Here is a 144,179-nt window from a genome sequence, read left to right as displayed (position 1 = left end):
AATATCTCTCTATTTCCATCTCATTTGATTTTTTTATCAGATGGTTGTAGTTTTTCATGTATATATAATGAACATACTTTGTTAAATTAGTATTTAAATATTTCATATTTTGGTACTATTATAAATGGTATTGTGTTTTAAATTTCAAATTCCAACTGTTTATTATTAGTATATAGCAAGGCAATTGATGTTTGTAAGTTAACCTTGCATCTTGAAACTTTACTCATATATTAGTTACAGGAGTTTTATAATCTTTTTTAATCATTCTGTGGGAATTTCTAGATAGACAATCATGCTATCTTTGAATAGAAACAGTTTTACTTCTTCTTTTCCCATTCACATGGCTTTTGTTTTCCTTTTTTCATCTTATTGCCCAAGCTCAGTCTTATAATACATTTGTTGAATGGAATTGATTGGAAGGACATCTTTATCTTGTTCCCAGTCTTAGAGGGGAAGTGTCTAGTTTCTCAAGATTTAATTATGATGTTAGCTATACAATTTTTGAAGGTATTTGTCATTTTGGGAAAGTCCCTGTATTTCTAATGTGCTAAGAGTTTTTCAATAATGGGTTTTGGAGTTTGTCAAGTTTTGTTTTACGTAGTTAATATGATCAAGCGATTTATCTTCTTTACCCTGTTGATGTCGTGGTTTATATTGATTGATTTTCAAATGTGGTATCAGTCTTCAGCACCTGGTCACAGTATATAATTTTTTTATACATTGTTGGATTTGACTTACTACTATTTATCAAGAACTTTTGCACCTATATTCATGACAGTTATTAGTCTATTGTTTTCCTTTGTTCTAATAATTGTACCTGGTTTTGGTATTTAGATAGTGTTGGTCACACAGAATGAATTTAAAAATATTCTCCCTAGTTCTATTTTTTGGAAAAGACTGTGGAGAGTTGGTATCATTTTTTTTCCTTAAATGTTTTTTAGAATTCATCAGTGAAAATCTCTGGGCCCGGTACTTCCTTATTTGAAAGGTTATTCATTACTAATTCAATTTATTTAATAGATGTGGGCCTATTCTGATTATGTTTTTCTCCTCGTGCAAATTTTGTGCATTTCAGAAAATTGGACCATTTCACATCAGTTGTCAAATTTGTGGGCTAGAATTGTTTGTAGTATACCTTTATTATAGTTTTTTTTTTTGAGGAAGATTAGCTCTGAGCTAACATCCACTGCCAATCCTCCTCTTTTTGCTGAGGAAGATTGGCCCTGAGCTAACATCTGTGCCTATCTTCCTCTATTTTATATGTGGGGCGCCTGTCACAGTGTGGCTTGATAAGCAGTGTGTAGGTCTATGCCTGAACCCTGGGCTCCTGAAGCAAAGCACGCAAACTTAACTGCTACTCCACTGGGCAGGCCCAATCTTTACTATACTTTTAATGGTTATGACACGATAGTGAGATCCCGCTTTCATTTCTGGTATTGGTAATTTGTATCTTCTCTCTTTTTTCAAGTCAGCCTGGCTAGAGCTTATCAGTTTATTGATCTTTGCAAAGAACCACCTTTTGGTTTTCTTGATTTTCTCAGTATTTTTGTGTTTTCAGTTACAGTGATTTTTAGATTTAAATTTTTTCCCTATGCTTGTTTTAGGCTTAAATTGCTCTTCTATCTCTATTTTCCTAAAATTGAAACTTGGATTATTGATTTTAGATCATTCTTTATTTCTAAAATAAGCATTTTATGCTATAAATTTCCTTCTAAGTATGCTTTTACCAACCCCACAATCCTGATAAGTTTTATTTTCATTTTCACTTAGTTCAACTTGAGAAACTTCTTTGACTCATGTACTATTTAGAAGTGTATTGCTTATTCTCCAAGTATTTGGGGATTTCCCAGCTATCTTTCTGTTACTGACTTCTAGTTTAACGCTATTGTGGTCTTAGAACATACTTTGTATGACTTGTAATCTAAGCAAGTTTGTTGTGGTGTGTTTTATGGCTCAGAATGTGTTCTATCTTGGTGACTGTTCCATGTGAATGTGAGAAGAATAGACATTCTGCTGTTGTTGGATGGAGTATTTTTAAAATATCAATTAGATCAAGTTGAATGAGAGTGCTGGTTTGGTCAACTATATTCAACTATATTAAGTTATTGCCAATAAGTGAGAAATGCTAAGATCGAGCAAAAGATTATATCCTGGAGTCGAACAATTGGAAAGGGGTTAAAATATATTTAATGACTATGCAGCATGCTTGAATCTCTTTCCCCCTTGGACAAAAATGAAGTTTACTTTTTCTTTAAATTTTAGGACTAAGAAGTTTTAATTTCCTCAAATATATATTAATGTAATTATATAAAGTAACATTTGTGCATAATTTAATGAAATATTAGTGTATTCTCAGGAAAATTTATATTTTCATTTGAAATGCAATTTATCTACTCTATTCAGGAAAAATAATAAAATCTCACATAAAATCTTACTCAAACTTAGAAGCATTTTTTTCTTTCCAACTACAAAAGTATGTATATTTTTACTTATTGCAAGCATTTTTGTTTCTCACAACTTCTACTTGTCCCCATTTCCCATTACAATTTGGAATGTGCATTCATAAGGAGTGTTTGTGTCTGTGTGTGTATGAGTATGTATGTGCGATTGCTATTAGAAATCAATACAGCTATGTATAGATGACAAGACCATTACTGGCAAATACTTTTTAAGAATGAATAGTGAAAAAACTAGCATGGTCATATCTTGCATCCGCAAGGGAATTTACATTAATTTCCTGTGGTTGCTGTAACAAATTATCACTGAATTGTTGGCTTTAAACAGCATACATTTATCGTCTCATAGTTCTCAGAGGCCAGAAGTCTGAAATGAAGGTGTTGCCATTGCTGCACTTCGTCCAACAGCTCTAAGGAAGAATCCATTCCCTGCCTCATCCAGCTTCTGCTGGTTGTTGGCATTCCTTGGCATTTCTTGCTATTCCTTGTTTTTAGTGGCATCACTGATTGTTTTCATTTGTCTTCCTCTGTGGCTTCCTCTTCTGTGGTTGTGTATCTTCTCCCCTGTGTTTCAACCAAATCTTACACTGCTTTACTCTTATAAAGATTTGTCATTGGATTCATGGCCCACCTGGATAATGCAGAATAAGTTACCTCTTCTCAAAATCCTTAGCTTAATCACATATGTATTTTTAATATAAGGTAATATTCCTTTTTTTTTTTTTTTTTTTTACCATGTAAAGTGTGAGTCAGTTTCCAGGGATTAGGATATGGACATATCTTTTTGATGCCACCATTAAGGCCACCACTGTCTGCCCTTTAGCCCCCAAGCATTCCTATCTGTCTTACATGCAAAAGTTACTCACCCCATCCCAAAATGCCTACAAGTCTCATCCTATTACAGCATCAACTCTAAGTAAAAAATCTCATCTAAATCTTATCAGCTCAAAAGCCACAGATCTCATCAACTAAGTCGTCTGAATCAAATATGGATGAGACTCTGGGTATTGACAGAGATTCTATCCTACACCAAACTCTGCCCAGGCTCCTCTGAGATCCCTATTCAACTAGGCCTCAACCTTGGCCTATGAAGACTTGAAGAAACAGTGGCATAGCGTCTAAAAGCCCCAAGCCACATCCCTAAGACGATCTTAGCCTTCTTAAAGTGTCTGACGGAGAAAAATCAAGGCTGCCAAAAATATTTACTGTTTGTGCCAACCAACACCTGAGAATAAGACCTCTATGTCACAGTCACTATGGGAAGGTAGAATTCTAACTTTGATAATTGCCAGCTAGCAGACACAAATGGCCTAATCACGTTTACGCTGACTAACCCTTGTTGATTTTTCAATTCCCTGATTCTATTGAGCCCTCAATTGCCTCACTCGCCTCACTCTCTACTTTCTCAATCTCCCATTAACCTCTGCACTAATTAAAGTTGAGTTTAGTTCATGCTGGACTCTTTTTCCTATTGCAATAGTTTTAACTGATTAAAATTTGTCCTTAACACTTTAACTACTGTCTGGTTTTGTTTATCTTTGACAGTATGATTCACCCTGGGACAAAATTCATCTTTATCTGTGGACCTTTAAAACTGGAAAACAGGTTATCTGCTTCCAAAATACGATGGTAGGGCAGACAGACATAGGATAACAGTTATAGACATTTCCGTTCCAGAAAAAAAATGGGAGGAATGAAGGGGTCATGGGTCCCAAGCAAGTTTGAAATCAAGTAGCACAAATTCTAATACATTTGAAGGACTGAGAATAATCTGTTGCGGCTCAGTGCTCCACCCTATAGGTCTGTGGTGTTGCCTTCTGGTCAGCTGGTTACACCAGCATCTGTCTCTGCACCTGTGACCCCACTCTCTGGGCTGAAGGTTCTACCTCTAAGTTAGTTTTTCCTTTTTCTTGAAAAGTAGCACGTTTGCAGCTCAGTAACTCTATCAGCTGTTTTCTACCCGTAGAAATTTGGAATTCTGGCATTCTTTTCTCAGTTCGTGCTTCTGTTCCTTTCCTTTGAGCTGGCAGTGTTTGTGGTGATGTAAAATCTCAAAAGCCTTGTAGGTCTCCTGTTTATGTCATAGGGGTCCAGACCATTAGACAAGAGGCTGGCTCCTTTACAGATCTTCCCTGGATAATCCCATGTCTATTCTTAGTTTTGCTGAGATGATTGAGTGGATCCATGTGTCACATGTTTAATTTCTGTGGCAAATGATTTTCCAGTCACATCCTTGGACTGCTCTCCAGGGCACACATTCATAACAGTGAATCTCCTAATATTAGCATGTTATCTGGACATGTTGAGACTTTCTAAATCATGAAGCCTGAACGCATTGTTTTTATAGAACTTCCTCAAATTCCTTGGTATTTAGAGCTAAAAAAAATCCACTTATCTGAAAAATAACAAAAATTGAGAAATTATTTTTATTTGAGTAGTTCAAATGATTTTGAATTTTGATTTTTGAATTTTGCATTTATCATTCAAATTTTATATTCAAAATCCAGATTTTAAGTGTAGGGTCAAATTATTCCTCTAAGCAGATTTCCTTGTCTAATCCTTCCCAGGTGACAAGATCATTACATTATTCAATGGCATCACATGAATATTTGTAAAGAAGTATTTACTATTTTTCAAATAAAAGAGGGGAAAGCAAAAAGATATATACTTTTTTTAAATGGCATATATATTTTGAATTAATTGTTTTTATGGGAATGCAAATACAAATCTGGGAGAAATGCTAGGCACTGTGAAGAAAGGAGAATTGAGTTGGTACTCAAATCTTAGAACTGTTATTAGGAGTGTGTTTATTAAAAAATCAAAATCAGACTATATTTTAAGGTCCCCAAAGAAGTTACTACAGTCCTTTTGCAGATGTAAATCCCTTTTGATACATAAAGATTTCATTGTTGAAACTGGATGTTTTCTCTTAAGAATATAAAGACCTTCCTGGAGAAAGATTCCTTCATACTGTACAGAGGATTCACCATATTGAGTATCTCTCCAGGAGAGATCGAAACATCCCAGCTAATCCTCCAAAGCAACTGTAAAGTCTTTTCTTCTGAGAATTACACTAAAGGCTCATGATGGGACTAGGAAAGATGCATTCTTGTCACCAAAACTGAAGACCAGGCTACTTAAAAGCAGATTTTTGACTTCACTTATAAAGGATAACTAATTTTTACTGTGTTTAACTCTGCTTTACATGTGTCAACTCATTGAGTCCCGGGGAATTTTACCTTAATCCACTTTTAGAAATATGAAATTATGTCACAAGAGCAATAAAGCAGAGGCTCCAACTAAGGTCTGCAATGCAGCACAATTCACAGTCTTTCAGATGTTTCCCAACGTCTCTCTTATTGAATGTCTCTTAGCTGGCCAGTACATAAAAGCTGCTGTTCAGAAAGCGTGTTCTTGAAGAAGCTGTCCTCCTGTGTGCTTCTCATCCAACAACCACCTTCACTGAAGTGTTTGCTTTCTAATATGTAATATGTTCACACTCTAAACCCAAGCCCTCCAACTTGTATGGAGGAAATCTACCTTGTATCTAGTCCAAATCTGTCTCTTAAACAAAGTAACCGCATAGTTTTTCATTAACAAGACTTATGCTTTTATTATACTAGTACAGAAGCAGTCAAGGCTAAAATACCTACAAAAGGAACTAATTTATGAAGTAAAATTGTTATGGCTAAAGAAAAATCACCATCTACTGATTTTTGATGAACAATAACATTATGCTTATGTTCAATCAATTTAAAACTAATTTCCCATTTTATACAGAATCCTAAAGCTCAAATTCATTGCAATTTCTGAATGTATTACCATACATTAACTGTTTTTTTCTGGCCCAATATGAAATTTATACATTCTTGTGAAACATACATTGCATTGTATCAGTGAACTTAATGAAGTTCAGGATATCTTAAGAAAACCAATGAACAGTAAAGAATTGTCTTCAAACCCAAATCACACTCCCCATAATTTCTGATTTCTTCAGCCTCAGAAAGCAAACATTTCTGCATCTGCGTATTCAGAATCCCCTTTAATAAAGTGAATTTGCCCAAGCTGTGAGTATGGCAAGTGTACTATGCCATGAAGTATATTGGCATGAGAGTTCTTTTAGCATATAACCAAGCAATTCCAATCTCATGTCTACTTAAAATGCTAAACCTCCCTTGTATACGTTGACTGATGATTGAGAGTAATTACTATCAGATAGATTATATTTTCTAAGGCTTCTCATTCTATTTAAAGTGATTGTTTTAATTACACACACACACACATATACTCATATATGAACTCACTCTCCAATTTCTATGTAGATTTTGATGTTATTTTGGGTTCATGGACTCCTCTGAGAACTGGAGTTTCTCTCACTCCTGAAAGATAAACACACTTATTTATATTTTGTGTGGTTTTTTTTTTTTTACCCTAAATTCAGATGATCTCCAAATATCTGGAAATTGTTCACGTACATCAGTTGTAGAAACCACAATCTATTGCGCGGCTATAAGATATTATAATACATGTTACTGATTAAAGAAATTTCAAACAGATGTGTCCTTGCAAAATATAAAACTTTATCTCTTAAAAGTAAATGCTCTATTTTTAAGTACTATAACCTTGTTTTTAAGCATAGCACCTATGCCAAAGTAAGAGCTTTCACTCAGAGCTGTGACAATTTTATACACTCATATGCAAAGCTCAGATGTTCAGATACTAATTCCCTTCAGTAGAAAAAAATTACCATTAATAAAAGCCACTAATACAGGACTGCAGATTATGGGAGATCAAAGAAGAAAAATAGATTAAGGAAATCAAATGGAATTTGACTGTGAACAATTAGAAATCCCAAGTGTTTCGACTGAAATACACATATTTGATCTGTAATAATAACAGCTGGTGAATTATTCATTCAAATTTTAATTCTGCAGAGGTTGTTCTACTTTTTAGTCTTTCGTTTAGTGGCGTGTGTCTGTCCTAATCTATATAATATTTCTTATCGAGTAAGTTCCCTGAATGTAATTTTTGGTAAAATAACCAAAAAGAAATTTGTTTAAATAAAATACAATTAGTGCTAAAAATAATGGGAATGTGATCATCATAAATACAGTGACCCAATTTTAATACAAGATATTTTTCATATAATTTAGAAGTCATTTTTAAAACCCGTGAAGGAAAAGTTTAAACGTTATAGAAATAAAATTCTCCCCAGTGTCTAGCCTAGTAGTATGCCATTGGAAAACGACATGGAAATGGAACCAATTCATTCAAAACATGTTTATTGTCTTTTTGCCTTATGGTTATCACTTTGCCTTTTAAAAATGTATTCACCTTTAAAGTCATTTCACTTATTGGGCTAATAAAGTCTATTTAACTTCTACCTGTGGTTTCAAGTAGAACTTTTGAAAAATATATATTATGTTATCCTTTAAGCATAGTTTCTTTTAATTTTTTGAACATATTTACAATATACCTTTGTAAGTCTTGTCTGATAAAGCCAACATCTAGGCCCACTCAGAGTCCGTTTCCATCACTGAGTTTGGGTCTCACATACTATTTTATGCTGGACTTCTGGACTGTTTCTCCTTCTGTACATGCCCATTGATGTTTCTACCTGATGTTTAGATTCTTCTTTGTATTATTAGCCTGATTTCCAAGAGGTCAGTCCTTATCTGTGTAGTTCAATGTTTAGTCAACAATTTAGGCAAAGTTAGTACTCCAAAACCTCAAGCCTGCAATGCTTCCACCCACCGCCGATTGTACCAGAGTGGTTAGGCTGGGAAGTACACTCGAAGGTCAGCCACTTGTCAAGTCCTTCACGGCCTTTACATTCCACCAAGCCCTCTTGAGTGTCTCCTGGTCGTGTGTGCAGTTTCCTAAGAACTAGGTATATGTGAAGACATATATAATCATTCTATGGCTCTTTCCTTTCAGGATCTCCTGGTTAAATTGCTGGCTTGTTGGCACCTACCCCAACCAGGACCACAAACTTGGGCTATAAAAGGTTTGAGGGGGCTGGCCCAGTGGCGTGGTGGCTGGGTTGGTGCACTTCACTTCAGTGGTCCGGGGTTCGTGGGTTTGGATCCTGGGCACAGACCTACGCACCACTTATCAAGTGATGCTGTGGCAGGTGTCCTACATATAAAGTAGAGGAAGATGGGCATGGACGTTAGCTCTTGGCCAGTCTTCCTCAGCAAAAAGAGGAAGATTGGTGGTGGATGTTGGCTCAGGGCTAATCTTCCTCACACACAAAAACGGTTTGAGTTTTACCCATTTGTTTCCTACCAGGTTCACTACTATTAAAGGACAAAGCTGTGGGATTTTGCCCTGGTCCCAGATCCATTTTTCCCCCTCTGAGGTTCTTTCTCTGGAACTCCTCTTTGCCTCCAGATAAAAATACTCAGTCTCCTGCCTAGGGGAATATGTTCCCAGCTGCTACTGGCTTTAAAGCTGAACCACATGAAGAAAGGGCAAATAGGTATTTACTTAATGACATTGATTTTGCATTTCCTTCCTTACATAAAGGCTACCTCTGTTCCATGATTTCAGAGTTTAGTTTTAGTAATTTCTTTGCAACCTAAAGGTGGAGTCACTTACGAGGGAAAAGAGGAAGAGATTGTCACCAATATGCATGTAGCTGTGTAACTGATCCTCCCATTTTTGTTTGTCCTTTATCCCTCTTCTCAGTTGTGCCTTGTGTAACTGAGAATGGCAACTGTCTACTTCAACCTGTTCCATGTTACACAGTGGTTAATAAAGTAATGTCCTATTTGTAGAGTCTAAGTGGAGACCTGCACTTTAACAATCTCTTTATAGAGGTGCTCAAGCAATCCCACGGTTTTTGACCAAATACCTCACCTTCTCTTTGTTTTCATTACACCCTCCTTTTCTGGCTCCTGCAGCATAACATCCAGCTTCTGTAGCTCTTCTATCCACATTTCATCTTTAAAAATATATATTTATGGCTATTATCTCTTACTGTTTCTTCTCTTATTCTCTTTGCACTTATGAGTGTTTGTGCTTTCATTTCTTTAATATCATTTTTGCATTATTTCCAGAGCGAATAGAACTAAATGTATCTACTTTCATAATTAACTAAAGTCCTTGAAAGTTAATCTATTTGACATTTTGTATATATGCTGCTTTTTCTTTTAATTATTTTACTCATTCATTCACTTATCAAATAATGCCAAAATGTCATTTAGGAGCTTGGATTTACATAGTTTCTGTATACAGATCATAAATAATATTAATATGATATACCCTTATTTGATGGAAAGAACAGAGTTTAAATCTTGAACCATACACTAAGAGGAAAGCATCATACTTTTTGTGCATTATTGTAGAGGTAGGAGTGGAGCCTTGGCTTTGAACAGTGACACAGTTAGCCCTTTTGGAGGAAAGTCATAAATACAATGTTCAAGAGGATAATATCAGTTCAAAACATGAGGGAAAAAAAAGAATGAGAATGCAAGTAAGGGAGGAAAAATGAAGAAAGACAGTAAGATAGAAAGATAGGAAGAAACAACGGGAAGGAAGCAAAGAGGAAGAAGAGAGGAACAAAGGAAAGACAGAGAGAGTGAGGAAGGAAGGAAGGAAAGAGCGAGGAAGGAAGGAACAAATGAACAAAGGGAGGAAAGAAAAAGTAAAGACGTCCGATGGTTCTATACTTCTTCAAACGCTCTGTTGATTAGTTGGTTTTGGGTTTTGCATAAGAATAATATTGTTTCTTGAGTTTAAATAAGAATTAGTTCAAGCTTTATAAATGAATGCTGTGCATGTATGCGAGGGGGAAATCCAGACCTTGAGGTCCGAATATGATTTGCCTAGAGAGGGATTCTACACAGAAAATACATTGCTGCTTATAAAGAAGTTCAGAAAAATCATTTCAAATGGAAAGTGGCATCATCAATTTCCCATAACAAACCAATTTTGAGGAAACTACACAACAATAATTCTAACAGCCTATTAACCATTACCTTTACAATTTTTGCTTCTCATTTAATATTAGCATATATAGAGAGAGATAATTTTGTTACTTTGATAACTCACTTGGCTTTAAAATTTTAATATTTCGGAAGTCACCAGAATACGTTTTTTCTCCAATTTTGTTCTCTCTTATCTTACTGAGATGGCCAGTTTTAACATTATGGTTATAGTCTACAGAAATTATGGTTATGGAAAACTGCAACTAGTATTTTTGCAAGACTAAGGTCTGTCCAAGTAATCAAGGTTTGAATTTTGTGATTTGCACATCCTCATTCGATACCTTGTGTGCTGCCGTTTTTCCAGTAAGGCTTTTTCTATTTCTTCAGCAAGGTAGTACAAATAAATTCACTATGTAACTTTGCATTATTGTCACATATAAATGAGTAATTACTTTAAATATAATATTACTTTGATAATATTTAGTTTACAGTTTTATAATGCATTACTGGCCAAAGACCCAAGTTCTAATTTTTGGTCTGGTTAGCTAAATCAGCTGGATGAAGACAATCTGTAAGGAAAGAGCAAGGATTTTGGCTGATGTGATCATCTGCGGGAATCAATTATATACTCTGCAAAACAAAACAAAACAAAACAAAAACTCTCCTAAAACAAATTATTCAGAAAGACTAGGGGAAAAAAAGAAATGGGAATATTTATGTCAAGAATATGGAAAGAAGATTAATAAAAAATGTAATCCTTATATTATATCAAATATAGTAATACATAAGCCAAAAAAATATTATATGTGGCTAAGATGGACTGATTTTAAATGCAAAAAGCCAAAATTCATACTATAAGTAAAGTTTTAGTAAAAAGTATTCACTCAACATTATTCATTCTCCATGAAACTGCAAGTTGGGCACGTTCAACCTCTAATTCCAGCAAAGTCAGGTTGTGCCATAAGGATTCCCATAAACTGTCTCTCAAAGGCTCAAAAGAAGAGCCATTACCAATAATGCAGTCTATAGTATGTAATGTGTACTGGAGGCTAGCCCATATAAATGAAAATTGTCCTTAGCTGAATTCATAAATAAAAGTGGAAAAATGTAATAACTAATCCAATAAAATATACTAATCACCTTTGTCCATAACTTTATTGTACATTATTTGCCATGCTGAGTATGGTTTCAGCTATTAAAGAAATCACTTCCTTTAATCTTCAATTGTCCACTTCCAGCCTCCATGCACATCTGCCTTACCTATAAGCCAGGTGGGGGAATTAGAAAATAAGTTAGTGAGAAAGCTCCTATCCTCACCATTACCTTGATCATAGCAGTGACCTCTTGCCTCCTCCCCAGATTTCTGCATTGCTTGGTGTTTATTACAGAGGAGAGATTAAGAAGCTCCACAAGTTCACATCTAGCATACTCAATTAAAACTGGGTACATTTAGCTCAACAACAACTAGAGAATGACGGTGGCAGAGACCGCCATCTGCATATAATAGCCACCTCAATTATGCATTCTGGTTAGGCAACATTGCCACAGACTATTTTCTCCAGTGACATGTTCCAATTGGTGATTTAAGTAAGACAATAACATTTCCCCCACAACATCACTGTATCCTCCAAGCTAGTTGTGGAATATCTTCTCTACTCCTCATGGAAATCAATGCACATTGCAACCTATATCTCATCACACCCTATGCCCTCTGGTCCATATCTTTGAAAAGGGCCTTAGATGCCACACACACAAGCTAGAGGATGGCTGAGTCCCCCCTAGTCCTTCAGTCACTTGTTTTCATATCATTTTAACTGAGGTGACAATTCAGCCCTCTTTCTCAAATATCTTTCACTCTAAACTTGGAACCTTATAATTGGATTTGAATATATCCAAATTTCACCTGACTCTTTAAAGATGTGGCTGTCACAGCAGCTTGTCTCACCTTTTAGTTGGAAACTGTACAATCCATTATGCTATCATTTTTTCCTTCTCCATACTGTACTTTGAAAGCTATGTAACCATCTCCTACTATAATTTCAGTTAATTTTGGTGTGCTTAGAATTCTCTATCTGTAAACTTTTCCAATTCCCTAGTTCAAGATCAATTTCCTCTAAATTCCATGGCAAAATGTGACTGTTATAATTTTCCTAAAGTCCTTTGTAACTTCACTCCATTGGAGTTATCTCAACAAATCCTTCTCTCTCTTTTGTTTTAATGTCTCTTCCATTTCGTTACAATTATATATAAACATATTTATGTATTGTGATGTGTGGGTCTAAAAGACAATCTGATAGCTGAAATCAATCTATAATATTACAAAAGACTGAATTATTTTCAAAGATTCACTTGAAGCGTATTTCCTCTGGTTGCTGCATATATCCTTTGATGTTTTGGGGGAGCAAATTTTGTTGTTAGAAGGGGCTTAATTATTTGTAACACGGTCAAGGAAAATGATTTAAAAAACAGATGTTTCCATATTAACTTAAGTTGAGAAGCTATATCCTAGTAAAAATGAAATTTATACAAAAAACTGAGAAAACATCAAAATGAATATTTCACATTCAATGCGTGCCAAAAAGTTAGTGTTTATTTCTAACTATAGCAATGAGTTATAAATAAATTAAAGAATATTTAAAATATACAGTTACTATATTAGTTTGCTAGAGTAGACATAAAATACTATCCACTGGGTGGCAGAAACAACAGAAATTTACTTTCTCACAGTTCTGGAGGCTAGTCGTCTAAGATCAAGGCGCCAGTAGATTTGATTTCTTCTGAGGCCTCTCTCCTAGGCTTGAAAGTGGCTCCCCTCCTGTTATTTCTTCTCGTGGTCTTTCCTCTGTGAGCATGCATCCCTGGTATCTCTCTAAAACCTAAATCTCCCCTTCTTACAAAGACACAAGTCAGATTGGAGCAAAGCCCACCCTAAAGACCTCATTTTAACTAGATTACCTCTTGAAAGGCCCTATCTCCAAATAGTCACATTCTGAGGTACTGGGAGTTAGAGATTTGGCTTATGAATTTTGAGGGGAACATACCTCAACCCTTAGCTGTTACTTTGCCCTATCCAAATGTACTGAACCATTGTCTATAGATGATGGTAGCAGATGTATTCCCATGTTTATATACAATCTAATACTATGAAATCAATGTTAGTCTTGGAGAAATTTAGTTAACTGATAATGAACTTTATGTGAATCATGAAGAAACTTTTAATTCAGCTTTCTAGAACTAAAATGATCAAGATGTTATTTCTCCTTCATGCCTAGAAAATTAATTTTGTTTTGAAATTCTTTGTGCTATTCAAATGCTATTTCAATAATTCTAATTTCAGTCATGTGAAGTACTGACTTTTGTGTTTCACACTGGACTACATTGTAGAAGAAAATGGCTTTGATTAAAAGGATGATATTTGATCCTAAACAGCACTATATCAGAATCACACAAAATTAGCATTCATGCTTTTTGTTCTTTATTTCTGAATATTACTCTATTATAGAACATATGACATGTGTTTCATGTAGACCTTTTGTTTATGTCAATGTAGTTTTCTCACTAAAGTGAGAAGAGACAGCTTGGATAATGAATTTTAGAATAGACCTTTATTTGACAGCCTCAAGCGTGATATGGTTGAAAGAAATACAGTTTAACAGAATAGGCAAATAATAGAAGTTCTTATATATGTAAAGAATGTCATTTATTTGTTTATAGAAAACTACTAAATCAGAGTATACCATAACATTTTTTTCAGAGGCAAGCTTGCACAGTCCTTCAGTCACAAACATACACAATGGCCAAACACACCAACTGATGAAAGTCAAAATACAATCAAGTTCTTCAAGAAGCTGGCCCATAGTTAAATTCCTGGAGATTCTTCTAATTGCTCTGGAGACTCCAGCTAGAAGGTTCCTGCTGGCTCATAAGTTAAAATAAATGGGTAACACCCTCAACACGTTTTAAGTGTTTGCAGTGAGCTGGGTGAATCAAAGGCAAATTTCTCAGCTATAGGTTCCCCTGGTAGGCCCAGAATTCAAGCCTAATTAGAGGAATTGTTGAAGTCCACTCTCTTCTCTCACTATTAAGTTAGTTATTCTCATCTTTTTAGTCTTTTAAGAATATTGCCTTCATATATGGTAGAAAATCAAACAAAAGCTCATCACGATAAACACAATTACTACAAAAATTCCTAGTAATGAGGTGTTCGATTTGAACACCTCAAAGTATTTCATATTTCATATATAAATGAGTTACTTCCCCCTGCTTTGATCAGTTTTTCAAAAGAAAATGCCAACTCAACCTTTTCCAGTTAAAACTAATAATTTTTATGGGTATTAAAATTGTCATGATATAAACAATAGTAATCTCCTTTTCAAGCTGAACTCTTTATAAACACTATTTTTGGATATTTATAAAAAGCATTCTTGCTCTCTGTCTACAAAGAGATGACTCAGGCTGTCTCTTCCCATCATGGAATGTGCTACTTTTCAAATAACACTGACTCTGTTCAAGAGTACTCAGGTGCTCTTTCCTTGTATAAAATACACGCTCACGCTCACACACCCTAACACTCACCTCACATAATCCCATGATACGGTAACAAGCACATTCACAAAGACTGTAGCAAAATCTAATTTTTGGACTGCTCTTGGTAGCAATGGTATAATCAAGACAAGAATTCATCCCTCTCCATACAACTAGAAAGCAAGATAAATATCTGAAATTCACGTATTTTTTTCTGCACACTGATCACATCTGAGCAAAGTATTTTTGAGGTATAACCGTGTTGATAAAAGGTTGATACAGTTAATTCACTTTAACTGACATATAGTAGTGGATGGTATAATCAATGCCTGACACATATAAATAAAACAAAACTAAACATTTATTATTGCTGATTTTATATTGCTGGGGATTCTTGAATAACAAACTGACATATTCATTGTCCTTTATATTCTCACATCAACTTGCTCATTATACTTTAAAATAATATGAGGCGCCAAGTGTTATGCCAATCCTTTTCACATTTAAATGTGCATATTCTGTAAATGATGAAACTGCAAAACACTCTGACAACCCTACCTTGTAATTATGGCAGTTACTCAGGAAACTGAATAGAGATTAGTGTGCCCATCAATATTTTTTCTACACATACTTTTTGTTTGCTTACTTGCTTGCTTGTTGTTTGTTCGTTTGTTTTCTCCAGAAGAATTGTGCAGAAGTATGCTTCTAATATAGCAAGCAGTTTTTAATGTCCTAGTTGAATTATTTTTCTCAGGCAGATCTATTTTTTAAAAATATTTTTAACAGAAAAATCTATGTAAAAGAAATTTTTTTTTAATGCAGCTTATTTTCTCTCATATCAGGTAGAGTCTTAGGAAAGCTTTTCTTGTAAAAATCATGGCATGATTTTATGAGAAACTTTTGAAATCATAATAAGTACCACGAATTTGTAAATACTATCAGGTTTTAATCATCTGATCTGAAACTATGGTCTATGTTTTTTAAGTTATATGTCAGAATTGATCTTGTTTATATATTCTTACATGTCCCAATTTATGAACCTAATGTGTCTCAGCATCTCCTCTGAGCAAAGTGGGTATCCGGTCCCTGAACACCTGGCACCTAACTTATGGTGCCATAGAAATGACTCATGTGTTCAATCTACTTGAACAATTTTTTGTTTTTCATTCTCAGAAAGTCTAAGTTTTGGGGCCCAGACCAGTGGCAGAGTGATTAAGTTCACACTCTCCACTTCGGTGGCCCAGGGTTTCCCTGGTTTGGATCCTGGGCGCAGATATGGCACCGCTTGTCAGGCTATGCTGAGGAGGCGTCCAACATGCCACAACTAGAAGGACCTACAAGTAGAATATACTATGTACTAGGGCCTTTGGGGAGATGAAGAAGAAAAGAAGATTGGCAACAGATGTTAGCTGAGGTGCAAATCTTTAAAAAGGAAAAAAAAGTCTAAGTTTTTGGAGTAAGTATATGTTAAGTAAAGACTACTTCTCTGAAACTCCAATGGGAGTTTATATTAAAACTGTCATTAAAAAACATTGCTCATGGGGATTTCAAGTTTCTCATGAGCTCTTTTCTCGATCTCCATGAAATACTTGTTCCTTGATAAATCATGCATAGATCTCAATTAATTTTCATTATTTTAATTGTTATTAAGGGTCCATACAATACTAGAAAGAATGATTTGAATAAATGAGGACAGGAAAACTCGCTTTACCTGAAGGAGTACTACTGTTATAAAATGCAAGTCCTATTCCCCTACTATTTTTATTATAATAATTTCCATATATTCAAGTTGTCATTATTTTTAAAAAATATGATGTAAGTTGTAAATTGGAAAAGATTCATAAAAAGAAAATCTTAAAACTTCCAAGGTTTAACTTTAACCAGAATATTGGAGCCTATTTCAATAGAAAGTGGGCAAAATGGAAGATGTGTAAATAGTATGATTGCTATTTCCAGACGAGAACAGACTACATCCCATGGGTATAAGCCAAGGATTTCCCCTGAATAAAAAGGTCTTCTCAGGCTTCTTCATGGTTCCTAAAATTTATTAGTTGATATAAAGCTGAAAAGATTTCCCCCACTATCTTGGAAAATGTATTGTTGAAGGAAGTGGGTATGAATTTCAAGGAATTGAGACAAGTAACTAATTTGAGAGAGCTAAGAATATCACAGTAGGCATGGAGACGAGCACTGATTCCTGTGAAATACATACAGAAAGAGACGTTGAAAAAAATAATTTGAGGTCTCTATAGCTAAGACAATAGGTCAGAGTTGGAGGTAAAGTTGTGAAGTCCTGAGACTTTAGTAAATATTAAAGACACAGATTGGGAGTAGGCAGAATGAGAAGGTGACCCAAAATGAAATCTTGAGTAACAGAAACATTTATGGGGTAGAGAAAGGACAAAGAATAAAAAGAACCCAGCGCGGGAATAATTATAGAGAGGTATAAGGATAATAAGAGAAAAAATGATGTCACTCAAGTAAATAGACACGGGAAAAAGTAATGTAAACAAGATGTGATGAAAAGCCAAAGTAACAAAGAGACTATAAAGTGTTTTTTTTGTTTGTTTTTTAAAGATTTTATTTTTTCCTTTTTCTCCCCAAAGCCCCCTGGTACATAGTTGTATATTCTTCGTTGTGGGTCCTTCTAGTTGTGGCATATGGGACGCTGCCTCAGCATGGTCTGATGAGCAGTGCCATTTTCGCACCCAGGAGTTGAACCAATGAAACACTGGGCCTCCTGCAGCAGAGCGTGTGAACTTCACCACCTGGTGAAGCCCCCTATAAAGTGTTTTTTGTGTATAGAACTTATTAGGTCTCTGGTGACCTAAACAAGAATAGACTATGTAAAAAAACGAGTGACAATTTCAATAGACCTAGGCAAAAGAAGAATTTCAGTGCTTGAAGAGAGCAGGATATTTTAAAGAATGTTTTCATTTTGAGAGACATGAGACACATAAAAACAGTCACCAAATTGATATTATTTTTATTATTTACTAAGGATGAGATTTATCAATGTTTAAAGGATAAGGGCTCTGAGTAAAGGGAGAAATAAATGTTACAGGAGTGGAAGAGATTACCGATCATTTATAGATTAGCGGTCTGTTCTCTGAGACGCTGAGGAGGCATGATGTTTGAGAATTTTGGCTGAAGAGTTAGATGCCCAGGCTCAAATCCCTGTCTGTCCCTCACCAGCTGTGTGATTGGGGTAGTTTACTAAACATAGGCCTCGATTTACTACTTTTTATACTGGAAATAAAAGTAGCACCTACCTTCTGCAATTGCTGTGAATATTAAAATGATTATTAATACAACTGCTGGAACCAAGGCCTTATAAACAAGAAATATTCACTAAATGTAGACTTCAGTGGATGTGAAAAGTTGGAATGTCTGGCATGAAAAACTATACAATAAGTTGACCTCAAATAAGTTGAAGGACAGTAGTTTGCCAAAAGAACTTCACTGGCCTTTCAAAGAATTGAATATGTTGTTGTATTATTAATAAACATAATATTAACAGCAAATACTTATAGAGGACCTCCTGTGTGCTAATCACTGATCAAAGGGTTTTACATATACGAAATCATTTAAAATCTGCAACAAGACTTTAAAGTTAGTCATAGTAATTTTATTAGGAAGAAGAAGAAATTTATGTGCAGAGTAGGTCACCCAGAGAGTGGGTGGCCTAGCCAGGATTCAGTCACAGGCTGCAGGAATCCAGAGTTTGTGCCCTTAAACACCATATTATTATGCCTTATCCTGAGATTTTGAGACATATCTCTCATTACTCATATGCATTAAATCCACTTTTGGAAGCGCTGACAAAGGTTGATAAGACATAAGGAGCAAAACCCCAATCCTGGAGAACTCTGATGTAAGGTACAAATCAATGAGGAGGAACATACAGGACACCAGGCTGGAAGGCATCATGATAGTTAAGAAAAGTATGGGCAGGGCAGGCCTTGTAGAGACAAAGTGGTCACAAAAACAAATAAGGAATATGATATAACAGAAATCATTTTAGTGAAATTCCAGATTCAATTTTATTCAATTCATAGTCAGTCACTTGAAGTTTCATATTTCTATACTTTTCTTCACCATATGTAAAGTGTTATTTCAGTTTGAAAAGTCAATCCCCTTTTTAAGTACCTAATTATCATGAACTAACTTAGTCCCTCAAAATAATATGACTTCTGAGGAGATAAGACATTTCCTCATGAGGCAGAAACCCAAATTTTCAGTACATTCCTTTGATCAAAACAATTGTGTGCTAGCCATTTGCTTTAAGACATGCAGAGTAGAGAAAGCTTTAATTTGGATTAAATGACTGTCTCTTTCTCCACGTGAAATGTTGTAAAACTCATTTCTTCAGAGAAAGCAGTCATTTTAATAAGCATATGATAAACACTGACTAAAGAGTACAGTGCCAGACTTTATATTTATCAAAAGGTATCTCCTCAGACTAGAGGATATTTTCCAAATGGCAATATTATTTTCCACAATCTGACTACTGTGAAACTTTATAACACTGGTTTTTATCCATGGGATAAGACCATGTATGGGGTCGGCCCAGCGGCACAGTGGTTAAGTGCGCACATTCTGCTTTGGCGGCCCAGGGTCTGCTGATTCGGATCCCAGGTGCGGACATGGCACAGCTCATCAAGCCATGCTGTGGCAGGCATCCCACATATAAAGTAGAGGAAGATGGGCACGGATGTTAGATCAGGGCCAGTCTTCCTCAGAAAAAAAGAGGAAGATTGGCAGCAGATGTTAGGGCTGATCTTCCTCAAAAAGAAAAAGAATATGTAGAAAAGTTTTTTTTTTCCCTGAAATGAATATTTCAAGTTCTTTCTTCAAATCATCCAGGGATGTTTATAATATCAAAATTTTTCAGGTAAACTATGCACTATCTTGTCTCCATTAAAAGCCACTGTCACATATCATGTGACATACAAAATTAAATGGAATTATTTGTAACCCAGATATCTTGCCTAAATCAATAATACTTTTGTAATATCCCTTACATCATAGAACCTCTAACTTAATCTTCTATTTTTTAGAAATCTAGCTTTGATAACAGTACTTCAAATTTGTATAATGCTTTGGAATTTCTAGATGCCATATAGATGGTACCCCATTTAATCTAATCAACAATTCTGTGCCATGAGAAATCCTGGGAAATTATCTCTACTTGATAATTAAGGAAATAAATGCTGTAAAGATTTATTGATTTTCCCAAGGCTAAACAATCAAATGTCAAGGCTGGGTATAACATTTAAGCCTAAAGATCTTACTATTATACTATTATATATATACATAATTCTTCCTGTGCATGGCATAATCATAGAAGTCTTCTACTTCCATAGATTCTACTAATATCCTTCTACTGTTATGAGAATACATCAATTTACATGTCTTGTCAAAAGCTCTCTGTGATGCTACAGACTTGATGGAAATTTTTACTTTGCTATGGTAAGGACACCAAGTAAAAGACTTCTAGTTGCCTCCCCCTCCCCCTGCCCCCATATCTGTTCACCTACTTCTCCATGTGAATAATTTCAGCTGAGCACAGCCAGACAGGCTGAAGATTTCATTTCCCAAATTCCCTTGCTGTGTTGCCTTACCCTTCTGGTGTGTCACCCACTTTAGATTCTAACTCCAAACTTTCTCTTGACTGTTTCCTTTGTCCGTCATCTCCACACTTTTCCAACCTTCAGATCATCTTTATCTCCTGAGAAATTTAACTTAACTGTTATAATTCTCTTTGATGTTTTTCATCTTCCTCTATTTTATCTGGACACACAACTTAAAACAAAAATTTTATCCCTCCATTTAATGGTTTGCTCTTACTTGTAGGATTAACTCCAGTTCTAAATCTGCCTGACAAGACCCACCATCATTTGAGCCTTTTCCGTGTTATTTGCAACAAATCCTGCCGCACACCTTCAGAGACTCTATAATCTATAAGTACAGAATTACTTTCAAATCATCCAAAGCATTACCCCTCTCATTGGCTATTTTATACAAAGTTCTCCTCTCCTTTGATCCATCTGCATTTCTGTTATCACTATAGTTTTCGAACTCTTACACATTCTTCAGATTATTTATTCAGTTCTTGATAGAAATGTGATTCCCTTATTACGGGCCCAGCTAGTTTAGCTGACTCCCTTATGTAATACCCTTTGCTCCCCTGTCAGAGCCTTATTACAGTGAGTTGCATTATGGTTAATGTCACAATCCCTCGTTTTGAAAGACAAAAGTCTCTTTTCGTATGCCGACCATGTTTTATTGTCTCACTGTAAATCTTCTATGTCCAGCTCAGTGTATAGCAGAAATTCAACATTCAGTGGATATTTATTGAGTTAATAGATGAATGAAGGAATGAAATTGTCTTAGTCTGCTTGAACTGCTCTAACAAAATAGCACAAATTGGGTGGCTTAAACAACAGACATTTATTTCCCAGAGTTCTGGAGACTGGGAATTTCAAGATCAAGGTGATAGCAGATCTGGAGCCTGGCGAGGGCCTGCTTCTGGTTTGCAGGCGGTTATCTTTTCCTTTTATCCTTATGCGGCAAAGAGGAGAGAACAAGGGCAAACTCTCTCTCCTGTCTCATTAAGGCACTAATCCCAATCATGAGGGCTCTACCCTCATGATTTAATTACCTCTCAAAGGCCCCAACTACTAATACCGTCACATTAAGGGTTAGAATTTCAAGATAGCATTTTGAGAGAACAAAGGCATTTAGTCCGTATCGGAAATTGTTCTTAATTTTGAGAAAACTTTTTCAACAGCTGAAGACAGTACTCCCCATTCTTATCTCCAACCCTTTAAAGAAAGTGGTTTCATTTCCTTTAGCCAAATTTTAAAAACAAATGGACAGTATCCCCTTAAATAAGTTAGATTTTGTGAACTTTGTAACTTGTGGTACTTAGAGCTTATCTTGCTATATACAACCTAATCTGAGTAGGGTTGACAGCTAGGAATGGTTCTCTATTTTAATATGGACGCTGAAGAAGTATTAATTCTCTCTAAGTCAAAATTGCCTTTCTGACAGCCCTGTCATGCCATTGACTTATATTCCGCTTGTAGTCAACTTAAACTTCAGGTGTTTTTCACTTAAACTGTCGGAAATTCACAACTCACCTGTCCTGTACCTCTGTATTTGTTTCTGAATTTCAGTACAGCAATAAATTAGGAAATGAATTATTCAATATTGCCAGTGGCTAATATCGCTGTTCTTGTTTTCTATTCTAAACGCATCCAGTTGGCATACATTTTGGTGAATTTTGAATACAGTTTTCTTCACACTTTTTTCTATTACTGCAATCACGAAAGATATGTAGGAAGTATGCTGAGCTACCAAATACTTTGCTTCTTCCTTTGCTTTACCAGGGACTAGAAATATGGACCCTGACCATGCTAAACTGTTCAGTTACCTGGTAACTCTTCTGTTTCCTTTAAGAAATCTATGTGTCAGAGATGGAAATTTGCAATAGATTTCATATCTCTGACAGCCTTTCATCTGAGGAAAACTCACATTGTGAATTCTGAAACTGCTATTCTTACAACGTATACATGAGATTTTACTTTCCATTTCTATTAAAGAACTTTCTTTCATTCCTAAAGTTGTGCTTATTAGGACTTGGGTTATCAAAATAAATATTTATCTTTTTATGAAAGTGTTTCAATGCTAGATATACTAACATAATACAATAGCCTATATTTACTGAAAAGATAAAACATATAAATATATGTATGTGTATATATATCTCATAGGTATTGTAAACTTTAAAGGTTGATCTTTCAGAATTTCTGTTGACTAATATGTGAGAGTAATATTAGATTCCTGTTGTAATTTAGTAGTTAAAGCCCTTTGAATGAAATTAAAAAAAAAAAAAGAGGTCAGTGGCTAAAAGTCAAGATTCTTGCTCTAGCTCACTAATGATATGGGGGAAAAAAATTTGAAAGTTTTATTCCTTCTAAGGAATTCTTTGTTGTAATGTGGAGTGGATAACATATTTGGTCATTTTCCTTATGGAGATTGCATTTCAATGTAATGTCTTTACTACTCTCTGTCTCTCTCTCTCTCCACTTTTATGTCTGTACCTATGTCTGTGTTTGTATCTCTGAAAAGTAGAAGAAATTTCCAGCTGATTATGAGAGAGTGTATGTATCACAGTTGCTAAATGAGCATTTGATTTTAATGTAATTGCAAAAAGGGAAGAAAAATCTGCAATTTCAATGATTTAGTGAGAAGTACAAATGGGCTACATAATCATGAGTCTCATCAATCAACCATGGTGAAATGCTGACTTATAAATCTTCTGGAAATAAGGCTTCTTTATAATAAAATCATGTCTCTTATTTGTTTGTTTTATTTTGAATTATGTCTCTACTAATTGTCTAGACTTCCTGATGACTTAGAGGGAAAAAGGAGTAAAGATCATAAGAAATACATACACTACTGAAATAGTTTTTTGTCATTTTCTTAGTCAAAGGCAAACTTTCAGGTATCTATATCTACTTATATCTGTATGTTAATTGAAATGAAAATATGAAAATGAAATTAAAGGAAAAATTGCACTCAACAAATTTAAATAAGCAAGTGATACTGAACCTGTTAATCTCAAGTTTGTGCGACGCACAGTAAGCCAACCACTGAGACATCAGGACTTGGAGATGGAGAAAGGTTTACTCGAATTGACCAAAACAAGAAGGCAGGAGGATAGGTTCTCTCAAATCAACCTGAACAAGAGAAGAAAGCAAGGGTTTACAGAGCTAAGGGGCTGGCAGGAGGAGTTTGGGAAACAAAGGCATAATCTGTATTTCTTTCACTCCAGATAAACCCTTGGGCAATCTGACTGCTGGGCATCAAGGGCGCTGGGGACTGGTTATCTGGTGACCAAAACCTCCCTCAAGGCATTATCTTTTCTTCTGTAAAACAAGCTCATGAGTCCTTCTGACCCTTGAGTCACCTGTTGGGTTAAACAAGAAAATAGCAAATTGACAAGATCAACTTCTTTTCATGTATGTCTGTGCTGGGAACAGGGCTGAAAGATCTTACTGAATATTTACATTAACCCTCAGGTACCCGGCTTCACAAGGAAGACTTTTTCTAATGCTATTGAAAGAGGAGAGAAAGGTCAGAACTCAATTTGAGCTTAACTCCACTAAAACAAAAGGCTAGAGAGTTTTTAAGAGCTAGAACTGGGGAATTTTAGGCCATGTGTGTTTCCAAATCGGTTTTACCAAAATGAAAAGCAAACTTTCTCATCTGTTCAGGTCAGGCAGTAGTTTTACAGTTTGGAGTTAACTTGCCAAAGTTAGGCTACTTGAGAAAAACATTCCTGTTTGGTAAGCTAGCAAGATTCTTTTTAAAGATTTTATTTTTTTCCTTTTTCTCCCCAAACCCCCCTGGTACATAGTTGTATATTCTTCGTTGTGGGTCCTTCTAGTTGTGGCATGTGGGACGCTGCCTCAGCGTGGTTTGATGAGCAGTGCCATGTCCGCGCCCAGGATTCGAACCGACGAAACACTGGGCCGCCTGCAGCGGAGCGCGCAAACTTAACCACTCGGCCACGGGGCCAGCCCCGCAAGATTCTTTTTTAAAGATTTACATCTCAAGGGAGCAGAGAAAGGATGTACAACTACCGGTTTTCTAAAACAAATGCTCTCAGAAAAGGAATGTCAGGGACCCAGAGTCAGGAAGAATCTTGCCAAGTTTAGTCAAGTTACAGGGAACACTAAGTCAGTTTTGGTAAAGGAAGATTCAGTCTCTTTACCCATGTGAAGTTTAACCTATTCATTCTAACCCACAATTCTATTTCTCTTCTATTAAGTCTTTGAACTAAGTCACACATAGGTATTCCACATGATGAATCAGCCTACATGCATTTTTGATTAGAGTACATGTTTAACATATTTTAGTTTGAATGCTTTTCAAAATAGAATCTCAACTTCACCATCATTCTCACCACGACTTAAGGTTTTATACCCATCTGATCTCCTAATTTCAGTCATCTGCTATGTCCCTACGTAAGTGAACATAAGTAAGCCCATCTTATAAGTGAACATAAGTGAGACCATCTTGTTACACTAAATAACTCTTTCCTAGTTGAAACCTTTCTAGCATGTGAACATTATAAATTGCTGCACGCTTTCATGATTTTCTGCCTCTGAGCCTGTGCACATACTCCTGCTGAGGTACTCTGATAGCTTTGTTCTTCATAACTTTAATGAATTTTCCCAGAGAATAAGAAGGCCTCCAGGAAGAAAGAACACTACAGAATATTCATCATCATCGATAAAAGAAAAGAGCCATGAGAAATCCTGGAGTCCATCATGTACATTTCTAGACCCTTTCCTTACTGTCCATTTTCCCTATATAATTGCCTCAAGATTCAGCAATTTTTGAAGATGGGTTTTTGAGACATTAGTCACCCATCTTCTGATTTGCCAGCTAATCTAATTAAACTTCCTTTCTCAATCCCTAACTTGTTGTGATTAATTGGCTCAGATTGTGACGAGCAGAGTGAGCCTATTGATTGGTATCATCTAAAAGCATTTGAATTTAAAACTGCTGCAATTTACTTGGGCTTTAATACATTTAACATTGTTAGTTACACTATTAGTCAGGGTTCTGCAGAGCAACAGAACCAACAGGATGTATATACATAGAGAAAGAGATTTATTTTAAGGAATTGGCTCATACCATTGTAGGGGCTGGCAAGACCAAAATTTGTAGATCAGGCTGGCAGGCTGGAAATTCAGGCAGAAGTTGATGCTGCAGTCTTGAATTTGAAGGCAGTCTAGAGAAGAACAGTTTGCTTTTCAGACATCAATCTTTTCTCTTAAGACCTTCAACTGATTGGATAAAGCTCACCCACATTATGGAGCATATTCTGCTTTACTTGGGGACCATTAATAAAGGCAATTACCTAACATTATCCTCTGAGTGAAATGATTACATAAGGGATACGTAAAATCATATTTACCTAGATTCTTGGACATCTAAGGATGGTGCTTATTCAAATAGTTTTCAATACAATTAATTTAAAGAGGGAGTCAAAGATTCAAATTAAGGAAAGATTTTAGTCAACTTTTCAAAAGCAACGTGTGTACATATTAACAGTGTATTATTCAATGCCATATTTTACTTTTATTTTGTCTGTATATTTTTTCTTTAAAATATTTTAGGGGCCGACCTCGTGGTGGAGTGGTTAAGTTTGTGTGCTCTGCTTTGGTGGCCCAGGGTTCTCTGGTTTGGATCCTGGACACAGACCTATTCACTGCTCATTAAGCCATGCTGTGGCAGCATCCCACACAGAAGACCTAGAATGACCTACAACTAGGATATACAACTATGTACTGGGGTTGGTTAGCTCAAGGCCAATGTTCCTCATCAAAAAAATCATACTTTAAAATGTTTTAAACATCACTGTACTATACCTAACTGTGAAAATCCTGATAAATCCCAAAAGCATGTCCCCCTAAGCCAACATTACCCAGTTAGTACATAACCTTAGCGGATGATTTGCACCAAGAAATGCACAACTAAGCCAATCTACATCTATAATCTAGACAATGCCAGAGTATATGTGCTGTTTTATACCTTATTTTTCAATTACTAGCTGATTAACATCTTTTTTGCTATAAGATGTATATCTACCTTAACCTTTATAATAGTTGCCTCTGATTTTTTAGAGAATTAAATTACATTTAAACTTTTTTTTTTTTTGAGAAAGATTAGCCCTGAGCTAACTACTGCCAGTCCTCCTCTTTTTCGCTGAGGAAGCCTGGCCCTGAGCTAACATCATGCCCATCTTCCTCTACTTTATACGTGGGACGCCTACCACAGCATGGCATGCCAAGTGGTGCCATGTCCGCACTTGGGATCCGAACCAGCGAACCCCGGGCCGCCAAGAAGTGGAACATGTGAACTTAACCGCTGCACCACCGGGATGGCCCCTAAGCTATTTTTTATTATTGAACATTTCAGTCATATGCATATTATTTCTTTGCAAACAGTATCGTGAGTAACATCCTTATGCATATACCTGCAGGTAGCATCCTTTTACATACACATTTTACAACGGTACAAGTTATTTCATTACATACATTTAAGACGAAAAATAAAAAATGATCACAAAATAGAAGTATTTGGAGAGGCAAATCATTGGGACTTGAAGGTTCAAATTAACTTTAACATATCTACTGGTAAATGGTGTATTGTTTCTTACTTTGTCTCTAGTATCATAATTTTAAAAGCTACACAAAATTCCACTATTTCTTGTTTCCCAAATTATCAGTCATTTTACTTTTTCTGTTCATGTTATTCACAAATTCTTTTTTCAGAGTACCACTATGAAGCCTCTTTACCATATGATTAAATAAACCTCCTCAGTTAATTCCCATAATATTACAATTCAAGCAGTATAATATAAACCTTTCTGAAGTCCTGTATGCTGAACATAGATGGTTGTTTTTTTTACCTAATCTTTCAGAAAGGAGAATTGAGGTAAAAAAAAAATGTTAGTTTGATCTTGATCATGCTGAGTTAGAATTGATAACTCTTACTCAAATACTCAAAATGGTTTTACATGTTCGTAACATTGTCAATACATTTATAATTTTAAGAAATAGGAAAACCCAACAGTAGCTCATTGCATATTCTAAAAAAAGAACTTCATTATCTATTACAATTTTATACTTCATTAAAGCTTTTTTTGTGTATATCACACTCTTTCTCATCATCAAAGAGATCTGAAGCTCATTAACTATCTTGAAATGACAAATTACTTTCTTTCTTTGAATACAAGTTTCTCTCCTTTTTATCTGTAAGCATTTTCTGTTCAAGATTACATTTAATCTTTCTTACTCTTTAAATGATTTACTTCTTAACTAACACGAACAACTTTATAATTAAATGTTTTGACAGAAAAAATCTTATCTGTTTTGCTGAAGAGCATGGATACAGATTGGCCCATTGTATAAAAAGTCTTTATCACCAATGGTATGGAAATGGGAATGCAAGGGAGATTATGAATACCAAAATAATCTTTAAGCCTGATTAATAAAAATCCTTTTAAATTTTAAATTTTAATGAACTTGAGATTTTCATATTTATTTCACTATGGTTAAGTCACACGATTGAATTCTCTTCCACTGATAACTGTGAAGAATATCACCATGCCTAAATCATTTTAATACAGGGAAAAGAGTTCTGCCATGTTGTCAGTAAATGATAATGTCTTTCTGTTTATAATTTGGTGCCCTGTTGACTTTCAAGGTTGAATTTTGTCTGGATCTCAACAGCAATGTAAACAACCAAATATACCAGATTTCACAGAGCAGTTCCAACATACAGGACAGTTGCCAAGTTAGACCCATCCAAGTGCCAAACCCCACAACAAACTCATGGATATAAACAGGCACCGATGAGCAAGCCAAACTCTTCCATCTCTGGAAATGGATAGAAGGGCACAGATATAAGTCATGACAGTGAGAAAGCATACAGTTCCTTTGACACTAGTGGATTTTTAATTTTACAAACTTGCTTTTATACATTTTTATGTCAGTCTTTATTTTACTATTTGTCAAAAATGCAAATTAATCCAGATTTTACCAAATGACATAAATAATAAGCAGTTCGGATAACATCTCAGGAAATTCAAATTAAATTTTAAAAATAGTGTCTTCTAATGTTCAAAACTAGGTGCCTCTATCTGGTGATGTATTGTATAATTTAAGACATTAGTTTATCATTTTGTATATACACACATACACAATACTACTAGAGTATAATAAAGTAGAATTGATTATTTTTCTTTCACATAAGGCACTCTTTATAAGTGCATATGATATAAAAATATGCCTGTTTTAATCTAATGTTAATTAAACAATTTATGGACTTTATACTTCAGTTCATTTTACCGAAAATGTTGCAAAGTTAATGTAAGACAAGCTATGATATACCAACAAATTCAGGAAAACAAATTTTTGACGGCAACTGGTTTTAGAATCTTCTGAGGAACTTCTTAATAATTGAGACTTTAAATTTTATCTATCCATCTGTCAATAATGAAGTCAGTGCTTTAAAAATGAGTTTTCTAAGAATAATGAAAAAACAGATATGGTTAACAAGCTGTTCCATGATTTTTGGATGTTAACTTTAAGTAGGGTGTTTGGGGATTAAAAGAATAAAATGGGGAAATAAAACACACTTGAGTGGGTCTTTCGTGGGGGATAACGCAGAAATCATGAGCAATAGATGTCTGAAATCTCCTAGCAACATCACCCTGATGACCTCAGAAGCAGTTAAGCATGGGAAAAGCAGCCAGCAGTCTATAGTTACAAGTCATCTCCACTTTTTCTTTTTATTTAGGGTATTTTAGGTTTCTTAATTTGTAGCTTCCTTTCTCCTAAGAGTGAATAACCCCCAAATGACAAAATGTTCTGTTTAAACTTTTACATCTTTATTTGAATGAATGCAATCAAGTGAGCCTATTAGGTGAAAATAGCTAATATTGCTCTTTTATTTTTTTTTTTTTATTTAAGCAATAATTGGAGGATTTGTATGTAAACAATGGGGTTAGTGACAATTGTCAGAGTAAGTAGTCCCATTTACCATTCAGAAAAGGATTTTATGATTCCATTTTCTCATACAGATAATGTTGTTTGGGCATCTAATTCACGTGGCAATGTGTTAACACTTGATGAGTCATTATAGTAAGAATTATTAATTCAGTACATGGAACAGGTTTTGTTGTTGATAGAGGTGTCTAAACTTTCAAAAAATCTGCCCCCAGGTGAACAGAATTGGATTAATCATAATCTTTATTTGAAGACACGACGACTTAGTCTGTCAATAGCACTATGTATGTGTTTATGTATGTAGGAGTGTGGGTGGGGGTTTGTGAGCAACCGTGAAATCAACATAAACCCAAAAGCTAGAAACGTAAAAACATCTACTTCTATCTACTCTTTCTATCTACTGTCGATCCTTCCTTATTCAATCTCCCTGCTTACACCCAGAAATAACCCAGATCTTGAATTTTATTTTCATTGATTCTTTGCATTTTTTAAGAGCAGTGTTATTATATATATGTTTATATCTATAATTTTTATTTAGATTTTGATATATGTTTATGAATATTGTATGAACAGTCATCTTCCAGGACTTGCTTATTCTAGTCTCAATCATAATTAGATTGGTACTAATTTACATTCATATTACTATGTGAAGCTGTGGTCCATTCATAGCTATATTAATATTATATCATATAAATATATTGCAATTTATTTTTGGTTTCCTGATTTGTAGCTATTAAAAACAGTGATACAGTTAGCATTCATTTTTCCTTTTAGTTTCAAGTATTCTGAGGCCCAAGGTTTAGTCCTTGGTAAACCAGTACATAGCTGGATTTTTAAAAATCCAGTGTGATCATTTTTTTCTCTTCCCAAGCATGTTTACTATATTTATTGTACATATGTATGTATGCATGTGTTCCTCCTTGATGCAAAGAGTTAACGAACTTAACTTGGTTCAAGTTCAGATTTGTTCCTGCTGGTCTTTCACTGGAGGACATGAAAATTATCATCAATTAAGTTAAAATAAAGCAGTTTACTCTCTTTAAATACCTTATTCTCTTCTTAAACACCAATTAAATCACAAGTTTCTCTTGTAATCAAAGTGACCTTATAATAGAGAAAATACAGCTTTTCTGCTTCTTTGTTAGGACCTGCAGCAATAGGAATGTTTTCTTGGTTCGGCCTGGATCATTTTTAAATGTCTTCCTTATGTATTCAACCTTTCTAGCACAATTGTTCTTTCCAGGATTGTGATGCCCTCATGGATCCAAAATTTTCTAGTTTTTTGTAGGCTTCAAACCAGTTTCTATCCAAATTCAAATATCAATATTTGATGTATTTCTCAAAGCATTTTTTTCAGTTAGAATGATGGCATTCTATATTTTGTGAGGAAGGGATCTATATTTCAGAACATGGAATTTCATGAGGGTGTTCAACCTTGAGGTCCAGGACAGAAGCAGAATGTATCTTGAACGTTTTAAGATCTACTCTTCAGTTTAGGCTTCTGAGATTTCAATTATCCATTTAGTATATATGTCAGCTTGTTTTTAGGCACTGTCAACTGATTCCCTCCTCTCCCATGGCAGTGCAAACCTTTGCTCAAGGTCTACTATTTAATTTACTTCATTGTGTAAATCACTTTAAGGTATAAATCCCAAGATACAGATAGACTAACAACAACATGTTTACATGTTTCACGTTAATTTTAAATACACAATCTATTCTGTTTCCATTGTCAAAAACAGTACTGCATTGCCCAGCAAAAAACATTTAAAATGCGTTTAAAGTAAATGTAATCATATACCATCATCTAATTGACAAAAATAATAATAATATCAATATTAAACATTTCCTTTGTGATTATTTTCAACCATGTGCTTTTGAATGTGCCCTTATACAGTTATATAATGTGGTCTTGGTGTTACTATTAACCCCGTTTGTTAATGAAAAAACTTAGACTTAGTACTAAATAATATATTCAGGGTCATATGTGTGTAACCTATTTATTTAAAGATGTAATCCCCAATAATATCAAACTTTAATTTCTGACCCTCTGCAAATCTTCTTTCATGTTTTCCTCATCTTAAGTAGGATATCTGACTACTTCATTCCACAGACCAGCAGTGGGGGTGTGTGTGTGTGCCTGCTTATGGAGGAGGAGGGGGTTGGTAGGCTGCTATGCTACTCTCCCTGCTCCAACTTCAACTCTGTCTCTGCTTCTTCTGCCTCCTCTGATCTCAGGGCAGGAAATGGGTGACATGCAACATTGAAAATATGAAACTAATGAAACAAACCTGTATTAGATGTTTACTTTTATTTATAGTTCTCTCATCTCTCATGGCAAGGTGCAGTAACTGTCATTGACCACGTTAACACAAATTTACCTAAAATCTTGTTGCTTTCTCAGATCTACTGGAAAGCAATTCTCTGTAGAATTTATACACATTTTGCATCAGTTTTTGTTCTGGACTGTCTTTTCAAGAATGTTTGCGTAGCAAACAGTTTCTAAGATACAGTGTCTTCCTCTAGGTCAAAGGGCAGATTTGTTTAATATCCAGGATAATAAATGTAACGTGTCTCTTCAAGGCAGTGTTTGGGCAAGTTTGCTAGCAGCCCCCTATAAGATATTAGAGATTCCTAAACTTGCACTTCATCAGCTGTGACACAAACCCACCATGTGTCCTCCATATACTTGGGCCTACTTTTTACATGCTCCCGTGGTGGGTAGGGGCAAAGAGCACTGATGTGAACATTAAGCTCATGCTGTCATTCTGCTTGCCATGATCAATAAATCCCTTTATTGCTGACCCAGGAGTCTCTCTTATCCGCCTGCATTTGTGAAACCGTGGGAGGCTAAGTTGTTAGCTTATAAGAAGAGTAAAGTTTTAGCCCTTTCACAATTCTTGGCAAGGCCCTTCCCCACTGGTACACCTCTGGAAGGGCACACTCTTGGGCAGGTTCTTTCAGGAAAATGTAAGGTCTGTTACTTTCCGTGAGTCATTAGCCCCAAGGTGAAAGTCAGCCCCACAAAACTCTCATATTTTAGGCCTTCCTACTTCTGCTTCTCTTTTGACTCAGCCATAAGGGCATTGGATGTCCCACTTCCAGATTCCTCTAGGTAAAATTGGCACTGCATTCTGTGACCCTGGATCTCCATGAGGCATGTGTCAAGGTTCTCCCAAGAACTTCATTAGGCTCTGTTCCTACTGCAGCCCTGGGGAGGCCACTGAGATACTGCAGTTCAGACAGAATCCGGCTATTCAGAGAGGTGTTAGAATTTGCTTTTGCATTGAGACCTAAGCTATTTAATAGACCTACTTAAAGTCACCAGTCAACTTGTTTGCTATAACGAGTTGATGAGATAAGGAACTTGTAACACACTGTAGATCTCTGCCTTGCTTCTGTCCTTGGAATTATTTTGTTGTGGAAAATAAAATGCCAGTTGCATTCAACAGCATACTTGGTGATATAATTCCTTTATATTCTGGTGCAAAGCCCTCATTCCATTGTGGACTGGAGGAATATTGTTAACATTGCATTTCCTTTGCCAACTCCCCACATATAATTGTTATGTGGGATCATCCTCTTTCCTTCTTGGGAAATGGAAAAACACCCTAGAGCTCTCTACTCTCTTCCTCCTTCAAGGAATTATTTTTTTCATTCTGTGTCTAGGCTTTTCTTCCATCAGCAATAGGGAGAACTGGTCACTAATATTTTTTGTTTTCTTTTTGTGAGTCCTGTTGGCGTATGTCTTATCTTATACTTATCCCCTACTATCCTTGTTTTTGAGACCATGGTCAACACATTAAAATATAAGATCATTTAACATGTGGCTGAGCTCAGATTCACATCCAAATATGAGTGATGGCAAACTATGAGTCTTCACAATTACGCTGAGCTCTCTCACAGAGAAGTGAAAGGCAGAAATCAACAACTTTGAGGAGGTGTTAAGAGACACTATATCTGACCTCTCATAATTGGATCAATTCAGATCAATCCAATATGTAATGTCTAGTGCTTCTCATTCTCTGTTTTCTTTAGAATATTCACTCTGTGGGGGATTGATGCTTTGTTTTTTGAGGAAGATTAGTCCTGAACTAACATCTGCTGCCAATCCTCCTCTTTTTGGTGAGGAAGACTGGCCCCAGAGCTAACATCCATGCCCATCTTCTTCTACTTTATATGTGGGACGCCTGCCACAGCATGGCTTGCCAAGTGATGCTTAGGTCTGCACCCGGGATCTGAACCGGAGATCCCTGGGATGCCAAAGCGGAATGTGAGAACTTAACCACTGTGCCACCGGGCCGGCTTTTTAAAAATACAGTACAAATTAATTATTTGGAAAACTGAAATTTAAAAAAAATATATGAAATAAAGGTCAACAGTTTTGTCATTAGATTCAACAGACATAAAATTACTCTGGCAAATTGCTTACAAAATTTACTCAATGTTTGGCATCGATTTTTATGCTAACTCATCGTGGACAGTCATAAATAGCTTATGCAGTGAATGAGTCTATACTATGATTTGAGTACTGCTATGCCAAAGTATTGGCCCAAATTAATATTGTATACAGGGCCCCACATTATCCCTTACTATATAGAATATTCCAAATGGCAAAATTGTTTCTAAGTCGTTAGCTCTTTTTTTCATTTAGATCACACTACTGTATTTTGAACCTTATTTGATATTTCATCTTCCAAGTATCAGTGGTATCTTTATAAAGGTTATTTTAATAATTGTTGGTATGATGCTGTTACTTTATGTGATTTAATGGTGAAATTTTATTAATTTCCTTACATGTATACTGAAGTTTAATTTCCATATCCATTGCTGCTAACTGTTGCTATCTTTTCACATATCTATACCAAATCCTTACTTTTCAGAGAAAAAAACCTTCCTTTAAAAAACTATATTGAACTATAAATGTAATGTTATATTTCTGGATTCCAGAGCACATTTTATGTTTTTAACAGTTAATTTGCCAATACATATTCCAATTTAAAAAGTAGAGATTTATGGCTGCTCTTTATACTCTGTAATAAATTTTCCTTTTCCCATTAGTCAAAATCTTGGGGGAATTCTCAGACTCTCCAGTGGCAGCATAAACTGATTGGCACTAATGATTGCTAGCCATTTGATTCTTTGTGAGAGACCCTAGATTAGGCACAGTAATATCAGAATGTTTAAATGTAATTCATCTTTATTTAATAACATTAACGAGTATTTAAAATCATGTTGCTCTTTTCTATTATTCTTTCCACAATGCCATCAAGGATCATTGGTTATTATTTTTTGCTTCACTCTCCAGTTCTGCAGCTGAGGGACGTTGCATTTCATTTCTCGGTTGCGTTTCAAATAGTGAAGATAAGGAAGTTATTCTAGATCTGATTAAATCCTTGCAGATCCCAGCTTTCTTTTATATTTGTAGCTACCATCTCTGCTCACTTAATCTTTCTATGCCATCTAATTTCAAAATGTGATTGTCATTCTGAGGTATCTTTGAGTTTCTTATTCCTAAAGGACCATAGCCTTTTCAACGATAAAACCAATATGCAAAAATGGCGATCTCTTTGTAATCCATGTGGCATCTGATTTAGGTAATAACTAATAGTAATAATTAAAATTTCTTCCTTCTAGCAAGATATCTTCTCAAAGACAAGATCTCCTGAATGATAAAATGTATATTTCTTCCATTCATGTTTTTACGGCATCTCCCAATAACACGTCTTAAAATTTCACTGTGCAGTGATTCTAAAAATATCTTTACCACTCAACTAACATGCAAGCTACTTCCTAAACAAGGAAAGTGAAAATCATATTAAATTAGGTTTAAAACTAAAAATTTGTATTTAAAGTTGAGAATTTGCGTATAACTTGGAATTATTTGCAACCGTTCATTCAGTTATTCATTTGTTAGTTAAAGCAACAAACAAGTTAAATTTTAAAGCACTCTTGTCAGTCCAAGGAAATAATATGGGCATGCAGTTAACTTTAGGGCTATGCAATAAAACAGTAGGTATGTCAGTTTATTTGTTTGTTGTTTTGCATCCGAGCTTTAAAAGTCTTTTGTTTATTCATTCAATACCCTATTGTGTGAGTCTGAGTGGAATGCATCGCTCCATAATGCAATAATGCACTGTGGAAGCAGAAAGGAGCCAGAAGTTTGTATTCTTCCTGCTAAGAAAATAGAACCTGGCCATGGAACCTAGGTTTTCTCAATCAGCTGCTTTAACCCTCGACTTTGAATCTTAAGAGAATAAAATACCAAGAATAGCTCTGAAATTATTCATTATAGCAGTGGTACTGAGAGTCCATTACCAGCTGTGTCCTAAGGGGACTGGCCCTGTGTGTGCTGGGCTTTGATCCTCACTGACCAGCCTCTTCTGGCTCCTGACATTTTTTCTGAGCCTGATTCTTCAGCATTCCTATGGATTCTATGATATCTCTATTGATATAAGAAAATCAAAATAATAGTACTTTAAACAATGAAAAAACATCTCCCTCAACGGTCTTGGGGTAGGCAATCCGTTAATGGAATGTGGCTGTGTTCTAGCAAGACCTCAGAAGTCTTCATACTTTCCAGTCTTTTGTTTTGTGACCCTAAGTGTGTATCCCTGGTCTCCTCAATCCAAGTAGGAGCAAGTAATTTACTTACTATGTCTTCTACTACAATGTAAACTCAATGAGCAAAGACGATTCTTTCCTAAGTGCTTAGTCCTTAGTGTTTAGGTTATTGACTGGCACACAGTGGGCAGTCAATTAAATATTTGTGGAATAAATAAATGACTTCCATTTCTGTGTAGGTTTATTTGATTTGAAAATAAGTCAAGGAACACTTTCTCCCACAGAATTTTCCATACTTGATTTACCACCATGCAGCCCTTCAGAATTCTACTCTCTCTCTTTTACCTCAATCTAAACTTAATCTATTTATATTGTCACTTTAGACCAGGTAGCTATCAGATTAGCTGATGTTTATTACAGTACCTAATTGCATCCTAATCTCTCAGTAACTGTTAATTATCAATAACAGAAAAACATTCAACCAGAATGGCCTGTAGCTCTTTGGGAATGTTATTCCTGGAGGCTGCAGTGGAAGGCTGACATTCTGGAGAGGACATAAGGAAGTACCGCAGTAATTATTTTTATCTGTTTTTGTAACACCTGTGGCTTACTTCCAATATTCTTGTTGTCCCTATGTTGGGTAACATTTAGCCTCTCCAAGAGCACATTTCATTTTCCTTCTGAGGTCATGAACATGAATTTTAGGGAGTTGTGTCATTATTTAAAATGTTATTTATTAGAATTGGAGTTTTCCTATCTACTCATCGTGCTGAATTTCGACCTATTTATATTTGTTTGGAAATTCATGGCCAATCTATAGCAGCTAAGATAACCAGAAAATTCAGGTACAGAGGTAATTAAAGTTTTTAAAAAACTAGATAGGCAAAACAGCCCTACTAATGCTGCTGTTGATTTTAGGTAAAGATAATGTCTATGTATAATGATCCAATTTATCTTTCTATCAAGCTTAAAACTAAAACAATTTTGCCAATGTCACCAAGTTAGTATTACCCCAGAAAATGAAAAACATGCCTGAAATATATAGTTACCATAAAGGAGAATTTTCATAGGTGAAAAACTGAATGACGGTTAAAACTGGGCAAAATATGTTAGTTTTAAAAAATGGTTTCTCAAGTCGTTTTTTTGATGTTCCTTTCTATGCAGCCTAAATATCTCTTTCACTTTAATATATTAAAATCTCAAAAAATATATCAAAATCTTCTCTGAAATCAAAGAACAGGAATTACGTGTCCTCAACGTAAGAAATTAGACTTGCTACTGGTTCTAAATTTTTTTGAATAATTATTACTTTGCCAAGTACTGCATAGTATAGGAGACATACAGTAATGTCGATATGAAAGTGCCCCTTTTTATTACCTTTGTTTATTAGGCCACTACAATTTAATAAGATTACTGCGTACAAGATGATTTCTTTGTTTGTGTTTTGTATGATTCACAATGAAGGAAATGGTTGATAATTTATTACAGATTATTTGAGCTTGTGAAAGTTATATAAACCATATGCAAAATACAAAATTATTACTATTTTTGTTGCTTGTCCTCTCAAGTGAATTTTTAGAAATATATTTTTAGTCAAGTTCATTACAATCTCTTCCTCTTTGAGCCCAGAAAAACCTGTTTGTGACATAGAAATAAGGATGCTCTAACATCTTCGAGTGATTCTGAATTTTAAAGCATGGATGTTTTACAAATAGGTCCAGTGCGGAGAAAAATTGAAAATTTTAATTCCTTGAATATCTTATTGATTACTCATTAAACCAGTCATTGAAATCGCCTTTCCATCACAGAGGAAGCGTGTCAGTCCTTATAAAAATCTCTCAATATTTTGATGGTAAGACTAATGTGTTGTTCCATGAAGTTGGATGTTATTCAAAAGCATTAAAATTATTTACAAATTCACATCTCTTTCAATCAGAGTAACATCACTAATACTCCACAAAGACATATTTTGGTGTGTTTTTAGTAATCCCCATTATCTCTACTCCCAGGGAATTTTTCAAAACTTTTACTCTTCTCAAGTTTATCATGCCAAGCATATCATTGCCCTCGTAATCCTCACAGATGCTCCTAGAACCACAGTACACACAAACACACACACACACACATACCACCACCACAACCACCATTGTATACATGGGTGATTTTCTATCCAAGTGATCCAGGCAGCAGCCCTCTCAACTTCCCGCATGCTGTCACACGGAAGGACTTATCCAAACACACTGCTATAGACTGAATGTTCGTGTCACCCCAAATTCCTATGTTGAAACCTAATCCTCAAAGTGATGGTATTAGGAGATGGGGCCTTTGGGAAAGGATTAGTTCATGAAGGAGGAGCCCTTACAAAGAATTAGTGCCCTTTTAAAAAAGACCCCCAGAGAGCTCTCTCCTCCCTTCTGCCACTTGAGGACACAGCTTGAAAATGGCTGTCTTGAACCAGGAAGTGGGCTCGCACCGAACACAGAGTTTGCCAGCATCTTGATCTTGGCCTATCTAGCCTGTAGAACTGTGTGAAATAAATTTCTGTTGTTTGAGCCACCCAGTTTATGGTAATTTGTCATAGTAGCCTGAAGAGGCTAAGACACACATTAACCTTTTTTCTTCCTTTTTACTCTGACGAGAAATATATAATGGGAGTTGATATTTCTACTTGCAGTCCACATCTCATTTTCTCACAGTTTTCAAAGAATTTTCTGCATCATTTATTTGCTCTCTCTTGAAAGTTTACCTTCAATTTCTCTAATGGCTCTTTTTCCTTAGGCATAAAATGACAGTCTCTCACATTTAAAGTAGTTCTCCCTCAATTCTAAATTTCTAAATTCATCTTAAGCTACTTTTTTACCTTTTTCCCTCATTTTACTGCCTTTAAAAATATTCGATGTTCATTACGCTGGATAATGTATTTGGGATTTTCCTTTATTTTGATCCATAGGTGAGCTATATGTTCAATTCACCATGGACAAAAGTCATACCCCTGTATTTTAATATGCAACCTAAGTCTCTAAATTCTAAAATTTGATTATGGATCATTGAACAATCGAGACAACAAAGAACTAGATGGCAATGATGCTACATGTGTATATGTATGTGTGAGAATATGTGTGTGTGTGCAGTGGTGCCAGCCATAGCTTATTAACAAAAAGCTACATAAATTAAAGTCTACTTCCTCCATGACTCTCTGTAAAGAAGATCACAATTTGAGAACATTATAACAGTGCAGTTTGCTATTTCTTATGATAATTTAGTCCAAAACATTCATTAATAAAGTGAATTAATACTTTATACAAGGGCAGAAATTGAAAGTGAGATTGTCCATACCACACTCATTCTACTTATTCATTGAGTGCTTATTAAATGGCCAGATACCATTTCATGTGCTTTGTATGCTCCAATGAATAACAAGAATCAAATAAAACAAAAAATTCCTACTCTTAAAGAGCAAATACTTTATAAACCTACTATAATCTACAATAAAAAGTCAATTGTAAAGTATTTTGGAAGATTAGAAATGCTAAGATGGAGAAAGGAGATAAAATAGAGCGGGATAAAATGATCAATAGTGCCGGTTGCTCAAGTCAGCCTCACAAAGGTGACATTTGAGAAAAGGTCTGTAGAAAATTCAGGAGATTCCATGCCAGTATCTAGGGAAGACCATTCCAGGCAAAGGGACCACCAGTGCAAAGGCACTGAGGCCTGACCATGGTCGTTTTGGCTGAGGAACAGCAAGATTGTTAGTCTGGATCAAGTGGAGTGAGGAACAGTCACAGGAGTCGAGGTCAGAGAAAAACAAGAGCTTGGTAGGGTCTAGGTGGGAGTTTGCTGTCTCCCAGGGGCTCCACAGTCACTTGAGAAATGAAGATGTGTTATCAGTTTAGGTTCCCTAAGAAAACTTCTGCCATCCTAAAACAAAGCAGTCTCCGTTCATGATGCTAGTCCTGCTTCTTGTGTTTATTTGAATTTCCAGACAGCCCTCTTGGACCCTGAATTTAACCCCTTTTATAGCTAAACTGCAGCTGAGAATACTCAACAAAACTGCCTACAGTGTCTCAAATACTGCAGGCCACACGGTTCACACATCTTAAGGACACACTGTTGCTCTACTAGGAGTCTTCATCTCTGATTACCGTCCTCTGGTCCACACGTGCCGATATTTTGGTGACTCTCTTTGGCTCCCGGGCCTGGAGCTGCACAATATGAGCAGAGACTCCAGACTCCCTTTACCTCCTGCCAATGGAGGTTACACAGAAAGAGTTGATACCCAAAACAAACCCGTAAAATATCAAATGTATTAATAAGCAGAAAAGCACCAATATTATACATTTGGTTTATAGTAAAAGATAAATTAAAGAATGAGGTCATCTGGTATGAAAAGCTAACTTGACTCTGTAACCCAAGCATTGGCAAAAAATAGGCAAAATGGCACATTCAACACACATCCCATATCTTTTTTTTTATGGTGGATTTGAAATGGTGGGCTTAGCACATACAGAACAACAACAAAAAAATCTCAGTTCTGGATGAAAAGATGCCGGGCAATTTATGAGAAATTGCCTATGACAGATTTAAGCTGACTAATAATACATAAATTTGGCTCTCTAAACCCGAGGCTCTCATCTGTGACTTCTGTGGGTAGAGTTCAGAAATATTAAATGTTCTTTACTAGCACAGACAGGGTAGAAAGGTTGACAGGAATTTTCTTTTCCGTGGTACTCGGTGGGAAAATGGGATGAGGAACATAGATATTTGCTTCTTCTTGAGTTAGTTTATTCAGAAACATTGATTTTTCTGCTCTATGGAAGTATTGTTTTAGATACTGGGGATCTGACTAGATGAAAGAAGGTAGATTAGAAACTATTGGCAAAACTCCAATAAAGAACTGTGTGTTTTATAGGGTTATTTATGATAGAGGACTGTCAGACAGAAGAAGTAGCAATAATTGAAATTTTCCACTATTGAAGTGAAAAGAGTGGCCTGCTCTTCACAAGGGACAGTCCTCTCTTAGGTCGCATGGCAGCTGTACTCTATTCCATCCTAGTAGAAGTCAACCTGGAGAAGCCATCAGTGAATTAGACCCGAGTGAGGTCCAGGAGGTCGCTATAGCTGGGTCCCTATTGGGCCGGTGGAGACAGCGGCTCCCTCCTCGACATGCCTGAGGCATGGAGGGGCTCTGCTGAGACTTTTTCATGGAGTTGCCAAACCCCAACTGGCCTGGGTTTTGCCCGCTCCAGTTTGTACCCTTTTCCCTTCACTAGAGAGGTTTCTTGAACTGCCCCGACTCAGCGACTTCAGCCATCTAGTTGGACAGCGTGATGGGGATTTCTGGTCACAGGACCACTTCACGGCCAAGGGTGATATGCTCAATATCCTGTGCAATAATCTCCTCTCAAAAGGTGTGTACTTTCAAGTGACTCTGGGAGCTTAGGGATCCAGGAGGTTACGAGTCCACAAGCCAAACGGGTGCCTCTGGCCTGTGGCAGTGTCCTTCTGCAATAGGTTCCAACCGACAAACTGAGAGGTAGCTGAGACCCTCAACTCAAATGGCAAATGTAGTGGGGCCTTGAGCCCCACTCAAAAGCAGCTTTTTTTCTGGTAATACTATCGATGGTTACTGTAATATCCCTGTATGGGGCATGTGAGAGTGCCGGTAGCGTATAGGCCTACCAGTCTCTGGGCCTCATTTTTGTTGGTTGAGGCAGAGGTAAATGAAGACATCTTAGAGACTTGGTTAGTTTGGCTCCATGAGCAGGTGGATATCTTGTTGAATTTAGTGAGGGACAATGGGACCTTGCGGGGCACATTACTATAGATGTCTTCCTTCAGACTCTCCTGACAGAGACCACTTTGTCTAAGGAGAAAGAAGAAGGGAGGCATGACAGGGTGTGAACTCTTGAGGCCCTCTCTTTGCTCATTTGGGTATTATTTGGGCTCTGAAAGGTTTGGCTCACTGGTGAGGACTTCCTGGCCACCGAAAACCAAGTTGAGAATATTAGTCAATTTACAAGCACATATCTTAATCTCAGAATAATTTGATACCCACTACCTGCAACATCCCGTTAAAACTAGAAATCCTTTTAATTGTTGTTTTGAAGGGATTCAGGATAAGTTTGTATAGTCTTTAGCATATCAGAAGAGAGAGTTTTTCTCTCCTCAGATAAAGTATGTGCTAAATAACTGTATTTTGGCAAAATTGTAATTTAGGATTTAGAAACTTTGTGTCTCTTTTATGCTAAGGCAGAGAACAAGTAAATGAAATCCTTTTTACAAGCTTCTTTATTTTCTAGACAAAGTGGGAAATCATCTACATATTGTATCAAAACTGAAACACAAAGGATTTAGGGGTTTAGGTCATTTAAGTCTTGGTTTGAAATCATGAGGTAGACAATGTGTGTGTGTAGCAGGGACAGGCTTTAGTAAATCACGGTGACATGGGGGCTGGCCCCGTGGCCGCGTGGTTAAGTTCTTGCGCTCTGCTGCAGGCCGCCCAGTGTTTCGTTGGTTCGCGCCCTGGACGCGGACATGGCACTGCTCATTAAGCCACGCTGAGGCAGCGTCCCACATGCCACAACTGGAAGGGCCCACAATGAGGAATATACAACTATGTACCGGGGGGGCTTTGGGGAGAAAAAGGAAAAAATAAAATCTTTAAAAAAAAATCATGGTGACATGAATGCCCATGCATGTTGTTGTGCTTCTTGGGTGAATGCAATCAGGTATTGACTATTCTGGTCTGAGGCACAGTGCAAAGATACACTGCATGAAGCAAGTGGCTTCAGATGCAGCTGATGACAGAAGGGTGTTGTGGTCAGGTACTACCAGGAAGTGAAGGAAAACAACAACTTGTTTGATGGCCCTGAGGTCTTGAACAAATCAATATCACTGTCTGTTTCATTTTCTCACTTGCAGGACAGGAGTGTTACAAACTCTGATGCAAGAGATATGAGGAAAGTTTTGGACATAAGGCCTTCAAGTATAGATTTGCTCCCTTCCTTTGCATTTGGCTTCAAAGGATATTGTGGAAGTTTGGGTAATGGTTTGGTAGGCTCTATCTGTTAATATGTTCTGTTCCAATTGTTTTTCCTAAGTCAGCAGAATTGTTAGCCCATAGAGACCTAGGTATGGTGTGAAGGTTTTTATCTGGGATATGATTCAAATATAAGAGAGCAGACACAATTTGGATATGACTAGACAAGCCTTCTGGAATTTTAAGAATTGGTCCCTGTTATGTGCACTTAATATTATAATTCCATTTACACAGAAAGTCTCTCCCTATTAAATTTACAGAGGTAGTATCATGGAGGAGGAATAAATGCTTTCCAGTCCAGGGCCTCAGGTTTATAGTTAAGGCCTAGAAGATACGGAATATTTGTGGGGTATTTGAAACGGCTACCAAATGTGTGATGTCCTTACTCTGGGTAAAATGTTAAGCAAAGATGGAAGGGTAGCATCTATATGTATCAGGAGTGGATTAGTCTAACCACCTATATTTATAATTAATTCACCTTGAGCATCTCAGTGTAAAGCAAGATGTGGGGTGCTTTTTTCTTCCTTGGAGCCCCCTTATTGATATCAACTAAGGAATTTTTCCTTCGGATAAAAGATACTATAAAGACAATGGCTTTTGTCTTCAAACTAAGTTATCAAAAAAAGAAAAGAAAGAGGAAAGGAGGAAGAGAGGAGGAGAAGGAGGAAGGAAAGAAGAAAGGCAGGGAGAAACAAAGAAAGGACAGAAAAAACTGTGTGTGTGTGGGGGGGGGTTATTTTAGGTTGAGACTAAAGTGCTTTAAACATCAGGTATAATCATTTAAGCTTGACGGGATCCTGAACCAAAGCAAACAAATAAATCAACACCTATACAAAATATTTTGAGGACATTTGACTATGGACTAGATATAAAATTATATTACAGAATTTGATATTTTTGTTATGAATAATGATATTATTATAATTGTAACAATGTAGACTATACTTATTTTTTTAAAAACATCCTGATTTATTCAGGATGAATGTCAGGATATCTACACTTTACTTGAAAATGGTTGTGCAGGGGGCCGGCTGAGAGGCTGAGTGATTAAGTTCATGTACTCTACTGCAGTGGCCCAGGGTTCAGATCCTGGGTGCGGACATGGCACCGCTCGTCAGGCCACGTTGAGGTGGCGTCCCACATCCCACAACTAGAAGGACCTGCAACTAAGATATACAACTATGTACTGGGGGGGTTTGGGAAACAAAGCAGAAAAGAAAAAAAAAAAAAGGTTGTGCAAATAATGTTCCAGAATGTGGATAATTCTTGGATCTAGATGAGGGCATCATTGTATTTATTCTTTGCTTTTCAAGTTATTGATGATATATTTTATTATTTTATTCTATACTTTATTTTGTATATTTATTGGATCAAAACCAGCTTATTGTTCCTCTGTCTTTTTTTGTTTTATACCTACTACTTAGTATCACATATATTCCTCAATTTTTCTGAATCACCTCTGTTTTTTTTTTTTTTGAGGAAGATTAGCCCTGAGCTAACATCCACTGCCAATCCTCCTCTTTTTGCTGAGGAAGACTGGCCCTGAGCTAACATCCAGGCCCATCTTCCTCTACTTTATATGTGGGACACCTACCACAGCATGTTTTTTTGCCAAGTGGTGCCATGTCCGCACCCGGGATCCGAACCCGGGATCCAAACCAGCAAACCCTGGGCCACTGAAGCGGAACATGTGCACTTAACCGGGCTGGCCCCATGAATCGCCTTTTTAATCTACTATTTTTTTAAGTATGTCTCTGTTATATATCTGAGAGTTAGTTTTTCTTTGTAAAATACGAGCAGAACATTTTTTTAATAAAGTTGAGTCATTTGAAATAAAAAATATGTTTCATCTCGTACATCCATATTATATTAATGTTGCTGCTTAGCAAACCAGCCTGAAACTCGGTGACTTAAAACAGTCGTTCCTCAGTGTTTGGGGAAGCTGGGCATTTCTTCTACTTGGGCTGTTTTCTCATCAGTCCTCTGTGGGAGAGACTCAGCTCTGCTGATCTTGATTGTGTTCTCTTACGTATTTGGGGCTCAGATCGCTATCAATTGGTCAACATAATCTTTCATCCTCTACCAGGGTAGCCTGAACTTGTTCACACTGTGGGGGTAGGGTTCCCAGAGTCAGTCCTCTTAAACCTCAAGCCCACATTCCTCATGACTCTGTTTTCACCACATTCTATTGGCTAAATTAAATCACAAGGATTACCTAGATGTGAGAGGTTGGGGAGACAGACTCTTATCTCTGATAGTTAGAGCTGTGCCATCTCATTGCAAGAGGCATTTGTGCAGAGAGATTACAAAGGACATGGATGCAAGGAGAGGTAAAGAATTGGGGCCATTTAAAAAAAGCAATCTTGGAGCCGGCCCCATGGTGTAGTGGTTAAGTTCCCCACGCTGTGCTTTGGCAGCCTGGGTTCATGGGTTCAGGTCTCAGGTGTGGACCTATACCACTTGTCAACCATGCTGTGGTGGTCCCACATACAAAATAGAGGAAGACAGGTACAGATGTTAGCTCAAGGTGAATCTTCCACAGCAAAAAAAAATAAAAATAAATTAATCTACTACTGTCTTAAAATTGTCATAAAAGTTCGTTGTGTTTTCTGATTTATAATTTATTTAAACAAGATATTATAGATGAAGAAATCTGCTAACTTTCTCTAGCTGCAAAAATTTACAGTTTTTGTAAATTGTTTCATTTCAACATTATCAGGATATGAATATATATTTTATGTTCTAATCCTGTAACTGTCACATTAATTTATTCTTAATTCACTTTTTAAATATAGGTAATTTTATCACCAAACTTTTACAATTTGTGGAGTCTCCTCTTGGTTTCAAATAATACTGTAGTCACTATTCATGAAAGAATAAAACACGAATGACATACTTTGATAGAAATGTCCTTCTTCATTTAGCCTTGTTTCTCCCTGTGTTTATTCTAATTTTGATTCTCTGAGCTGGGTTTTCCCCCCAGTCCTTGTTAGAGAAAAGTGTTTTTATCTCTATTTTGACTTCTCCATGACAAACTTTGTCTGCCGTTTTTGATTCTTGCTTCCCATCAATTTCAGCACATTTGCATTTTATTCTCAGGAATTCTTGCATGTTTCTAGTCATCTAAGAGCATCTTTCAGGTTTCTTCATGTATATGTAAGGTGCAATAAATGAATGGACTTTTATACAGGAAGGGGGATATTTGAGTGTGCTCCTGCCAGTACATTGACCCAGTTTCAGAATCTTCACAATCATTCCTCCTTTTTGTTGAGAATAATCAAAGAAAGCAATTTTTAAAACCAAGTGAGGTAAAAATGCTTCTATTGCCTAACACCGCTTTGATTCTCTTAAAATTCTGCCCCATATTTAAAATTAAAAGAGAGTTGATATAAATTTTCATTTCTAGTATAGAGATCCAGCAGTCTGTTGATAACACGTGGAGAAAACATCATGGGAAACCCACACATGGAAACTTTGTTTCTCTGTGGTTCTTCTCTCTGATTGTGGAGGAGCCATGCCACCAACAAGATCTCCATTTTTAAATTAGCCTTTGTCTTGGATTCCTTTGCAGGTCTCTATGGGTTTTGTCCTCTCTTTATGATCCATATTGAGAAATGCCTGACACAATGTAGGAGCTCGTTAAGTACCTGTTAAATGAATAAGTGAGTGAATTAAAAAAAATAAAGCTGTGGCTCTGCATTTCTCCTCTCCAGCAGTAAAAGCTCCTGTCTGTCAGTGAGAGGTTGACCCACTGGGGAGCTTTTTGTTTGATTAATTCTTACTCATTCTTGAGGCCCGCTGCTCAGCACCTTTCAACCACCTCTGAAGCACAGAGTTGAAAGAGATTTCAACTGCAGCACTTGCTTTCCGCTCCCTGCTCCCACTCCCACCCTCTCTTCATACACCTTTTGAAAGAGCTCCTCTAATTACTTCCCATGGCAACAGACTGCTTTTCTAGGTGGATTGATTGTTAGCGATTTTCCAGTGCCTTTTTCTTCAATCTATTTTTTTGTATATCTTAAAGAAATTTATAAAAGATGTTTGCATGTAGAAAATAATCTTCAGTTCTGTGGCAGGTTTATACAATTTCATTTACGTTATTGAACGCACACACAGTTTTGCTTAATCAGGCAATCTATTATTCAGAATAGTATTAAAAAGCAAATGAATGCAATGTGCGTCTGGTCAGGGTTCAAAACTTTTGTATCCTATCTAACGAGGAGTGTTCCATGTCTTCAAGTTACACGCTATGACAAAATTTATTTTGCTTCTATTATTCAAGAAAATTAATACTGAGTTCATTCTTTTACTCTTCTTATCATTCTTTTGCTTTTTTATTCCAAAGGTGGCATTTTTTAACTCTCTTTGTGTATTAAATTCTTTTAATTGCAGACTATAAACATGTAACATGCAGCAAATAACTTACCCACTTTAAACAGTGTAATTTTTTATGATGGTTTTGGATAATCTTTTGGCAATTTCTTCTCTCCATTTTATGGCCTTTTATTCAAATATTAATTATAGGAGGCCGGCCCCGTGGCTGAGTGGTTAAGTTCACGTGCTCCACTGCGGCGGCCCAGGGTTCGGATCCTGGGCAAGGACACAGCACCGCTCATCAGGGCACCTTGAGGTGGCATCCCACATGCCACAGCTAGAAGGACCCACAACTAAGATATGCAACTATGTACGAGGGGGGTTTGGGGAGATAAAGCAGAAAAAAAAAAAGATTGGCAACGGTTGTTGGCTCAGGTGCCAATCTGAGAAAAAAATATATATTAATTATAAATGTTAATATTTATGAATATTTATGAAAGTATCTACTTTTATAATGTGCTCATTTTGGGCCCCTTAGTTTGTAAATGTTCTCACAAAGCATTTATTTTATAAATCATGCAATCTGTATGTTAATATTAAAATATACTTTCATTTTATATTCCATGTTACTCTCAGAATTTTATTAGAAGATATCAAAAAGAATAGCTAAGGATAAGCTTGGTGTCTAATTTTGTAAATATTTTATATTGGAAATATATTGTCCTCAGATTATTTACGTGTACTTAGTTGAAACTCTCACTTCTTTAGTTTTTCATTTGAAATAAGGCTAAGACAATTCCGTTGAACATAATATCTATGACTGATGGGGCCAGCTCCGTGGCTGAGTGGTTAAGCTCGTGTGCTCTGCTGTAGGAGGCCCAGTGTTTCGTCGGTTCGAATCCTGGGCGTGGACATGGCACTGCTCATCAAGCCACACTGAGGTGGTGTCCCACATGCCACAACTAGAAGGACCCACAACTAAGAATATACAACTATGTACAGGGGAGCTTTGGGGAGAAAAAGGAAAAAAATAATAAAATCTAAAAAACACACAAAAAATCTATGACTGAAAAAACAAACGTCAGCTGTAAAATCTTCATGAATGCCTATGATTCACAGTAATTGACATTAATTTGTTTTTTCTTATTCCATAATATTGTCTCAGTATATGAAAATATCAATAACATATACTCCTTAAAGTTAAGTGAACACTCGATTTCTTCTCAAAGTATACACAAAATAAACAGTCACTGCCACTTGTTCCATGTAATACTATTGCCATATGTCTAACTTGATTCCATGACAAATAGAAAATTTTAAACAAACACCTTGCATATCTGGAAGCCAGAAATTAATAAGAAAAGAAAAGAGCTGCAAACCCTCAATATTCAACATATATCAAAGCTAAATCTAGACACACATTTATTTTTCACATAAGAGATATATTTGTACAGAATCATATTACCAGAAATGTTTGTTGATTGAAACTGTAGTCAACCAAAACATTCAACCTTAGCAAAGCACATTTTTAAATACAACAATTAGTTCACAGTGATTTAGTGGTATGTTCTAAGTAATCACAATATGTAGGACTGAAAATGTTTCCCAAGGCTGGAATGAATTGGCAACTCAAATCATCAAACACAGATTAAACCAAGGCTGTGCCAAAAGATTTGTAGAGCTATATATATATTTGCCTGAAGTAAATTTTGACAGAAAATTATATCATATAAAACAACATAGAAGCTGGTCTCTGGTTGAAGAAGGGATGGATAGAGGTCCTGTTTAGTTGGCTTCCTCTTTTTTCAATGGCTCCATGTACTACGGTTTGAAAACCACTGCTTTAAATGTACTTTCCCTGCTATAATTTTAGACTGATTACACTATAAGAGATATGAGTCTTCACAGGCTCTGGGTTATCAAGGGAATTGTCCCTTAGCTAGTTCACAGCAGAATCAGGGCTAGTTGACAGACAGTGACTCATTTACTCTGCTTTTCACTTATTGAGTCATGACAAGTGCTATAATAATAAAATGAACTCCTATCCAGAAGAGCAGAGTCAAAATACATTTCATGTGAATATAGAAAAACAAGTATTCAATCTGAAGATCATAAAACCCAATACATTGTTTCTCTAATTTTTTCCTGTGTCAAGATTTTCAATCAGAATGTTAGTCATAATTTTTAAGTAATCTTCATTCTCAGTATATTAACTGACGTTAAGAAGACAGCAAATACTAGCTAATTATTTATAGACTCCCCTGGAAATTTTTGATAGAGCATTTTCTTAATCTAATGAAAAGAAATGAAAAGAATCCCAATCTAGTATTTCTTTTGCTACATCATGTGTACTCAGGAAACAGAATATAATGCTCATAATAAAATATATACAGAAATTATATTTTTGGTATTATCACTCTTCTGTCCTAGCATTATTGAAGTAATTGAATCAGGGGTTTTTTTTTGTTGTTGTTTTTTTGGTGAGGAAGATTGGCCCTGAGGTAACATCTGTTGCCAATCCTCCTTTTTTGGTTTGAGGAAGAATGTTGCTGAGCTAATATCTCTGCCAATCCTCCCCCATTTTGTATGTATGGGATACTGCCACAGCATGGCTTGATGAGCAATGTGCAGGCCCACACCCAGGATCTGAACCTGCGAACCCCAGGTCACTGAAGTAGAGTGCGTGAACCTCACTGCTGTGCCACTGGGCTGGCCCCCAAAAGAATTTTCAATTTGATGTTCCTTGTTAGTGTGTTATCTAAGATCTTTTTGTGCCCTTCGTATTAAATTTTGGCACACAGCAGTTCATTGTGGTGATGGAGAAAACAACAGATAGATGAATAATGAGATTGTGTTGAGTTGTGTATTTTTCATTCTTCTCTAGTTTGGTGTGACTGTACTTTACTATGGCAACTAGGTTTTACTAATTTTCCTCCTATTCTTTCAATTTACTTAGATCACAGAGGCTGTAAGAAGAGTGTTCACCTTTTTTGCAAACAAAACTGATTCTAATAAAACAAGATACGCTCACAAAAATATTGAAAAGTGTAATTTAACTTGTGCACAATTTAATAAAAACCTTTATTTTGGTCTTTGAATAATAACATGTCATTTGTTATAGCTTCATTGCTCTTTTTTTGTCATTCTACTAGATTATTTTAATGGCTGACATAATTATTTTATGTAACAGTCAAATTTTGCAAGAATGAATTCATATTGCTCTATAAAACAGTAATACTACCCTACAAATACTACTATTCCAAGAAGTGGCAATGAATCTAGCATTGTTTAAAAACAAAAGATTGACAAAATATTACTTTGCAAAAAATTTTCAAGCTGTGACAATATTTATATGCCTTGAAAACTACAACTTGAATTAATACTAGCATAAAATCATAATTAACATGTTTCTCCAAAAATAACATTTTCAAAGGGGATTATAACATATGTGAGATAATGTTTTTGAAATGTTTTTATGATGTGAATTTTATTACAAGAAAACTATAAGCAACACTTTCTTATATATTTGAAATTTTGTTAAATTAATCTATTTCTGAGTGTTCTTAAATAGGGTTTTGATTTTAATACAGTAGAAATAATTTTTTGATTTCATTTTTTGAGGTTTTTTTGGTGAGGAAGATTTGCCCTGATCTAACCCCTGTGCCAATCTTCCTCTATTTTTTGTATGTGGCATGCCACCACAACATGGCTTGATGAGTGGTGTGTAGGTCTGTGCCCAGGGTCTGAACCTGTGAACCCTGGGCCAGTGAAGCAGAGCACGAACTTAACCACTACGCCACCAGGCCAACCCCAGAAACAGTTTTTTAAATCAATTATGTACCTTATGAAAATTAAACAGTTTAAAAAACAATATTATCAGTATTTCTAGCATACTGATCAGCCAAAATGAACTATGCAAATTATGTCTGCTCACTAGATGGCAACTGCTTTGTTAAACAGAAGATTAACTTCTGTTTAAAATGTTGGTTTGTTGACATTTTATTTACTTAAATATGGCAATGACTGTGATGAACTTGTTACTATGCTCCATGAATTCCTATCCCATGAGGTAGGCAAGCTTATTTTATAAATTTTCAGCTAAGGAAAGAAAGTAGTTAAATATTTTTCTTAGATTTCATTACTGATTAATAAGCAACCAATATTTAAACTAATATTATATAAGATATACAGTATTTATAATAAAAATAATTATTTTGGCTGGTAATTTCTTGCAATTATTCTATATAACAAAATTTTATTACATATCACACATAAAGAACTAATGCATATGACAAGACTAAATGCTTACATTACTTTTTATTTTTTGAGGAAGATTAGCCCTGAGGTGACTACTGCCAATTTTCCTCTTTTTGCGGAGGAAGACTGGCCCTGAGCTAACATCCATGCCCATCTTCCTCTATTTTATATGTGGGATGCCTACCACAGCATGGCTTGCCAAGCAGCGCCATGCCCGCACCCGGGATCTGAACCCATGAACTTTGGGCCTTGGAACATGCAAACTTAACTGCTGCACCACCAGGCCAGCCCCAAGGCTTACATTACTTTTGACAATGAACTTTGCAATCTATAATTGTCTTATGATGAAGTGTAAATCTTTATGAAAAGGAAAGAGCTAAGCAACAGACAAACTCTCCAAAACAGAGAAAGCACTCACCTGCAACATGGGCAAGATGTAGATAAAATGTGAAATAAACGAATAAAATGTATTAATATTATTAGTGCATATATATACTTTTTGCTGTAAAATGACCAAGTCAAGGGGCCAGCCCCATGACCTAGTGTTACGTTTGGTGCACTCTGCTTTGGTGGCCCAGGTTTGGTTCCTGGGCACAGACCTACACTCCTCATCTGTGGCCATGCTGTGGTGGCATCCCACATACAAAACTGCTGGTCTCTGTAATGACTGGCACAGATGTTAGCTCAGGGTTAATCTTCCTCAAGCAAAAAGAGGGGAATTGGCAACAGATGTTAGCTCAAGGTGAATCATCCTCAGCAAAAACCAATGACCTAGTCAAAAGATACTCATATTTTCAAGGTATATTAGTCTCTAGAATACCTGAAATATTTTACAGTCTAAAATCCAGATAGAAAAAGTTTGATTTAGATTTCTATTCCCAATAGGAAAATCATAAAATTTTCTTTGATCGTTGCCAAATTGATATGAGAAAAAGTATATTTTCTTTTATATTCCACTTCCTGAAATTTTATTTTCAGATATTTGTAAATTAATTTCAAACACCCATTCTCCACTTTTTTATTTGAGTGATAATATATGTCATATTGATTTGAAGGAAAGATTTTACATATTTAGGATATGAATACTTTGTTCATCATATATGTCAGAAATATTTTACTAGTTTTGCATTTGGGTTTAACTGTTCTTTATGTGAGAGATGTGACTTATGGAGTTTTCTGTAATCAACCTACAAACGTATACTTTTCAGTTTTACATGGCCATGACTTTCATGCTGAGAAAGCTTTTCCATGACCATGAATATCTATTAAGCCTACTGTCCTGCTTTACTTAAAACAAAATAATAGCCATAGTCTCCATTAAAATATCTATGACACACATTTTTTAATTTAACTAGTCTTATGGACTACTTGTAATCCAGGTCCTTGTTTGGAATTGGACGCTCAAGCCCATTGCTTCTCAGATTTACAAAAACTTGTTAGAGATTATGGGGAAAGGTATTTGGATGGTTATTTATAGGACATAGATCCTATCTATTTCTCTACAGAGTTCCAAATTTGTATTCCCTGGTCAAACCAGCTAGTTAAGAATTGTACTATAATGACATTAATCAGAGAGGAGCACAGTATCTTCGATGGCATTGTCTTCTACTTGTCACCATCATTGTATCAGGTTGATACTTTAAATAAACAGCCATGTAAAACGTAACTTTTACTCTATAATGATAGTTTGGATATAATTTTGTATATTTTTACTATATGCCTTTAAAATAACTTTCTCAGTACAGTATTCCTTTAGAGTAGGGAAAGTCAAAAACAAAAAATAGACATCTTTCTTATGAACAATCCTAATGTTTTTATATATTCTATTTTATATATTATGTATTTAATAAGTATCTATTTTTTCATTAATAGAAAGCTATCCATTATGCCTACTTCCAATAGAAGGTAAAGTCCTAATGGTAAGTAATTGAAATCTTTCATGTCCTTTCTTCTTTCACTATTATTTTGAGTCCTTTGATAATACATTGAAATTTCCAAGTGTTTATATACTCAGGCATAAGTTATTTCTTGAAGGAGTGTTATAACTCTCTAATCAACTAATTAACAAACATATTGATCAAATAAATAACTAGAAGTTCTTCATTTAATCTGAGTATTGATTCAAACTCATTGATAAAGTTTTACCAAGTTTTAATTATTTAACTACTGAGTTATCTGGGAAATTAGTGTAACAGGTAAACGTAAGAGTAATGATCTACTGTAAATTGTTCTAATTGGTGGCAGCCTAATATGTCTTCATCATTCTTGAAGAATTACTCTTAGTCTCCTATCTTCTCTCCCTGACTCTGCTCTCCTGCATCTACAGTGTCTTCTCAACTCAACTATGTAAATTATCTGCTTAAAACATAAATCAGACCGTATCCCTCGACTCCAATAATCTTTTTCTTCACATTTCATACAGAATAAAAATCAGTCTTTAAAATTGTCTAAAATAGTCTGTTTGCATTTGGCTTCTTCTACTTCTTATAATTCCTTCCAAAGCTTACTTTGCTCTTCCTGCACTGGCCTTCTTGCTGTTTTGTAAGTACGTAAAGCATACTTCTACCTTTTCATGTATGAACTTGCCATCCTCTCTGGCTCAAATGTTCTGACCCCCAAATATGTTTGGCTTCTTTCTTAACTCTCTTTGAGAATTAACTCAAATATCATCTTCTCCATAAGGACTTCTCTTCCCATCCTACATCAAATTGTAACTTCAACCTGGATGCTTCTTGTGCATCTGACCTGCTGTACTTTCTCTGTAGCATTAAACCTCATATCAGTATGCTCTTGCTCTAGAACAAACTACTTTAGCCTTAATGGATTACAATAATCATGTATTCACTTCATGATATTGCAGATTAGCAATTTGAGCTGGGCTCATTTGGGCAGTTCTTCTAGATACAGTGGGCTCAAATGATCTTGCTTGGACTTGCTCATGATTCTGTAGTCAGGCGGTAGATCAGTTATCATGGCCTTATTTGAGATGGCTGAATAGAGTGAATCCTACATGTAGTATGCCATCTTCCAGCAGGTTAGCATGGGCTTATTTATATGGAGCCACAGATTCCAAGAGTGTGACTAGAAACGTTTTGGGACCCAGGCTCAGAAAGTGCCCAATGTTATTCCTGCTGCATTCTATTGGCCAACACAATCAACGGTCAACCTAGATTCAGGAGGTAGGTAAATAGAATGCATCACTATATTTGGTTTATTTCTGCTTCTCTCCCCATAACACTAGGATGTAAGCTCTATTGGAGGAGGAATTTTTGTTGTTTTATTTTAACTTACACCTTCAATGCCTAGATTGTTGTCTTACATATAGTAAGAGTTCAAGAACTCTTTGTTGAATGAATGAATTAATCTTTATCATATTCTAAATTCATGTTGCTTTGCTATCGTAGCTGTTCCACTGATCCATCTGCATGTTCTTGATCTATACCAGGCTGGAGGTTTCTCACATCAGCCCATGACACTGTCTGCAACTGCTCCCAGAGAATCACAGATTGTCCTTCTTTTCTCCTTTTCAAATCTCATATGATTTATTTGCATTAGAAAACTCCAGTGTAAAAATATGGGGCCAGAAGGGCAAGGACATCTGAAAAATTTTGTTTATGACTTTTCTATGAGAAAGAGATGACCTTAGAAGTGAGGATAATGATCTCAGATTGAAACAGATAACCCAGCACGAGTCCGATGTATTTCAAGTGGACCTAAATTCACTCTCAGTTGATGGGTAAATATTTGAGCCAGGCCTGGCCTACTGGACTTATCTCCTTACCCACAGGTAAGGGTCAGATGAAATGTGAGCTAAAGGTGGGGTTTTAGCTTGAGTCTGCCCAAAAGTGGAGCTCCTGTTTTCTTTTCAACTCTTGGATGGGAAGATGTAATCTTAGGTCTCCTAGAAGGTTCAATGTTAGAAAGTTATTAAAATAACTCACAGAACTATTGGTCAAAGAAAAGTAATTTCAAATATTCAGAAAAGCTAGTGTTAAATGACAGTTGTGTTAATTAAAGTCTGTTTGTAATTTAGGAGTAAAAAAGAGGACATATTGAAACATAGTATATATCTAACATGAGAAAATTCCTTACAGGTACCATTGTCGAATAAATAGAAATATTCCAATTAATATGATGACTACAAAAATGATCAACATCACAAATTTTATCCAGTGTAATTCAGGGAATTATAACCAACCTTGTGTGTCAATAAAAGTACAAAAAAAAGCACATGTATTATTTTGTACTTAATCATTTTATTCAGAAAATCTAAATAAATCCAGTAATTATTTTTGAAATAATAAAGTTGTAATGAAATGACTGTTTTAAAAATAAATAAATTTATAAATGGGAATACACTTTCTATGACTCTAAGACAGAATGAAGACCTGTAGAATTGTAAATGTTAGTTAACAATATGGTTTTTCTGTGATTTTCCCCATTGTTAGTATTTATTCAATGTTTGTGTATGTGTGTTGAGGCACATATAAAAACATACCAAGGCAATTATTGAGACAGTGTTATTTTGTTTCAAATAATGGTGACTTACATTTTTGTTTTTGGTAGTGCCAACTTTCTACGGTGACGGTATTTTTATTTTATTCTACTTATTTATTTTGTTGAATGAGGATAAATTTTCCAGTATAGTTAATCCTTTCATTAAAGTAATTGATTAAGCCTTCCAGGTGAAATATCAGCAAGATGATGGCACACCAGGTTCATCTGCTAGTATCCCCTCCCAGCAACAATAATCTGGTAGCAATCCACAGGTAGAAGTGCCTTTTGTGATCCAGGTAGGACACTGTGAAAGAAAGAAAGGTTCAAAAAGCTTATTTAAACAAATAATAACTGAAAATTTTCCAAATTTTGGAAAGATGTGTACATCCAGATATATGAAGCTCAAAGGATGAAGCAAAATCAACCCAAAGAAGATTAACCCGAGACACATCATCAAATTGGTGGGAGTCAAAGACAAAGAGAGAATTTTGAAAGCAGCAAGAGAAAAACCATTCACACATATAAGGGAACCCCCATAAGGTGATCAGTGGATTTCTCAGCAGAAAGCTTGCAGGCCAGGAGGGAGTGGGATGATTTGTTCAAAGTGCTAAAAGAAGAAAACCTGCTAACCAAGAATATTATACCTGGGAAAACAGTCCATCAGAAATGAAAGAGATATAAAGATATTCCCAGACATACAAAAGCTAAGGAAGTTTGTCACTAGACCTGCCTTACAAGAAATGTTAGAGTCCTTCAAGTTGAAAGAAAGAGACACTAAGTAACAACATGAAAACATATGAAAAGAAATTGAAGAAGACACAAATGGAAAGATATTCTGGTTCTTTGGTTGGAAGAATTAATACAGTCATGCGTCTCATAACGACATTTTGGTCAACAATGGGCTGCATATATGATGGTGGTCTCATAAGATTAGTACCAATAGCCTAGATGTGTAGTGGCTATACCATCTAGGTTTGTATAAGCACACTCTATGATGTTGGCACAATGATTGAATTGCCTAATGACTCATTTCTCAGAATATATCCCTGTCCTTGTGGGATGCATGACTCTATTGTGAAAATGTCTATACTATCCAAACCCATCTACAGATTCAGTGTAATCCTTATAAAAATTACAATGGCATTTTTCACAGAAATAGAAAAATGAATTCTAAAATTAGTATGGAATTACAAAAGATTCTGAATAGCCAAAGCAATCTTGAAACAGAAGAACAAAACTGAAGGCATAACATCCCCTGATTTTGAACTATATTACAGAAATATAGTAATCAAAACAGTATGGTACTGGAAAAAGTAGACACATAGAGCAATGGAACAGAATAGAGCTCCCAGAAATCAACTGAAATGTATTTGATTAATCTAAACAAGGGTGCCAAGAATACGTAAAGGAAAAAGGATAGTCTCTTCAATAAATGGTAATGGGAAAACTGGACATCTACACGCAAAAGAATGAAATTGAACCCTTTTCTTGCACTATATACAAAAATCAACTCAAATAAAGACTTAAAAGTAAGACCTGAAACCATAAAACTCCTAGAAGAAAACATTGGGAACATTGGAGTTTTGGCTTTGCAATGATTTCTGGCTATGATAGCAAAAGCACGGGCAACAAAAGCAAATATAAACAAATGGGACTATATTAAACCAAAAATCTTCTGTATAGCAAAGGAAACCATTGACAAAATGAAAAGGCAACTTATGAAATGGGAAAAATATTTGTAAACTGGATATCCAATAAAGGGTTAATAATCAAAATATATAAGGAACTTATCCAATTCGATAGCAAAAAAACCCAAATAATCCAATTAAAGAATGGTCAAAGGACCTGAATAGACATTTCTCTAAAGAAGGCATCCACATGGACAACAGCTGCCTGAAAAGATACTCAACATCACTAATCATCAGAAAAATGCAAATCAAAACCTCAATGAAATATCATCTCACATCTCTTATAATGGCTTTTTACAAAAAGACAAGAGATATGGTGATAAAGATGTAGAAAAATGGAACCCTTGTATGCTGTTGATATGTATGTAAATTGGTATAGGTATTATGGAAAATAGTATTGAAATTCCTCAAAAAATTAAAAATAGAACTACCATATGACCCAGTTACTACTGGTTGCATATCCAAAGGAAATGAAATCGTTACGTTGATGAGATATCTGCACTCCCACATTCATTGCAGCATTATTCACAAGAAAGCTAAGATATGGAAAAATCTAAATATCCATTGACAGATGAATGGACAAAGAAAATTTGATATATACAGACAATGGAGTATTATTCATCCAGAAAAAAAGAAGGAAATCCTGCCATTTGCAAAAATAATGGTGGACTTGGAGGACATTATGCTAAGTGAAATATGCCAAGCAGAGAAAGGCAAATATTGTATTATCTCACTTATATGTGGAATCTGAAAAAGTTCAACTCAGAGAAGCAGAGAGTAGAACAGTGGCAATAAGAGCAGTTTATCTGTTCTACATCCTGTCCATTGATCAACGTTTCTCATCTAGGCCTGTAACACATTATTTTGATCATAGTAGCTTCATAAAAGGCTTTGAACTCTGAAAAGATGAATTTATTTGTTTTTTTTTTTTAAAGATTTTATTTTTCCTTTTTCTTTCCAAAGGCCCCTGGGACATAGTTGTATATTTTTAGTTGTAGGTCCTTCTAGTTGTTTCTAGTTGTGGCATGTGGGATGCCATCCAGCACGGCTCGGTGAGCTGTTCCATGTCTGCGCCCAGGATGTGAATCTGTGGAACCCTGGGCGGCTGAAGCAGAGCGCATGAACTTAACCACTCGGCCACGGGGCCGGCCCCTGAAAAGATGAATTTCTATATTAAGCTAAATTATAATTCTACTGAACATATAGATTAATAAAATGCTTATTTTATGATGCTCAGTCTTCTCATCACTGAAAATTATACATCTCTCTATTTAGGTTTCTTTCATATCCCTTTTTAAGATATACTTTTCTTCACAAAGGTCTTGAATATATTTTTACATATATGACAGTATACTTTTTATTATTTTTGTTCAAAATTAATTCATGTGGTCTTTTTAGAGCAATATTATTTCTTTAAGACCAATAAACTTATTGAACTCTTACTGGTTGTGATGTTACCAAAAACTTGTCTTTTTGTCTATTAAAAAAATGTCGTTCCTCAAAAAACCAATTTTATCTTTTCTCTATTAATTAGAAATTGTTTTGTATTTACTTCCAACTATTTTAAGGGCTTTTTAGCTTTCTTGATTTAAAATAACTTAATGCATCTTCTAAGAAGGTATGCGTGTGTGTAAAAGTTATTGCCAAAAGTGAAAATGTACCAGGTCACCTTTATTTGAAACAGAATAGTACTGGCTCAACAACTCTTTGTGTATATCTTTACATGTGCCCACACACACACTAACATCAAATAAGAATGAAAAAATTGCATGAAAAAGATATTGTTTACAAACAGTTATTGCCATGTAAGTCTTGCTTCCTTTTTGAAATGTCAGAATGACATACAGCATACTGGTTGAAGGCAAGCACTTTTAACCTCAGCTTCATCCAACAGCAATTTCAGTATTGAAATATTCAAATAAATTTGGACCACAAGGTAAGACAAACTTACCTAGAATTTTTAAGCACATAAATACTTAGTACATCCTAGTGAATATTATTATTGTTGTCATCATTAATGTTATTGTTGCCTATTGGGTATTGATTTTTCACTTTTAACATTAGTTTCTCCTCTCTTAATCTTAGAAAGAATTAGAGAAGTAAAAATGTCTCTTGCCTCAAGAGGACAAGTTGCATCTTTAAGGAAACCAAGTTTCATTTTTTTTTTACCCTGGTTTACCAAACCTCAGCTGTACTCCTGAAATGAACTCTTCTCTGCTCACAAACTTTAACACTTAGGCCAAGAAGAAAAAATTAAACGAATTATTTGGACCTCTCTTTTATGAAATGCCAACGAATTGTAGAGATTCATAAACTCTGGATGGTATATCCAATGTAAAGAGAGTAGCCTTCCTCATTACCATTGATTATTTTCAAGTGGGAAGGTATACCCTCTATTGTAAGATAAAGAATCCAAAAAATATTATATAAAATCACTAAAGTAAGCATTTGGCAAATGATCAAAAAATAAACATTTCAATCTTCTAACTGATGTCCAAGTTGCAATGCCAATCTAGACACCTAGATTGGTAGCATTATTTCCCTCGAGTAGTCATTCAATTTTAAACATTGTTAAAAGCCACAGCAGAAAACTTTTCATGATGCTGATTAAATTTAGATCACAGCAATTGGAAATTTGGACATGGTTAAGAAATCTGTGTAATATTGAGAAATGTTTTAACATTGTTTTTCTCTTTATGCCTATTTTGTTGAACTCTTTGTTATCCATAATTGTTTTACAAATAACTCTGAATTATCTAATACATAATTTTAGCATGTCATAATAAAGACATATTTATCATATCGTTTCTAAAATATAGTCCATATATGTGCCTGTATTTGAGTTTATTTGATTGTTTTAGATTTTACTCTCCCATTTTTATATAATGCTAATGGGGCACTTGGTTACTCTCAATTTTAACAAAGTACTTACGTAAGTTTCATTCAGTGCTTATTAGCTCATGATTTTAAATAAAGGCACTTGACAGCAAAGACAAAAACTCAATTTCTAGAGTTTTTTAATTCTTAGATTTAGATGTATTAATCTTAAACGGTCAAAATACAGCTGAATAACTTTGTATATCATTAGTTAAACAAAGCACAAACAGAATGAATCATGTTTAAAACTGAAGAAACTAAAACACGACCTGTTTGGGGGCAGTTATTTTTTTATATTTAATATTCATATTTCACAAATACTTTAAAAAGTATTGCAATCCTAACATGTCCTATGACTTTTAAGGTGGGCCCCAAATAGTTTTTCATAGCAATTTCCCTTATTTCTTTACATACAGAAAATATCTCAGTGGCAAATTTAACAGAGAAGACAGTTTAACGGGTGAATTCTAAGTGTCCTAAGCAATTTTTATATCAATATCCACACTATAGAGCCATGACTTATGCGAAGGCCATTGTATTTCTATTGTTAGAATAGTAATTTGTTTCAGCGCAGAATGGTTAGTAACTCTTATATAGTCTGTGAGCTATGGCAGCAATAATAGGGAAACATTCACATGGTCCATTTACAAGATGAGGTTGCATAAAGTCCATCTGATTACATGTAAGTGGTTATTAGAATAGATCTTCAAACAAGAGTCATAGGAGAGCTACAAATTCTCAGCCATCTATTTTCAAGTCATTTATGAGAATTGCAGTTTCATGCATATTGGACACTTCATTGTCACTGGCTTTGGAGCAAAAATAAATGGTACATTTGCAGGCCAGATGCAGACTTTTTGGTCCAAGTGTCAATGCAGCCTACATTGTTAACAGGCAAATATGTTAGGAGAAAAATACATATTTGATAACAATCATTTTATTTTGACTCTTCAAAATAAGAATGTTAATTCACTACATATATCAGAAACTATTATGAAATTCTAAAGACAGACATGTTTTGTTGTAAGAAAGGCACGCTGTACTTGACCAGCATAAAGCCTCGAAGTACTGTAAGTCCTTGGGCTGCTGTATAAGAAAATTGCAAACACGCACATACAAAAGCAATCAGACTATTAATGTAGAGAGACCAATTTAAAAGAAAGTTGTTTTCGCCATGCCAAGACTCAAAGGTCTAGATTCGTTAGAATGTATTTGCTCATTCATTCATTCTGTTTCAAGACCTCTCACCCCCACAGTGACCCAAAGGTGAAGTGAACTCACAGATAATGACTCATGGAACAGTGAGAATTCCTGTGGTTTGAGAAAGGCTTGCAGTTGGCATGTATAAGGCACTGCTGATAATTATCAGTGAATAGAGGCTGAAGAATCAAGTGGAAGCTTTCAAAATTCAGTTGTAAAAAATACTCTTAGGGTTCTATATATTTCTATTTCATTTGGACGTTAACTTTAACCAGAAGTTTCTACTAAACATATAGAATTTGGTAACAGTGGCTTAAAAAGGCATACACATACATTAAAGTGTAGTTACTTCAACAAAAAGTGACATAAGAAAATAGTTGGTCACCTATTTTAAAAAGCCATCTTTTCATTGCTCATAAATATATTGAAAAACTTAATATTAGATGTCTATTAAAAAGAGCGGTCAAATATTTGATTTATTTGTGGCCTGAATGATTAACAGCAGAACTGCATTTTAGTTGTATTATTGAACAATTAAGCCTTCATGTCTTTAAGATAGAAAGGAATAAGAAAGTTAATTTTTAAAATATCTTGTAAATAAACATCCAGAGCAGTCAGAATAAACAAAGAGAATAAATTCATCACAGAGAGTAAAAGTCTTTTTAGGAGGGTCAGGAATATTTCAAAGACCAAAATAAGTTTGATGAGAAGATATCAAGAGGTTAAACCAAATAAAAATCCTAGAAGCCAAAAGTCTTAGAGAAAAATAAAAACCAAATATTTTTTTGCTCTTCTGCTGTTAGAAGAAAAATAAGAAACTTCTGTCAAAAGATGAGCTAAACTCAAAAATATTATTTTCTGTCTATAGTAGTTTATATAAACCTATATTTATATCAAATATATACAATAAATGAGATATTTTTACACTAATCTGCATACGTTTATGATGATATGGCAATTGTTACTGTCTCTAATAAATTAATCAAAAGAATAATACATGAATAAAACAACTCAAAATATATTTTCTATGAGAAACATAATGTAAAACCAGCTTATCAGTTGATTCCCTTGAAATTAATTCTGTAATGGATATACCAAATAAGTCACAAGGAAAAGATGGCCTTATTTTCCAAATGACTGATTTAGAATGGGGCATATTTTTTAACCTAACCTTTCTTCGTTTATATATGTAAAATTAAGCAATATTCTGTTTCTATCAGTGCATTAATCAACATAGCAGATACTTCAAAATATCAATATGAATTTGAAATAGGTCATTTATGTCTATAGAAAATTTAGCATAGACTAAGTTGAGAGATAATATATTATCTTTTTATCCTAATTAGTTTAGAGTTTCTAATAATGAGAAAGAAAAGTTTGTTCCTTCAAGCTTTCTCTATTTGACTCAGTGAGGATTCAGTAGGAAAACTTTTTTTCGTTGTTGTCATGCTATCTTTATTAAATTTAACAATAGAGTAATTCAGTGAAAAATATTGGACTTTCTGTAAAATTTGGTGTTAAAATTATATATATATTTCATATATATATATATCAGGTTTAAGTTAAACTTTGACATGTAAGAGCTTAAAAGTTGTCTCTCTCAATTTTATGACCCAAAAAAAGCTAAACTGAAAAAAGTCAGCAAATTTTCTTGGACCTATCAGATTAATGAGATCACACTGAAGCCCTCTCCCCTCCACATCTGGAGAGAGATTATAAGAGAAAGAATCACAGCTAACACGGCTTTATCTGAAGAATAACACTTGTTATAAAGCTGCAGTAATTGAGATAGCTCGGTATTGGTGAAATAATAGACACATGGATCAATGGAGCAGAATAAATTGTTGAGAAATGAACTCACATCAATGTAGTGACCTGATCTTTGACAAAGGAAGTTCAATGAGAAAGCATAGACTTTTCAATAACGGTGCCAGAAAAATTGGAATTATTTCCATATGCAAAAAAATGAATCTAGATATAGACTTTACACCTTTCACAAAAATGAACAAAAATTGGATCATAGATGTAAATATAAGATGCAAAACTATAAAATTTCTAGAAAATAAGGAGAAAACCATGTTGATCATAGATCTAGTGATGAGTTTTAGATGCAACAACAAAAGCAAAATACATAAAAGAAAAAGTGGTAAGTTAGACTTTATTAAAATTAAAAATTTTTGCTCTGTGAAAGAAATTAATTCTCCCTGTTAAGGGAAATAGAAAACAAACCATTGACTTGGAGAAAATGTTTGCAAAACATACATCTGACAAATTACTTGTCACTAAATTATACATAGAATTCTAAAACAAAATTAAAAATACAAGCATCTCAATTAAAAAATGGGCAAAAGATATGAACTTCACCAAAGAAGATATACAGACAGTAAACAATCATGGGAAAAGATATTCAGTATCATCTGTCATTAGGGAATTGCAAATTAGAGCAATGACATGATAGCACTACACATTGGTTAGAAAAGCCAAAATCCAACCTGGGCCTGTTCACCCCTCCTTAAGCCATCTGGTGGTCCCCTGCTCCAGGGATGTCACCATATTGACGCCAAAGTTAGCATGAACACCTGATCAGCATAGCAGACGGCAGCCCAGAACTCCGGGGCTTGAGTGATCCAGAAACTGACAACACTAAGTTCAGGTGAAGACGTGGAATACCAGGAACTCTGATTCATTGCTGTTGGGAGTGAAAGATGGCACAGCCATTTTGGAAGATTTTTTGGAGATTTCTTACAAAGCTTAACCTAGTCTTACCAGAAGATCCAGCAATCGGTGTTCCTAGATATTTACTAACTAATTTGAAAGCTTCTATCCTCACAAAGCCTGCACGTGGATGTCTATAACAGCTTTATTCATAATCATCATAAACTGGAAGAATCCCAAATGTGTTTCAATAAGAGACTGCATAAACAAACTGTATTACATCCGTACAAAGCAATATTATTTAGCAATAAAAAGAAATGAGCGATCAAATCACAGAAAGACATGGATGAATTTAAAGTATTAAGATAACAAAGTCAATCTAAAAAAAGACTACATAGCCTATGATTCCAGCTACATGACATTCTGCAAAAGGCTAAACTAAAAAGACAGTAAAAATGTCAGTGGTACAAATAAATATTTATAAATCCATGCTGTTTTAAAGAAAAAACTGAATAAAAAAGTTAATGAGGGAGAAGGTATGTATTTCCCATGTAGAATAATTCCAAATAGTATGGCTACTCTTGCCCTGCTTGAGGAGGGCATCAGCCCCAGTCCTTAAGTGTGTGCTGTGTTTAGTGATTCTAAAAAGCATAGTACAGAAAAAGGAAGAAAAGTAAATTTATAGTGGAGAAACCCGACAAACACTACATCAGCCATGGAATCAAGGTGAACATCAATGATGACAAACCTACTGACAGTACGTACTGTCAACATCAACTTTCAACTATAACAGGATGTGATGAAAATGGCACTTTACCTCTGTGGTCTTCTTTCTAAGAGAAAAAAGACATTAGTTATAAATTAAGACAATTGGAATAAACTATACACCTTGATTAATAATAATGTATCAATTTTGGTTCATTATTTGTGACAGATGTGCCATTCTTACTTAAGATGCTAATAATAGGAGAAACTAGGCTCGAGGGACATAGGAACTCTCTATACTGCTTTTTCAACTTTTCTATAAATTGAAAACTTAAGAAAAATAAAGTCTATTAAAAAACAAATCCAATATCTTCATAAAATGCTTCTTAGAGACTTGGTCTAATATCTAGTAAAAGCATGTAGGCTTACAAATATGTGAATAAATTATTGTTAAAGCTGAGCATTTAATTAAAGGAATGTGGCAATTCTTTAGCTTTCAGCACAGTAGCTATAACAAAATGTTGACTTGTTTTGCTACTATCCTTATCCTCTGGTACATATGTGTGCTCACATACTTTCTTCTAATTAGGATCACAAAGCTACAAACATTTCTAATCTTATAAAGGTCCAAAATAAAAAGAAATGCATATGGCACTTGGAGATGTCAGCAGAAACCTCACACACTATGTAGTAAATGTTAGATCCTGTTGAAATTCTTTTCCAAGAAATATAAATGAATAAACTTAAAAAAGGATGGGACCAATACTTCCCTTAGGTTTGAATTTCATGTGTTTATCTGTTGGGCTGTTTTCTTTGTTTCTGCCCCAGATCCAAAAATGACAATCATTTGGTAGAAATTTCCTGTTGTTTCTTCAATATAAAAACCCTGTCTCAAAATTCTAAACCTGTCTTATGCCTCTTCGCTCATTGTCAGAGAATGGGGTGGAAAATGGAAAGGAAACACTATATGTAACATTGTTATCATGTAGAAGTTGACAGTACTTTTTCATTCTGAGAGTAACTAATATTACTTAAGCTTTTGTCTTCAGGTGATGAACATAAATTTATCTCCGGGATTGAATGACGAAAGTGATTCTTTTCTTAATAAAATCTACACTATGCAATATTTATTCTTAAAAATAAAAACAACCCACAAATCTTTGTGGGGTTAATTCAGATACTCAATGTTTTGATTTCCACCTGTTTTTTGACAAAACTCAAGTTGATTAGTGTCACTCTCAGTCAGAGCTAGAAGTAGCAGTGAAAAGATTTTATTTATCGTTACAGAAAAGACCAGTGTGTCAGTTTTTCTTCAAATGTTCTTTCTGTAATAAGACATCATTTTATTTTGTACCTTTATTATGTACCCGTAGGTATCAAACTACTGAGAATGTCAGTTGTAACAAAGATGGCAAACGTATTTTGGCATATTTTAACTTTCTGATCTAGTCTCTTGCACTTAGGTGTAATTTATTGTTTCCAGTTCAAATGTATTCTATACATAATCTAGAATCCAAAATTTTGTCCAATTCTTTTTTTTTAAAGATTGGCACCTGCACTAACATCTGTTGCCAATCTTATTTTTTTTTCTTCTTCTCCCCAAAGACCTCCTGTACATAGTTGTATATTCTAGTTGTGAGTGCCTCTGGTTGTGCTATACGGGATGCCGCCTCAACAAGACCTGATGAGCAGTGCCATGTCCACATCCAGGATCCGAACTGGTGAAGCTCTGGGCCACCAAAGCAGAGTGCGCGAACTTAACCACTTGGCCATGGGGTTGGCCCTCCCAATTCATAATTTTCAGTTTCTGTCAAATATTTTTTCTTCTTCATTTTATAATCTTCCTTCTATAATCACTTATGTAACGTACAGAAATATTCCTGATCTCAGAAATAAAGAAAAAATTATAAATTATTTTCTAATTCTAAAGATACATGACAAAAGAGGCAACATGCCTTCGAATACTATTTACTCTCATATATATAGTATACATAGCTACATGTGATATATATAGTATATCACATATACAGTTATATGTGATGAGCTAATGTTTCTGTAAACTATACTTCTACTGGAATGAAATGGCATGTGTATAATAATTCAAAAGATTTTCTTGGGCTACACTGTCTTCTAGATTAGGTCAGAAGAAGCAAGTCAATTAAAAATTATGTTCTGGGTGTCGGCCCTGTGGCCTAGTGGTTAAGTTCAGCATACTCCGCTTCAGCGGCCTGGGTTCAGTTCCCAGACACAGACCTACACCACTCATTGGTGGCCATGCTGTAGCAGTGACCCACATACAAAATAGAGGAACATTGGCACAGATGTTAGCTGAGGGCATATCTTCCTCAAGCAAAAACAGGAAGATCTGCAGCAGTTGTTAGCTCAGGCTGAATGTTTCCTCAGCAACAAAAGGGGAAATACATATGTGTGTATATGTATATATGTATAGATATGTATATGTGTGTATGTATATATACATGTGTATATATATTCTGGCCTACAAAGTGCAAAGGAAAATTTTTTCCTTATCTCACATTTATTTATTAAATTATTTGCGTATATCAGGATGAAGTTTTTTGACAAAAATAATCCATAACCAATCTAGAAGTGAAAATTTGGGTGAGTTTATTCTGAACTAAAACGTGAGGACCACAGCCTGGGGCCTTTCTTCCCAAAGGAAGAAAGGGCACCAAAGAAGTGGGGTGTACAGAGTAGTTATATACCCCCAAAGAGGATGTTTCACATATGATTGAAATGTCCCTTTTACAATAGTCACGAGCCTGCTCTGTCGGCACAGCGATTGATGGACACAGCAGGTAGGTCTGCTGTCTCGGTGGACACAGCAGGGTGGCAGGACTGTTGTCTCGAGCTGGGTGGTCACAGGTGAGCTGGGTCGTCAAAGGTGAGCGCAGCAATCATTTCCTATCCTAAGGAAAGATGCCTATCCTTAAGGAATGCCAATGTGGGGGAAGTTGCACCTTTATCTTAAGACCGTTTGTTGTTGCCATAGGAGATGTTTAAACCAGATATACAATGCGTGCTTCACAGCCACATCAGGCCTTTTGGGAAAAAACAAAGTCAGGCCGAATTAGGTTTACACCAAATGGCTTCCTCATATACTCCAATATATCCTATTGCTTGCCATTTCTATTTGTCAACTTCTTAGTCTGACTACATATACATATATATTCTGGCCTACAAAGTGCAAAGAAAAATTTTCCCTTATCTCACATTTATTTATTAAATTATTTGTGTATATCAGGATGAACTTCTTAGTCTGACTGAGAAAGTTCTAGTTTGATGCACGATGCTCTGACAAAATAATGGATAGTGTCCCCCTTCACTCTCAGAAATGTCTCTTTTTAGAAGGTGGATTATATAGTATTACAATAGAAGAGATTTTATCAATCACTTTTCAGTGTCATCTTCTTCTCCATCCCCCTAAATGTGAAGATTCTGACTTTAAAATAAGACCATATAAAAAATATGTTTTTCTTAGTTGTCATGTCACCTTAGTCTCGTCCAATCTGTGACAGTTTTTTATTCTCTTCCTGTTTTCATGACCTTGACTCTTGAAAAGTGTTCTCAGGTATTTTGTAAATTGCCTGTGAATTGGGGTTTATTTAAAGTTTTCTTGTGAGTAAATAGGATTATGGATTTGAGGAAGAATTCTGTAGATGATCTTATCCAATCATATCAGGGAGTAGCTGCTCTCCACATGACTTAACCCTGGTGATGTTAGCTTTGCTCACTTCATTGAGTATATGGCACAGCAAAGTTACTACTTTCTGTGGCCATACTCAATTTGCTGTTGGAAGCAAGTCACTAAGTCCAGCTCACACTTAAGGGAAGGAAATTAGTGTCTACTTCCTGAAAGGAGGATTATCCTATAATTTGTAGGCATATGTTAAAGCCATCACAGTAGTTATAATTATTTTTGGTGAGTTACTTTGAGGCTATGCATATATTCTGTTAAATTCTCACTCACTACTCCACTAAATTGCTTGATCTGGGCTATAGCTATTATTACTGTGGTGATCTGAATTTGTCTTTCTCTCATTGCTTATACATTTATTTGGAATTCTTCAAAAAGAAAAATTTCTCCCTTATATCTCACAATTATTTATTTAATGATTTTTCTATATCAGGATGAACTTAAAGACATTTCTTTGAATCTTTTTGTCATAATCCAATATTGTCATTGTTTAATTTTGCTGCTCAGAAGTTCCCAACTTTAGCTATCCGAAACTGTGTCACGGCTTCTAGGTCATCTCAGGAGATGGAGCTGGAAAACATGTGTATGTTTACAAATCCGTGTATGTATACACATTTATAATCATTTCTATGCCTATTTATCACACACACACTCTAGTTCATACTGTTATCTTTTACTTTGATCCCACAACAGAGGTTTCATTCACAACTTGAAACATCACCTAGAATTTTGCTATCACAAATATTTTGTAAAATTACCATTTTCTAGGTAAAATCTTCTGCATTTCTGAGGTTTTTGTTTACATACTTCTCCTAAAGTGGTTCTGTGTTTTCATCACATTTCTAGGCATTTACCCCTCTGTTTTTCAGAAGCATAACTGCACTTGTTTTCTCCCTCTTCTCTGATTTTTCTTTTTCTTTCCAGAAAATAGGTTATAATTCAGCATTCTAATTGCCCTTTATTCAATATAAATCCTGGTGACTCTTAAACACAGTCTCCCAGTTAGTCTTCCTAACTTCAATCTTGCACCCCCAAAACAACCCATATCCCACAATGGCTAAATAAATATTGAAAATATATCCTGCTGTCTTAAATGCTTGTCTGATTTCTTTCAGATAAAGTCTAAACTCTTAACATACTCTGCAAAGTTTACCATGACGTGGCCCACATACTTCTTTAGACTCACCAATGGACATCTGCCTGCCAAATTAAGGATTAATTCAAATATACTCTCACAAATTTTGGGCTATTTCTTCTCTTCTCGCTTATCCTCTTCCCCTGTCTTATCTTCATGCCTGTTTAAATAATTGGATTACACACCACTCATTAAAACGCACAAAACTATGATATCATGTCAATGATCTAGGAAAATATTTTTCATGTAATCAACACTTAAATCAAGAAAGAGAACATTGTCAGCAACCTAGAAGCCCCTTCATGATATGTTCTTTGTTCGTTGATTCTTGCTCCTCCTTTTTCCATTAGTTTTTTCAACATGATGTGTATGAGATTCAACCATTTTGTTATATGAAGTTAAGGCAGGTTGATTTATTGTATTTCATTAAAAGAATATGCAAGAATTTATTTATCTATCATGTTGTTGGGCATTTGCGTTTTCTCAAGTTTTAGCAATTACAATTATTGATGATTTCTGCAGACATGCTTAATTAAAGATATAAATACATCTGAATTTGGAATGGCTGTGTCAAATGCTATACACAAATTCAATTACTTGGTGGATAACACCATGATGTTTTCCAAATTAGTTGTAACAATTTAGTCTTCCACAAGAAATGTATAGAAGTTCGTGTTGAACCACATTTTCATCAACACTTAGTTATAGCTGTCCTTAGATTTTAGACATATAATATCTATGTGTAGTCATTATATTTCATGGTGGTTTTATTTTACATGTATCTGATTACTGCTAATGTATCTATATTTTTAATGTGTTTATTAACAATTTGGATATCCTGATTTTGGTAATGCCTGATTATGCCTTATGATTTGTTAAAGAATTTTATACACTGTGATACCAGCCTTTTGTTAGTTATACGGGCTACAAATATCATTCCATTTGTTATTTAACCTTTATTAGTATTTTATTTATTTAATGAAACAGATAAAAAGTACTTCAAAAAGGAGACTAATCTGATTAGTATTGATATCTGGTGAGTTAGCATGGTGACTAAGTAAACCACAATCTTAAGTGTTCCTTTAAAATTTGAATTTTGGAAATTGACTAAAGAATTAAATAATTCACTAATGAGATAAGCATTTAACCTAAACCATTAAAAATGCTATTTTCTTTTGGTAAATTTAAGTGAATACTTCCATTTTATTTGGAATGGCAGCATTGTATTTGGATTGTGAAGATTTAGATTTCCTAATTGAATCTCTAGGTTACAAAAGTATTTTTGTGATTTATTCTCTGTTACAAACTGGAAAACTATTTTATAAAGTGATGGTATACGAATAATAAAAAATATGGTATTGAAAAATGAATAAGACTAATCTGTTTGAGTATAAGTGTGTGTGTGTGTGTATGTGTGTGTGTGTGCTTGTGTGCACGTGTGTGAAGAAAATAACACAATGGGAAGACTACATATGATGTATTGTGTTTTTTTGTGTGTTGGATGCTAGATTAATATCATGCTAGATTATTTAGAATTTAGGTTCATTATTTCACAATGTGTTTTACATATATAACTTGAACAGATAAGGTTAATTGAGTGTGATATCTATTTTCTTTAAATCAGGTGTTTTATTTAAAAAAGTATTAAAGTTTAGTTTACTGGTTGCATTTTTTCATTAGTTTGTATTATAACAAAGTTACCATAACTTTGATTATTTTTTTCTACTTTCATACGTTCTCACTAAATAAAATACCCTGCATTAATTGGAATGTGCTTTCAACAGGAAGTGCACTTAACTGGCAGCATTTCCATGAACCTAAATTAAATCTGATAACATAGTCTCCCACTTAATTGGAGTGGTAATGGCCCTTAATAGGGACACCTGCCGATAATTAACTGGGGCTCAAATGTGGCTGATGAGTCCACATGAAGTTCAAAGGTTGTTGATTTTTTTTCCTTCCAGGACTTCTGTCACCAATTATATGCTAACCACAGAGGTTTTATCACTCTGTAGGAGACATTTAAAACTGCCTCTTAAACTGAACTTATTTCGGAACTTTTGGTTACACCTGTTAAGATGTGCAAGAAAGTGCTACTTCTGTCTTTCTTCACATTTATCACTTCAACAGCTCTCCTACCTGTGTGACACAGACTAGTGATGTGGGAGCTAGTCCCTGCCTCAAGAAGCCACATAAAATTTCTGGTTCTATGGTAGAGGTTGTGTTTTCTATTCTCACATATACTATATATTTATCATTTTTTAATCTTTTAAATCATCTTGTTGCCTATTGGGCAACCCACTCATTGTTACGCTGCTTTATAAAGCTCTGTTTATTCCTTTTTCCTTTATTTTAATCATTATTGACATATTCAACATAAGAAAGAAAAATTCCTTTCTTCTTGGGAAAATAATTTTTACTATAATATAATCTATATTCAAACAGGTGAGAAAGAGATGTCAGAAGAAAATAGTGCTCTAGCTTATCCTTACAGGTAATTATGTTTAAAGATGTGGAAAAAAATAAATTTGTATTCATTTTTCAATAGTAAAATTAATACCTAATGAAATACATATCAGGAAATAATCTAATGGTAATTACTAGAACGTTTTGTATTATACATTGTAAATTTTATTATTTCTTTTTCGAGGAGGATTAGCCCCGAGCTAACATCCACCACCGATCCTCCTCTTTTTGCTGAGGAAGCTTGGGCCTGAGCTAACATTTGTGCTCATCTTCCTCTATTTTATTTGTGAGATGCCTGCCACGGCATGGCTTGATAAGCAGTGTAGATCCGTGCCCAGAATGTGAACCCCGGGCCACTGAAGCAGAGCGCCACAGTGCCACAGGGTTGGCCCCCATTGTAAATTTTATTTTATAGGAATGCACTGACAAGTGCATTTACAGTGCAATTCTACAGATAATTGATTGAAAACTAAAATGTTTTTTATAAATCTTGATATAACTTGTAAAATAAACATAAATATGTGAGTATAGGAAAAACAGAAAATGACGGTATGGAGATCCTGAGAGACTAAATGATTTCTTGCATGGCTTTAGCCCTCGGTTATTTCTCCTCACACATCCTGCCAAATCAAAACTTCTAAATAATGGCAGCTAACCCACAACCACAATTTGCAGCCTCTATAACTTGCTTTTTGGTTTATGCTACCTAAATTTCCCAATATCTTCTTAAATGTTTGAGTAGAGAACACTTTTTCAGAAAAAAATCCTAACTAACCTCTGATTGACTTTCCCACCTGTGTTTTGTGATATCCTAAATTCCTCACTCTTCTCAGAACACTCAACTCATTTTCTATCTGTTCTCATGTTGTGATGTTCTATAAATGCTATAGTTTTTGGGTGTTATCCTCCTTACATAGACAAAGCTCCAGCGCAGTGGCTAAGAGCTGGAGATTTGTAAGCAAATACAGACTCAGGCACTAATAGTTGTTTAATTTTGCTCAAATTGTTTTAACTTTCTGAGCTTCTCTTTTCTCTCCTGCCAAAATTGGATCATATTTTAACTGATTGATAAAAATATGTTTTATGTCCCTATTCTCTACCAGTAAGTCTATTAGATAGTGAGTATGTAGTACTCATTCAAGCAGATGTATACTTTGACCACATGGATGGTAAACAACAATTAGAAGAACAAATACTGTGTCTTCCATGTAAATCCTACACAAGAATTCAGAGGTGAGAACAAAAAGCCATGTTTCTTTATTTACTTGGATTCATATTAAAACTGACTTTGAGGGCTTATCTTATGAGGGCAAGAAATTACATCTAATGTATTATTTGGACCATGCTCCTTCCTCTAGGGTTTCCCAAAAATGCAATTCAACTGCAGTGATTAAAAGGCAGCTTAATTTTCTGTATCTTTACCCCATCATGGCTACCTTCGATATGCTCTTTACCATGCTCAGTAGTACCTTGAGGTTATGATACACTGCTGCTTATGTGCAACCTAATGCTCACTTATATTTTTTAGACTATTTCAAACCAACCCATGAAACCATCTATCTGGATCTGTAGCCACCTCCCCGGCTCTGTACAAGGTAGTGGCTTATGGGGGCTACTATCTTAGGAACACCATCCCCTACTAGACCTAGAATAAATCACCACTGGCTCTCCTTTTTCAACTTTTCTCTCCTCAAAGCACTCACCTGCCTCTGCTCTCTGTTTGCATAATTCTTAAGGAACTTAAGTTTCTGAAGAACAAAATCTAAGATCTTATTTTCTGTAAGGGCCTTTTTATTTTCTTCTCCACAATTCATACCTCGCATCATTCATAAGATGAAGCACATCTCAGTGAGGGAGGGACATGAATCTGTTGTTGGTTTGCTCAAAAATTAGGAAAAGATCATAGACAAAACAGTTAATATCTAATTATCATAACCCAAGGATCAATAATAATTAATATATGATTAATATTTAATAATACTTAAGACAATAAAGAATGACATTATGACAGAGAGTAACATGACGTTTTGGGAAGAGTTGTGAATTACTTATATGGGATGATCATAGCAATCATCTCTGAAGAGATGACATTTATAGTGAAAGATGAAGTTGTTTTCTTTTTTCTAATGCTATGTGAAGGGTTGGAAAGAGAACAGCTCCAAGCCTTGGAAGCTAAATGGTGAAATTCTCTTTGAAATTGAATTGAAAATGACCAGGATGATAAGTATATATTAAACATAAGGAAAGAACGGTGGAAGAGGGCACTGTGAGGATATATAGAGATCAGGTCATATAAGATCTTGCAGAATATATAAAAAGAATTTTTATTTTAAGTGTTGAGAGAAGAAAATGATATATTTAAGTAGACAAGTCATATTATTTTATTTTAATAAAAGATCCCTGACAGCCACAGAGAGAAACATTTGAAACAGAATAAGAGAGAAAGCTGGGAGATGTGTCAGGAAGTTCCTGCAAATATCCAGGCCAAAGATGAGTGTGCTAAGGAGAAAAGATGAAAGATCCCATTTCCATTGTACTTTTCAGAGTCACAAATACACAGTCATCACTTACTAAAGAATCCATGTAATTTGTATCAACATCATGATGGTTATTACTAAAGAATATATATACATATACATATATATATATATATATATTTCTTTTTTGCTGAGGAAGATTTGCCTGAGCAAATAACTATTGCCAATCTTCCTCTTTTTGCTTGAGGAAGATTTACTCTGAGCAAACATCTATGCCAATCTTCCTTTATTTTGTATGTGGGTCGTCACCACAGTGTGGCCACCAAGGAGTGCTGTAGGTCCACCCCCAGGGGTAGAATCTGGGCTGCCAAAGCAGAGTGTGCTGAACTTAACCACTAGGCCATGGGGTCAGCCCTAGAGAATATATTTTTATAAGACTTAAAGCTAACAAATCTTATGTAGAAAAGAAAAGGATTATTGATATGGTCAGACAGTTATACTAAACAGTCTTTGATTATTTTTCTGGATTTTGTACTATTTGTCAAATTTTTACAATTTGTAAATTTTTTAAATATATACTCACCATTATATTTAATTTAATTTAATAAATTAATTTTTTTATTATTAAGGAAGCTTCCCATAACTATAAAATCTTCAGGTCTTTTAAAACACAAATCAGCTCTCCTCTATGTCATTTGTGATTTTGGAGTCTACACTATAAGAAAGCAAAAAGAGTAAAGATAATTTACCTCAATTTAAGTTCTAATATTCTTGAAGAAGATGGTTTAAAATAATCACATTATCAACTATATGCTGAAATATCCTAGTAATGTCTTGGAAACATGAGAGAATATATCAAAGGATTATAATATTTGTTTTAAAAGGATTACTATATAGCATACATAAGCATATATGTACATATATATATATATTTTAAAGGTATGCTTTTTAGGGGGGGTGGGGAGGAAGATTGGCCCTGAGCTAACATCTGTTGCCAATCTTCCTCTTTTATTTTTTCTCCCCAAAGTCCCAGTACGTAGTTGTATACCCTAGTTTTACATCCTTCTAGTTCTTCTATGTGGGATGCCACCTCAGGATGGCTTGATGAGCAGTGTGTAGATCTGCACTCAGGATCCAAACCAGCAAACCCCAGGCCACTAAAGTGGGGCACACAAACTTAACCACTATGCCACTGAGCCAGCCCCTATAAGCATATTTTATCTGTTTATATTTTGTGTAAATGTATAACAAAATTTAGTATGTAATTAACATATAGGGGATTCATTATATAAAAATCAAACCAAGAATAAAAACCTGTTGAATAAATAATTCGTGTTTTATGAGGAGTACGTGAACACTTGTATTGTGACCTAATGAGCTAATTCTCAGCTTAGAACATTAGCATCAAGAGAGAAAGGGAGATCATCATGACACGTGGTCTGTAACCTAAAAACCTGAAGTGACATCTGTCTCATTTTGAGATACCAAAAACAACTTTGTTTTTCAAATTTGAGTAAAATGTTGACACCAGTAGACTGATATGTCATATATGAATATTGTAAAAACCGGAGCAACCACTACAAAAGTAAAAAAAGTGATACTCGCAGAACACTACAAATAAGACAAGACTGCATCCTAAAAAAATGTGCAAGTTAGCATTCAGTAAGGCAAGAAAAGAAAAATAAGGAAAAGAGAAACGCAAAAAACAAATTTTAAACAAAAAAAATAGCAGATCCAAGTGTCACCAGTCAATAATTACCTTAAAGGTAAATGACCTATGTAAGCTAATCCAGAGAAAGAGATTAGCAGCGTGGACAGGAAAAAATACCACCACATTATATACTGCTTGCACCACCTTGGTTAATTCCTGAGTATTTTATTCTTTTTGATGCTATTGTAAATGGAAATGTTTCTTTTCTTTTTGGGTTGTTCATTTTTAGTGTAAAAATGAAATTGATTTTTGTGTGTTCAGTTCATGTCCTGCTACTTTGCTGAATTTGTTTAGTAGTTCTAGCAATTTTTTTGTGGAATTTTTAGAGTTTTCTACGTGTAAGATCACATCATCTGCAACAGAGATAACTTTATTTCTTCCTTCCCCATTTGGATGGGATGGATAAGTCTGCACTATGTGATAAAATAATTTGGGATTTTATTTTGGTGACATTGGAGAAATCACAACGATTTATCTTAAAAAATTGACTATAGGATTGTCTTTTGTTTTTAGGTGATTTGAGGTAATTCTGTTGGCAGTTTCAGACTGAATGCAAGATCAAAGAGATACGTAAATATTTTCTATCTAGACTAATACATTCTTCCAGACAAGAAATCATAAGCAACTGAGTGAGGAATGGAAACCAGCATGAGAATAAAGAAAAAGTTATTTCTTAGAAAAATTAAAGATACATTCCATTAAAAAATAATTTTATTATTTTATCTATAAAGGATAGTTTTAATTTTACACTGATTAAAATAATTTTTACACTATTAGGTCTCATTTTATGAAGAAAAACACAATTACTTGTTGATGAGCAATACCAAGAAATGAGACACCTTTGGGTAGTCCATCCTTATATGGAAAGGATACAAAATCATCGCATAGTTGAAAAGTTAGCGTAGAGTCTCTCCGTGACCAAGGAGATTATAGGTGCTTGGTAGAAATGCAACTTTGAGAGCCCCATTTCAGGACTATGGTGCAGAAATCTGTACTTTAACAAGTCCTCAAGGTGATTCTGATGAACACAAAAGTTGAAGAACTATGGTACTACGGCAACAGGCGGGTAGTTGCATACTAAAGTAGATTTGATTTTATTGCATCAGCAAGTTGAGAGAGTTCTTATTTGGTGCGCTCCATTTTTGTTTGAATTAATAGGATAAAGGGAGCGAGGGAAGAAGTGAGGGGAATGGAGGATTCGGGAAAGTGAGACAGTTTGAAATAATCCTTAAGCAGAAAGGAATCCAAGTTCAGAGCACTTATAAGAGAAAAGTTTTATCTACCAAAGAGTGAAACGATCTTTCCCTCTTCTGAAATCCCATATTCTCTTGATACTGTGAAATAATACTATTTTATACTTCTTTACACTCTGTATAATGTCTTTGATGTTAGTATCCTATTTCCACTGGTATGTTTTAGGTCTTTGTCTATTTTTCTTTTTCTTTTCTAGTTTAACTATGGCCAGACCTATTGTCTGCTACTGTTTTACTTCCTGAAGTATTCCTAGGATAGGCTTTAAAATGGGTTTTAAAATCTTTGAGAAAGCAGTGAATCAATTAGTATAAATGAATGCTGTGGAGACTTAAATGGAAAAAAAGTTATTGAGGTGAATGCACAGAAAATAAAATGGACCACTCTCTCTGTTATAGTGGCACATTTGAAAAATTGTTAGTAACAATATTATGAAGTCAGGGTGAAACTAAAAATCTCTCTTAGAGGAGCTATAAAAGCAACAAAAGCTGTTGTTGTCTGCTTGATTGCTCAGCGTATTAGTTGCAATATGAGAGTTCTATGTGCTGTCAGCCTGTAAGTTACCTGTCACAAGACAAGCCAACCTTTGGGCTCTGAAATTTCCTTCCCTCACACAGCAATCACTAGACATGATATATTGTATGTAGGATTTTTAATCCTGAAATTCACTTACCCTATCTCACACTGTTGAATAAAAATAAAGAAAGCATCAGACCATGGAAAATGCTAGTATTTTTTCCATGCTAATGCTCTGAAAGATTAAAAATAATAATAAAATGAATATAGAAGTGTCTACAGAGCAGCACAGATAGTCACAAAGACTTCAGTATCAACCGATTTAAAATGAATGGGACTTATTTCCATTGAGACAAGCCTGACAAATGAGTGAAAGGGACTCAAGGAGAAAGGAATATCAGGGAAGATTGACCTGTCTCATTGAGTCATGTTCAGACTATCCGATAGCCTTGTATAAAAGTAAGTGGAATCTTCTTCATTTTTAATATCCAGACCTTGACCACCTTCAAAAACCCATGCGTATATTGGTGTAAACATTATGAACATAGTGAAAATACAAAGCATTCTATTAACCACCTAATTTAAACCATCATATTTAAGTTTACCAAATGAAGTAAAAAGAAAGTTTAATGAAGAGAGGCATAAATAGTAATCCTCGCCCTGAAATCATGAAAAATCGGCAAAAATTTCAAGTGACTAATACAAATAAGTAGGAAACATATATTCTAACCACTTGAGAATTCACATCTACAACGTGAAATTCATAAGATACTGTTGAGTAAAATGTCTCATTCTTGATATCAATTCAATTTGTGTTTATCGTTTCTGGAATGATTAAAGTTTAAAGACTTGGTTCTCATCTTTCAGCAACAGAGGGAAAATATCAGCAAATTAGTTCTATAGTCAAACTAGTATTCACAATTTAAAAACTTCTAAATTATGTGTAAAATTCAGAGACAAAATGATTCCGTTTCTACTAACTAATATCTTTTTCATGTTTTATCAGTAAAGCAGACTAATATAAGTATCCTGATTACACCACCATTGATCTTCTATCCTATGATGGTTTCAAACCCTTTTATAGAGTTTAAAACCTACATCATGATTTAATTTTAAATTATCAGCTACCTAAAATGCCAGTTTGCTCTCTCAATTAGTTTCTTAGGGCTAGTGCAACAAATTATCAAAAACTTGGCACTTAAAACAACAGAAATTAATTTTCTCATAAGCTGGAGGCCAGAAATCTGAAATCAAAGATGTGTTTGTGTGTTTTTCCTTCCCCAAAGCCCCAGTACATAGGTATATATTCTAGTTGTAAGTCCTTCTAGTTCTTCTGTGTGGGCCACCACCACAGCGTGACAGATGAGTGGTGTGGTTCCATGCCCAGGAACAGAACTTAGGCTGCCGAAATGGAGCACACCGAACTTTACCTGCCAGGTCATCAGGGCTGGCTCTGGAATCCAAGTCTTGCCAGGGCTGCACTGTCTTCCAGAGGCTATAGGGGAGAATCCGTTCCTTGACTCTCAGCTTTTCGTGCATTGTTCTGTGACTACATTAATACAGTCTCTGCCGTCACCTTCACAACACCTTCTCCTCTTCTCTGTCTATCTAATCTCCCTCTTTCTCACTCTTTCAAGGACAATCATCCCTGGATTTAGGGCCCATCTGGCTAATCCAGCATAATCTTTCTTCTCTCAAAATCTTTAATATAATTACATCTTTGACCATATAATGTAATGTTCACAGGTTCCAGGGAAGAGGAAACCAATCTTTTGGGGGCACACTCAGCCAACTACTTCCTGTTATTTCAATTACAAATAAGATCAAATCAATTTATGTATCCTCAAAACGTCATTTTTGGCTATAATTTGTTATTAAAAAATGTTTGTCAAAAATAAAGTTAGTACCATTATAAACTAACAGTAGGCTAATGATGTTTTTCAATCTGAACAAAAACAGTGTTTTTAAACTTGTTTCTTAATAGTTGTAAAAGAAAATCATTTCCTAAAACCTACATGATTGTCTAGCATTTGTTCAAAAACATTTGAATTATCAAGTTGTGTTTTAAACAATACAGCCCAAAAATGAGGGAGAAAGCAAAATGCAGGCATAATTTTTAAAACCAGCCAGGTATCTTTGGTGATCAGCAAATCTGACTTTTAACTTTAAAAAATTTTCATGAGTATGAGTTTTTAAAAAATCAGTTATAAAACTATTGAAGATATTGTTCAGAGACCTTTCGTAGTATATTATTGAATTTAAATGAAGTTTCAGTTTTAAGTGTCTACAATACCTTGTCTAATATGATTATAACTTTTAGTTGTTTTCATTCATCTATGTTATCCCATTGTAAACAAAATTTTGTGAAAACACTATGAATAAAATATTTCTTTTGTCAATATGTAAAACAAATCTATTTGCTTTATAAATATAAAAATCTCAGATTTAATTACAGCTAGATATTTATACTCTAAACATTATTAAACACACATGCCTAATTTTTTCTCAATACATTAGTAGTTTAAGTAACTAGTCATCATTCGTTTACTCTCATCTAATTTTATCTTTTAAAATTAAATAGCAAACAACTGGACAAAACTAATTTTCTTCATCTTAGTCATGTTTACTTTATATGTGATTAATTAATTTATATTGAAAGCATAGTTGTGATTTATAGGTTATTAGTAAATGCTTCTTACAAATGCTGTCAAAGTCTATGCTAACATATAACCATTAAAATTTTCACACCTAAATCAGAGTTTGGGACAATAGTTACTTAGAAAAATATAAAACTATTTCTTTGAATAAAATGATAAAAATCTTCAAAGACTGCAAACTGTTGTAGAACTTTGAATAGGATTTATATTTAAATTATATATATATAAATGTATATGTGTGTATGCATATTTATATTTAAATAACATTAATTTCTTTTTCTACTTCTAAAAAGTCTCTGATATTAATGTTTAGATGGGAGCAAGAGTATGTTAAGAAATGTGAATTTAACCTATTTTGGACTGATGCAACAGAAACATTTTAAACATTTCATAACCTTTGCATAAACAGCAGACAGCATACCACCATTAATAACTGCAACTTGAAGAGGACAAGACAAAAATTGTCAAAAACCCAGGAACAGTAAAAATTAAAGCTAGATCAGCAAAATAGTATTTAATAAGAGTCTGTGGTGCACATAAAATACTTTGCAAACTGGGAACTTTCAAATCCAAAAGTGACGTGAAGCTCAGAGGCGTGAAGTTACAGGATGGCTTATAGTGGGAAACTGAGGAGGTCGTTTAGCCTTTACAGTTACGTGTTATTACAATGGGGGTTTCCAGACTGCAGGCGATTGGTTAAAAGTGGTTATCTAATACTGTTTTAGGAAGATAAGTTTTTTTTATGATAATCAGAGACTTTTACAAGAAATAATTTAAAAGTTTCACTTATGTTCATGAAAAAATATAAATTTAGTTTTGCTTATGTGGCTTAAATAGAGGATTTTCAAGCCTGGTCTCCAGTTTATTTTAACAAAATGTTAAGTGTGTGACACACAAAGTTTATTGATTTGTTAAAATACAACCTTTCATGGAATTTCTTTGAACTATTATTCCTCCAGAAATCTCCCTTCTTAACCTCTTCATGTTTTAACATGAGCAATATCATCAACAACGAAAAATAAATAATAATTGATCTTGCTTCGGTGTGCCAAACCTGTTTGGGGACCTGGAAATGGCCACCCCAAGATACGTCTCTTTGGCATGAGGATTATTTGAGGCTGGTTTCTTTGCAGACCTGAAAGCAACTGAAAAGTAGAATTTACTTACCCTTTGTAAGAGACATTTACATTGCAAAGGAACTCTCTGTCTGTAAAGATATCTCCAGAAACTCTTAATCAATGGGGAAGGCAAGGACTTAAATCTGCATTTTATTGTGCTTGTCTGGTAACCTCCTGTAACTGACTTCCCTCCGCCTCCCAACAGTGGCATTTCCTTAAGGATTAAGCATCTTTCCTTAGGCTAGAAACTGATTGCTGCGCTCACCTGTGACCGCCCAGCTCGAGACAATAGACTTGCCTCCTGCTACACCCTCTAAGATAGCAGACCACTACCTGCTGTGTCCATCAAGCACTGTGCCAGCAGGGCAATCTTGTGACTATTGTGGGAGGGACATTTCAATCACATGTGAAACAGCCTGTTTGGGGGTATATAACCACTGTGTGCACCCCACTTCTTTGGTGCCCTTTCTTCCTTCGGGAGGAAAGGCCCCGGGCCATGGTCCTCATAAAGCTTTGTTTGATTTTCTCTTGCTATTCTGTCTCATGTGAATTTAATTCGTTCTCCTGCCAGACGAACCCACTTTGGACAGAGGAAATGTCTTCGTCCTCTACACCTGTTATCTAATAGTTTCTTAGAAAGAAAAATATTTAAAACTATAAATAAAAGAGTATGGAAATTAAAGTTTTATAAAAGTTTTATTTGTAAAATTATTTATAGTATTTTAAAGTAGTAATGATGCATATATTTGAGTATATATTCAACATTGTGTTTGGCTTAAGAATTCCAGACAATTATGCAATACAATCTTTAATTAAAATAAAATAACTTTGGTGACTTCATCAATTTAAGATTTTAAAATTATGAATGACATTTTTAATATGCACAATAAAAAGTAAACATGCCTTTTGCCATTACTTTTGAGATGTGTTTAAAGTCATTATTCTGTTGACGAAAATAATCCATAACCAATCTATAAATGAAAATTTGTGTGAGTTTATTCTGAGCTTAAATTTTAGGATAATAATCCGGGAGAGTCTTTCCACAAAGGAACAGAGCACTCCAAAGAAGCCGGGGTACATAGGGTGGTCATATACCCTCAAAGAGGGTGTTTCACATGCTTGAAATGTCCCTCCCACAATAGTCACAAGATTGCCCTGTCGGCACAGCACTTGATGGACACAGCAGGTAGTGGGTCTGCTATCTTGGTGGGTGTAGCAGGAAGCAAGTCTATTGTCTCGAGCTGGGCCTTCACAGCGCAGCAGTTTCTAGCCTAAGGAAAGATGCTTAATCCTTAAGGAGACGACAACGTTGGGAGGGGGAGGAAAGTTGCACATTTATCTCAAGGACCTTTTGCTCTTGCCATAGGGAATCTCTAAAGCAGGTATACAATGCATGCTCTACGGCCTTGGTCAGACCCTTTTGGAAAGACAAGGTCAGGCCGAATTGGGTTTACACCAAAATGGCTTTCTCGTGTATTCCAATATATCCTATTACTTGCCATTTTTATTTGACAATTCTTATACTGAAGTTAACACTCTAAATATATATTGATTGATGGAGAATAGGCTATTCTACTTTAATACATTTTTAAATTATTTGAAGACAAAGTTTCATAAAGTTAAGTTAATTTAAACATTTAGAGAGAAGCATTGTGTTAATATTCATATAATCTGTATTTGATAACATATAGTAATAGCTAACAATCAGCTATTATTTAATTATTTACAATTTATATAATTACATACCTGGTTTCTCTCTTTTTTTTATCTTTATTATTTTTTAATTTCTTTTAATTTTTATTTTTTTCAGATGTACATCATATTTCAAATTCTGGATACATTACATCATGTTCACCACCAGAACACTAATTATAGTGCATCCCCTCACATGTGACCCTAATCACTCCTTTTGCCCTCCCCCCTCCCCCCTTCCCCAATGGTAACCACCAGTCCAATCTCCAATGTTATGTGTTTTTTTTTTTTTTTTGCCATTTTTATCTTCTACTTATGAGTGAGATCATATGCTATTTGACTTTCTCCCTCTGACTTAGTTCACTCAGCATAATACCCTCAAGGTCCATCTATGTTGTCACAAATGGCTGGATTTCGTCATTTCTTACGGTTGAGTAGTAGTCCATTGTGTATAAATACCACATCTTCTTTATCCATTTGTCCCTTGATGGGCACCTAGGTTGCTTCCAAGTCTTGGTTATGGTGTATAATGCTGCAATGAACATAGGGGTGCAAGTATCTTTATGCCTTTGTGTTTTCAAGTTCTTTGGATAAATACCCAGCAGTGGAATAGCTGGATCATACAGTAGATCTGTCCTAAATTTTCTGAGGATACTCCAAACTGCTTTCCATAGTGGATGCACCTGTTTGCACTGTCACCAGCAGTGAACAAGGGTTCCCTTCTCTCCACACCCTCTCCAACATTTGTTGTTTCCTGTCCTGTTAATTATAGCCGTTCTGACTGGAGTGAGGTGATACCTCACTGTAGTTTTGATTTGCATTTCCCTGATAGCTAATGATGTTGAGCATCTTTTCACATGCCTGTTGGCCATCTGTATGTCTTCTTTGGAGAAATCTCTGTTCAGATCTTTTGCCCATTTTCTATTTGGATTGTTGGGTTTTTTTTGTTGTTGAGCTGTATGAGTTCTTTGTATATTTTGGATATTAACCCCTTATCTGATATGTGATTTGCAAATATCTTCTCCCAATTGTTAGGTTGTCTTTTCGTTTTGTTGATGGTTTCCTTTGCTGTGCAGAAGCTTTTTAGTTTGATGTAGTCCCATTTGTTCATTTTTTCTTTTGTTTCCCTTGCCCGGTCAGACATGGGACTTGAAAATATGCTGCTCAGACCAATGTCATAGAGCATACTGCCTATGTTTTCTTCTAGAAGTCTCATGGTTTCGGGTCTTACATTCAAGTCTTTAATCCATTTTGAGTTGATTTTTGTGCATGGTGTAAGGGAATGGTCTACTTTCATTCTTTTGCATGTGGCTGTCCAGTTTTCCCAACACCATTTATTGAAGAGACTCTCCTTTCTCCATCGTATGCTCTTGGCTCCCTTGTCGAGTATTAGCTGTCCATAAACGTGTGGGTTTGATTCTGGGCTCTCAATTTTGTTCCATTGATTTGTGTGTCTGTTTTTGTGCCAGTACCATGCTGTTTTGGTTACTATGGCTTTGTAGTATAATTTGAAATCAGGGAGTGTGATACCTCCAGCTTTGTTCTTTTTTCTCAGGAATCCTTTGGCTATTTGGGGTCTTTTGTTGTTCCATGTCAATTTTAGGATTCTTTGTTCTATTTCTGTGAAAAATGTTGTTGGAACTTTGATAGGGATTGTGTTGAATCTATAGATTGCTTTAGGAAGTATGGACATTTTAACAATGCTAATTCTTCCAATCCAAGAGCATGGAATATCTTTCCATTTCTTTGTGTCTTCTTTGATTTCTTTCAACAATGTTTTATAGTTTTCGGTGTACAGATCTTTCTCCTCTTTCATTAAGTTTATTCCTAGGTATTTTATTCTTTTTGTTGCAATTGTAAATGGGATTGTATTCTTAATGTCTCTTTCTGCTACTTCGTTGTTAGTGTATGGAAATGCAATGGATTTTTGTACATTGATTTTGTATCCCGCAACTTGACTATATTCCTTGATTATTTCTAAAAATTTTTTAGTGGACTCTTTAGGGTTTTCTAGATATAAAATCATGTTGTCTGCAAAGAGTGACTGTTTCACTTCTTCTTTTCCAATGTGGATCTCTTTTATTACTTTTTCTTGCCTGATTGCTCTGGCTAGGACTTCCAATACTATGTTAAATAAGAGTGGTGACAGTGGGCATCCTTGTCTGGTTCCTGTTCTTAGAGGGATAGCTTTCAGTGTTTCTCCATTGAGAATGATATTTGCTGTGGGTTTGTCATATACGGCCTTTATTATGTTGAGGTATTTTCCTTCTATACCCAATTTATTTAGAGTTTTTATCATAAATGGATGCTGTATCTTGTCAAATGCTTTCTCTGCATCTATTGAGATGATCATGTGATTTTTATTCTTCATTTTGTTAATGTGGTGTATCACGTTGATAGATTTACAGATGTTGAACCATCCCTGCATCCCCGCAATGAAACCCACTTGATCATGATGTATGATCTCTTTAATGTATTGTTGTATTCAATTTGCTAGTATTTTGTTGAGGATTTTTGCATCGATGTTCATCAGTGATCTTGGCCTGTAATTTTCTTTTTTTATGTTGTCCTTGTCTGGTTTTGGTATCAGGATAATGTTTGCTTCTTAGAAGGAGTTAGGAAGCCTCCCCTCCTCTTCAATTTTTTGGAAGAGTTTGAGAAGGACAGGTATTAAGTCTTCTTTGAATGTCTGGTAGAATTCACCAGGGAAGCCATCTGGTCCTGGACTTTTATTTTTTGGGAGGTTTTTAATTGCTATTTTGATCTGCTTACTGGTGATTGGTCTATTCAAATTTTCTGCATGTTCTTGGTCCAGTTTTGGAAGGTTGTATGTTTCTAAGAATTTATCCATTTCTTCCAGATTATCCAATTTGTTGGTGTATAGCTTTTCATAGTATTCCCTTATTATCTTTTGTATTTCTGAGGTGTCTGTTGTAATCTCTCCTCTTTTGTTTCTGATTTTACTTATTTGAGCCTTCTCTCTTTTTTTCTCGGTGAGTCTAGCTAAGGGTTTGTCAATTTTGTTTATCTTTTCGAAGAACCAGCTCTTGGTTTCATTAATTTTTTCTATTGTTTTTTTAGTCTCTATTTTGTTTATTTCTGCTCTGATTTTTATTATTTCCTTCCTTCTGCTGATTTTGGGCTTTGTTTGTTGTTCTTTTTCCAGTACCTTTAGATGCACTTTTAGATTGTCTATTTGAGATTTGTCTTCTTTTTTGAGGTAGGCCTGAATTGCTATAAACTTCCCTCGTAGAACCGCTTTTGCTGTATCCCACAGATTTTGGCATGTCATGTTTTCATTTTCATTTGTCTGCAGGAATTTTTTTATTTCTTCTTTTATTTCTTCATTGACCCAATCATTGTTCAGTAGCATTTTGTTCAATCTCCACATTTTTGTGGCTTTTCTGGTTTTCTTTCTGTAGTTGATTTCCAGTTTCACACCTTTGTGGTCAGAAAAGATGCATGGTATTATTTTGATCTTCTTAAATTTATTGAGGCTTGTTTTGTGGCCTAATATGTGATCAATCCTGGAGAATGTTCCATGGGTATTTGAAAAGAATGTGTATTCTGTGTTTTTTGGATGGAATGTTCTGTATATATCTACTAAGTCCATCTGGTCTAATGTGTCCTTTAAGGCGAGTGTTTCCATATTGATCTTCTGTTTGGATGATCTATCCATTGGTGTAAGTGGAGTGTTAAAGTCCCCTACTGTTAATGTGTTACTGTCTATTTCTCCTCTTATCTCTGTTAATAATTGCTTTATATATTTAGGTGCTCCTATGTTGGGTGCGTAGATATTTACAAGTGTTATATTTTCTTGTTGGATTGTTCCCTTTATCATTATGTAGTGCCCATCTTTGTCTCTTAATACAGTTTTTGATTTAAAGTCTATTTTGTCTGATATAAGTATTGCTAGCCCCACTTTCTTTTCTTTGCCATTTGCATGGAATATCTTTTTCCATCCTTTCACTATCAGTTTGTGAGTGTCTGTAGATCTGAAGTGTGTCTCTTGTATGCAGCATATACATGGATCTTGTTTTTTTATCCAGTTGGCCACCCTATGACATTTGATTGGAGCATTTAATCCATTGACACTTAAAGTAGCTATTGATAAATATGTATTTACTGCCATTTTGTCACTTTTTCTTTTTTTGGGGGGTGTTTTAGTAGTTTTTCTCAGTTCCTTTCTTTTTCTCTTGCTCTCTTCAGTTGTAGTTTGATGGCTATCTTTAGTAATATTTTTTATTTCTTTTGTCTTACTTTTTTTCCTGCTTGTTATCAGTTTCTGGTTTGTGGTTACCATGAGGATCCTATTTAATATACTATGCATGTAACAGTCTATATTGAGTCGATAGACTCTTTAGCTTGACCTCTTTCTAAAAGCTCTACTTTTTCACTCCCCTCCTCCCACATTATATGTTTTTCACATCATATATAGTCTTTTGTTTAGTGCGTGTATATCCATTACCCTCTTATCATTGAAATAGGTAATTTTAGTACATTTGTCTTTTAACCTTCATATTACCTTCACAGGTAGTTGATCTGCTGTCTTTACTATACTTTTACATTACAATTGATTTTATTGCCTGTTTTTTCTTGTTGATGTTTTGGGTTTTTATGATAATTTTTTTTCTTTTATCTCTATTTGTGGTCATTAGCTTCCCACTTAAATAAGTCCCTTCAGCATTTCTTGTAGAACTGGTTTCTTGGTGATAAACTCCTTTAATTTTTGCTTGTCTGGGAAGCTCTTTATCTCTCCTTCCATTCTGAATGACAGCCTTGATGGATAGAGTATTCTTGGTTGTAGGTTTTTCCTTTCAGCACTTCAAATATGTCGTGCCATTCTCCTCTCGCCGGTAGGCTCTCGGCTGAGAAGTCCGCTGACAGCCTGATGGGCTTCCCTTTATATGTCACTTGTGGCCTTTCTCTTGCTGCTTTTAGGATTCTCTCTTTGTCTTTAATTTTAGACATTTTGAGTATAATATGTCTTGGTGTGGGCCTCTTTGGGCTTCTCTTGTTTGGAGCTCTCTGTGCTTCCTGAACTTGCATGTCTGTTTCCTTCCTCAGGTGAGGAAAATTTTCCTCTGTTATTTCGACAAATAAATTTTCTGCCCCTTTGTCTCTCTCTTCTCCTTCTGGGACCCCTATAATCCGAATGTTAGCATGCTTGATATTGTCCCAGAGTTCCCTTACACTGTTCTCATTCTAATTCTTTTTTCTCTTTTCTGTTCTGCTTGGGTGATTTCCTCTAATCTTTCGTCTAGCTCGCTGATCCATTCTTCTGCTTCCTCTACTCTGCTATTGAGTCCCTTTAGTGAATTTCTCATTTCGAGTATTGTATTCTTCATTTCTGGTTGGCTGTTTTTTATATCTTCCAATTCTTTGCTGATGTGCTCACTGTGATCATCCATTCTTCTCTGCATATCTGTGAGCATCCTCATTATATTTTGTTTGAATTCCTTGTCAAGGAGGTCGCTAGTTTCTGTTTCACTTAGTTCTTTTTCTGGTGTTTTGTAGTGTTCCCTTGCTTGGAAAGTATTCCTTTGCCTCCTCATTATGCCTCTTTCTCTGTGCTATTCTCTTTGTACTAGGTGAGTTGGCTATGTCTCCTGATCTTGGAGAAGTGGCCTTATGTATGAGATGCCTTATGAGGCCCAACAGTATGCTTCCCTCTTGTCACCAGACCATAAGAACCAGGAGTGACCCCTTTGTGGGCTACTTGTGTTCTTCTGCTGTGGCAGGGTTGCTCCCACTGCAGGTACCCAAGGAGTCTGATCGTCCTTCCCTGGCCAGCTGTTTGTAAATCTGGTTTGGAGGGGCCTCAGTACTGTTGGCTACAAAGTCTATTAGCACACTCTTATTGCAATTGTCCTCTTAATTGGGTTGGTACCCAGTGTAGCTGGTTGCTAGGCCCAGGGGTGTAGAGTTGTGATAGGCCTGAGGCCAACAAGGCTGATGTCAGTTCTCTTAGGAGTGCAGCTGAGTGGGGCTAGCCCTTGGAATGGAGGCACTCAGTTGTTTCAGGCTTTGGAAGGTGGGGCTGATCCTTTCTATGGCTATTTGTGAAGCACAAGTCTTCTTCCACTGATAAGCCTCACCCCCCACTGGACCACATACACTGTCAACATAGTCCTGGTCCATGCACACTTCTCAACCCTCTGGAGAGTACCCCACTGCCACACTGCAGAGGCCCCCACCTCTGCCCCAATGCTCCCCAGAGTTCACCTGGTCCTCACACAAGCCCTGCCCCACAGAGTCAGACACCCTTGCCTGCCTGTAGAGGATCAAGGCACTCAGTCAATGCAGGCCTAAAAGTAGCCTGAGGCTTGCTGTTGGGTGGGGCCACTCCCTAGGGCAGGCTGCCTGCCCTGGCTGAACTGGATTAAATCTGTGCTCTAGTGGGTGTGGCAGACCCCTGGGCTAACAGGCCAAGGGAAGAAGCTCAATGGCCCCCACCAGGGTCCCTGTCAGCACGCCTGGGCCAGCTCAGAACAACGGCCCCACCAATGTCTCAGTCTCAGGAGAGGATCCTCCTCTCACCAAGATGCCCCCAGAGCCCACCAGGTGAGTCTCGTTTCACCAAAAGACTGTCAGCCTTCTCTCTGGTGATTTTAGGTTGCTGCAATGAATGAGTTTGTGCATGGGCCCTTTAAGACCCGGATCTTTTCGGCTTTCAGCTGATAGCTTTTCTGGGGGTGTTCGCACTACAGTCAATAGCCAGCAAAGCCAGACAGCAAGACCGCCCTCTCAGTTGGGCTGAGTCTGAAGGATGGTTATAGCAGTATTTCCCCCGCTCCAGTCCTCACTCCTCCAGGGAGGGCTGCGTACCTTAGGTTGGCTCCCGCCTGGCCAGCTGAGAAGCTCCACTGCTCCCAAGGGTGGCTATTTTCCTCTCCAGCAGGAATTACTGCCTTTTCTGCTTTCGTCAGGACTGTCCCTTGTCGTGGGGGTTCTTTTTATCCAGTTTTCAGTTTTAAATCCAGGGTGATTCTTCCAAAAATTGTTGTAACCTGGATGTGTTCATGGGAGGAGGTGAGTTCAATGTCTGCTCACAGTGCCATCTTGACGAGAACCTACCTACCTACCTGGTTTCTCAAATTCATAGCATTCTTATTTCCATTATTCTAGCACTCACACACACACACACACACACAAACGTACGCACACAGAGGAAAGAAAATGAAATCTTTCCCAAGCCGGATAATGTAAACTGAGAGGATGCATTAATGAAACCATGATAAGTGTGTGCACTAAATATCAAACACTATCTCTGTAGTTTTCACTTGATGTCACTATGACTTTAATGACCAACGTATGCATATATATATATATGTATATATATATATAGACACACACATGCATATATGTGCTAACATTGAAGTGTATGTAAGTGTTATATACTGCTGTATGTATATACTCTCTGTACTTAAATACATAGGTTCTGGCATAGATTACACCTGATGTTTCCAAAATAAAGTAACTTGTATTAGAAATATTTAAGCTCAATTTAAATCAATTGTTTTATGTAATTATCTCCCTTTCATACTCATTATCATAGACTTGTTGCCTAAGTCTGAAAAATCCAGAAATATCTTTTTCTGAAATATTGCAAAATGAATTTTAAATCATTTACAATATATAGACAGGAAAATTTCTTTATCAAGACACTCACTGCAGAACTTGTATACTTAAATTTGAAATCTTTGGTCCCTCATGGTTTATAGACTTCTAATCTTTCCAGTCTAAACCTGACTCAATGCTCTATCCCAAAAGCAAACCAGGAAAACAATTGCATTTATGACAGCTTGAAAAAGAATAAAATAATTAGGAATAAATTTAACCAAGGAGGTGAAAGATACGTACACTGAAAACTGTAAAACATTGATGAAAGCAATCAAAGAAGAGATAAATAAAATATCCTATTTTCATGGATTGGAAGAATTAATATGATTAAAACATACATGCTACCCTAAGTGATATATAATTCAATGCAAGCTTTATCAAAATTCTAATAGCTTGTTTGACAGAAATAGAAAAAACAGTCCTAAAATTCATATGGAACCACAAGATTCTGAATAATCAAAGCAAACTTGAGAAAGAAGAACAATGTTGGAGGCATCAGATTTCGTGATTTCAAATTGTAATTCAAAGCTTTAATAATCAAAACTGTATGGTACTGGCATAAAAATAGACACATAGACCAATGGGACAAAATAATGAGCCTGGAAATAAACCCAAGTATATTTGGTCAACTAATTTTCAACAAGGGCACGAAGAATGCACAATAGGGAAAGGATAGTCTCTTCAATAAATGGTGCTGGAAAAACTGGATATGCACATGTGTGAGGTAATAAAAAATATATATTTGTCTCTGCTTCCAGTTCCTGGCACAGAGGTCTTGAACCTCTTGTAATTTCCTGGGTGATAGGAGTGTCTTTTGTTCTAATGAAGTGACTTTGGGGTGGGCTCTTGGATGGCTTCTGGATGAGAGCTGGTCACCAGAAAGAACAAGCCACAATTAGAAGCTTGGAATTTTTAGCCCTGCCCCTCATTCTCTTGAGAAGGGAGAAGGGCTGAAAATGGAGTTAATGATCAATCATGCCTATGTGATGAAGCCTCCATAAAAATCCCAATAGTATGGGGTTTGAAGAGCTTCCAAGCTGGCCAACATATTCACATACAGGGAGGGTAATGCACTGCAACTCCATGGGAACAGAAGCTCCTGCACTTAGGACCCTTCCAGATCTTGCCCTACGTATCTCTTCATCTAGTTGTTCACATGTATCCTTTGTCATATCTTTAATCAACTGGTAAATATAACTAAGTGTTTCCACTAGTTCTGTGAGCTGCAGTAGTAAATTAATAGAACCTGAGGAGGGGTCATGGGAACCTCCAATTTGTAGTCAAGTTGGACAGAAGTTGTGGATAACCTGGGGACCTCCTACTTGGGATTGACATCTGAATTGGGGTGGGAGCAGTCTTGTGGGGCTGAGCCCTTAACTTGTGGGATTTGATACTATCTACCTGTAGATAGTGTTAGAATTGATTAAATTGTAGAACACCCAGCTGGTGTCACAGAAAATTGATAATTGTGAGGAAGACTCCCACACTTTTGATGACTAGAAGTGTCAGAAGTGAAGTGTTCTTTATGAAGGAAAAGGAGAAAGATATACAGGAGAGATATATATGGGAGGGGAAGAATTGTAGGTTTTTCTAATACAATATGAAAAAGAATAACTTTGGACACTTATCCTACACCATACACAAAAATCAACTCAAAATCGATAGAAGACTTTAAGACTTGAAATAATAAAACTCCTAAAAGAAAAGAAAGGGGAAAACTCCTTGACATTGGCCTTGGCAATGATTTTTGGATAAGACACCAAAAGTTGAGGCAACAAAAACAAAAATAGAGTGGGTTAGGGCCAACCTGCTGGTGTAGTGGTTGAGTTTGTGCACTTTGCTTTAGGGGCCATGGGTTCTCAGATTTGGATCCCAGAAACGGACCTACACACTGCTTATCAAGCTATGCTGTGGTGGTGTCTCACATATAAAATAGAGGAAGATTGGAACAGATGTTAGCTAGGGGACAATCTTCCTCAAGGAAAAAGAGGAAGACTGGCAACAAATATTAGCCCAAGGCCAATCTCCCTCACCAAAATAAATAGATAGATACATAGATACATAGATAGATAGATAGATAAGTAAAATAAAGTAGGACTACATCAAACTAGGAAAAGTCCTAGGACAGCTATGTCAAAAACTAAAATGAGGAAAAATTGATCACTCTATTACCAGGTTATTAGTCCAAAAAATTATAAAACAATTTCAAGAAAGTCTGTCTTTTAGTGAATGCTTTTTACCAAGCAGCATCCTTAATAATGTCTTATGTAGATTATTAGTTTATTTCAGTCTAACATCAACCTTATAATATAGGTATTAATACTATCTTCTTACAGATGAGGAAATACAGGCTCAGAGAAATTACAGAAAGCTACTTCTAGTGAAGACAGCATTCAACTCCAATTCCATAGCTATTCTCATGAAACAAATAATTATTCTTCCAATATTGATTTTCAGAGAGGGTCTAATTTAACTTTTTTCATGTGGACCCAAAGGAAAGCATTATGAAGCAAATTTTCCTCATATTGATAATATGTACTTTAATTGGAGAAATTCAGATAAAGCCAAAAAGGAAGAAATCTGTCAAATAATCTGGACAACTGAATAGCAGATACCTGAAGATGAACAACATAAGTGTATCCAACTATTTTCAATACAAGTGTATCAGAGAAGCCAGAAAATACACAAAATTTTATGAAATAAAGTTCACATTAAATTTCAGCAGAAAATGAAATATATAGTTACAAATGTTATGCACAGAGTTCAAAAGATACAATTGTAAAATTAGAATATAATATATATTTATAAGACATTTATCTGTTAAAATACAAAACAAACTTAGAACATTAAATTCAAATTAAAGAGCAAAAGAAGGAAATGACATCACACCCATTATACCAACCCTTGTTGAAAGCTTCCCATATAACCTTTTAGAAGTTCACAGTCCAAAGGGACATGAATTTGTAAGAGGACGGAAGCAAAGTAACTTAATTTTATTTTTGCAGTGCAAACAAAATGGATACCAAAGAAAATGATGACCATTTCAATGAGGAAATTAGAGGAGATGTCTCAAAAGATGAAATAATTTAGTTAGACATTGAGGATAAACCGGAACTTCTATCTTTGGACCTGTGGAGAAACTGGAGTCTCAAAACAGAAATTAGTCAAAAAATTCTATGATAATGTAAAAGAAGGTATCATTTAGATTTTATTACAGAAATGATAGGAACTATTAAAAAAGAAAATCTTACCTATGAACTAATCTGACACACCAGGAAAAGCAAATGCTGTTGAAGTAGAAGTCGAAAAGTGTTAATTGAAATGCTTTTATGTTCCAAGTGTGATGATAGATGATTAATATATATATAATATCTCATTTAATCACTCTCAAAACTTTTATTAATAAGCACATCATAGCCTAGGTTTTACAAAGAGTAGGTATAAGAAGTTGCTGAACTTTATGAACGTTATTCTGTCCCAACTTCTCTGAATGCAAAGTATTTTGTAATATGGAGTCTCTTACTTCTCCTAAAGTCTCTCTCTATATTTTTATCAACTCGTAAATTAAAATTACTAACATCAGTAAGGCCTTGATAGAGTTTTAATGTTTAACTTCCTTAGTTTCACCTTCATATCTAATGTTGCCACTCATTCTACAACAGAAAATCAACTGAAACCCTTGGAAGCAAAACGCCCTTGATGTCATCAACACATGTGGCTTCCCGTCATTTCTCTCTTCTGGAGCAGTCTTGAGTAGGTGTGTCTAATTGGTGCAGTCAGGTTTACCTGATTCTGTAGGCAAGGGAAAGGAATTTGTTGTACTTTTTTCCTTGAGGAGGTAGGACCCATTAGCAAGAATCCCCCAATGAAGAAAAACGTCCACTAAAGGGATCCTATGTTCTCATATTGCATCCTGGAAAATTAAATCCCTGTTCAACCACTATAATTAGTGGATGACCAGACAATAGCCAAAGGGGTTTTACAAGTGGAAGAAATATCAAGTTGAGTTAAAAACTTAATCCACTTTGTTCTCATAACATAGCTTTCTCTATCCTCACATCACAAGGCTCTTTGTACTAAAGGGAAAAAAAGAATTATAAAGGTAGAATAAGTAAAAGATAGCTCAAAAGGAAGAACTCACAAAAAATGCACCAATATACTGCCACCATGTTAAAGCCAAAAATATTGAAGCTGAAAAAATGTCTTTTTTTAATTTTATCAGAAAACACAATACTAGTTTTCTAATCTTTCTAAAGATTCCCTGCAGGATACAGGTCATTCCTTATATGATACAAATATTCTTAAATTACTAGTATCAAACACTTCAAATAGCTTTTGTGGATGGTTCTATGAATCAGTTTACACTTAAAATTTATAAAAATGTTTATGGTAAATAAAAGAAGCACACATTTCTATAAAATGTATAAAATAAATTTTCTTGAAGAAAATTAGGAGTTTGCTTTATGTAGTGTAGTATTCAGTATAAAATGTTTAAAATATTTTAAAAAAAAATCCTGATTTTTTATAATGCATGCTAATATGAACCTGATCATCTCTGCTCAATGAGGTGACCTTCTCATAGGGCCTGGAACTTCTGGATTCCTTATGCTAGGATACTATTTCTATATGCGTGAAATCACATGAAAATGTAAAAGGAGTGTTTGAAATATCCAAATGCCACATTTTAAATGATATTAAAATAACTGTGTAATGATTGATAAATAATCTTGGTGTCATAAAATTTAAATATCAAGCATGTACACAAAATTAAATTCATCAGCAACAGCAATATATAGACACTCAAGGTCCAGTAAACTTGGATGGTTGGATGGATGGATGAAGGGATGGACAGATGGATGATTGACTATTGGAGAAGACATCATAAGTCACCTACCTAATATTTAAGCTGGACATCATGAAAATACAGAGTAAAATGATTCGTCCTCTTCCTGTATGCCCTCTCCTAATTTGACAAAACTATTATTTCTCTAGTTTCCCAAGACAGAACTTTGTAAATAATTCTTAGTTTTTCTCTACTCCTGTCCAATCCATTTCAATCACTCAATGAAATCAGTATAACACATCAAAAATACAAGCAGTAAGGCATATATGAAGGGAATAAGTATTTTCTAAGACTACTTTATTCAACATGAGTGAGTTTTACATAATAATAACTGTGTAAAATTCTTAAAGCATTTTTTTAGAACTATAGTATTGGATAATGGGGTTTGGTACAAGCAGAGGCTTCTAGAAATTTAGTCCTAGTGAAAACTCACTTCAGTTTATAGTATATACAGCAACCATGATAAGAGCTGTGGTTAATATCTTGAACATAAGACATCTGGGCATACAAATATATACATTTTTAGTTGTTTAGTAGCTGTTTCCTCTTATACAACTTAGTGCAATTGAATTTGCTAGCTGATTATCATTATCATGATTATTATTGCTGTTATATAGAATTTAACCATGAAATTAATTTCATTTTTGCTATGTACCATACCACTAGTCCATTTTGTCCCAATTTGGGTCCTCTTAAATATGTCAGAAAATATATACTGTACTCACATTTCTCTCAATGACTATATGAAATTAAGCAAGTCATTTAACCATTTGAGCAATTTTTCTCTGCTAAATTAAGTGGCTAGACTAGATATCACTATAGATATTTTGGGCTTTAACAATATTTACTAAAAAAGAAAGATATCAGATAAATACTTCCGTACATCACATTAATGCTTGATTCCTAAAATGTGATTTTTCAATAAATTACATATTGGAATTCCTATTATGCAATCTTAAATTAATTTTTATCTCTGCCAACTTTAGAATTTTCTAGTTCTTTCATTTGTGTATTCACATTTTAGCTGAAATGATCTTTTGCTCCTGTAGGTTGTAACAATGGTACTGTAAAATCATTAGCTGTTTACAAATTCCACTTCAATTTTTATACTTCTCTTACTTTGCCAATTTTTCAAAGATAAATTCAATATTCAGAGCAATAAGAACAGCAGGTTAGTGAAAGGCAAATAAAAGATTCCCTATTTTTTCTTCTATTTTGCATACCAATGAAAAATTCAAAACAACCACAGAGCAAAAGGGTGCTAGGAAACACAGCAACTTGCCTTGAATTAAGATACCTGCTTCAGGGGGAGAGAGTGCATAACTTTTACCATCAGAGCTTATTCATTCAGACTGACTCAATGACTGAAATGTTTATAAAGTTGAAGATATAACAAAGAAATAAAGGTGAAAATATGGGTTAAGCATTGTGTGTGAGTGTGTGTATCCTTCTCTAGAGATCTGTGCATTTTGAAGTTTTGTTCTCTTGTTCTTACCAGGATCTCCTAGAGCACAGAAATAAGCAATGACACTGCTTTAAATTGTGCAGAGTATATTAACAACTCCACACTTCACCCACAATTCACCTAGATTGGCAGGAACATATGATCATAAAATCCTGTCAGTCTATCATGTTATATATTTTTCATTGGTGGAAAAGAGAATATATTAAATATGGTAGTTGGCATTGTAGGGGACTGGAATTGGCCACCCCAAGATATGTCTCTTTGGCATGAGGATTATTTTGGGCTGGTTACTTTTAAAAAACTGCAGACATAAGAGAAACTCTGAGAGGTAGAAGTCACCCTTTGTTAAGAGACATTTACATTTATAAAGGAAATCTCCATCTGTAAAGGTATCTCCCCCTCTGTACCAGGAAGAAGGGGGATGACCTTATCTCTAGAAACTCTTACCAATGCAGAAGGCAAGGACTTAAATCCGCATAATAACCTTACTCTTGTTTACTGTGCTTTTCTAGTAATCTCCCATAACTGAGTCCTCCCACCCCCAACATCCTCCTTTGTCTTTAGCTGAGGGTGGTATTTAAGGTGAGAGCTTCTGACATTTCAGTGAGTTACTCAGTTTTTCTGAGCCTCTCCCATGTATACATGTTATAAAGCTTTGTTTGATTTTCTCCTGTTATTCTGTCTCATGTGAATTTAATTTGTAGCCCAGCCAGCAGAAGGACCTAGAGTAGGTAGAAGAAATGTCTTCCTCCCCTACAGGATACATGTATAGACAGTAGAAAAAAGGGAAGTTTCCATTGTTTCTTAAGCAGGCTAATTATATATTTTTTTGCTAGATAATAATACACCTAGGTTACACCATCATTAGTTTTACAATATGTGAAGTTATGCTTTTTTTACATTCATGAAAACTTTTCACTTACAGTTGTAGAGCTATAACAGAACTAGATATGGAAACACCTCTTTCTGCAAGACCTAGTTTTAGAAAGTACAGGGTTTTAAATTATTTTTCCTTAGTTATATAAGACATAATCATATAATCATTTCTTAGAGAATTGGATTCATCAAATATCAAAAGAGAAAAGGAAAGTATAAAGGAAACACATTAATGATATTAACTGTGTCTTAACCTGGGTCCCCTTGAAAGTACAACTTGAATCAACTCCCTGGTGACAATGATTGATTTGGAAAATGATTCCTGAGTACAGAATTGAGAAGCTAGGAGAGTGGACTAAGGAAAGGGAAAATTGATCCAAGAAGCATTGCTAAGGTAGCCACTGCTAAAGATGACTGCTCAACATGCTCACTGACTCCCTTTCATGAGCCAGAGAGTTTATCTTAAGGTTTTGTGCGCAAAAGATTAAGGAAATCACTTGTATTTGAAGGAGAAATCTAAGCTTCAAGGTGGTTCGTAAGCCTCCTGTTAATTGTTTTTTTAACCTCCAAATAGAATGAGTCCTTTATCAAGTAGTCTTAGAATTTTGCTGCTGACTTTAAGGCAAACTTTGGAAAGGGAAATAAGGCAACAGTGGTTTGAAATGAAAATATTTCCCACAGTGGTCTCTTCTAACCAAGGATGAATAGAAAGAGGATATTCGGCTGTGAGTCAAATAGTCTGCATTCCTGAAAGTCACATCCTGAATTCTTGGCCATTAAACTCTGCTCAGAGGAATAACAAAAAAAATGGAGTTCTGAAGTACCTTTGGAAAAACTAATCATGTACAAGTCGGGGAAGGTTCACGCCAGTGGGTTTTCCATTTGGTAACGTTTACTTGCCATAGACACGAGCCTGGACGGAGACTCCACAACCTGGAAGTAAGGTTTGCCAAAATCACAGGGAATGCTAGGGGAGAGATTGGCCCAGAGAACACCAAGGGAAGCTCCATGGCTTCCCACTGACTTTGGAAAGTTGAAAGACAAACATGCAGACATCAGGCTATTTCTGCAATTAGAAAAATAAATAAATAAACCCTCTCTTCCCAAATTCTCTGCCCATTGATGAAAGTGGAAAGCATTTATTGCCAATAGTCAAGACTGGCCCTGCAGTACTAACTCTTGCTTTTTCGAGGTGTGCATGTGTGATTGTCACTGGTTTATCACAGATATCATCTTCCATGGCGTCAGAGAAGTCCCTAAAAAAGAAAGTGAAAGGTCTTTAGCAAGATTTGGGTCAGGAAGATGCCCAGTTGCACCTGAACAAGATTAACAAGAGTCTGCTTGAAACTAGTTGTTGATGGAAAAGCTCAAGGTAGAGTTAGGGCCAAGAGAATTTGTCATGACTCACAAATGATACCCCACAGGACTTTTCACCCTGGAGCGCTGCTCCACCTCAGCATTCACTAAAGCAGAACTAACTACTGTGAGTCACCTTGGTAAGAAAGCACAATTTTTATATCCATATTACTCAGGCAAAATCTATTGGAACTAAAAATAAAACATAAAATAATTCTATTTGTCAACATCTTGAGTTGACATTGTAGAGTTTCTAACTTGTTTTAAACGAAAGAAAGACCTTGTTAATTGAGGTATGCAAAAGAAGAGTGGCAAGGGAAATTGGGAAAAAAAGCATTTTTAGCTGCAATTGAACATAACAGCCATGAAGAAAGTTTTAAACCTAGGGGTGTATGGGAAATAAAGTTTGGCTTCCTGATTTTATTTGTGGTAATAAAGCTGATTTTTCTGTGGGGAAAAAAGTAATTATGAAGACACGGAAGATTGTTTTCTGACCAAAAATGGTGGTTTACTTATAGTCTAGATGTTCTAATGTCAAAATCAAGTACTCTGTGGAACGACTGAGCTTTAATATAATATTTGTTAGTTGAAGAAGCTAGTTTGCTTTTCTGAACAATTCACACATAAAATTCACAGACTTCTCAACGCAGTTGTTTTCAGTACAACAGTGCACACCCTTTAGCTGTTTATGGTTGAATTAACTATTAACACTTGTATAAAAAATACAAAAAGAGTAAAAGTTAATTAACCTAACAAATGAACACAGGAGAAACAGGATGCATCTACAGGTGGTAAATCATTTCGACTGTGAGGAAAATGGGAAAGCAAAAGTGGTAGCCAGCTGTTCAAAGCGCAGCAAATTGTACTCACAAACCTGAACTTGAAACGCAAGCTAAAGCTTAATGTAATCCTTTCAAGGCAACAGATGCTTATGGGCAAAAAAATGAAGGACGAAGGACAATTTGTTGTCGAAAATTACAATTGATGCTATGATCTGTGATCTAGGCATCAAATTGAAGATCTCTCACAGTCAGAAGACCAATATTAGAAACAATTTGGTTGCACCAGCACAGAAAATGAAGATTCCATGTTAAAATGTGGAGTATAACCATCTGGAATGGGACCCTGTTACTACACCATCCACCCTTAGGCAGATGCTTGATAAACTCTGTGGAGAATAACTAGATTAGGTGTATTAAAAAATGAGATACTTAATCACAGACTTATTTCAGAAAAACACACTTTTCCAGCATATTTTGGAGAGTATAAAGAGAAAATAAAGATTTTAAATCTATTTAATAATAAAAGCTATCAACAAATCTGCAGAAAAATGTAGAATTAATTTCATCACTGATAAACATAAAATGTGAACTGTAGTAAACAACAAATACATTATCAAAGCAATCAGGAGCCTTCATTGATGAACACATCCTGTAGCAGGTGGTAGAATTATTTAAATTCACATAAGTTATCTTCTGGGGTAGTGCTATAAAATCAAATATGATGAAATGAAGTAAATTAATTAGCATGTTTGCTCTTTTATTTATTACATTTTTTTCCTTTTATTTTTCAGGGGTTTTATGTTGTTTGTTTTTTTGGAGGAAGATTAGCCCTGAGCTAACTGCTGCCAATCCTCCTCTTTTTGCTGAGGAAGACTGGCCCTGAGCTAACATCCATGCCCATCTTTCTCTACTTTATATGTGGGACGCCTACCACATCATGGCGTGCCAAGCAGTGCTGTGTCCGCACCCGGGATCCGAACCAGCCAAACCCAGGCCTCTGAGAAGCAGAACGTGCGAACTTAACCACTGCGCCACTGGGCCAGCCCCTCAAGTTATTTTTTATTCCTTTTTTAATAAAATGTTTTACTTTAATTAGTGCTTAACACATATTTACATATCAATGGAAATGCTGGGGAAAAGTCACCAGTAGTATCATCTCCAAAAGAGAATCACATATGGGTATTTATATTTCTTAGGTTTTTCCATAATTTTAGTAGTTAATGATAGTTAACCTGACTTTTGAACCTCATGAAAAGTTATGCCAGAACGTGAAGAATTTCCAGAAAAATTTTTTTAACCTAATTTCTCTAAGAATTACAATGTATACCCTGAACACCAGAAAACTGACTTAGATTTAATATTTCACTTTTCTTAAAATGAGAAAATCTTACAACTGTGTAAGTCCTTGATGTTTTAGTTATATGTATTATATACGTTATAAATCTCAGAATACAATGTCATAATTTGCTTTAAAATCATATTTTTTTAAATATCAAGGAAAAATATTTTTTTCTATTTCACCCATACTAATATTTCCAGCATGCTTCATTCTGTCTTGAATAACTATTTCTCCTCTTTCCATTTTGTGTCAGCCCAAATCATTTATTTTAGCATGTCTATTGGTGAAAATTTTTTTTCTTCCATCTAAAAATTCTTTACTTAGCTTTCATTCTTACAGTATATTTTTGCCAGAGATAGAATGCCAGGTTAACTGTTTCTTTCCAGAAATTTAAAAATACTGTCCCATTGCCTTGGGCCTCCATATTTTCTGAATATTCAACCAAGTTCCATTATACGCAATGTGTCTTTTTCTCTGGCTTCTTTCAAATTGTTTACTTTATCTGTGGTTTTTACCTGTTTGGCAATGATGTATTCACATGGTCTTATTGTTTGTTTTTATTATTCCAGTTTGGTTTTCTCTGAGCTCTGGAATTTCTAAATTTATGTAAAGGTACACCCTTCCCCAAACAGTTATTATATCCTCAATTTTGTTTTTTTTCCGGAATCACTCTCTTCTTTCCACAGGGACTACAATTTCACATAGGTTTAACCTTTTGATACTGTCCTACAGGTTCCTGAGAGACTTTTTCTCAATAATCTGTTTTTTTTTTCAAATTACATAATTTCTATTGATTATTCCTCAAGCTTGTTATCTTTCCTTTGCCATTTCCACTTTGTGCATAAGCCTATTTAGTGAATATTTTATTTTATATACTACATTTTCCCATGTAGAACTTAAATTTCGTCTGTTTTGAGTATCAATTTTTTCTTTGCTGAGAATTCTTCTTTTTATTCATTACCACAATATTTTCTCTCCATCCTTCACCATAGATATATTGACTACTTTAAAACTCTTTTCTGATAATTATAAATTCTGGGTTACTTCAAATTTGTCCTCTGATAATCTTTTCTCTTGTGAAGGGGTCATGTTTTCCTATTTCTTTGACATTGGGAATAATATGATATGTTGTATATTGATTCTGTTACATTCCTCTGAAGAATATTATATTTTCAAGGGAGTAATTAATTTGGCTACTTCATGCTGTAAATTCTATTTCTGCAGCCACAGGTGGTGGCCCAAATTTCAGTTCAATTCCTTTAAACTTAGTTTGCTGCATGAAAGCTGGATCATACATATGTAGTTCAGAGAACTGCTATGGAATGAGCAGAGATTGTACAAAGAACTTAAGGCTGAATTCTTTGTCTTTCCTTACTGTTCAGAAATTCTGGTTTCCCCAAACTCTGTCCTCTGGTTTTTCAGGACAACACGATTACATATTTTCCATCAAAATTATAGTTATCCTTTATTGTAAAAACTCTGACTAAGAAATTAAAAAATAAGCTGCAGACGTATTTTGTTCGTGGTGAATTGTTTGCCTTTTATTCAACACAGTCTCTTACTTCATCCCACATCGTCTTTTAATTAATGAAATGTTGATTGCTGCTTCTCACCACAGGGCCTATGTCTTTGTTGTTGCCGTGATCTGGAACATAGGAGGACCATACCCTGTACCTCAACTCCTATATTTCCCAGACGTAAACTCATTTATCTGGTTAACTATTATTCATATTTCAGATCACAGAACAGTTGTCTGTTTCTTTGGAAATAGTTCATTGACCTGGCTGAAGTGGTCAATTTGCCCACTAGATTGAATGCTCTATAATTTCTGAATAAATTCATGAAGGAGAGAAAAACTAGGAAGTTACTGAAATAAAGTATGAATGAATAAATATATGAATGAATAAGCAATCTTTAATGATCTTTAATGTTGTTTCTTCAATGTTCTTTCAATAATGTTCAATGTTGAACATTCTTCTCAAGTTCATATATAGCCATTTCAGCCACCAGCTTAGGTCTCTGTACATAATTAATGCTCAACCCTGGTGTTTTATTGAAAGAAATACATGAGTAAATAAAGTTGTTATATGCAATTGCTTTTATTTTTATTTGTGGGGTAGATAAGAGCCTAGTTAATGGTGAAAATAATGTGTGGAAGGTAAAAAAGACCTCAAAAAAATCAAAGAATATCTGTAAAACTGGAAAGTAAATGTAAAAAGTTGGAGAAATTGAAAACAAAATATTGTGATTGCTGTGAATCCACAAATATATCAAGAGTCACAATAATTCATAGACTCTATGGCAAAAAGAAAGTTAATATTGGCATAGGGGATAAAACAATATCAAACTACATATGTGTTAAACACATGAAACGCATGTGCAATGAATAATTGAAAGTAAAAGAATAGAAAAAATATTCAAGAAATATTAAACAAAACAAAAAAAGTGAAGCTACATTAGTATCACATGAATAAAATTAAAGGCAAAACTTTATAATGTAAAGATAGCTTTTATTTTAAAAGATTAAAAAATTAAGAAGTTTAAATAAATTGATATAGGCATGCTACTAATATGTATTCAAAACAGTAAAGCAATATCAATAAAGGTACAAAAATGAATTTGCAAGTTTATCATCATGTCAGAGATTTTTTGGCACACAGTGCTCCTTATTTGGTTAATCAAGAAGACCAGAATTTATTAAGATTATGGAAAATTTCATCTGAAGGGACAAATGTAGAACGCTACACCTTCACTTGAGAATTCACACATTCTTTTTAAGCACAAGTTTAAAAAATTGATGTTATACTTGAGCGCAAAGTGATTTTTAGCAAATTTAAAACAATGAATATCCTAAAATTCGCATTCTCTGATTAATATAAACTATGCCTAAATCCCTGAAAAATTTTAGAAGTATAAAAATGCTTTACAAAATTAATATGTCAATAAAAAATCATAATTGAATTGGGAATATTCTCAAAATATTATGTTGAAAATTTAATTATCTAATATTTTAAGATGTGGCTAAAGTATTACATATAGGAAAATATATTATCTTCAATTCTCATATTTGCAAATAAAAAATATGTGAAAATAGTAAGACAAACATTCAACATTGACATGATAGAAAAAACTACAGAATAAAAAATATAATAAAAGACATGAAATTTATATAAATGTAAGAACAGTGAAGAATAAAATCATATATCAAGGCCCCAAAGACAATGAATTCCAAAATTGCTTCAAAATATTTATAAAATTATCAGATCTATGCCAAAATTGGTCAATATGAATTCAAGAAGTTACAAATGTTCATCCGGAGAGATATAAGATACACACAATATAAATATAAATATTTTTAAATATAAATATATATAAGTATAAGATACACACAAGATGACAAAAGTGCTGAGGAAATAACTTCATGCCAAAACATTTGAAATTTAGTGAAATGTACTCTTTCTAGGGAAATTACAAACTATGAAAATTGTCTCAAGAAGAAAGAGATAACCTAAAAGTCCCTACAACCATTAAGGAAACAAAATCATAACTGCAAAATCTTGCCATTGACTAAAACACTAGATCATCTTATAATAAACTTCTACCAAATATTAAAGGAACAGATAACTCAAATCTTGAACAAATTAAGATAATAGACAAAGGTTAAATTTGCCTCAGTTCTTCACACGAACTGTTTTAGACCAGAAAATCAAATCCCCCTCAGTGCTGATTTTAGACAGGGCTGGTGTTTGGGCCATATGTCGGTGCAGCCATTTAGATTGCTTACTGCCAACCGCCCTCCTGATTGTTAGGTATCTGTGCCTGATCGTTCTAGTATCATTTAATACAGAAGCAAAAGTGTGAAACAAATATTAGGTGACTCTTTACACAGCATAACTAATTAGAATGATATGAATAAATTTGGTTTCTTCCGGGAACTCGATTGGTTCGTTTTAAGAAAATCCAGATATAATTCACCACAATAAATGATTAATGGAGAATTTCTATGTGGTCATATCAATAGTTGCAGTCTATATCCTACATCAAATAATACCTACACCAGAGGGAAAAGGCAGCTATAGATTTTCAGTACCCTTCTGAGAACTTCTCCTTTCTCTAGATGGTAATATCTCTATTTTTGATGTTGTTGGAAGTTCATTTTATTATTCATCTTCCAACTATGCACCTATGTGATGTGCACAGCTAACTGAGGCACAAGGAGTTCATTCAAACCAATTTTATTCTAATGGAGAATTTTTAAAAGTTTTATTTAATATATTTTATTTCATTCTAATGATCTTGCATTGCAATATTAGCACCTTATTTGACACTTCACCTAAGATCCTTTATCTGTATCAGTTTGAGCATCATAAAACAGAAAATTCAGAATAATTTTGGCATAAATATACAATGATTTATTTTTTATTCTGAATATTGGCAGTTAAGTACTGATATGTACTTACAAATCATTCAAAATTCTACCGTTTGGTCAATATCTTGACATTTATCATCAATAATTAAAGTTGCTTCTGGAACCAAATATAGCTGCTGGAATCTCCAGATTCATATGTATATGACAGACAGGAAGAAGGAGAAAATGTGAAGAGCAAAAGGGACCCTGCCATATAGCTCTTCCTTTTTGAAAAGCTGTCTCTGAAGTCCCACCCAATGACATCTGCTTACATTTTATTAGCAACACCTAGTCACATAGCCACACCTACTTACAAAGGAGGCTTGGCAGTAATTCTTTGGTCTGGTCCTGTTGCTGCCTCATATAAACTCTTGAGTTCTGTTACTAAGGAGGAATAGGATGCAATGGGAAGTCTGTGCCCGAACTGCTTTTCTGCTGTTTCAATTCATTCTATTGAATGTGAATGCATCATCTCCTTTCCAGATAAAAACTCCTTATCCTTAATTTTTTTTATATTTGCTAAACAATTAGAAAGTTACCTCCTCTATCAATTACTCAATTATATATACAAATATATATACATAAATATTCCTAAGACACTGTAATTATGTTTCTGCATATAAAATAACAAACCTTGATTGCCGTTAGTCCCTCAAGAATAAAATCTAGGGGCCTGCTCTGTGGCTGAGTGGTTAAGTTCGTGCACTCCACTCCCACGGGCCAGGATTTCACCAGCTTGGATCCTGGATGGGGACCTAGCACTGCTCATCAGGCCATGCTGAGGCGGCGTCCCACACAGCACAACTAGAAGGACCTACAATTCCAATATACAGCTATGTACTGGGAGCCTTTGGGGAGAAGGAAAAAGAAAAAAGAAGATTAGCAACATATGTTAGCTCAAGTGACAGTCTTTAAAAAAAAGAGTAAAATATAAATTATTTAATATTAACATTAAAGGATGTTTACACTTAGATCTGTATTTATTTCTCTAACCTAATTTATCTTCTTTCCTACATGGAAGGTCCACCTAAATTGAGTCAACTTGATTATTTTACTCTCTATATCATGGAATTAGTAATTATTTGCCTATTCTCACTAATGGTTCAAATTCCCTCCAATACCCTCATACATTTAAGACTGTGCTTTAAAACCATCTTTTTAAAGAATATCTTCCAATCTCTACTGGCCCTTACTGCTTTCTTCCACCTCTTAGTCCCTACAGACTTTAACAGCCAAACCATTCATTTATACTTAATATGTAAATATGTACGGTGTAGCACTGTTTATTGCAAGGGCTATGGTTTATATATTTCGTAACAGAGTTCTAACACAGTTCCCAGAACATAGCAGGTGCTCAAAGTTGTGAAAATAATTAAAATGAATTGTGGACATATTCATTGAAAATCAAAGAGGACTCAAACGTGAAAGAAGTCAGGTCTCCAGCTCCACATTGCCATTCTAGAATAGTTTCCTTCATACTTTTATGCCATGAATTAATAAATTAAATTTTATACTTTAATGACCATAACTCATTTTACTTAAGATACAAATCCCATTTTCCTTGAAAATATGTTAAACATGTTAACAATTCAACTAAATGCTAGAATGTTAATTTGTCTAACTAAATACTGCATGCGTTTAGAAATTTTTGACTGAAGGAACAGAAAACTCCTTTAAATTTCAAGCAGTCCCCTGTTATAGAAAATGACCTGAAAGAGAGTTAGAATGTAATAAAGTACAGTATCTTTCTGTCTAATCTCATTGATATTTTAATGATTTCATATTCAACTGCTTAAGAAAACAGCAGAGGTAGAAAACAATTTTCCTTAACGCTTTAATGCATTTTATTTTTAATTCTCATAGCTCAGGGGTAAGGCCATCTGTGCTATATTAGCTGGGTGAAAGATTAAAAAAAAGGCAAGAATTTCCTAAAGCCTGAATGTACAGGTACTGACTCATGCAGTGGGAGTGTAGTTAACAAAGCATTAGTTTAACTGCATAATCTAACTCTCACAGAGAAGCAAAGATTGTCCACGGCAAGAATTGGGTTATGTGTTCACGATTGATGAGATCGTTGCATCAAGTGAAAGAAAAGGCTTCACTAGTGGGACACATATGCTAGTTGCTGATAAGATGCTTTCTTGGTTGCATTATTTTTATGCCATCTATCTTTAACAGACTTCTTTTCTTTTTTGTCCTGACCATTTAGCTTTTGATGACTGTTTCTTGGTATCTTGATGCAAAGACATTTATAGGAATCAAAAACCAAATAATTTTCCAGGGAAAATTATTGTGATTTATAGAGTTATATACTCATTTTATACATAATCATTATCAGGATTAGATACATTTTAAAATCACCATGGCCTCTACAATATCTAGATGTCTTTGTGTAACATAGACTAAGTTTTTACAACATAGCACAAGGTTATTCTGAGGAATGAGACTAAGATGGGTATTAGAAACTTGTCCTTGATCGCTCAGTTAAGATGATTACAAACTGTCAGAAAAAATATTAAAAATAAGATTTAAGTTCATAACCCACATATCCTATAAATAAGCCCATTTTCTCTCAGGATATATGGAACATATGTAGATTAAAGTAATGTGTTTGCTTTTATGAGAAAGTAAATAAACTACAGCTTCATGCAGCATTGTCTATGTAGAATGCTGAGCACACAGTAAAACGGAAGGAAAATATCTTGGATTTCTGCCTCCAAGAATTATCCAGGACCCTTCCTCCCAGATCTATACTCAGCCCCTCATAGGACAACTGCTTACACATGTTGAATTAAGTATACAAAATAATTGTCAGTGAAAGTCAGTAAGTATTTTATTTAGTGGTTACCATGATCCAAACACTGTGCGTTGAATTCAGAGCTGAATAAGACCATTGTCCCTCCAGATGCTCATAGTCTTTGGGGAGATGTAGAAACATAACAGCTGGTTTCTACAAAATATTGTAAGATGTAAAATACAAAGTCCTATAGGAAAACAGAGGAGGAAATGCTGCTGTGTTTGTAACTACAATTTGAAAAATAAAACAAACCATTCCTTTAGACCATGAGTCACAAAAGGGAAAGTATGTTGCCTGAAGACATCGCAGGCACCCTGATGACACAGATGTTATTCTAGGTAAAAATATTAGCAATCTTTTATCAAACTTATTGCATGTTCAATTGCTTGTTTCCAGCAGGTTTTTGAATATGCAGCTATTGTGTTAAACCTTGAGTACTTTGCTTGGGTTCCCAACAGCAAACAGATTGCACATTCAAATTAGGGCAATTCAAGTTGGGTTTAAAGGTGTAAGGAGGATGAGGGGAAATAAAAAGCTAATAACATCTTGACTCCTACCCTGCAAGGCATGAAGAGTAGGAGGGGGAACACTTGAAACTAGATGGAGATTTTTGCATGGAGAGGACTGCACTGAGAGAAATGCAGCAAAAAGCTGGATGGCAAGAGACTATTGTTTTAGTCTACACAATTCTGCTTTCTGGAAAAGACAGCAGTATATAAAAGGATATCTAAAAGTGTATAAAAGGATAACTAACAAAATGAGTAAAAATTATAATTTATTACAAAAAAGTTTTCCTGACACCATTTATTGAAGAGGTTGTCCTTTCCCCATTTGTATATTCTCAGCCTCTTTGTTGTGAGTTAAGTGATCATATATGCATAGGCTTACTTCTGGGCTCTCTATTGTATTTTAATTGGAATTTTAAAGAATTCCAATTACTAAAGGTGATTTTTATAGAGATACTATTGACAGTATTTTAGAGCATTGAAACTATTGCATGAGATATTTAAAAAATTTAGCAGTGAAGGTTAGTAAATTTCTGTAATTGATGATTCTGAATGTGTATATGTTATGACTTGGAATTTTTTTGGCTGTTAGCAATGCTATCTGGAAATAAAAATTTGAACAAAGTAGTGGTTTATTTCTCTTTTTGAAAGAGATTTGAGGTAGGCACATCATAGCAAGCCAATCTCCTATTTGATATCAACCATCTTTAAAAGTGGCTTCAATCTTCAGCGTCATTTCATCATTTAAAATTGTCAGTCCTGTTTAAGGAAATTTTCCTAAAGACTCAATGATGAAATTCTGCTTATATTTTCTTGCTAGAATTTACTGTCATAACGAAACCTATCTTCAAAGGAGAACAAGACAGGTCTATTTTATTTGGGGCCATTGTTGCCTTGCACAAAATCAAGGTTCTTACTAAGGAAGAGAGAACTGATATTTGATAGGCAAATAATCCCCTTTGACAGGATGCTCAACCATAAAATGAAGGTTTTACATAATTTAAATATTCCTTAATTTCGATATTGAAAGATGATTTACTTTCTATTCACACATCTAATAAATTTATGAAATAATTTTTCCAAGAAGATTTTTTTACCATACTAATCCTATTTTTTCTTTTTGAACTTTTCCTCCTTTCCTAGCATAAATGAAATTGAATTATTTTGGATGAATTTAGTAAATTGAATTTTTTATTCACTATCACTGTTGCATTCCTGAAATACTATGCTAAAATTCAGAAATATCACAACTGAATTAAAACTGAAAAAAGTATAATGTAAAAAATCTTTTTGTTTTACTGTAAGTTTAAATACATTGATTTATAATTTCACTGCTGCCAACAAAATTGTGAAAGAAAATGCCCAGAACGTCATATATCATAAATGGTTACATTGTCATTGGTGAACTACTTTGATGTAGCTTGTGGAAAATCAGTTCTTTATTCTTAAGAAAACTTAAAATTATAAAATTTATTGACCAGAATGCATGAATCCAGGAGATGTGTACATATACGTTGACATTGTTGATTAGCAAAGAAAGTTTGATAAAGGAAATGCTTATGCATTTTTGTAAGGAAAATGAAGAGTCAGTTTTATCATTCTAGCTCTGTTAATGCTGTATTGGGTTATAATCTGTTGATTTCACATTAAATTTTAAATTCTATGTTACATTATTTTATCAACAGCATGAGTTTTGTTTTAATTAGTGTAGTATTCTATTTGATGTTTACACATGGATGCTTTGGCCTTCATTACATAGATTCAGCACTTTTCCACATGAGCTAAAATATCAGTGTAGCCCCATGCATCCTACATCTTTTGTAAGACTACAAAAGACTTTTCTGCCCGTATGTGGCAAACTTCCCTAAGGTTGTTAATACATAACACGTTTAATTGCATCCAGTGCGATGATATTCTGTATGTATTATTCATATTGACATATTTAGGTAGCTTGCATGCCAACAAACTGCATTAATAGATGGCGGCCACATACACTGCAAACAAGGTATTTAGGTTAAAACAAACTGAATGATCTTATTTTTAGTCTTTTAATTCATCTGGGTGATAATTTCCTTTAAACATTGTGGGTCAGGGCTGGCATAATGGTTAAGTTTGCATGCTTCACTTTGGTGGCCCAGGGTTCATGGTTTTGGATCCTGGGTACAGACCTACACACTGCTCATCAAGCCACCCTGTGGTGGTGTCCCACAACAAAATAGAGGACGACTGGCACAGATGTCAGCTCAGGGACAGTTTTCCTTAAGCAAAAAGAGGAAGATTGGCAACAGACACTAGCTCAGGGCCAAACTTCCTTACCAAAATAAATTATGTGTCAATGATGACTGACTTCATCTACTCTGCTGTAACGCACGTTTTGCCATTTACTTGACCATCATGTTGAAGTGCTTCCATCTTAACGAGTGCTATTTGGCCTCCACCTCTCAGAGGAGCTCGAAATGGTGGTGTCCACTAACTCTGCCTCCCCAGCACTGAAAACAAAGGCACCAGTTTCTTTTTTGAATTCAGGGTTAGTAAACAATAAACAGAAGATAATTAGGGTTGTTCCAGTGGCAGTAGAGATGACCTACAGGTAGGATTTTGACTGCACAAATATAAGAGGCAGAGAGCATCATCTAGGATTCCTTAGCGGCAGCAACCGTTTTCTTCTCCGACCAGATCTATGTTGTTGTTTAACCGTTGTGGAAGCTTAGGCTCAAACCTAGTCCTCTAGCATTCCCCACAATTCTGAGACTACCCTTTTACATCTTTTCTGCTTTATCTTCCAGAATCAGCTTCTGTTAAACACGTCACAGAACTTCTCTTATTTAAAACACTTGCATTTTGTGATAAATCACAGTATACAATCTAAAAAACAAAAAAGACAATAAAGAAAATTACTAGATGTTTATATTCATAGGTTTAATAAACAAGTCTTTTAATTCAGATGAGTCAGACATATATTTATAGTTCTTTCACACTAAATCTATTTAGAATTATTTAGTGACCTTCATCAACCTTCCACCCACAGATTACTGTAGAGACATATTGTGAGAATAGAAAGGGAAGATTTTTTGTGGAGATAGTACATGAAAAGGCACATTAAGGTGATGGCGTTACAGACACACACGGTGTCTATATGTTTCCATTCTTCAAATGTCTACAGAATATAATTTGTCACTAACCAAGGATTGAAAGAATGGTATTTAGGTTGGACAGTGAGAATTTAATATATATATACAAAACTGGAGCTTTTATTCTCTAGCAGCTTTGTAGAATTAGGAGTCCCCCACCTTCAGCTTCCTGTCTGCCATATTTCTACAGCCCATTCCCCCAGAGAAAAGACTTTCTCCTAGTGTATGTAAATCACACACTTTTATAAGCACTACAATCCTTTGGTGTTGAACTTGGGACCTGGTATTTGACAAGACATAGAAATTTATAGACAATCTTGACATTTGAATATTGCAGGAAGGAAATCCTCATTTTATTCCAAATCTCTTTTACATAGACTTGATATAGTGTTATTTTCTTTTCTCTTTTCAGTCTATACCCCAAATTAGTCATGAAGGGACATTATATGAGAGCAAAAATGTGGGCTACTTCTTGAGTTCTCCTGAACCTAAATTAACTAGATGTTACCTTAAAAAACACCTTATTCAGGAAGGTAAATTTCCACGGTGGTAAAAGTTACGTGTTAGGTGGTAGGAACAAAAGAAAGGAATACCAAAAAAAAAAAAAGATGATTTCTTTTAGACTAGAATAGAGTTACAATCTTTAAAAGTTGAGCCTATAAAGTGAGAGAGAGGGAGATGTAATGAGTGGGGTAGATGGAAGAAAGCCTACCTGAGATATAGCACTAAATGGCTTTTGGACTAAAGAGCTCTCCCTTCCAGTCCTGGCTCAGTAAGCAGCTCAACCATGTAAATGTTCCTTCCTAAGTTCGGCATACTTTACTTTCATAATCTGCCAAAGAAAAACAAAAAAAACCCTGCCCCTCAGGCTTGTAATGAGAACCAAGTGAGTCTACATGTGTGAATTGCCTAGTAAATTGGACAATTTCCTTGAAGGACTGGGACAGGTTGTACCATTTTTCAATAAGTATTTGTTACATCTTCCCTTGTCAATGAAAAGTCTATATTTTGTTGGGCCATTGATGTCCATCCTTGATATGAGTGGCAATGACAATTTTTGAATAGGGACTTTAAATGACCTCAAAAGATTCGGATTACCCTCTAACACACTGCCCTCCACCATGAGACCATGTGCAAGTACACACTTACGCACTGCTTTATCAATCTGGGTCCTAGAATGAGAGACAGGAGCAGACTGGAACCAGACCTGTAGCCTGGTGCCTAGCCCAGTGAGCCACAGATAAGCTGCAGATCTAAGAAGGAGAATTAAGTGTTTGTTATAAGCCGCTAAGATTTTATTTTATTTATTGTTCTGGTTACACAAACTTGACTAATATGGGGGCCAATAAACATTACATATTTTTGTATCCAAGTTTCAGAGATTTCCCGAAGGCCAACCCCAGCAAGAGGATGCTTTACCTACTTAAACTAAACCTTTAGAATGCAGTTGTATTGGTCCATTACAGGATAGTGAATTGAAATTTGTCTCCTTAAAAGCTCTGGAACAAGTGACTTCTAACAACCTTAATAATGAAAAGGTAGCATTTGCTGCAACTTGACTACATAAAATAAGACCTGATGAAAATGAAATATTAATATGCAGGTTATGTTAGATGTTGCTCCAGAGTTTCAGAAAAATGAGCAGTAATCAAATGAGGGTGGCACATAATACACAGCAAGCAGAGAGCCAATTATGTAAATGAATGCCCAAGGTTAGCATGATACAATGCTTTTTAATTTGACTAATATTAAAACCAACTTGTTCTTAATGTAATAAATGGCTGTGACAACAGCTAAAGAGCACCAAATGTTTTTGTAATCCCCTGTCAAATTAAAAATGCTTCTGTGAGTGACCTGCTTTCCTCAGCACAATACTTGAAAGGCTCAAAATGTGCAATATTTCCTTGGTTTCAGAAACATTAGATTAGAATGCTTCTGAGACGAAAGTCATAATGACCAGTGTACATCTACCTCCTTCGATTGAAAATACATAACAGTGAACTGTTGCCACAGTGTATTTCCAGAATAAGAAGAACTTCTGTCATTTAGCTGAATTCACTTGAATTTAACAGATAAACTGCAGACAGATTTTTAAAATTATGTAAATTTAATCACGACTATACAAAAAACCTTCAGGAGGATCTGTGTTCCTCTTTTATTTTCCTCCTTACTAGTCTACTCATTCAGCTAGTACACATTTTTTAATCATGACTCACTATATAAATAGAGACTATGGATTTAATTCTCCATATAAAGTAAATGCATATGTACACATGCATTAATAAATGTGTATATGAGAACACACGAACAGCCATGCCAAAAAATACACCCATACAATTTTCAACACCAAAAGAGTGCATGATTTGGAAAATCACTGTGTTGGCACCTACAAACGTAGGTTCTCTACCCACCACACAAGAGGGGCCAAATAAAAACTGGAATGCCAGGCGAATGGAGAGGAAAGGCTTTTTATTTCAGGTGACATCAGCTGGGAGACGAGAGTGAGCCCTCAAATTTGTCTCCTTTCCTCCAGCCTCCCTGAAAGATGGGAGGCCAGGGGTTTTACAGGTTTATGAGGAATGTGGCTGCTTGATGGGGGGTGGGGTGGAGGAGTCAGTGGCCTTACTGGTTGGATCTTTCCCACTAGCCTGCAATCGACCTTGGGAGGCTGCTTACAAGAAGGAGGAAGATAAGAGAATTTGCAGGTAGGCGACTTTGGCTGTTTGTCTCCATGGTGGATAGTGGATTCTGGAGTCAGGAAGCCAGGGAGTAAGCAGAGAATCAGTGTTTTGGTTTTAACTGCATATATGCTGGGTTTAATGTAGGGGAACAGAGATCAGGGCCCGTGTCAACTGGAACATTTAACGTATTTTAATTTTTTAATCTGAATTTGGTAATGATAATGTTTCATTTTGGGAAGGTACTATCTTCATTTTTATTGTTCAATGGTTTTTATCTGAAACTGTTTTTTTCTGTAGAAACACAAATGTAGAATTCTCATCAGTTATTGATTACCTTTCCAGAAGAAATGACAAAATCATTTTCACCTTGATAGTGCTTTTTCTAATAGGTGTCAGAGTGTTTTTGTGCTAGCCTTAAATTTTTGCCAGAAGCAAAAAAGAAAAACAGGACGAAGAAAATGAGAGGTTTGGAAAAGGAGGGAAAAAACTCACCTTTATATTTAGATCTTTATCTCCAGTGATCAACCTCTATAATTAAACAAAAATAATGTAACCAGTGCTTTAAATTAATCACACTGACTGCATGTCTTTGAACCTGATGATGAAAACTGATAGTGGATATTTCTGTGGATATCTCTTCTCAAGTCTTAAAAAAGTTGAGCTGTTAATCAGTTATTCCTCAGTTTCTGTACTAGGGTTTTCTGGACCTGGGGATTATAAAATCTGTGTTTCTTATTTAAGAAAAAGAATATAACATTTTGAATACAAAATTCTGTACAGAGCCTAGAAGTGGCTCATGCAGTGAAGAGCCCCGAAATTTATACCTCATTAACTTCTAGAAATCCATTCTTGTGTATAAATAATAATTAACGAAGGCTCCATCCACATTATTAAATACTCTCCCTTCAAAGAAAGAGTGGCACTTTGAAGTATTAATGTGTTGAGAATCACAAAAAAGTTAAACGTAAAAAAATTCTTCAGAAAGTATACACTCATTCACTATTTTAAAATACTATTATATACACTCAATTTCAGTTTAAGTATGTTTTAGGTGTAATCATTTATGTCACTCACAAGGTTTTTACATTGTAATACACTACACACACATATATATATACATAAATTACATATATGATGATTAAAATGTTTATTACTTTTTTAGATAAAAATCTAAAAACACTATACCTATTTTCTTCCAAACTCTGAACAAGTAATGGAAATTGAATGTCTCAGTTAATGATGTTCAAGGTGATGTATTGGTAATGGAAGCCTAACAATTCACCCATGTGCACACTTCCCTTTGAAAAATCACATGTTAAATTATGTAAATTGAATACATAGGTTTTAGTTTTTAAATCATTATTAAATAATTTTTAAGCTTATTTGAGAACTTCAGATATTTTGAAGAAACTCTTTCTCACCATTATAATAGTCATAGAAATGATAATGTTTTGAAGTAAAAACAACTATAAATTTTTACTTTAGCTATTTCCATGTGGAATAACTTAAATTTAGAAATAGTAATAATTTGTATCAGACTTCTGTGATCACCTGTTCATTACTAAAATACAAAGGAATAGCTAGACAAGAAAATGTCCACGTTATTTTGTGCAGTGGTTTTACATAGAATGTTAATAAAAGCTATAGAGCCCTACTGTCAAATAAGATAGCCCTTAGCTAGGGGTGGCTATTTAAGTTTAAATATCAATTATTTAAATCAAATTAAATAAAATTTCAGTTCCTGAGTTGTACTAGGCATATTACTTAGCCACAGATAGCCAATGGCTACCAGTTTTGGTAGCCTATAGAAAATTTCCATCATTATAGAATTTTTTTTGTTGTGTAGTTATATTATAGAGGCTCTGCAAAGTTGACCCAAATTGTCTATTGGAGATGTCCCACTAATGAGTTGAAGATCTCCCAGACACCAGTGCCATATTGCTTTAATTTTTTTCCACACTGTCTTTATTTGATATATGCTGGTAGTTTTTGTTTGTCTGCTTATTTTTAAAATAATTTTGCTATTTAAAAAACGTGGTGCTCAATGGACTTGTAAATTAACAAAATTAAATATTTTTAAGAAGACTTCCATTTTATTCAAATATTTTATTACAAAAATTTAAACATACAGAAACGTTGACAGAACAGCACAGAGAAAGCCCATATAAACCCTGACAATGTTTGAACACACTTCTCTCAGTAACTGATAAAATGATAAACAGGAAATCATTAAAGATGTTAAATATTTGGACAAAATTCTCAATCAAATTCATTAATTGATGTCTACTAAGCACATCCAACAACTCAAGAATACATTTTAGTTCAAGTGCAGGAAGAACATTTACCAAATTAAAACACAAATTCTGAGTCATAAAACACCCATAATAAATTTCAGAGGGTTAAAAATAGACCCAATGTGTTCTTTTACTACAAGTACATTAAATTAGAAATCAATAAAAAGCATGTCCTTAGAAAATCACCAAATATTTGGAAATTAAGCATAACACTTCTAAGTAACCCATAAATCAAAGAAGAAATTAAAAGAAAATGTTTGTAAAAGATTTCAAACTGAATATTAATAAAATGACAACATATCAACATGTAAGGGATAAAGAAAATGCAGTGCACAGATGAAAATTTGCAGCTTTAAATGTTTGTATTAGCAATAAGAACAGTATGACATCATTTGTCTAAGCCTTTACCATATGGTGATGCATAAGAGAAACATATTCAGTCATTCAGGTAACCAAAATATCTTTTTCATATCTATTTGTTCTGTGTCCATGGTTCCAGGCTCACAGCACCCAAACTCCTTGAAATTCCCTGAGTGTTGAGAGTGCCAAAGTTTTCTTTTGTTATGTTAATGAGGTGACTTTTGGACCACAGGTAAGAATGGGGGCTGGTAGCCAGGGGAGCCAAGCATGAGGTTTGAAGTTTGGAACGTTCAGTCCCATCCCCCTCCTCCCTCCATCTCCAGAGAGGGCAGAGGGGCTGGAGATTGAGTTCCATCACCAATGACCAATGATTTAACCACTCATGCCTGTGTAATGAAACCTCCATAAAAGCCCCAAAGGATGAGATTTGGAGAGCTTCCAGGATGGTGAACACGTGGAGGTGCTGAGTGGCATGCCAGCAGAGGGAGTGTGAACTCTGGCCCCTTTCCCCATCCCTTGCCCTATGCATCTCTCCCATCTGGCTGTTCCTGAATGACATTCTTTTATAATAAACTGGCGATCCAGTAAGTAGAATGTTTCTCTGAGTTCGGTGAGGCACTCTAGCAAATTAAACAAATCCAAGGAAGGGGTCATTGGAACCTCTGATTTATAGCCAGTGGGTCAGAAGTACAGGTAACAACCTGAACTTGTGATTGGCATCTTGAGTTGGAGGGGATCACTGGAAACTCCAACATGTAATGGTTAGGACAGAAGCACAGGTAATGACCTGGGCTTGCAACTAGTATTTGAAGTGGGGTGTGGTGGGGCAGGGGACAGTCTTGTGGGACTGAGCCCTTAATCTGTAGGATCTGATGTTCTCTCTGGGTAGATAGTGTCAGAATTGAGGTGAATTGTTAGGAGACACAGCTGGTGTCTGGCATATTGCGTTGTAGTGTGGGGGAAACTCCCTCCCCATGTTGAAATTGATACCAGAACCCTTATAGCCTCCAAATGAATACACTAGGGAAAAAAAGAGAATAATAAAGCCACAGAAAGTATAAAGAAGGGAAAGATAAGAGAAGAAAATTAATCATGTAGAAGAAAGACGAATACTTAAGAAAGTTAGCAAAGCCAAATGTGTTTTTTTTCAAAAATATTAATAAAATTGATAAACCAACCCCAAGCAATACTAATTAAGAAAACACAGGAAAAAGAGAAATTAAAAATAGTATATAGTTCCTAACAACATGAACTTTATATTAAAATAATGACAACTTTGATTAAATGGAAGCAATTCTAAAATAACTTGCCTTACTGAAACAGAAAGAGGAAGAGATGAAAATCTAAACAGCATTCTTTGTTATAAAAACTTGAGTTTGTACTGAAAATCTTTCCCACAAATAAATCTCAAGACACAGGTGAATTCACTGGAGAAATTCTATCAAACTTTTAAATAATAAATAACACCACTGTAACATACATCATACTTTCAGAAAATAGAAGAGGAAGAGGATCTTAATAACTTACTACAAGAAAGCAGAATTACCCAAATACAAAAGTCAGATGTTGATAGTACAAGAAAAGAAAAACACATGCAAATATCCTTCATGAACATAGGTCCCAAAAGTCATAATGAATATTGTTAAACCAAATCCAGCGATATAGAAAAAGGTTGATATGTCCAAGGTCAACTGGAATTTACCTGAATAGACCTATAAGAAGTAAATGAATTTAATAAGCACGTCAACATCTTTCCACAAGGAAAGTGAGGTCCGGATCTTTTGGAAACGAGAATCCACTGTTCATTCTTCAGCCCTCAAAGTGTTGAGGCAAAGTTCTGTGGTCAGCAGTCCTGGAATGAGGAAGATTCATCCCCATTCCAGCTTTCTAGTACCTAGAGCTCAACTTCACGTTAGAAAGAGGAAAGCAAGAGGTGAATATTCTTGAACTCACAGTTTCATTGGTGCCTTCAGAGGTAATGGCTTCCCTTCTGGTTCAGTTTTGCATTGCTCTAATATCATTCCTGGAAGCTTAGTAAGAACCCACTCCTCAGCCCTTTCAAATGTTTTGTAGCCATTTAATTCCCTGCATCGATTTATTTTTGGTTAAACTACCTAGGGGGATTTCTATTTCTTGAACCAAACTCTGTTTGAAAGACCCATATTATTATTGATATTTGAAGGTCGGATGCTTCATACTTGCTTCGAAGCAATATAAATGATTTAATATAAATGGTGACAGTTTTTGTTGGGATTACGGTTTTATTGATTTCATAATTATTTTCTGCATAGCTGCCATTTTATAATGCATATATTCCATAAGGACATAAGCATTTTGTGGGAATTTCTAGAACTGTTGGAATATTTCATAAGAATTTAATTACGTTTTATTTCAGTATATCTAGATTTAAAATTTGCAAGACATTCAACATAACTGTCCTCACATTCTTTTGGTGATCTTGCATTCGTAGATTAATTAGTTTTCAAGTTCAAGTTTCTTCATCCGTAACCTAATGCATGGGTTTACTTGTTTAAAATCCGAAGAGAAAATGAAAATCAAACACATTTGGGGGTGGGGGTGTAGTGAGAAAGTTCAGTGAATACAGGAATAGAAGTAACCATAATTTCTATACTTCTCAATTAAGCTTGATGACTTCTCCTTATAGTCAGTTTTTGCACCACTGGCATGCGCTACCCACATTCTGGAAGTGTGCTTGCCTTTTTTCACATTCTTCCTGATACCTCTTATCTTTTCTGGTCCCTATCCTTTTGCTTCTGGTCTACTGCTTCATTTCTATTCATGTTACTTTAGATCTCTATATTCAATCCCAAGACTTTTAATATAAAGTCTAATGGGAATTTTTCTGCTTTAAAAAAATTGAAATTTAAGTAATGACCTATATGTAGGTTCCTCGTTTGACCTGGTCAATCTTGGTTTACATTTGTGATCCTAGCATATTTATTTAGGGTGATTCATTGTATTCTGAAGACTCCTCTGGGTTTGGATGATAGATTTTATGGTCTCCCTACTTCTGATATTTTATATGATCTATAACCTACCTACCATGTTGTCGCAAATGGCAAGATTTCATCTTTTTTTATGTCTGAGCAGTATTCCACAACATGGATGAACCTTGAGGGTATTATGCCAAGAAAAATAAGTCAGATGGAGAAAGCCAAATACCATATGATTTCACTCATATGTGGAAGATAAACAAACACCTGGACAAAGCAAACAGACTAATGGTTACCAGATGGGAGAGGTGCAGGGAGGAGGGAGAAAGAAGTAAAAGGGCACCTGTATGTGGTGACAGATAGGAATCAGTCTTTGGGTGGTGACCATGAAGTAGTCTACCAGAATTTGAAATATAATGATGTACATCTGAGATTTATATAATGTTATAGGCCAATGTTACCTCAATAAAAACTAAAATGTGCAACCTACCTACCTCTTCAAACTCTACTTTTATAAGCATTTGCTTGTATACTGTTCAATTTATCCATTCTGGCTTACCTTTATTTGCTCCAAAACATCAATATCATTTCTGCCAATGCATTTTCAAGCATTCCACCTTCTGTGCCTGCACTACACATACCTTAAATCTTGTATTACTAACTAGACTCGTCTTTTGGACCTTAGTTTACATGTGGGTTTCACAGAGAAGTCTTCTTAAATAACCAATTATAATTTGATCACTTCATGTTTCCGTTTTGTAACTATGTGTTATTTTCTCAACTAATAATTGCTTACATATTCTTCATTAATTTATTTCCTCTATTACTTTGTAAATTTCAGGCTGGCAAAAGAAAGTATAACAGTTTTGTACACCGCTGTTTACGCAGAACCTGGAAGAGTTCCTGTAATATACAAGTGTTCAGTAAAGAAATGGAAGTTTACTTTACTGCAAAAGTGACCACACAGGTAATCTGCTCCTCAGCGGGATTTCACCCACCAAAAAGATATGCATTTAAAACAAACTCATAAAAATTCTTGTTACATAAGCCAACTATTAAAAATGACTTCACAGAAATCCTGTAAATGTTGATAATTCCCTAACAAATTGCCCTCTCAGGCCTTATATATTCTTAGGGATTTGCATGCGGACATAACTGGAGAGAAGACAACGACACAATCATCTATTTATGGTAACGTCCAAATTTTTATATTGGTGATTTTTATTGCCTTCATTTTGATATAGTGGATGTGTTATTACTCTTTATTTGACATCAGGAGTAGTCACAGAGCTGCATGATATGTGTGTACGAAATCATGAGACTTTAGAAAGTAAGTGGAAGCACCCAAAATAGTTTTACATTTTTTTATTAGTGAGGTTAATCATTTTCTACTGACATTGTCATTATTTAAAACACCTTTATGATTTATTATAATAACCACTTTTATGTAAAAAAAAGACTACTTTTTAGTTATATTTTTATGCAATGAATTTAAAAGAAAATATTAATAAGAATTCTCATTGAACAATGGATCAACTCCAGACAAGATTCTGAAGGAAGCAGATGGCTTTTATGATGTTTCCTTTACTTCTTTCTTCAGTCTTCACGCACAGACTCAATTTATTCATTATTTAATTAAGATGTATTGATGCACACTATGTGTCAAAACAATTACAGGTTCTGAGGATAGATCACTGAATATTAAAGTCTTACCCTTGTTTTCATAATGATCACATTCCATCAGAGAGAGATAGACCATAGACAAGTGAGTAAAATTTAGAAGATATTAGATGGTCGCAAGTACCATGGAGAAAAATTCATCTGAAAAAAGAAATAAACAATGTTGATGGTTGGGATCAGGATGCTCTTTTAAATGGTGTGGCAGGAGAAACCCTCAAGGAGAATATTAAAACCCAGCGAAGACTGAGGAAAGCCAGGGACTAGCCATGCAGATACATACGGGAAATGTGTTCCAGACTAAAGGATCGCCAGCTACAGCACCCAGTATAGAATGCAACTGCTCTATTCAAGGAAAAGCAGAGTTTACTGTGCCTGAAACTGAGTGAATAATGTAAGAAAGTATTAGTAAATGAGACCAGAATGGTAAATAAGTGCTAAATTATATAGGGCCTTATAAAGTTTTGGTTATTACTCTCAGTAAAATGGAAAGCCACTGCAAGGAATTTAATAAATAAATATGTATTACGTGACATAACATAAGCTTTCCAAAAAGACCCTTCTGGCTGCTCTTCTTTTTTAAAAAAAAAAAGATAGACTATTAGTGTGCAAGAACCAAAGCAAGACCAATTAGAAGAATATTGCAACATTGCAACAAGCCAGGTGAAAGATCATGTAGGCTTGGACAAGAATGGCAGTTGTGGAAATATTTTGATGGTAGATTCAAGAGGAATTGTGAGAATGAAGGTGTAAAATAAAAAGTCGATTGAGGGGCCAGCCTCATGGCCTAGTGGTTAAGTTCGGCGCATTCTGCTTCGGCAGCCTGAGTTCTCAGGTTCAGGCCCCACGCGCAGACCGGCACCACTCCTCAGCCATGGGGTGGCAGCAACTCCCACACAAACTGGAGGAAGATTGGCATGGATATTAGCTCAGGGCTAATCTTCCTCAAGCAAAAAAAAGAGGAAGATTGGTAACAGATGTTAGCTCAGGGCTAATCTTCCTCAGGAAAAAAAAAAAAGATTATTAAAAAAAAATGTGGATTAAGGAATTACTAAGGTTTTTTTTTTCTGGAACACTGGAAAAAAGTGAATTGCAAAATTATTGATGAGGAGAAGTTATGAGAGGAACATGATACAGACATAGGAATCAATAATTTAGTACTGAAGTGTTCAGTGTGAGAGGCCTATTAGATTTCAAGTGGAGACTTTGAGTACATGTTTCGCTATATCAAATCTGAAGTTCAGGTGGGAATTCTGGGCTGGAAATATAAGTTGATGTGCCAAATATTTAAACTATGAGTTTGAATGAGATGACCAAGAAAGTCAGTATGGATAAATAAGAACAGAACTTCAAGTTTTCCACTGTTAGGTTCTCAAAGAAGTGAGGGAAAACAAGCAAAAATAGGGAATGATCAGTGAGGTAGAAGGAAAGAAGTAAAGTGGGCTACACAGGAAGTCAAGACAAGAAAATATTAAGCAACTATAAAAGATGCTGTGTTTCAAATTTTGGCAATGGCTCAATCAAGATGAAGATGTGAGGGCTGAAAATTGATTATTGGATTTAGCACCATGGAGATCATTTGTGATCTTTAGAGATGCAGTTTCAATGGTGTTAGCATGAAATCTGAGATGGGGTTTACAGATGAAGTTAGCAAGAGAACTGGTCACAACAAGTGTGGATGACTCTGTTGATTCCTAAAGTTGTTTTCAGTTCTCAAGGTTGGTCCATTCCAGTGCCCATCCACACACACTATTCCTCTTGCTCTGGACTTTGGTCATTTCTCTAAGGATCTGTTTTTGCTGGCTTATATATTCAACAATTGAATTCTAACAACCTCATAGCTGCTAAGGGTTAAGGGTTAACTTTTTTCAAAGTTTTCTGGGAATACCCTATGAATTTTAAAGCGAACGCTTGAATATAACACTGTGACACAAAGTTGTGATGAAGATTTTCATCATTTTTCAAGGACTTAACAGAGTGGTGAGGCGATAAATTGGGGAGCTCCGTATGCTGGTGCATTTGTTGTAGTTATTTGCTTATTTCATATGATGAATGATGATGAATAGTTGCATATTCATCGACATGCATATGGAACCTAACTTCCAGCTTAAACTACTTGAAAACACACACAGGTATATACAACATACACACATGCAAACACATAATGTTCTATAGTGCAAAGATCACTAAACTTAAGGAAGGGTATCTGGAATTTCATCCCTTTCTTACCACCCTCTAAATGTGTGTCCTTGGATATGTCCCAGAATAAATTTTCTGATATCAAAAATGAAAGTAAGTGTCACGATTACCAAAAATGATTATTGTGAACATCAAATAAGAGAATACTAATGAAAACAACTGATAGATTATAGCATAGTTATAATTAATGCTTTATTTACATATGTATATTTCCCATTAATAACTTAACAAATATGTTAATGTGGATGCTTACATAAATCATGTATCTCTTAATGGTACATTATTATAAAACTGAGGAAAATTCATAGAGTTTTCTCACTTTGCTAAGCATCATGATGTGTAACACCATGAGGTATAGTTTACATAGTTTGCCAAATTTATATTTTCTTTTTTAGCTTATAATTATTTTATGTTCATAATATGCTTTCAAATAGTTCCTATGTTAACAAATTATTTCTATAAGAATGTGTACTATTTCCACATGTTCAGGTGATAGTTACTGGGGCTGGAGGAAGGGAGAATGTGTGGCAAGGGCTTAATGGGTGTAAGGTTTCCTTTTGGGGTATTGAAAATGGTTTGGCACTAGGTAGAGATGGTAGTTACACACAATTTTGAATGTATTAAGTGCCACTGAATTGTTCATGTCAAAATGGCTAATTTTATGTAATAAAATAAAAGAAGCTTTACCTTAATTTTAAAAACTGAAAATAAATTGAGAATATGGTTCATAAATACTTTTTAAATCTAAGAGAATGTCTCCCTTCCAGGATCATATCTAAATTTCATAAAATAGTACTTTACCTATGTCCTGGTTTAGATAATAAATTATATGGCCACCCTATTTAAAGTCCATAAGATAGTTAGGTACTATGCTATCTATTATAATATTTCTACTTTTTTATACTAGGAAAGCTTAATATTTTCAGAAGACGTGGAGGACTCCTAACTGTTATAAACATTTAGCTTGAAGCTGACATTTTACGTTACCATGATTAAAATTCTACAGATCTTCTAAATATTGTCTCCAATGTTATGTGAAATCTTCTAATTTCCCTACTTTTGTTAATCTGATTTTTTTATTGAATATTAAACAGAATTTGTATAGTGAAAGTAAACACTAATCCTTTCTTTATGAATAGGAGTGGTATGTTTCCCTTACTAATTCATATATTTTTTAACTTTGGCAGTGTTGACAATTATTTCTTATTTGGTTGGGGAATAACAACAATTGCAAATAGTTAGTTGAATCTCAGTAGCTTAATTTCACATGAGAGCTTCTTCCTACCCCTTGATGTGCCCCAGAGGCGATTAGTACATAATTGCTATTTTACAAAACATTTTGTAGTGAAATTCGATAGACTCCTTTGTTATAATTTTAGTAAGTTAAAGGTCTGTGACACACCATTAAAGATATGTTGCATAATGGATGTTTAGATCTTTCAGTTTGTTTCACTTTTTAATTAACCTATTATTAATAAACCTATTATTAATAAAGTGAGGACTTTTACAATATCAATGACCTGATTCTTTAACAAATTAACTGCTTCAGAAAATAAAAGAAAAGGGTTTATTAGAAAATGAAAATGATTTAGGATCCTGTCATCTAATTTTACCATGTAGCCCTTTTCTTGTATCCTAATTCAGATATGTCTTTTTTTTTATACAATAGGAGCTGTGATTATGAACTGGGTATGGATGATATTAAAGAATTATTTTAGTAATTCTGTGTATGATAATGGCATAATGTGTATGTAAAAACAAAAATTCTTGCATTTCAAGGACTTAGTCTTAGCCAATTAAATATTATGGTGCTGATATTTTCTTTAAAATGCTCCCACAAAAATAAATAAATAAGCTAACCAAATAAAGTAAATAAAATAGGTAAATAAATGAATGCTATGCCATGTAACTAAATAACTAAGAGTGAGTGAGTGTGAGGGCGAATAGAAATGAAAAAAAAAAAAAAGCCTGATTGTCAAATTGCTGACAATTGCTAAAATGGTCGATGTGTAGCTGGGGTTTACTGTATTTTTCTCTCTGGCAGGAGTCCCTATAGAATTGAAAATTGTCACATTGGCTCTCAGATTAACTTAACCCTACTGTACCTCCTACCTCTTTTGCTGAACTCCTGTTACTATCCAAACAACCACAGACTGCTAAACTACATGAATAATTCCTTTATTTTCTAAGAATCTCTTTTTAAAAAAAATTGTTATTTTTCGAGGTCACATTGGTTTATAACATTGAGTAAATTTCATGTGTACATCATTATATTTTGGCTTATGTATAGTCTGCATCAGGTGCACCACCAGAAGTCTAGTTTCCATCCATCAGCATATATATGTGCCCCTTTTCTCCTTTCACCCTCCCCTCATCCTCTTCCCCTCTAGTAACCACCAATCTTTTCTATCTTTTCTCCTTATCTATGTGTTTGTTTGGTCATCTTCCACATATGAGTGAAATCATACAGTATTTGTCTTTCTCTGGCTTATTTCGAGTAGCTTAATATCCGCAGAGTCTACCATGTTCTCACAAATGGCATGATTTTGTCTTTTTTATGGCTGAGTAGTATTCCATTGTATATGTATACAACATCTTTTTCCATTTGTCTGTTGATAGACACTTGGTTCCAATTCTTGGTTATTGTGAATAATGCTGCAATCAACATAGGAGTGCATATATCTTTTCAAATTAGTGTTTTTTCTTGCTCTTTGGATAAATATCTAGAAGTGGAATAGCTAGATCATACGGTATTTCTATTTTCAATTTTTTGAGAAATCTCCATACTCTTTTCCATAGTGGCTACACCAGTTTGCATTCCCACCAGCAATACATGAGGGTTTCCTTTTCTCCACATCCTTTCCAACACTTGTTGTTTCTTGTCTTGTTAATTATAGCCATTCTGACGGGTATGAGGTGATATCTCACTGCAGTCTTGATTTACATTTTCCTAATAATTAGTGATGTTGAAGATCTTTTCACGTGCCTGTTGGCCATCTGTATGTCTTCTTTACAAAAATGTCTTTTCATATCCTCTATCCATTTCTTGATTGAGTTATTTTGTTGTTGTTGAGTTGCATGAGTATATCTTGTGGAAATTAACACCTTATCAGATATATGATTTGCAAATATTTTCTTCCAGTTGGTAAGTTGTCTTTTCATTTTGTTTGTGGTTTCCCTTGCCGTTTGTGTAACTTCCCTTGTTGTTTGTGTAACTTCCCTTGTTAATTGACGCAGTCCCATTTGTTTATTTCTTTTGTTTCCCTTGCCTGAGGACACACAGTATTCAAAAAGATACTGGTAAGACTGATATCAAATAGCATACTGCCTATGTTTTTGTCTAGGAGTTTTATGCTTTTAGGTCTAACCTTTAAGTCTTTAATTTGTTTTGAGTTAATTTTTGTGTCTGGTGAAAGATAATGGTCTACTTTCATTCTTTTGCATGTGACAGTCCGGTTTTCCCAACAACATTTATAGAAGAGACTTTCCTTTCTCAGTTGTATGTTCTTGGCTGCTTTGTCAAAGATTAGCTGTCCATAGATGTGTGGTTTTATTTTGGGGCTCTCAGGTCTGTTCCACTGATCTATGTGTCTGTTTTTGTGGCAGTACCATGCTGTTTTGATTACTATAACTTCGAGTGTGATACTTCCAGCTCTGTTCTCTTTTCTCAAGAATGCTTTGGCTATTCACGCTAAGACTCTTTTTTGATTTCCTATTCTCAAAACTAGTTGAAATTTTGATGACCTCTCTTGCTAAAACTATACCTTTTTTCCCCCAAATTAGAACTCTCCTTTGGAATCATTTTCATGTTGCCTCATTCTGAATAAAAGCTTATACTTAAAAGTGATCCTATTGATTTTTCTTATTTAGTCTATTAAGTTTGACAGAAAAATATCCATGATAAAAAAGTTAAAAAGACAATAATTATTTCTAAATTTAATCAAGTGGATTTAATATCTATTCATCTGATGGCTATTTTTTCACTTAAAGTGATTGATACCACATATTATATAAAAACGTGAAACTGTTAAGCATACTATTATCCCTGGAAAAACTCTGCTTGTAATGAGCTCAGGATAAAACCATGTTTGGAGAGTTTTGACACCAAATTTACTGAACTTAAAAATGTCATATGATCTATTTTATTTTTTCATAAATATTTCTTAAAAATTAAAATGGTAAGTTCATACATGCATACCATACAATTCATTCATTGTAAATGTACATGTCAAAGAAATTCACACAATACACAATCCTCACTGCAATCTAGTTTGAGTGTTTCCATCATGACAAAATATTTCCCCATGTCGGTTTCACTAAATGACTAAAGTATTAGCCTTTACTTTTCTTTTTGAAATTATGTGTCGAAAGATAATATTATGCATTATTTCAATGCTTTGAAACTTGTTTATGGACAAGTCTATGGTCAATTTAGTCAGATATTGTACTGTGAATAATGTTCAACATTGTGAAATTTGTTGATACGTGCTTTATGGCCCAGCAAACATAATCACTTTCAGTAAATGTTCTACATTTACTTGAAATAAATGTGGATATTCTTGAAAACTTAGTTGTCTGTCATGTCACAGCTCCTTTGACAATATGTACTTTTTTCTGGGTAGTTTTAAGGTGGTGTTTTCAGTTTCTAGTTGTCTTACTGTGATATGTCTTAATGTTTTTATAATTATTTGGTTTATGACTGGTGAACTATCTTCATTCCACTGACTGATCATCATGCTGCCCATTTCACCTTATTAGCAGCAGTGGCATATTAGATTCAGCTTGACTATATAATTGATAAAACAGTGGCTTCATCAGACACCACATTTACTGAACTTTAGGAAAAGATACAGGAAAGGAAACAGCAAAAAATGTTTGGTAACAGCAGAGCAACGATCTCCTGACTCCCATGCACAGCCTCTGATGTCCCATTCCATATTGCATGTGGGTGTTCACAACCTGAGAGGCTGAGTGTTTGTAGACAATCTCAGCTCCAGAAAGCTATCCACTATGGGATCACTTTGGCTTAATCACATAGCCCACTCAGAGAAATGTGACTCACTTCCATTCCCCAGACAAGCTGCATCTCATCATTCTCAGTTACTCATTACTCAATAAATGATCTCAGCAAAGAGCTACGGGTGCTTGGTCTGGCCCATAGCCTTTGTTCAGATTCTCCTTTGTCCAGGATAAAGTAGATTTAGGTCAACCTTGAGTAATTCCATGAGTAAAGGTTATACAAAGTATTCAAACACAGGCAATTCTTCACGCATCCTGAGGCTGTAATAAAATTCTTCGAACTTTCTTCTAATTCTTTTCTTCCAGTTTATCCCAACCCTGATCCTTGGGACACTTGATAAGTTTATTGAGACATTTTAAAGGGAAAAAACTTCTAGAAAATTAGAATTCCCTCCTCAAACACGTTAAACATGTCCATAGCCCTGAGAAATTTTCTGGTGGCCCTTTACCAACTGGAATATTTTCCATACAGCTTTCCTTACTGTTACTTGCAAGTTTCTACAGACGTTGATAGAAGTTTTAAAGGTGTGTGTAACTTTCCCAAAGCTAAATTTATTTCTTCCTTTTTCTATTATCAGTCTCCATGTGTATTATATGAGTTTGAATTTTAAGCCACCTTTTTAAAATGTATTTTTTTCTTGGGGGTAGTTTTCTACATACTTTCATTCTTATTTGACTATACATTTGAACCACAAATACATTTATCACCCTATAGAGTTGTTGAAAAGGCATTAATATAATGATTAACACACCACACATTATTTAATATTAATGTCAGTGTTTTATATTTTCTCGGGGAAAAAAAACCCAAAATGCTCTTTCCTATATACTCTCTGTTTCCTATCTTAGAGTCCTTGGGAATAATTGTTATGCAAAGTCCAAGTTTCATCTTATCTTGGGGAATAACTATGACAAAGCCAAAAAGAACATGTTTTCTTTGACGCATGTTTCCAGATATCACTGGGGAAAGCCAATCTTCTGCCTTCCATGGAATCAACATGGTGTTGATCATTAATCTAACTGTTCCAAAGAATGTATCAGAGGAAATGTAAGTTTCTTTTATTTCTGGGCACAGTGGCCAAGAGGATGCAGCAGTAAGTAGTAAAATTGGTAGTGATGATTTTGCATTATATAAGCAGTCCATAGTATTTCCCCAAATTGACCCCACTATCCTGAGCCTTCAGCACTCCTAGTCATGTCCTTTAAACATATCAGAATGCAGTGAAATTAACATGTTAAATACTTTTCTAAATGAAAGCATGCACTCTGTCCAAGATTTCCAGTGAGATTAATTCAAAATTGGCTTTGAAGCAGTTGCTTCATCAACTTTCTAGGTTAATTACCAAACATGAACAATTTCTTAGAAGTGAATGACATTAGGGTCCCCACCTAGGAGTTATCTTGTCATCATCATTGTGCCCTAACCTTCAGATAATAAATTTCCTTTTGGCTCCACACATTCAATCTAGTTCCCAAGATCCCCAAGGCTCTCTTATGAATCGGGACCAGTGTTGATTACGCTACTACAAGTGTTGTGTCCATTGAATACTTGTGGCATTGAAGCAATTTAAGTATAATGTATATGCCTATTAGAACTGTGTCCGCTAGGAAATGTGTTGTCCTTCATTCCTAGGAAATTGCCTGAACAGCATGTCATTCTGATTCATAGCAACACATGCATCAGATGTCGTATGCCAGTCAGAGTAAATCCAGTCAAGCTCAAAGGGAAGATTTATCTCCAGGCTGAATAAAAACCAATATTATAAAAATAATAAAAAATGTAACCCAAATGAAAATTTCCACGCTGCTATATTCAAGTGGAATATCATAGGACACAGATTGATGTCTTTCCCTCAAATCATCAAAGTATACTTGCCAGGTAAATTTCATAGTTTGAATTCATTCAGTTCTTCTCAGAGGATAACAAATCAGGAATGTCTTTGAGAATTGGCCATGAATTGGCACACAATTGAGAGAAACAAGCCTGAATATTCTCTTATGCTGATACGAGGTCTTTGAAGAGAGTGATGGTATTCTTCCTCAGCATCATTATCCATTTATGGACTTCATTACTTTCTGTGACAGTTTCCCTCATCTTCCATTTACTTCCTGTCATTGTACAGACTTGACATTCTGAATGGGAGTCTCTGATTGAGCCATCCATACTGGCAACCCGCAGGGCAAGTTTCAAGAAGAGACTCATCAGAGTTTCCTTTTTGGTTTGGTCCCTGGAAGGAGCAGTGTTAGAAAAATAAAATAAAGTGGGATTACCTTTACCAGTAGGAAGTTGGGTAGGACATATAATCCATCCTAGTTTAGTCTTTGAAGGGAAGTCACTCTTGAACCCCCTGTTGTCTTATTCTGAAGAATTAAAATGCAGTCCTGAGTAGAAGTTTCCCTTTGCCAGGTTAGCACATGCAGTCCCAGGCCTGGTGTAATTATATCTGGCAGGCTAATGGCAAATTTTTGTAGGAGAGATAGAGAATTTTATAATCCCATGATTCCACCAACACATGCTGCCATTCTCACCAACACCTATGAAATCTTTCCAAAGATATTCCCCATTTACTATTCCTCATATTCAGATGAAGTATATGTTTACCCAGTAGAGGCAGACTGCCCTTCATTCCCTTATCATTCCCTGTTCTAGTTATTACAGCTGGGTAGCAAAATACTTCAAAGCTTACCTCAAAACTGTGAGCAAATTATCTCAGCATAAAGCAATCACCAATTATTCTCCTGGATAACATGGGTTAAGAATTCAGAGAGACCACAGTAGGGATAGATTATCTCGACTCCATGATGTCTGGGGCCTAAGAGGGAAGACTCCAAGTCTGGAGGCTAACATCATTTGAAGGGTCACTAATTCGTATGTCTGAAGAAAGATGCTGACTGACAGACAAAAGTACCTCATTTACTTGCTACCTTGGCCTGGCTTGTCCACATGGACTCTCCATGTTGACTTCCTCTCAAGATTGTGGTTGGATTCGAAAGGCAAGTGTCTTTGGGGTGAAAGATAGAAGCTATACCTTTTTTATGTCTTACCTTCAAAAGCCACTAAAGGTCCAAGTAGTTCGCAAGGCTAACCTCAGATTCAATGGGAGGGAACATAGACCCCACATCTCAGTGAAAGGAGTGTCAGTAACAGCAAAAGTAGAACATGTGAGGTAGGAGAGAGAGAGAGCAAGACTTGAGTACTGTGGAAATCAGTGAAAGTATAAAACATGGGTGATTTGGATCTGAGAATGTGAGGAGAGAGAGGATACAGAAAGCCAATATTTGAAGTGATAATGGACACAAATTTCCAAAATCTGATGAAAGATACTAGAAGGAAAGGGTTAATCACTATTTTGGTAGTCTTTCCTCTAGCAACAAGAATATCTGAGGATTTGATTCTTGATTAAATCCACTTTGCAACATCAACTCAAGGAACTATTAGGAATTTGATTGTATTGGATCGATAATAAATGAGAATCCGGCCCACGGCTATGTACTGAATTAAGCATCTGTATCTCATTGTCAACATTATTTATCAAGTAATGAATAACTAGATAATGAATAATGGCTATTAGTTATGTGTCCCTTGACGATTTTGTAACTAGCTAGTCACATGGCCTAACGGGAGTAATGTGACCAGCTGAGTAGTCACTGAAGGGAAACTACAGCTTCTTTGAGCCGACCTCTTCCTCAAACAGCTACGTTCGTCTCTCATAATTACACACATCTAGATTGAAGAATATCTGGGCCTTTGGAAATGGTGGCTGGAAGTCATGGATGTTAGCTATACTGTGCTGGTTCTCTCAACCTCAGAAAAAGAGAAAATCCTCTCTTAGCTATAGGTAAATACACTTGATATTGATAGAAGCTTATTCTTTTTCAAGAATTTGATTGTCAGTCCAAACCCATGACCATTGCTGCTGAAAAAGCAGAATGGGCATTTCAGGGTAGATTGCAAAAAATGGGGAGGGCATAAAAATTAGGAAATGGCTATGAACTATTTTCTGGTTGCTGCCAATCCCTTAAATGATAATACATCCACTCATATGGGAAGGCAAAATAAACAAAATCAAACAAAGCAAAAGTTGAGACATATTTGAAACTGTGGCAGGAAGAAAAATGACCCTCCCCTCAAGATGCCATGTGCTAATCCTCTAAACCTACGTACATGTTACTTTATAGCCAAAGAATCTGTGTGTATGATTAAGCTAAGGAGCTTAAGATCTTCCTGAATTATCTGGATAAAGATAATGTAATCACAAGGGTCCTTATAAGAGGAAGGCAGGATGGTGAGAGTAAGAGAAAGAAATATGATGACAGAAGCAGAGATTGGTTGCAATGAAGTGGTCCTGGGCCAACAACAAAAAAAGGGAACAAAAAGCTAGTTGGCGCATTGTTGCCATCTGGATGGAGGAAAATTAACTCCTGGCCAGGGAACACAGCAGCTAAAAGAACCTGTCAAATATTTTCCCTTTATCCTATCTTGAATACATATAAATCCAAAACTGTAAAAGGAGGTTAAATAAAAAAACACCAAGCTATTAAAACAAGGTACTGAATAAATTCAATCTTTCAATGTGGTAGTGGTAGAGGATGAGTGATTTGAGGGTCAGTATCTTTCACCAAATCTCTAGCTGGGGTTCTAAGATTGTACAGTATAAAGTTATATAGCCTTGGGTAGATAACAAAAGTTTGGAGGGGGAATAGATTTTGATGCATAATACACTGGAAGACAAGAGGACACAATCAGATAACTAAAATTGAAAGCTGCAAGGTAAATTCATACTATGGCAGCAGTCACCAGTGTTATGTGAAACTGTAGATTAATCTGTACCACGGTATGAGAGCATCACCTGTACCAGAATGCACGATTGGAATGAATGAGACTGTAAATGGGAGCAATTTACCGTTGACGGCTTAGCGTTGGATGTTGGGCAAGTCTGCACTTTGTTTTATTGTTACGCTAAATAGAAATTTTGGAACTTTTGAAAGCAGAAATTTTGCATTCAGTGGAAGAATGGCAGAACTACATTCTGTAGTTCTGTAGAAGTAACAGAGGCATACTACACTCAAAATATCTTCACTTGCAAGTGTCCCTGCTGGGCTCTGAGAAAACTAGATATTTCCTGGAAGGTAAATGTTCAGTCTTATGGCTTGAATTATGTAATTCCTCTAATAGCATCTGCTGCCAGGTATGATGACTGGCTAAAGTAGAAAATTCACAGCTAGACTGTCATAGAGTTGGCTAAGGTTTCCTTTTATGTTTTATCTCAATTTTGAAGAAAGTCAAGCATATATTCTTCTTCTTTTCTTTTTCTTTTTCTTTCTTTCTTTTTTTTTTGGTTGGAAACTCCTAAAGAGTTCATTCACTGTTCCTCCCCTAGGGTGTCTGATTTTTCCAGTGTACTGTTACTACCTGGTGAGATGATGTGTAGAGTTGATTACCATCAAAAGTAACTTGATTCATTATATTGCTTATATTATACCATTGTCTTTTTCAGAAAAGCTAGCCAAGAAATTTTGGGAAATGGAATAGCATATATGACTAATTGTTATAGCGTATAATTTGTAGTGGGATACATGACTAATGATTAATTTAACCATCTAAAATATAGGACCCTGATCAATCTGTTAAGTTATTAGGAATAGCTTGAGCATGGGCCACAAGAGACATTCCACAAACACTATTCTACTTACTGCATTCTTCTAACAATAAGTGCTTTAACACTATATGAGATGCTTTGGATTTTGGTGAACGTATATATGTCATTGAGTATCTTGTTAACATTTATACATAAGGGAACTGGAAATAAAACACATGATAACAAAAATGCAGCTGAAAGAGTAGCAGATTATATTTTGCAAAAATGATCTGTCTCTTTGTCTCTGTGCCTTTCTCTTTGCTTTCCTGTGCTTCTGTTTGGATACCTTGAGTTGACCTATCTTCCAGTTCATCACTCATTTATTTATTTTTGCTGTATAAAAGCTACTGTTAAATTCATTTCAGAGTTCTTCATTTCATATGTACTAGAGCATCTAGATTTTTAAAATTCGTTTTATAGACTCCAATTTACTGTTAAATCCTCTATGCGTTTTTCTCTTTTTTCATAGTTTTCTGTATATTCTGGAACATTTTAATTGGAATTATTTTAAATCCTCGTTAGGTAACCCCAATACTTGGATTACCTGTGGGTATAGTTCATTTTTTTTTTTCATTTTAGTCAAATGATCTATTTTGTGTTTGTGTTTATGTGTGTATATACGTGAACCTAGTAAAGTCTGACAATGCTAGATATTTTGGGAAAAAATAAAAAACTTTAGAATCTTCAGATAATGTTATTTTCCTTTGGAAATGATCAATAGAGTAGTGGCTATTCTCATTAATTATGGACTGTCTTGAATTGAGGCTATATTGCATTATTTATAAATCTAGATTTACCTTTCATTCGCTCTTGGGTTTCCAAAGTTTTCAACTATAATTCTCTTTTATTTTGTAGACCCATTGCTCTAGTGGCTTTTGAACTCTAATATTTGCCTAATGGAGCTTCGAAAAATGACCTGTTTGCTTGTCGGAGAACTTTTGCTAACGATTTTAGTCATGAATTCCAGTTAACTCTAGTATTCAGCAAATGTATTGAGGGAAACCAGTCATATCTTGTCATTGAAGTCCCCACGTCTGCACTAGAAATTCTTCCGGCATCTTTGTCTAGTCACAGAGCTATCCCCTGGGCTGTGATTTGGATCTTTAACCTCCTGCTCTAATCAGAATTAGGAAATTGTCTTAGAGTAGAAGTGGCTACAGGAGCTAGGTCACTTCTTCAAGATTTCTCCTGCTCTGGGCCCTTGTCTCTCTAATTCTGATTGACACAGTTAGCTTTCCACTCCTTCAAACAGATTATATCTATGTTTTGTTGACTTTTGTGGTCATTTTAGGTAGAGACACTGATTGGCTGTTGGAAACTCTATCCAACAAAAAAAAGAAATATATCAAAGCTTATTTTATGAGGTTTTTTCCATGTGGGGGAGATTACAAGTCATTATTAGATTCTCTTGTTAGAGCTCAACAGCGTGTTTGTGTATAAAATAAATACATAGCAAAATATCATACTGTACAGGTTATAGATACACATCTCAAATTCAAAAAGTATAGGAAAGTGGACACAGAGATCTTATTTTCCCATTCATTAATTTTTATAAGAGATGTGTCTTTTATTGAGCTTACAAACTCCTATATATTGAAAATATACGTTTAAATTTTTGACCAACCAGGCTGGCTGGCCCAATGCTAAATGATTATTAGTGATACAATGCATGATGCATAACGGAAGTATACAACCGAGGTAGGATTTGTGTGTGTGTGTGTGTGTGTGTGGTTTTAGTTTTTTTTGTCTTTAGATTTTTTTTCTGGTGAAAATATGTAACAGCAAAATGTTTAAATTAGAAAACTGAGCTGCTGCTATTTCGAGAAAGGGAAAAAAAGAAAATTTTTATCTTATTTGTAAAATATAATTTCTCCTAATAATAATCCATTTTATACACATTATTTCAATTAAAAAACATTATTTACAAGCATATTTTACCAAAAAATCTTATTAAATAAAAGAGGGCTTCTTTTCTTTTTAATTGTAGCATTTTGTTATTAAGAAATATTACCAAATTCTTATTATTTATTATTTATACCATAGTATTCATTGTTTCTATGCATTTTATCCTGTCACTGTGTACATTTTAAGGACAATATTGAAAAATGTTTTAAGTTAATTTTTCTAAGTAGCAAATATTGCATTATTATTATTATTATTTTCTCATTATCATTAATATTATTGTTATTTATTTTTGACCACTGAGAACGGAAGCTTAACCAAACAGTGAATATTAAAATGCCTTCCCAGTTTGACCCAATCTAATCAACCACAGGACCAAATGTCCAGCTTTTCTGGGAAGTAAACCATATTGGGTTATAACTGAGCTGCAGTACTGTGTTGTGAAATTCTGGCCTTGATGAAATTCACAGCATCTTCCTTACAACAGGAGGAGTTTAGTCATGTTTCGACTGAATGTGGAGCATAGCAAAAGTCCCAAGGTGGGCTATGATCTAATTCACTATGATGGCAGGTTTTGTTAAAAGTTGTTTTGTAAGCTAATTTGGAAATTGTTAGAATGGATTATTTCAGCATCTTATCCAAAAGAGACCTTGGGCTCTTGGAACTAATGATAGTATAATTAATATCATAGGGAGATAATCTTTGTTTGCCTGAATTCTGTTCCTGGCTATCTTTGTGGGTGGATATTCAGATTAGTGTCATCTCTTTGCTAGTAAATAGCATATGTGGATATTTTATGCGTCAGTAAAAAGGCAAAACAGTGATTATTAAATGATCAATAGGCACTCAGATCATATGGACCAGAGAAATCATAATATGGCACTACACTTTAAATTTCCTGGTTTAAGTAAATGCCCTAAAAGATTTTATGATTTTAATCAATCACTATAGATGGTTATCTGTTCCATTAGTAAATATATGTGCAGGAAACTCAATTACATATTGCTCCTTAGTATTCCATTCTAGAATTTTAGTACTCACTTATGTTTTGTTTGTTTGTTTGTTTATTTTGGTAATATAGTTCACTTCAGCAGATACTATAATAAATATATAAAAGTTATATATTTATAATGTAGTTAGTAGGTCGAAATTTTCCATAAAAAATATATCTATTGATCTCTTCCCACTTAACTTATTGTTCCAAAGAAAATTTCTCAACCCCGAAGATCATAACCAACTATGAACATGAGAACATTTTATGTTAACTACCTCTCAAGTACTATTTCTAAGACATATAGCATAGCCTCTACATCTGAAATCAGTAAACTTAAAAGAATAATCTTCCTTTCTCATTGACTAACTTCATGTATTTTTTGACTTCTTTTTTTTAAGATTGGAGTAATTTACTCCCAGATTTTTATGAAGTTGTATAATTATATACAACAGCTCATTATAATTCCCATCAATTAATGATCTGCCCTGGCCCCTTCAAATCCACTAGTGTTATAGATTGTCGGAAACTACAGCTTTCTCTTTACAAGATAAGCGTAAAGAGAAGGGCATGGGGCTTTTCTTCTGGAATGTGTGGTTATTTTATACACAGGTGCAGAGAGAGAATGAGGAGCAGATCATGTTATTGTAGAAGGTTTTTCTCATATACTAAACTTAAAGACCAAAAGTGTGGCCATGTTGGGGCCGGCCTGGTGGCGCAGCGGTTAAATTCGCACGTTCCGCTTCTCGGCGGCCCGGGGTTCGCTGGTTCGGATCCCAGGTGCGGAGATGGTACTGCTTGGCAGCCATGCTGTGGTAGGCGTCCCACGTATAAACTAGAGGAAGATGGGCACGGATGTTAGCTCAGAGCCAGGCTTCCTCGGCAAAAAGAGGAGGACTGGCAGTAGTTAGATGAGGGCTAATCTTCCTCAAAAAAACAAAACAAAACAAAAGTGTGGCCATGTATCCAATGCATGGAACGTCCAAACTATAACAAAGTAATTTAACACCACAACTGAGGTATAAAGAGTTTTCAGTTTACTAGATTAAACAGTAATATGTTGAACTATTACAAAAAAAACCTCCTTGACTGAATTAAAAAGAAATATATATAAACAGAAAAATTTGAGATTAGTTAAATTGAGTTGTTTCTTTGTTGCAAGTAACAGAAAAACTGGTACACCAAGGTTAAAATGGGGATTTATTGGCTGGAACAAAGACCTTTTAATGAGAAGAAGACCTTTTTGTTTTTTTATAACAATAGCAATAACCCTTTTTTGTAAATTGTTAAAGACTTACTGGCATGGTTAGCTATACTGAAGGACACTCATGATCATCAGGACTATTTGCACTCCTTGGGGAAGGCTCTAACTTCTCAAGTCCAAAATGATGTTCCTATTGGGGAGGTGGATGCCAAGAGAGATGCTGGGATCCAGGAGGCCAAAGCCAAAAAGGAAAAGGTGAGTGCTCAGCACCTGAGTGAGATGGAGATGACCAAGGGGCAGAGGGACTAGGAGCTGAGAAGGCTGTGTATGACATCAAAGTCACCACCAGCAGCTTGAGCTGGACTGTCAGCTTCAGGTGGCCAAGACTAAGCAGCAGATGGAGGAAAAGTGGGTACAGATGCAGGTGGTGGAGCAGGCACAGCAGGTGGCAGTGCAGGAGCCAGAGATCGCACACCGAGAGAAGGAGCTGGAGGTCCGAGTTCTGAAGCCAGTAGAAGTCTAGTGCTACAAGCTGGAGCACCTAGCTGAGGCAGAAACGTCTCAGCTGATTCTGCAGGCAGACAGAAGCCGAGTCTGTGCAGATGCGGGAGGATGCCAAGGCTTTGCCACAGAGATTGGAGCTCTGGGTCAAGCTTGAGAAGATGGCCAAGAAGGCAGAAGAGTTCCAGCAGTACCTGGAGGCTGCTTGGCTGGACATTCTGCTAGAGAAGCTGCCCCAGGTGGCAGAGATCAGTGGTACCTTGATCTTGGCCAACAAGATCACATTGGGGTCCAGTGGAAGTGGGGCCGTGGGGGTGGCCAAAATGACCCAGTGTGGGAACACTAGCCTATGTGCCCTTTAAGCCATGCATTCCTGGGGCCCCTTGTCTGGGCTAGCGCTAGCACTCATGATGATAACAGTCCTGGGCTTAGTCAACCCAGCTGTTTCTCCCAGGATAGTTAGCACAAAGACTGCCTCCAACTGAGGGAACACGGAGGCCCTCAGGGGTTTCAGGGGGCATTCCAGTCCTTGGAATGCAGGTCTTACAGGGACAATCCCCCTTGGCAAGCACACAGCCTTTGTTCCTCTGCCTACTTAAGCCAGCTTCTCTCCGTGGGTGGTAGCGGGTGCACATTTCTGTCCAGCCAGCCGCCACTGGACATTCACTGTAAGTGATTCCCAATAAACCTATATGTTTCATTTGCTGTCTCTAGGTCTTTTCTTTGGTCTCTCTGAAGCCTATCCCACACTGCTCACCCAGCTGGGTGTGCAATGGGACTCCCAGGAGGTACTGGACACCCTAAGCTGCCTCCCTGAGAGCATGAGGAGAGTCAGAGGTGTCAGCATCTCCCAGGTGAACCTCAAGTATTTGTGAACAGCCTGAGCCCTCAACCTTCGCTGACACCCAGCCTCATGGACCAAGCTGCCTGAATGGTCCCCATACTGTATGCACTTCAACTGGCCTCCTTCAACTGGCATGTTCTTTGACAGTGGGGTTCCACCCCTCACCTCTCCTTGCCAAATAGCCTGTACATTGCCTTGGAGGGGAAGGGTTGCTTTCCTTCCCAGCCCCATGCAACCAAGACTGCCAGTCCACAAGAGGTTCCAGGCCAGCCTTCTGATTATCCCACCCCACCCCCAACTTAGTTAACTTGAGCTTCCTAATTAAATTAGACTGTCTGAGCTTGTTGTCTAGAATTCTTTCCTGACTAAGACTAGGGAATGACCTGGCCTGGAGGGAAGGGTCTCAACTTCACTTGTCAAATAAATTGCTAAATTTATTTAAATTAAAAAAAAACTCTAGTTTATTATTTACAGCTAATATAGAGATATGTAATCTCCATTCAGTAACATACAATAAGGAAAAAAAGCATTTTAAGCTGCTCAACATGATACAAATGTACTATTTTGCAGGGAAACCCCTCCCCACTCCCGCGTAATTTTGAAAGTCTTGCTATGAGGTATGGGCCACTTTTCTACACGTGTGTGTGTGTTTGTATTGCTTACCTGAACGTGATCACCAGATACAATACAGGATGCACAGTTAAATTTGAATTCCAGGTAGGAAACAAATATTATTTTCAATAAGTATATTCCAAATATTGCATGGGACATACACTACTTTTTTTTTTTTTTTTAAAGATTGGCACCTGAGCTAACAACTGTTGCCAATCTTCTTCTTTTTCTTTTTTTTTCCTTTTCTGCCCTATATCCCCAAACAACACCGTACGTACTTGTATATCTTAGTTGCCGGGCCTTCTAGTTGTGGCATGTGAGATGCTGCCTCAATGCGGCCTGATGAGCAGTGCCATGTCTGCGCCCAGGATCCCAACCGGCGAAACCCCGGGCCACCACAGTGGACCACATGAACTTAATCACTTGGCCCTGGGGCCGGCCCCATACACTACTTTTTTGTTGCTGTTATTTAATGGAATTTCCAATTTAACTGGGCACCTTGTATTTTTTTTTTTTAGGAAGATTATCCCTGAGCTAACATCTGCTGCCAATTCTCCTCTTTTTGCTGAGGAAGACTGGCCCTGACCTAACATCCGAAGCACCTTGTATTTTTATTTGCTGAATTTGTGACCTACCCAGTAATCTTATATTAAATGTATTTTTACCTTGACTTAGCAGATTCCTTGCTACCAAAAGCTTTGATTTTATAAGACTCAGTACCACGAAGAGGGGAGCTACAGATAACAGGTTCTAGTTTGTCAATTTTAATCAGAGATAGGGAGAAGATTAGAGAAGTACCTAATATACGCTGGGTTTGGAGGATGCCAACACTTGTTAAGCATGAGCAAAACACTTATTTAAATTGTAACATTGTTTAATACTGGAATCAAAGGATTTTGCATTTGGGAACTGAGCAAGAAATCTTCAAATATTGAAGTGTTTTGGCTACTTTGGGTCTTGAGTTTAAGGAAGTTTGCACATGTGATAAATGTGGTACAAAGAGGACTGATCTGAATGAAAGAGAAAAGAGAACAATCTGGCATTAACCAGGGAGACTCTGTCTCCCTGTGGTTAGAAATTGGCTACTAAGCAAATAACCTAGAAGGTGGTTGATTTCTCTAGACAAAGCAAGATTCCTAAAAGCTGACTTTGATGAAGGCCAGAGACTGAAAAGACATGGAGTGCAGTAGAAGCCTGATCCCTCAAGCATTGTCTCTGCGTTCTCCTTCAACAGTTCTACCTGACAATAATGCGGTAACTCTACTCATGAGAATACAGCTGCAGTGGAACCTGAAAGCAAAGTGTGGACTAACCACACAATGTTGTTTTGATCTCCCCTTAGGCAGATGGAAAGAGAAGGTACAGACAATAGAAACACTCAAGCTGCAAGAGTAGACCATGGAATCAGATGGTTCAGGATTAAAACCTACCTTCCCAACCTTCTAGTCCTCTGAGCCAAATTATGTTCACTAATGGTATTATGAATTCACTTTCCTAAATGCTAAAATGTCAATAGCAAAAATTCAGTAATAATTTTATGGGATCCATAGTAGACTGGGACAATTAAATGCATTTATATGTCAAAATGATTTGCTTATATAAGTGAAGAAAATGTTAGCTATTGCTATTCACTTCAAAATATGTATGTCAAAAGATATTCTGCATGACATCGATGGTTTTTGAGATTGGCTTTATGAACAAGCCTATTGTCAATTTTTGTAAAGTAATACATAAAATTAAAAGTATGTGTATTCTGTAGCTTTAGGTACATTGTTCCATATAGTTTGCTTAAACTTTGTAATTAGATAAAGTTTATTTATCATAATTTTCAGATAAAAGAACAGCAAATTGACCCCATAGGAAAATAAGGTAGAAAAATAATAAAGATAAGATAGGAAATTAATGGCATAAATAAAAACACATAGAGGAGATAACAACAAATATAAAGATAAAAATTCAATGTTAATTCCTTTATAACAGTAATAAACATCACAATTACCAAACAAGAATGGTGGTAAACATAAGGGAAAATCAGCACCCCAGCCTCCACAAAAAATACTTATAACATATATATATATATATATATATATATATATATATATATATATATCATGTCACTATAGATTCAGTACTTCAT

The 144,179-nt window shown here is 35.3% G+C and overlaps 1 pseudogene; it reads left to right on the top strand.

Moving 5' to 3' along the window:
- The first annotated feature begins 39,603 nt into the window (after positions 1-39,603).
- On the top strand, positions 39,604-141,470 carry LOC100065367 (flotillin-1-like; annotated as a pseudogene).
- The last annotated feature ends 2,709 nt before the right edge of the window (positions 141,471-144,179 follow it).

The sequence above is a fragment of the Equus caballus genome, chromosome 17, assembly GCF_041296265.1.
Source record: "Equus caballus isolate H_3958 breed thoroughbred chromosome 17, TB-T2T, whole genome shotgun sequence".
Taxonomy (NCBI): Eukaryota; Metazoa; Chordata; class Mammalia; order Perissodactyla; family Equidae; genus Equus; species Equus caballus.
Note: the sequence above shows the minus strand (reverse complement) of the source record. Positions and strands in the feature narration are given on the sequence as shown.